The sequence below is a fragment of the Vanessa atalanta genome, chromosome Z (genome assembly GCF_905147765.1).
Source record: "Vanessa atalanta chromosome Z, ilVanAtal1.2, whole genome shotgun sequence".
NCBI classification, from domain to species: domain Eukaryota; kingdom Metazoa; phylum Arthropoda; class Insecta; order Lepidoptera; family Nymphalidae; genus Vanessa; species Vanessa atalanta.
This window is the reverse complement of record NC_061902.1, coordinates 267787-382657: the sequence shown is the minus strand read 5'-3', so window position 1 is coordinate 382657 and position 114871 is coordinate 267787. Positions and strand designations below refer to the sequence as shown.

The following is a 114871-nucleotide window of genomic DNA, read 5'->3' as shown; positions in this document are numbered from 1 at the left end:
CCTGTTTGTCGAAGTGGCCATGATGAAGTTTATTTGTTCGACGTTCATTGGTCGACCTAAATACATTACACTAGTACTCTATATCGGGTGTCTCGATCAATACCTGGACATATTTATAGCATCAAGAGTATCTCTGAAATTTGATTGTTAACAGCAGCACAACTGAATGTTTGTTTCCAGGGGTGTTGAAAAATATTTCTTACTAATTTATTAAAAAAATATCCTATGAAACAAGTAATTATACTTACTTATGTATGAATGATATTTTTACTGGGACAGAGGAATCCAAAAAAATAGAGCTCTTCTTAGGACACATAGACATACATAACAGTTAATGCTTCTTTGCATATTTGTCTTTCAATATAAGCCCAGGCTAGGTAATAAAATAAAAAAACACTGGATAATTTGGACAAGCATAATTATATGCACAATTATTCTTTAAACTTTTGGAAAGAACTGAATGGAGATTCGTTCTACCTTGGAAGTCCCTTGTGCCTGTAGTTGCACTGGATCACTCACCAATACTGTGTACTACTGTTTAGCGATAGAATATCTGATGAGTGGATGGTACCTACCCAGACGAGCTAGCACAAAGCCCAACCAGCAAGATATTTCAGCTTTTCCAACAACCCAAAAAATCCGATTACTCGCTGTATTGTTGCTACTAAATCTACGACAATATTTATTTTACATCACAACATTTTTTATTTGTAGAACATTTAAATCAGAATTCGAAAAAGTCCGATTTTTTTATATATATATCCGATAAATATCTGATATATATCCAGGCTAAGAAAACGAAGCGAATTTCATTCTGTAAACACTTAAAAATGTGAAAGGAATTTCTAAAATAATACAAGTGTCGAAATACCACATTTCTTATTAAAAAAAGGTAACAAAGGAATTAGTGTCTATCTATTTAAGAAAGAAATTTTTAATGAACACTTATAAAACAAGTACCTTTTTTATTATAATAATCTTCATTTGTTTGTGAGATAAATCAACTAATTTTATTTTAATATTAATTTGTAATCGACTAATCATAAAAAGTAATCATTCAGAGTCAGACCTTAAGGATAGATCTATGAGTGTTGTTTAGAAGATAGGAAAAAATCAATTGATTTATATCGTGATATATACCCGCGAACCCTGATTTAAATATAATATTTGTTAAGAATAATCTCAATAATGTGTAGGACAAGGGACCCGTCATAGGAACACTCAAATAGAACCTGCACACCAAAAATTAATGAAAGATCTGACTTTTCTATACATTTCTGTAGTTTTAAAATGAATTAGTACGTGACTGGTAATTGTTATTTTACTTATAAAGCATATGCTGTTTTGCAACATGTCAAACATGTCACTGATATGCAGAAAAAACAGCATCGAGTCGTGATTTTCAGAGCCTACATCATCGACGACAAAAACTACATAATCCAGTTGCATAATTTCCCGGGAAGCCCATAGGAAGGGAACCTTAAAGATGCCCGATCAAAATCATCTAATGTCTCCTCCATTAGTCTTAACCGCTTCCACAGATCTACGCAAGAAGTAGATATATAATTAAACGAGCGGTTGCTTTTTATAGGATACACCAAAGCAGCCTTCCAAGCAGTGGCGTAGCTATCGTAGGGCCAGGTGGTGCAGTGCACCAGGGCCCCGGAGCTAAGGGGGCCCTCTAACCTAAGCTCTGAAAAGAGCGGGTCTGTAAACTCGCCAGCTCCTTAGGCAAGAAAACCTCGACCCTGCTCAGAAGTTTTTTTTTTATTTTTCTATCTATAATTTTGAAGGGCGATAACTTAACTTATGTTAAAGATGGGGTGGAAAGAGAGGGTGAGGGCCCGATTCATTTCCTATGCACCGGGGCCCTTGCCCACCTAGCTACGCCACTGCTTCCAAGTGTTTCGGTAGACGTCTAATACGTAGAGTTGACTGTAGCTCGCCAAATGTGCTGTTTTTTACGATCACGAGACGCTGATGCCACGGCCCAAGCTTGGTAGCAAACACTCTTTCGACGAAGGCTGGAACATGCCACCGAAGGATACTGCAAAGTACGGAATAGAGTTCCATTCCCTGTATGCATGCCTCAACATGACGCTTAAGATTGTATTCAGGGATTAGTTGGTATGCTACATCTGTTTGTCATGTAGGGCGAGTCTTCACAAGCAGGCTATGAATCTAGTCTCGAGATTGTTAGATTTGATTGTTATCCTAGAATGTTTGCACTATAAGTGTGAAGAACCGCCGTAGAAACTAGCTGTTTTTTGGTTGTTTTTAATGGCTGTATAAACACATACTTCGGTTTCCTCGATAATGATTTGATCATATGTGACATAATTAATATACTAAATTTACCTGTTCGAAGTCAGTCAACCATATATTGAGCACGGCCTGCGTCGGTTGTCTGGTTGCTTATAAAATATTAGATCTCGATGCTCAATTTCCTAGGCGGGACAGTAAATACAATAGGCAGCTATCCTGAAAGAACAGCGACACACTCGCTTAACTCGAAAAGCTCGTTAAGCCTTCGGCATTGCGTGTAATCTACTAATTAAACAAATATTATGACAGTGATACTTCACTCTCATAATATTTCCTGCGCAGTTGAATAGTTCTTGAGTCAGGCCAATTTATTTAACCAATACCAATTTACTTTAAGCTACATTTAAAGAGTATCCAGATTAGTGTTGTAAATCAGGGTAAATAAAAAGCATCGTGTACGTTTCAAATGTTGCGATAGTGTGGTTGTTTTAAATTTTAATTAACACTCAAATCTCCTGAATTTGTTTTTTGTTTGTTAATGTTTGTCTAATATTTTTTTATTGATTATTCGTAATTTTCTTAACATACAAATTACACGTGAAAAATTATTTAATAAAATAAATAATTAATTTCATTTGCATAGTACAGTATTGTGTGGCAACAAAAAAAGGTTTCCATATTTCCCAAAATAAGTAAAGTAAACAGAGACGGCATAGCAGTAAAACACGCTTATTTAATACTTTATTTATTAGAATAAAATATACACTTAAAATTATTATAAAATAATATTTTTAAAATTTCAAATAAACATCAGAGCGATCGTCTCTAACTGGATCGGCAATCGGACACGGATAGTATTGTTATCGGTACTATTACATTTCAAAATAAACATTAATGACATCCATCTAGTATAATATATTGTAGAATGAGAATGTTTACACTTATATTGCATTAAATAGTTAAAACATTGATGATTATTATATACGTAAAGATAACACCGAGTATTTCACTTGAATTGAACATCGAATGCACATTTCGTATATCTCGTTTAACCTTCAGTTAAACACTCAATAGTGTGAACCCTCGTACTCGACGAGCGACTCGAATCGACTAACATTAAAACATTGAGATATTATGTTGCTACATGATACATCCTAACATACAATTCCTGGACTACCTCCTGTAGCGACTTGAAAAACGCCATTTTGCCATTAGTAGCGAGTAGTGAGCGTCGCCGCGACATTCGCGACACACGCGACTGGTTTGGGTCATTTTGGAATGTTTCATGTTTGCGGTGTTTCTTCAGGCGGCTACTCAGTAGGATACATCGATAAACTATACTCGAACACTTAAAGCTTTAAACGGGCGACATAAACATAAACCATGCGGCATCAAGTCGGAGACGACTCAATTGAAGATCGCGGCGAAGTTCGCGTTTATAAATGAGATCGCGTTACAACACAGTTACATTTTAATTTCGTATTCCTAGCCGGACGGTGCCGGGCGCCGGATGCTTACAGTCTATAGCTAGTACGAACAGTCCTCGCCCTCGTCGTCCTCGCACTTCACAGAGTCTGTTTGTTAGTTAGTTTGCTCACCCTCCGAGCACAACCAGATACGACCGACCTTTCACTTCCGCCCCCGGATTGTTACACGTAGCTCTTAATAGTATGGTTAATAATTATTTGAGTACGATTATGTAATAGACATTGAGACATTGGATACGCCGGAGCGTTAATTGAGACAGCGATACGACATTTACGATATATTTAATAAGGAGAGCTCGTCTATGGGCGGCAGGAAGGGGCTTTCGTCGTAGTCGGGTGGTGCCCAGTTTACCCCGTTAAGCACATGCATAGACAACAGCATTGCACTCTGTACGGGGCTGGGTAAAAAAGCTAGGCCGGCAACAAGCCGGTGGCCGTGGGCTAGGGAGCTGCTCCAGCCGCTTGCATCACCTCCTCGAAAGCGGCTTCGAGGCAGTGCTTCAGCTCCGAATAGGAGACTACTAGAACGCTCTGCTCGTCGCGGGACATGAGCTCGACCTGCCGACATTCATTACGTTAGCTGTATTTACCAAATAAGATGAGTTATTGCACCGTGTGCGTAGGGATCGTGGACTGTACCTTGGCGAGCGAGCCCCCATCGAGGCTGTTGAGGGCGCTGGCGAGATGGGCCTGGTCGAGCCAAGGGCGACCATCCGCCGTCACTGAATGGAACAAGTAGTCCCGGAAAAGTTTCAGCATGTACCGGTCCCCTGTCTCCGACCAGCTCGCGTCCAAGTTCAGCCTGCTAACAGTTATATCTAGATATGGACCCTAAAGTTTTAAAGTAAAAAACTCTACAAACGGGAAGCACGTGGTGGACCGTGTTCCGTATTTCTTAGCAAGTGTTGTTATTTTATTTTTACTACCCATGTTTACATTACTGGCCTATAACGTGACGTATACTTGTTCAGATGTTTACTTCACGATTAAGCGCCAATTTTGAGAGAAACATTATCTGGTGTGGCAAGGTTCAGGATGGATACTTACTCGGGCCGCTCGTTGACCACGCCCATCTTGATAAGGATGCGCAAAAGGCGACCATTGTCGATCTCGCGGGCCAATTGCTCCTCGAAAGCGTCTGCGCGCCTCTCGAGGGCCTCCACCTTAATAACGCTTCATGTTATTTAACCTGTTCTTAATTCTCATAACGATTTCTAATACTTAAATACATGCGTACTTAGTATAGATATATCACTTGATACTATATATAGATATAGTACACTTGTTACTTATATACATATAGTAACGTGACGTGATATAGCTATACTTTGAGGTAGCGATGAGATTACATACTATTTAACGGCGCATAATGTTTATTCCATGTTATTTCTTTTGGGTAAGGAGACGGAGTCCTACGCCTCGGCTGCTCCAGGGGTGGAGGGTCTGGTTGCCCCACAACGTGCGATATTGGAAAATAACAAGTGGTAAAGTTATCAACGTCATCGTCTAACAACTAATTTCCATTTCATTCGATACGATCTCATGAAAAGTTTTATAGTCCCGACCGCGGTTTCGAACCCGGCCATCTCAACGCTGTTATGTCGGCACCCAGTTACCATTGTCGTAATTAGTATTGTGTATTCACTGGCGCTACGTTTGTTCATCAATCATGTATTTGAATTATCGTTGAGAATAAAAATTAAGCGACATTAAATAATTAACGAAATGCCACGCTACCTCCCGCCCTACACGACATAACACACGACACGCTACAGACATCACACCGACAAAACAAAACAATAACAAAGCCGTGTACCGTTGTCGCCCACGCGACGCGACGGAGCCCTCGCGAAAGTATCGCCAATGGAACTCGGCTTTGTGCTTGTTCGTTAACGTAGGATAACATGCAAAGCGATTTTACCCCATATTTATTAATAAAATGGTTCCGAAGTTGATGGTGAGGCCAATTCTCAATTAGTCGAGACTATCATACCATTTGGGGTATTCTCAGAATACATATATTTAGACACAAATTTCGCTTGTAGCGACACATCAAGTCACGATGCTCACAGACATCTTATGCTTAGTTTTGTGTGGATGTTACCTTAATAGATGATGAACCTCGGGCATGGCGAATGGCAGGCAAAGCCGTCTTTTAGTTTTTTTTATTATTATATAAAAGCAAATGTCCCGCGATAAATATATGACCGGAAAATTAAATAATTCTTTCATTTTCGAATAGATATATCGTTAGAATAAAAAATAAAAAGAATTTCTTTATTATGAAAACTTGAATTTAACAAGTCATTATTTGTTCCGTCATCGATATCCGGAATCCATGTTGAGTTTAGTCTCTGTTTTTTTTAAGTGTTCCGGCGTTGTTTACCCCCCTGCTTCCGGCCACCAACGCCCTCTAGATTAGTTTCGCTCTTTGTCCGCAGAGAGTTTTGGTGGTCACATTTATAGTTTTATTTCTTCATTATAGCGTCGTTTTTCAAAGTGTTCAGACGTGTTTCCTAATACTACCTACTTTTTGAATATAAAGTAGATTAATACTTTCGAATACAGTTTTGTGTTAAATTTGTAAAAGTTAAAGTAGAATAGGAATCCCCTTGCTTTTACAATGAATAATAACGAGGAAGAAGTAGTGGTTCGACGAGCTGAGAAGAGACAAAGGAATGACAGTGAGGCTTCGGATACATCATCAAGTTCGAGTAGCGTGGAACGAGAAAGGTCTGATGAATCAGAAGGTAGGCAATCTGAACCAAGACCAAGGAAGCGGGCGCGATCGGTGAGTCAGTTGCAATTTGAAATTTTGTCACAACAAGTAGCGTTCTTAACGAGTTTGATAACGCAGTCTCATAAAGAAGTGAATGCTAGTAATATTAATGAGTCATCCTCGAAAGCCGTACCTTTTTCAAACGATAATATGGTCGAGGGAATCAATTTACAACTACCCGCCAATGTTTGTGTAGAAAAGGCTCAGTTAAATATTTCGGATTACGCGACGGTAGTTAAAGATCCAATTTTTCCAAAATCAAAAGAAAGTTATTTGAAAAGGTTAGAAGAGTTACAAAGATTTCAGTCGGAAGAATGGAGTTCAATTAGGTTTGCAGAAGTACAGAAAAAGTACCTTACTTCTCCGGGCTTTGTAGAACTCAGTGTTAATGACGAACTAAAACGTTATTTACCGTCTACTAGTGAACACATTCGTTTAGACTTAATGGAACGTTCTTTTGCGGCAATCACTCACGCGCTTTTAGTTCAGAAAGATGAATTACGCAATACTTTACAATGCCTTATTAATTGGTCAACTGAAAAGGAAACAGTATTGACGGCCACAACCCTTTTTGAGAAGGTAGAAGATTTATTTTGTAAAGATTCGAATTTTATGAAAACAAGTGACGACATATTACAAATAGTATGCGGTAGAAGAGCGGATTTAATTCAGTTACGTAGAGATTCGATTCTTAAACAAATTTCTGATGAATACATTAGTGCTATTTTAGAAAGGGTACCCCCTAATTCAATTAACTTATTTGACAGTAACTCGCTTAATAGTTACATGCAAAAAGTAGGGGGGGCTGAGAAACTTTATCAAAATATGGGCCCAGCAAATTCAATGCAAAATCAAAACTACGATGCGGGTCGTCCCAGTACTAGCAGTGGATACAGAGGTAATTTGTCTAATTATAAGCACAAGGAAAGTTCCTTTCGAGGTTCCCGAGGACCTCAGGGAAAAGCTAAATCTAGCAACCGAAAAGGAACTAAAGGTAAGAAATCCAGTGCGAGACCTGCAGGATATCCAAAAGGCAAGACATCTCGTTCCCGCTCTCCCGTTAAAAACAAAACTCGACGTGCATGACTACAAACGCTTTCAAGGTGGGTGTCTTATGCGATATCGACATATTTGGAAAGATCTAGGAGCTCCACGCCACATCTGCAAACTTCTAGGCGGTATTCACATTCCTTTCATAATGAAACCGCCTCTGGTATATCCAAGCCAAATAACAATGTCCAGTTTTGCAACAAAGATATCTCCAGTAATGTCACAACAAATCAAAAGCATGATAGACAACCAGATTCTCGAAAAAGTAGAAGTCTCTCCCAGCTACCTGTCCAACTTTTTTCTAATACCAAAACAAGATGGATCGGTACGTCCAATCTTCAACCTGAAAAGATTGAACAATTTCGTGAAAGTCGGAAATTTTCGGCTATTCAGTCATTTCCGGATACCGTCTTTCCTACAAAGCAAGGACTGGATGGTGAAATTAGATTTGAGCCAGGCTTATTTTCATCTGCCAATCGCGCCTCAACATCGCAGATTTCTCAGAATGAGCTACGAAGGGTCGCTTTATCAAATGACGTGTCTACCTTTTGGTTTATCATCAGCGCCCAAGACATTCGCGATGGTCACAAATTGGATAGCGGAGTATCTAAGAAGCAACAAAATACGATGTGTTGTTTACCTAGACGACTTCCTGCTGGCCAGCCAATCCTACGAGCAGCTTCAGCATCAGGTAACATTTACAATATGCCTGCTGCAGCATCTAGGATGGACGATCAACTTCGACAAATCTGTTCTGGTTCCGACACAACACCTAGAATTTCTAGGTGTTACTTGGGATACACGGAACAATTCCAAATCCCTGTCGGAACCAAAGTGCCGGACGCTACGCATGGCATTACAAAAACAGATGTCGAAAGGCAGTTGGTCCCTCAGACAGGCCCAGTCCCTAATGGGGAGACTCAACTTTGCCTCCTTCGTTGTTCCCAGAGGGCGAATTCATTGTCGAACCATACAATACCACAGTCGACATTTTCCGAAAAGTCACCCTCACTATCAGGTGATGATTCCGAAACCAGTTCTTATCGAAATGGAATGGTGGATGAAGATGGCAACCAGCACATTACCGATACATTCGAAACCCATCACACATCTACTCACGACGGATGCATCCGATATAGGTTGGGGAGCCCAACTAGGACACATGAAGTTAGCAGGTCAGTGGACAACAGCTCAGCTATCCTGGCATGTGAACTGCAAGGAGTTATATGCGGTCCACGCAGCGGTATATCACGAACGACGATTGCTGAAAAATGCTCACATATTACTTCAGTCGGACAATCGTACTGTTGTAGCATACATAAACAAGGAAGGTGGAACGCGATCAAAAAACCTTCTGAAGTTAACCAGACAACTCCTAGTTCTATTGGACCAATTAAATGTACATCTGACTGCACAATATCTCCCAGGCCGATACAATACCGAAGTAGACGCATTGTCACGCAGAAGAACAGCCCCAGAATGGCATCTCCTAGAACCAGCGACGAAAGTCATATTCAAAATGTGGGGGACGCCGGTGGTGGATCTGTTTGCATCAGAGACAGCTCATGTCGTAGCCAGGTATGTAGCATTAGATCCAGACGAAAAAGCCCTAACTCGCAATGCTTTTCTGCATCGCTGGAACTACAGCCTAGGCTGGCTATTTCCACCGCCAAATCTGATACCGCAGGTGCTGTCTCATCTGAACTCTGCCCAAGGTCAGTACATATTAATAGTTCCGAAATGGAACAAACCTTTTTGGACTGCAGACCTACAACAGCGAGCTCTTCAACAACCGTTCCTGATACCAGATCTGTCGCAAGTCTTAATAGACACAAAAACTGGCCGTCATCCGCCAGAGATGAGGAACATACTCTTGGAAGCATGGTTGATTCGAGGTGGGTAGATTTAATTCAAGATTGGTCTGAGGAAGAAAAATCATTATTACTAACGAGCTGGAGGAAATCAACCATACGTACTTACATACCGGCTTGGAACAAATGGAAAAAGTGGTGTATAGATCAATCAGTTGATTTTAAAGATCCACACCCGTCATCTGTAGCTCGCTATCTAGCATATCTCCATAATAATCAAAGGTTAGCATATCGAACAATTCTCGTTCATAAATCGGCCATATCTACCTTTACAAAGACTAGTGAACAAAATATATCATCTAATTTCCTAGTAAAGCAAATTTTAAAAGCAATTTCTACAAAAAATTTAAAATCACCAAAACCTCCAATTTGGAATCCCAGAGTACTTTTAAAGTTTTTAAAGAATCAGAGTCCCGATGAAGAAAATTTCTTTCATGTTTCGAAACGCACAGCCATCTTGCTTCTTCTTGCTTCGGGTCGAAGAGTGCATGATCTAACATTATTAAGATGTGATTCAGAGCATCTAATAGATGAAGGTAATTTTATTATTATGTGGCCAGCTTTTGGTTCCAAGACAGATTCCGCTATTCATAGACAATCTGGCTGGAAAGTGATACAGCATCCCGAGAAGAACTTAAATATAGTATATTGGATTCGTCGATTATTGGAAATATCACAGGAAAGGCGTAATGAAGGTAAATTCTTAGAATTATTTATTACACCTCGAAGGCAATGTAAACCAGCGTCGAGGACAATTATTGGAGGATGGATCAAAAGTGTACTTCGGGAAACTGGGATTGAAGCGACTCCTGGCTCGGTACGTTCAGCTGTCTCATCATTAAATTGGTTAGAAAACTATTCAATTGATCAAATTCTAGCTACTGGTAATTGGAAACAGGAACATACTTTTAGAAATTATTACCAAAGACAGATAAGAAGTTCTGATAATATTGATTTAAATAAAGAATTATCATTGTCACAATATTTTGAGGCAGTATAGAATTTTTACGTTGATTTAATCAATAATTTAATCAAATATGATATGTAGTTAAGTATAAAAGGATTTTACTTGAATTAATTCAGAAGTAATGATTGTTTTGTATCACAACAAATTACAACACATTATAGCATCAATAGTATAATTATATACGGTACCAGGAGAAAACAAACACATCACTCAACATGGATTCCGGATATCGATGACGGAACAAATAATAGAGAGTTTTACCTACCAATAAAACTTACCTATTATTTTTCCTGAGATATCCGGAATCCAAATAATTCCTACCTGGTACATACGCTTATAATGAAGAAATAAAACTATAAATGTGACCACCAAAACTCTCTGCGGACAAAGAGCGAAACTAATCTAGAGGGCGTTGGTGGCCGGAAGCAGGGGGGTAAACAACGCCGGAACACTTAAAAAAAACAGAGACTAAACTCAACATGGATTCCGGATATCTCAGGAAAAATAATAGGTAAGTTTTATTGGTAGGTAAAACTCTCTATTATTGATAAACAAACTCCCAGATAAAATGTTACGCTTTACAAAGGTTGAAATTAAAAATAATTATGGCATGAGATAATTTATAGATTATTATTTTTAATAAAAAAAGAAAAAAACTAAACAAAATTATGTAATATGTTTAAAAAGAAACTGTTTTACTTCCTCGAAAAAACTGCAAAAAACGGAAATAGTACACTTTATTTAACATGATCTCATTACACCAAATACAATTCTATTAACAAATATGAAATAACGGGCAGGTGCAGTCAATGTTATCGTACAGCGGACTCTATCTATCCTTTACTATTAACGAATCAAACTTTACATTTTCTATTGAGAAACCAGATGACAGCGTGTCTAAAGCAGTGCAACCAGAGTAAATAAAGGGGGGCCGGGCGCTGGCGAAAAAACATTCTGTACGTTCTACCTCTTATGCTGAAATTCTGATTCCTTCTGAATATGACAGAAATCAGCAGACATCCATGCTCGGACAGTTATAGTAATCAATCGACTTTTTGAGTATTTCAATTATTATTTAGAAATATTTGTAAGTGCAAACTTGGCGAATCTGAATTGTTCGCTTTATGACATTCTGAATACCACTGACGATGGTCTGTCAGCGTATCTGCACTGCGCATCGAAGATGTTAAAAAGGAGTGCTCTATTACTTATGCACGTCTGTCTTTTAGAGGAATGATTAGATTTTTTTGTAAAAATCGTCGCAACCTTTTAACTAAATTTGTACGTTTTAAAAATATTAAAATAAGATAAGCAATCGATAGGAACGATTTACGTCAAATTCTGGTCTTTTTTTCTAAGTTTATGTTTATAAAGCTCAAAGCAGTAAGCAAAAAAATTGCATTTTTTTCGAATTCATACATCCAAAGATAATTAAATTGCCAATGGACTAGAATAATGAGCAAATGACTTCAAACGGCTTTTTATCGTCCCCACTACGTCCTGCGATAATGCTGGCCCTGAATTGATTTCCTTCGTTTCCGGGATGATTTTGTTCGTAAGTCGCAGAGGCAGACATGTGCAAATATTTTATTCTTACAAATTTCAAGCGCCTTAACTCAAAACAGCGTTCATTAACTAACTTAAATCGACTAACGTTGATCTGTTCTTTAATGAGCATACCCCGAATGTACTGAAGTTTCGCCAGCTCCCGAGCCATGAGTCGTCTAGTTCCAATTCCCAGTAAAACGAGTTTTCTTAAAGTTGTAACCGATGATCTACATGTTTAGAACAAATCTTGATTTTCATTATGTTTTTGTCTAACTCCGCCATAAATGAAATAGTGCAAATTACCTTAAAAAAACTGTTAAGTCGAAACCTTTTTTATTTCAGACTACGCTATAACAGCAAAATATAATTGATGTCACTTGACATAGAAATTAGTGTGGCAAATTCAAATTCTTCTATTTATTTATGGTTATAGCAAGAAGAATTACAGTTTAAGTTAATATAAAAAATATAATATACTCCAAGACAATTTGAAGAATATTTATCGTCAACACTGAAATGGTGACGTATTAAAGCCCCGAAATTAATTTCTTAAATTATGAGCGATGTCGAAATCCTTGATTTTTAATACTTATTAAACAGCTAGGACGAACCTACAATGACCTAATTGTAGGTGCGTCCTAGCCGTTTTAAATGAATACGAAGTACATTTTATTGCTTTCATATAAATAAAATGTAATCCCACTACTTCATTCGAATTAGTCAGAAATACTCCGGTATCTCTCCGAGTTGGTGGCGCGGAGTGTCTTAACAATTTCTTAACTTCTATAAAATTTAATCGAATCGTTTTAGAGGGATATCAAACTAGACAACTGCTATTTAAAAAATATATCCAAATCTATGCGCCTACCTGCGTATAAAATCGCGCACCTATCATCGGCATCAGATCCGTGACAGAGCGTCGCGTCGTGGCCGACAGCAGGTATCTGGTAATACGCACCAATTATAATTAAACCATTGGCGGCCTTGCTTTTCAATTAGGCAATTGGCATCTGACATTCGGAGTCATGGCGTCTGGGCAGAATAAAAAATTCAGAATTGATTGTTCAGTACTGAATACAATTTACCACGGAGTCAAATACACCGGCGACGCCGAGAAGATATTTTTTTTAAATCGACATTAATCGTTTGTTAAGGTTTTAGTCCAAACGGTGATTTTTTTTAATTCTAAAAATATTTTTTTTTGTTAGGCCACGCCCATACGGCAGATACCAATATATTCCAAATTCAATGTTCTTTGAGTCGTTGCTTTATCGACAAGTGTTCGTGGCCGAACAATTCGAAATAAAATGAGAGAATGTGTGTTCGTGTGTAATTACAATATCAGGTTCTTCAGATCCGCAGAGTAGGAGCGCGCCACCAGATCCATGCAGGCGTTCAGATTGTCGCAGTGCACGGTGCGGCACGCCATCCCCAGGGCGAGCCGGCCGAGGGCAGTCATGTCTTCTTGCTGAGCCTTCGTTACATATATTTTACCATTTAATAAAATATATTGGACCTTTGCTCGTAATATCGGTCGAAGTCCTGTCGTACCTGAGTGATGTCAACGTTGCTATTGTGGATCACGTCGGCTATCCCGCCCCAGGCGATGCGGATGCGACAACCGTTCATCACCACCTTAGTGGCGTCGAGGCTCCTAATTGTAGAATACGTATATTCATAAGTTTTAAAAGTCGTGACTGAGTTTATCGTAATTTTTTAAGCACGTCTGTGCATATGTTAAAGGTGATCCGACCCGAGTCAACCGTCAACCTGTTTAGTTTTTGTGTATCTCGTGGAGCAACCCAGGCCACTTACCTGCAAGCCAGGCCGGCCGTGTGTATCGCCCGCAGGCCGGCGGTGAGCTGCACCAGCAGGCTCCACAGCACCGCCTCGGGCAGCAGAGCGCCGCACGCCACGGCGCGAAGCATCGCATTCTTCTGTACCACGAGTTACTCACTTCAAGTTTCCGCGTGTAGTTTTCCATTTTTAAATATGAATCATCACATTAGAAATCCAAAACTATGTCAGGCTTTATTTAACTGAATGTTGATGAATTTGATATGCGAATTAAATTCATTTTTATTTTTCATATCTAAAGTTGTTTACAAAATATATCCCTCATAATATTAATTAAAAATGTCCTCAGTAATCTCAAAAGAGCCTGAAAATACATTCTTGATCAGATTTGAATAAGTACTACACGACAACACCGGTATATCCGTATATCCGGTTATTTATTTATTGCAATAGTTACACCACCAACAATAAGCGAGACTACTAAATTCATTCATCAGTTTAAAGTGTAGATTCTACCGAGAAGAACGGCCAAGAAACCTAGTTACATTTTTTCATCAATCGTTTGTAGGTAATAATCATATAATTCAATTAACACATAGAGGCATGAAGGCATATTTAATCATATCTAAAGAATAGTTGTCACTGTTTCCCCAACCAACCAACTTACCATCTGGGAACAAGTGCAACAAAAGCTAGGTATATATTATTTTCGATCATGAATCTTAATAACGTCACTATCTGAGACTCGGTCGCAGGAAAAATCGAAATGGAAACACCGGCCAAGGTCTCGGTGAAAGTCGTCTTAACCCACGACGGACGTTGGTCGTTGTCGGAGCGAAGGGAGAGTTATGAAAAGCGCGTGTGCCCATAAGCCGGCGGAGCTAGGTCATGTGATTACAGTACAAATCTCAAATCTTCAAACTTAAAGACCACAGACTAATTTAGATCTCGACCAATAAAGTCGTGCCAATTCCAGGTCAAAGTTGTTTATTTATCTAAGCCCCTCCTGTCATTGGAATAGGATGTCCGAAGTTACGTTATACAGCCTCAGTGCTCCGCTAAATTTACTATCAAAATTATTAAATTCTCACTAAAATATTTTGCCTTTGGGGACTGCACATTTAAATTTGGTCTAGTCGCCAGTAGGCAGACCAGTCTGGGTTCTTACTGGTTGAGCAGACCATACGATTAATCTACTCTCTTCTGTCTACTATATCTACCCACAACAAAACAATTATCGCTAAAATAGTGAGTTGCACATAGTTTCTTCAAGTGTAAGAGTGTCATGCGGCCTTAATTGAAACGAGCACGTGTCTTAAACTCTTGCGGTCAGATTGAATAATTGAGAAATTTCTAGGACATTATTCAATTGAAAATATTTTACATGTGATGACTTAAAACGTTCTTGAATCGTTAGATTTTATTCAATAAAATTGGACGCTGAGGTTCTAATACCGGATACGATGTGATATATACCAGACGTACGATGCAAATTTTACGATATCGGATAAATAAATATATTCGTACAAATACAATAAGGTCTAGAGTAAACAAATAAAAAAAAAATTGATATCAGAGGACGGACGTTCTTATCGATAAATGTCAATGATATAGAGGACTCGGAGAGTTAAATCCCTTTTAATATTACAAATACAAGTGTGTTTGTTGGTTTGTCACCTTCTGTGTGCAGTGAGAGCGATTTATTTATTATTTTCGATCCCAGAAAAAAAAAACGGGAGTAAAAGCCGCGAGTTAAAACTAGTTCAATAATATTTTTTACACATAATTACACTAAATATTCACCTAGCTGACCCGACAGACGTCTTGTCCTGTCTTGATTATGAATATATAATTCGAATTAAAGTAATTAATAAAGGAAATCCGATAACACATCGTTCACTAACATACTCTCAGCTTTATGATACACAGCATTCTTACTTTTGTTTTCTGGCGCGTACGGCGGACCATGTGAAAGGACTTGGATTTTCAAGATTGCGATTTATTTATAGAGATTGCAAATGCGATTGTTGCAAACGATAAGTGCACTGCGAAATGATAAATTATTATTTTATCAAAATCCGACTGATGAATCCATTTTAACCGATAAGTGCGGCGCGCATTCTTTCAGTCGCGCTAACTGTCAGACAACTGACTGACAGTAATGTCAAACGCTTTTAGGGGTACATTAGAAAAATTAAAGAATATGGTTTTATTTTTTTCTCGTTTTTAAATGTTTGTCGAGTTTCTTAATTATTTCTTGAAAGAGAACCTTCTCCTGACAATAACAAACACAACGGTCGGTCAGCAGCTCACGCGTGTTGCTGTGAGGGAACTGGAGATTCATTTTGAGATGAACTTAGATGCTTTATTAATTAAACTGGACAACTTGAATGCGGCTAATTTTCTTCAACCCACGGTCAAAACGATTTATTTTATATTTTCCTTGCTCAATTTGACAATTTCATGATCAATACTATGATTTATAGTTGGAGGATGTGGTAGGTAGAGATTGTTCTTACCTGGTGCGTGTACGGCCTTGGTGCGTCCGGGTCTGAAGAGAACGGGTCGTGGAAGGCTCCGTTGCCATCAGTCACTCCACCGGGCGCTCCGGTCGCCAAGTACTTGGTCATCAGAGTCATGCACGCGGGGTGATAGTCGTACACGAGCACCACGGCTGAACAAACGATGCTCTTAGTTTTTTCACCTTTGATCGTTTAATGTGTCTTAGGTGGTCAGTGTGCCATGTACTCACAGTGGTCCCCGAAGTCCTTGGTCGTGAAGCAGTGGTGCAGCCTGACCACGTTGGGATGGTCGACATTCCTCCACGCCTCGATGCGGTTGAGCAGCGCGGGCGGCGCGACGCACGCGTGCAGGCGCCGCAGCGCGTAGTGCTCGCCGCTCACGCGGTGCGTGGCGCGGTAGGACGTGGCCAGCGAGTGCGCGTTGCTCCCCTCCAGCGGGGTCAGCTCCGCGTACATCTCTACCGTCTCGGGCAGCTCTGCGTTTTATCGGAATAATGAACACGGCGAAAAATTTAAAAAACAATTCCTAGCATTGAATAAAATAAACATAGGGTACTGACGTATGTCCGGCTGCAGGAACACGTCTTCATTCCTTTGATAGATTTCCGACCGGATGGTCTCGGGCGTGTAGAATGTAGCGGCAAGACCTGCCAGGACGAAAAGAAAACATTGTAACGTAACTTCTGATGCAATCGTAAATAAAAACCCGGGATATGATTCTACTCTTACATTGAACCAAAGAGAATCACCCAGATGAAATATTTAAAGTACAGTTACACGCGCCGATTAACTTTCACCGAGCATCTGCACAGGGCAGTTCAATTTTTGCAACACACCGGTTTTTTCCCGGTTTGATGTTTAACTTTCCAAGCCGACAGCAACTTATAACTAACACATAATTCGCGACGCCGACTTAGACGACAGAAACGATTAAATAATTCCATATATAATTTATGAAACTATTACATTACTTTTCTAGTAGCAAATTATCAAGCATTTCGGTGTATCCGAGGGAAATGTATAAATTCAATAGTTTGCACTACAAGCTCGTTGCAAATTTGACGAATTCAATTACAGTTACTGTCGCTCGTGGCACAAAGTCAGCGCCAAGCTAACGTTATTCCGCCGTCAAAACTTCGCACTTTAATTACGATTACAAATCCGACTCGTGCGTACAGCTGAGCTCATATTAGTTTTTATAATTGCGCAATTATTGCAGCACTATTCGCTAGACAGTTGCGTAATTACAGTTTTTACATACATTCGCAACGCCATAAAGAAGCATTAACACAGAAGACATCTAACTATTAACTGCAAGTCTACTGTATATAGTTGTGTATTACTTTAGCGATTGCGCACATTTTCATATATTTACAGGTAAGTAAGTTCTTCGCCTTTGCATGGAAACAATCAAAGATTATAACATGGCGTTAACTCCGCCACTCTTGACAGCCTATTTCAGCAAAACGGTACCTTCGAAAAACATTCTCCAGCAACACATTTTGTTATTTTCACCCTTTGCAAAGATTGGCCACGGACAGACTGACAAACATCTAAATAATGCTTTTATTTGACTTGACTAACTTTTCAATATTTTCCATATAAACTTAAAAAAAATAACAGTTCTTTTGATATAACAGGAACACTTCGATTTAACTTATTTCTACGTATTAATCGTAACGCAGTTTGAATTCGAATAACAGAGTGAGTATTTTCTTTTGACGCTACTAGTAACAGGACGGTCTTCATTTCCTTAATCGAGTACTACTAAAGTGAAATTATTCGTCTCGTGAATTTGTTGATTTCAAGTTTGCTAGAAAACATCGCGAGTAAGTCTGGAACTTTTCTGAGATGCGTTGAGTTTGCGTCGGCTTCTATCAACGTATGCCCGCATCGGGCCAGCGTGATGGATTATGATCTGGCTCTTATTATACTGAGAAGAAGTCCGTACCCAGTAGTAGGATAACTTACAATCACTGCTGACTTATTTAGGTATTGTAGTTATCGCACCATTCCACTAATGTTTTATCTTGCAATAATAATGCTTCTTCCCTAAAACTTATAAAATAATTGTTATATTCGGGTGTTGCTTCAGCGACCGATCAATCCTCGATCGGTGGTGAGACGCGACGTGCGGTCGCGATTCAGTATTCTACCAGTATTCTATATCTATCGACGTATATTGGGGTCGATAAGTTGCTTTAAGATGGCCATCGTTTTATTCCCATTGTTAAACATAAACTTGGCTCTATCAACCTATATGGACCTGGCCGATCATCTTCAAATGCACCTCACCAACGGCTGGCTATATTCCGATTTAAACTATACTCAGTAATATTACATACAAAATTGTACGTGCATACTGAAGTAGGGAACTTTATTGCGGATTTGACTTGATTAGTCGCCCAGCGATAGCCGGTTGACCTTTGCAACCCATCTGGATAACCCAGTGGGTCCATATTAGATTAGCTTTCCTGTCAAGAGTTTACGATGATTGATAGTTAACTGTTGGAAAAGAATATAAACTGTCTCGAATCTCCTGTCGTGACTCAGTGGACGCAGCGACGGACATACAAGCGGCACTCGCTATTCGCATTGCAAAAATATTAAAACTATTATATATTTTAAGCATACACAAAAAAGTCGGAAATTCCGCGCGACCTAGTTGTTTAATTAGCTTTATCGAATTATTGTATAACAGGAGACATATTTTCTGCAATGGCATTAAGGTACAGACGGTTATTTTCTTATACAGACGAACACACATCGCAAATGCGGCCAGCGTCGAAGGATCGAGACTTTTGCTAAAGATATACGGACGATATGCACTAAAAGCTATACATAAAGTCGCACTGATCATTCGAATCCAAATAGTTCATTGTGAAGATTAATCTTAAAATATGAAGAATCTTCAAGGCGTAAGTCCGTGATGTGGTGAGAGGATGCAACCCTGGTTGGATGGTCCAACTGTGTATCGGTTCAATCGAACCAAACGACATTAATTTCCCACCCTCGAAATGTTTAAATATTTTCAAAGCATTGCTCAATAAAGTCGCGCACAGCATATTATATCCACAGCTCAGCATCATTGTTAATGAAATTCGCGAAAACATTTTCATAATATTCCGGTTCAATTCGTTTTAACATGTTACATTGTTTACCTAGAATTCATATCACATACATTAATCAGCTTGCAGGTTTGTGTAACGAGCCTTAAATACTCGACCGCGTGTGAGCCGAGCCTTACGGCCGGGCGAGGACGCAAAATGTCGAAAGGTCATACCTGGCTTGTTTTGCGCGGGCATCGGAGGCATGTGCGCAGGAACGCCTGCGTACATCTGGGACGCGTAGGCCGACGGCACCCCGATGCACCCCTCCGGCACTGTAGGGCAAGGGAGTCGCTGTATTGATTTATAAACTACGATGCAGTTATTGCCTTATATGGAAATAGCTCGCTCGCTCGCCGAGTGGGCGGGGGTGGGCGTATGACGCCGGAGGCTTCCGAGGATTTATTTACGAATGAACAAGGTTTTAATATCTCCATGCATTTACGAATCGCCTGTTGCACACAACAATTATTTTTCAAGCTATATTAACTGAAATGAGAGGGCGTTAAAATATACTGAACCAATCAAGCATAGTTAATAGAGACAGATTCTCTAGTCAACATAAAGTAAACCACTGTAAATCTCTCCCGTTGGCTCGAGTTACTGTTGCAAGGACTCTACTAATGTTGAGCTTAAGTTACCGATTACGAATTAGGTATTAGATGGCGGAGCAGAGCAGTACACTGACAACTTTAGCGATGTCTCATAATTACTACAAAATATAAAATGTTGTTAAACGTTATATCGAGAAAATGAAAAAATTACATCAACCCGTAACTGTTACGTGACTAGCTAGAGGATAGTTGCATTTTGAATTTGTGTCTGTTTCAAAAAACTAAAATATGAAAAAGAGAGAAAAATATATATATCCCGCTGAGTTTCTTTCGCAGGTACTTCTCAGGTCCGAAGTGTTAAATTCCGAACCGGTGGTAGATTTTTGACTATCAATAAGCAAGTGTAAACACTTCTATATTGAATAAATATTTTTGACTTTGACTTTGTCCGTGTAGGAAGGTATATTAATAATAAAACATAGTTTTACTTACCCATGCCACCGGGTGGATTGAGAGGGGGCGCGTTGAGTCCCGAAGCGTTCATGCTGTCGGGGTTCGTGGAATAGAAGTAAGTGGTTCCACCGACATTCTCCTGCGAACAAACATACGTTGAGTCGGACAAGGAAAACAAATAAGCAATAAACCACAAGTGTATGAAGGGTTTGAATGTTTCATGTACCTGGTGCACTTGCGTGTTGACGGGCGGCATGACCATCGGGTTCGGCGGGGAGCTCTGCGGAGACTCCGGAGGCAAGGGCATCGGTGGTGGGTTGAAGTAATTGATCGGCACGAACTCGCCGATCAGCATCTGTTTACACCCAGGTCTAGTAAGCAAACTACATTAATAGCCGCCCCAGGACGGCGTCGTGTGGGGGCTCACGCTTGTCTAATTTGGACATTAGTCATTTCTTATTCAAAAGCAAACAGCTAAGTAAGTAAGAGCACCCGCCTCCTTTGCGGGTATATTACCAAAAATGTAAATACTTTTACGATTATTGCTCCTATTACGATTCTGAAAGGCATTAAGTATTCATATAACAATTCATATTCATTCGATGAAATCTAAGTTCGTTTTTATCGAGTGTTCGAAGTGATGGTAATTGTCAGCATTTAGTAACGATGGGGTGTCTCATAAAGGGACCGGGGAAGTTTACCAATATATCGACGACATACCTGCATTGCGTTCTAATTATACTTGGAATAAACCTGAAAGTAACTTTTGAACATTAGCTTAGCTTCCGGCTCATCTTCGCGAGCGACTAATCGTACGGATAGCTATGATTTCAATCCCATCATAATACGTGTACTATATCATAATATTCAATATTCATAATATAGTGTAGAATATATTAGTGATAATAAGCGAGTAATATTGTCCATCATATAGTTTGCTTTGAAGTGCATACGTCATTTCAATTAATTTCATAACGACCAATCACAACAAGGCGTTATAAAACGCCGGGATGGAATCGATATCGTCCCGCGTGTTATAATTAGACGGACGCATTGCAGGTGTATCGACTGGGGTGTACCTGCGGGGGTGGTGCATGCGCGAGAATCGCCTGCAGCGGCGTCCCGGGAGAGAACAACATTGGCTATTAGAAACAAAGTTTTCGATACGCACGCGTACATATTGTGGAAAATTAAATATATTTTATGAAATATCATTGTTTTTTTTTTTATTTTGACATTTTACTTTTAAGCACGCTGAAGTCGCAGAGAAGCTACAGTACCATCAAAAGCTAAAAATTAAATAAAAAGACATTACAACATTCATGAGATGTTACAAGAGTGGTAGCTTTATTTTAATTTAATCCTGTAATCCAAATATTCTCACAGGAGCCTATATGAATAGAGTAGAAGTATATTTTTTGATTTTGTATAACTGCTTATAATATGAGTAGCAAATTACCTGGGGATGAGGCAAATGCGTCATCATTGGCTGGAGAGGCAGAGGAACAAAGAAAATAAAAACTTTTTAGTACAAAGGCTTTGAGACAGTTATATTTTATCAAACCACTTCTTAGACCTACTAGTTAACAAACAATCTCATCATAAAATAATAGTTTAAAGTTTTATTACCGGTGGCTGTGGCATCGGCTGGGGCATCGGTGGTGGGTGTGTGATTATCGTCTAGAAAAAAGTTATTCCATCAAACGTTTAAATAGCATAATAGCATGTACTTTGCACGGGTATTTATTTTGTACATTAATGTTTATTTTTACTCAGTAGCGAGTTCAGCAATAAGTCTTTTGACAATATATTTAATGATTTTCATCTAATTATTGTCTATTGCATTACCCATATGCCTACCACGAGTATACATACACCCAAAAGATACCCTTGGTAAGCTTTTGCTTTTCTTCTCTTAACTTTTCTATAGTTTTAAAAAAAAACATTTCAAAACAGTTGTAATGCATGCCTAGTAAACAGAAGCTGTACAAATAGTCATAATAATATTTCAATTATTATTTTTAAAAGCATATGTAGGCCTCGTCTTGCGAATGAGCCGCCTTGATTGTAAGTAGTCACTAGTGCCCGTAGATATTAGCACCATAAGAAATTTTAATCCATCACATTGGTGATGTAGGGAAGGGTTAGGAGACTTGACAATATAGTTATACAGACTTAGCATTCAAACCTAAACACGACAATACTAAGTATTGCTGTGTGGCAGTAGAATGAGTGGGTGGTTCTCACCCAGTCAGGCTCACACAAGGCTCTTAAAAATGTGATCAAATTGTGGTATTTAATGTAAAGATCTATTAACTTACTTTTTTAATAGCAGTCGGTGATGACTCCATACTGAGATTACTCATAGCCTGGTTCAGTGACCTGGTTGGTGTTGATGTGGAACGGCTCTGCAAGATTTGTATTATTATAACAGGAACTGTTTTTGAAACATAAATATATTACCAAATCACTCACCATATAGGTAGCCAACTTCGATTCCTGGGGTAGCCCCGTGGGCGGTGAATATTGCAAAAACATTGATGGATCCATTGTGTTGGCGATAACAAGTGGCCAGCTGATATGAGACAAAAAAGAGCCATGAATAATAAAACCATGACGGCCATACACAAACAACGGTATCGACTATCGACATTGTGATGCGGCCCATCTACTCCTTACCTGATATATTTAATTGCCTGTCTCGTTCAACATCATCATATTGTAATTTGATATAATTACACCATTGCTCACTGTAGCATTACACAGTTGTACACACATTTCGCCAATTTTAAAGTACTCCGTGGACAACAATTATGCCTTCCATAAATGAACGGTTTTTCGAAGCACTATGTATGTTCACTGTAACAAAACAAAATCTCACATTGTTTATACGGTCTATTTACAAAACAAAATTCAGATCGCGATTGGAAAATTCTAACAGATTTTTAAAATAAAAACCTGGAACAGCCACGACGACGCAGACGTCTACATAATATAAGAGGTCGAGGTAAAACTGAAAACTGTATACGTGTTTGTGTAACTCAACTAGCTGTATGCCATAGACAATTATTATGATACTAAATTACAGAAACTATAAAAGAATATTGAATCTTTTGTGTCAGATATACATTTTAATTTACCAATACTTCCCACATCCTGTAACAAATTAAATACTTAAATCTTTTCAAAGGCAAATTAGTACATTTACAAATGTTAAAAAGACGTTAGATTTTTTTTTTTAATTATTATATTATTTCAAGTTAGTATTATTTATTAATTTCATTTTATATTTTTGTAATGTCTTTTACATGACCGATCAATAATTTGAAAGTTGCGCAGTACAAGCTTTGTTTTTATCTATGTTTAGCATTAATATTATTATGTATTATCATTAATTAAACATTTTCTAATAATAATTTGCAATTAACTCACGGTACACAAAGTGAGATATTTAATAAAATACCTTTTATAGTAATGTAATAGATATATAAGTATATTGATAAATCGAATCCAATATTAACATTACACTACTACTGGAAAAATATAACTTTGACAATCGCTTTATTCACTTGTTGTTCAATAAATTTTGAATTGTATTACATAACTGAATAAATTGGACACTCATACAATCATAACATAATATCCTACTATGTAGTTTACAAATTTAAAAAAATGGGTTGTAACGTTTTTTTTATAATAAAACTAGGTATATATTTTTTTGCACTAGTTTAAATAAGCCATCTTTTTACTCAACGCGGCAATGTAATAAAAAGTTGCTTACATTTAATGTAAAACATTGCGTGTACTGCCGTGCAATACTTATTAGTTGTTTTGTTCGAATATAATATATCTATACTTTTTAAGCCATTGACCTACGATAAGTTTTTTTTTGTTGTATTCTTCCCATGTTTAGTCTGTATGGTCTTTGTCAGTTTTACTTCACGTCACTAGCACTAATCAAGAAAAAGTAATCACTTTTAGTTGTCAAATGTCATAGTTAATATTATATATTTTTGTTGAAAATTTAGAAGACACTGCCTATCGTTAAGAGTATTATATTTCTAAATTGATTTAAAACATTTTATTGAATAGTAATCACAAAAAATAACGTATCCCAATATTATTGTATATGATAAACAAGTTTTGACACGGTAAATAGCGGACGTCATAAGTAATAATTTTAAGTCAGTAATTAGATTACAGGTGAGTATAACAAATATAAAACGTAAAATATGTATTACATTATACCTGAGTGTATTTTTTATTATATTCAAGTAGGTTTCATCTGATTTTATTGTTTTATATTTTGTTAGATTCAAAATGGAATCGTCATACCAGGGAGGTGTAGCGTTCGAAGATAACGATAATTTTCAGCGGCTTTCGCAAACAATAGCCAGCAATATTAAAAAGATATCCCAAAATGGTAAGGTTTCATACTCTAGTTATTTACATATATTTTTTTAAATTGACAATTAAAACACGAAATTTGTATGTAAATCATACTCAAATGTAATGGCGCAATACTTGCTTTGTTCAATTCTTATTCATTTCTTTGTTAGTTCAATATTTCGTGTTAGCCAATATTATTGAGTTGTAATATGTTAAATGCTCTGTTCTGTTCTTTGATAGTTTCATCAATGTCCAAGATGGTCAACCAGCTGCAGACTCCGCAGGACTCCCAGGAGCTTAGAAACCAATTGTAAGTTTGTATAGATATTTAAAATGTTATGTTTTTGTTGTGGGTAATTGATAATCACTTCTTAATCCTTGATGATTTAAAACTTATGATAATTTTAATAGATATGCAATAAAATAGCAATCAACATATTTTATATGCTCTTATGACATGTTGAAGGTACAATAACATGCATATACAATAACCATACACTTTTAAAGTGTAAACATTATGAAATATTATTGAATGAAATTCTTATCATGCAGGCGCCAAATACAAAATTACACTCAGAAGTTGGCAAAAGATACTTCTTCCATGATAATGGAGCTTATGAAGCTGAGAACTGATATACCGGCGAACATGCTCACTCGGGATCGCCTCAGTGATGAGTACATGACCACACTGAATGCATTCCAGGTAAGTTTTATAAATACATTGTCACGATGATTCAAACGTGATATTAGATTTAATTAAATGCAGAACTACTAATTACACATAGAAATACCTGTATCTCAGCTTTAACTCATTTGTACTAATTAAAATAACAGACTTTAAGATTTTATTTAAATGTTAAAATTTATGAAATAGAGGTGGTAACTTGGTTGATTTTACATAATACTCGTAATTTAGTTTTGCCGTAACTTCAAGTTTAATGCCAGCATTATTGCTTATTAATATTTTAAAATTGTAATACATACACTATTTAATTTTCATAAAAAAAATTTAAGCATGCTTTTCTGTGCTTCGAGCTTTTTATTGCCAGTACCTAAAGGTTAGCTCTTGAGGCTGTCTAGTGCCAGAGTATTTTCATCTAAATAATAAATATTTGTAAATTTTCAATTATTATGATAATTTAAAGTTGGTTATAAGTAAACTTTCTAGATTTGATCTTTTACATACTAACTGTTATTTGCATACAAGTTTAGTGCCATAAATTACAAAGAAACAGGTTGTATTCATAAAGTATTTACTAGACTATTTGACTAAACACTTGCAACCGAGTTACATTAGTGATGGAGATTGCCGGTCGGAATTGTGAAACTATATATTGAGTTGGAACATCATTTGAAATTCGTGGCTAAAGTAAAAAGGAAATTTTATTTGCCAATAATTTGGTAAAATTTAACAAATTCCTATGTTTATTGCGCTAAAGTCAAAAGTCATTTAAAAAATACTACATTGCAAGGTTTGACATTCTACCTGATGATATTGTATTGAAGCTCATGAAATGTGTTTTTGATTCCGATCTATATATTAGCAATTTATATTTCTATCGACTTAAAATAAATTTATTTTAATTGAACCAACTCTACATTTATCTGTTGAAATCTACTTACTAGTCGTTAATATTAATTAAGGTTAGTTATCGTTTAAACAATTATAACATAACATAACATATAAATTAATCAACAATAACATAAAATCATGATTTCACTTTTAACTTTGCTGATATAAATTATTGATAAACATTTGGCGCCAAAGTCACCATTAAATCAAACTAGTTTATTAACTAATTAGTTGAAACGAATGGTCTGAAGTCACGCTGAATGCGCCCGCTCGAATATAACGAGATTTAGCTCGCGAATTCCCGCTAGTGTATGTAGTCATTAACGATTTGTTCATTCGTCATTAATCAAACACTTTTGACGTATTTATAAAAATGTGCATCGCTTCGCTTCAATGTAATCTTCCGCGAGTTGCGTATGCATTTAGTTTTACAATCTGAGTTTAATCGCGATTACGATCACTACGGGCCTCATGTAAAGTTAATAATTCATTCGTTGGTACAGTAGCTGGCTTAGCGGGTTCAGCTGAACCTGAACATAGCTATGTTGTCCCATTGGACTAAAGGCGATAGGGTTCAGAAAGTTCCCTTCGCATAACTCCTGCCGTGTAGTATATCTGCTGCGCAATCCTTATCACGTAAATACCTCTTGAGAAATGACTTTAATTGTGGAAAGTAGTATGTAAACATTGACCGTCATACGATTATTCATTAATTATTTAAACATTATCTTCTTTTACATGAATATAAAGGGTAATGAAATAAAACACTATCTGATCATTGGAATGTCATTTATTGAACAAAATTATAGTCTAGTTCGTGCTAAGGGCGGCACTTTGCCGCGGCTGCTCTGCTCGAGCAGTGATCGAAAACGCCAACCCATCTGGCAACTTTTTTGTATTAAATTAAGAGATGTTTTTCCTTATATAGGAAGGGGGACGTGTAATCCGTAATAAGGAAAGTATATGGGGATTTAAGATCTGGTGAAATTAAGATTACAATCAGATTAAAAATCATTAAGATTACAAAAGAAATTATAGTAAAGTAATAAATAGCCTTTAAATGTCTCACTACTGGTCTAATGTGTCCTCCTGGAGGAGCAGTTTTGGAGTTTATTCCACCGCGCTGTATAGACATGTGTAGGATTTCACTAATATTAGATACATTCAGGTTTCTTTAAAATGTTCTTCACAGCCAATAGTAAAGGACATCGTAAAGAAACACCACAACGCACGAAATAAATTAAATATTATAAAAAAAAATTAAATACAAGAAAATTGGGTGAAACCCGTTCTAATAACTGGGCTATTTCGAGTCATGGAGGAGGATGTTAATCCTTCATAAATCCCATTGCAGACGACTCAGCGGGCGGCGGCTCAGAAGACGAAAGACGATGTGCGGAAAGTGAAGGCGCAGACCATCAACATCGGCGACCCCTTCGCTATGGGCGGTCAGTCTTCAATATTCATTTGCCGCTTACTGGTCGCGGACGGTCGACATGACGTTTTGTTTCATTCTCTCCGCAAAACTCTACGAACACCCTACTAGGAACGCTATAAGAACAGTTTTTCAGTGTCATTGAATTTCAGAGTTTCACTACCTTTATATATGCCGTTTATTTAGCAAGTAGATTAACTTTTCCACACGTTCCTAAAATTTTTGATGCCTACCTGTGTAACGCTGAGAGTCACGGTATAAAAAAAGTACATGTTTGTCTGCACTTGGGTTTTGTAATCACACGTTGATAGCAACAGCTTAAAATTACATTAAAGGCGTTGTCAAGGGGCAACATATGTATAAGAAAAACGTAATTTAAAAATAATTTTTTTAAAAGTAATTGTGAGCGGCACGACAGACGCAGTAACACGAGCTTGAATAGATTGAGTGTGTGCTGTAGGAGGAGTCAAGGATGGCGATCAGGGCGAGACCATTCGCAAGCAGGAGCAGATGTCGATGCAGTCGCAGCGCGAGCTGCAGCAGCTGGAGGAGCGCGAGCGGGACATACGACAGCTGGAGGTGAACTGCCGTTAACAGCGCGCGTCTTTTATAGTATACGGAGTTCATTTACTTTGTATAACGACGTAGACTGCAACGTAGGCGGCGGCCATTGCACCTCGAAGCAGAGGTCGCCATCGCCACATGTGAGGTTTGGATAGTCTGTAGCGGACGTCAACCAAAAGCATTGGTGTATCTTTCACTCATTTGGTAGTTTCTTTCGAAAAGTAACTCTAACTCTAATTGAGATCACTAGTTAATGCAGAACCCAATGACACTTCATAATAAGGCTCTGGAGGAGAGCAAGCATGCTGACATAAAATTGTATTCGTCTACGAACATATATAACATCTTATAAGGTACACTTAGGAAGTGTCAATCAACATATATTTTTTTAATTTTAATATATTTTTTTCATATATTGGCTAGGTTTATAAATTGTACGAATAGCCCGCTGTCGCAACACAAACAGCGTACCCAGCGCGGCGGCGGTCGGCAGCACCGCTGGGTGCAGCCTGTCTACATAAGTATAATGCGTCGCGTATCGCGTTCCAGAACGACATAATGGACGTGAACCAGATCTTCAAGGAGCTCGGCACGATGATCCACGAGCAAGGGGCGGTGGTGGAGTCCATCGAGTCCAATGTCGAGTGCGCGTCGCACAACGTCGAGGCGGCCGCGCACGAGTTGTCTCATGCCGCTAACTACAAGGTACAGACTTCCGATCTTATTCCTAGTACTCGTGCGTCGCCTTGTAATAATTACGTTACTCTTCTCTAATAGTGTAAGGTTTGCCCGCTTGAGCGATTATTATCTGAGATGTATTTTACGACGCTCGACTATGGTCTTAGTTAGAGACCAATGAAGGAAGTTTTAATACAGTTTGCTGAGTTTTTGTACATTTATCTTTTACTAAATTTAAATGTTATGTCACAAACATAGCCGATAACCCACACGCAGAAACACACAAGAAAAAAATAAAGGTGATGATGACAGGCACTCATCACATGTTTCACCGAAAAATAATAATTAATGTTTTTCTGTCCCGTTGGAAATGACTGCACCAGTGTGACAGGCACGTGGCGTCTTAGTTCGCTTAGTGTTGGCACATTGGCAATCTCAATTGGCAATCTCAATAATGATTAATATTTCTTACAGCACTATTGTCTGTGGGCAACGGTGGTGTGGGTAACTTGATGATTCAACATTGCAAACGAAATGATTTGACGTTATTTACATTTCAGAACAAGCTGAGGAAGAAGAAAGTGTACCTGACGCTCATCCTCATCATCATCATATCGATAATATTAATCATCATCTTCCACAACTGAACCGACCAACGCCTCTCGGGACCTCGCGCTTGATACTAACCCCGACGCCACTCCACGTCACGTGCCGCCGTGCTGTCCGTGCGCTGCACGAGTGTTACCTGTGGCGTGTCGCCGTCATCGAGTGGTCGCCCATGTTACGCATTGATTACTAAATTAACGTGATTAGTTAAATTGTTATTACTCACTCGAGTGAATGTTTAATCATTAAAGTGTAAGATTTATCTATATAAACGAGTTACTGAGTTTGTGTCTGTATATAAATCTATCATAATATATATGATATACATATATATAATAGCGTTTTTTAAATTTTATATACAAACTTGATTATGTTGCATCTGTAATCACCTAATTAATGATATAATAAGACAAATTTGTTTGAATATGAACATCGTTTTATTAATAAACACGAGTCGCTTGCAACGTTTCGAAATGCGTCCGAGCACGTGACTCGCCTCCCGAGGGGCGCCGCACGCCGCACGCCGGCCTCGCGGAGTGTGCGACCTCCATTTGTGTACATTTATCTAGTTAAGTGGAATTCTGTGCATTGGCGACTTGGCGTTGCGTGAAATACTAACAGCATTCGAGTTATTATGTAATAAATGATTTATTAAATTGTAATTAAATGGCAAGTCCAATATATTTTGTAAGTGCGTATTCTAAGCTAAATGTATGTTATATGTGTATAGAAAAGTCTGTCGCTCTCGTCGTATAAAGAGTACAGCAGAACAGACACCAATATGAGATATAAATAATGTTGTAAACTGCGGGCCCGGCGTGCGGTGGAGGGGACTCGCTCGGCTGGCGTTGCGAAGCGAAATCTCATAATTCCATTATTTTAATTTTATATTTAAGATAATTGCTTATGTTTTATTTGAATACTGATAAAATTTATAATTTGATGTTAACGCGTAGTTCAGTTTCGGAGAACTGAACTGCGCGTAATTGTAACCGACGGGAGCGAAGCAAGCGAAATTATGCGCGTTTAACTGATTCCGTTCAAATCATATTAACAACATTGCCTTTCACAGAATTTATCTTCCCCGTTACAGTAACGAGAAATCGTAACACGGAACCCGCCCGTGGCCCGTGTTATTCGTTTCAGTACCTGCACCTTACATCGATTTGAAGTCATCGCCAGAGAATCGTATGCGATGTGACATTATGAAATTAACTATTGTTCGTAGGACTTGAATTAAATTTAAATGAAACTAAGCACGCACTGTGTGTGTGTGTGAGTAGTGGATATCATATAAAATATTTGAGTCTAACATGTCACTCATATGTATGTACATATATTATATCTCACTTCGTGACGAGTAGATTTGTAATCAAATATATTATCACGATTGTGTGATAAGTCTTGTAGATAAATATCGCTTAATATGTAACGTTACTACATAGCAATACTATGATTAATGTTTTGAATTCAAGTTTAATAGTGTATTTGAAAATCTACTAGTGATGTCGTTGTTATAAAGTGTTTAGGTGCGCAGTGAGCACTCGGCACGCTCGCTCGGCACTGCGCTCGATACGTACTTAAGCGAACCCGCTTGCTTCCGCTCTTGTTTGTTCCTCAATATAGAACTAGACATTAGTACTGTAGTCTCGCATGTAATACCACATAAGAAATATGTTGATTGTAACAATATACATTTTTGTAAAGTATATTTTATAAGATATCAGTACAAATATATCGAAGCAATTTTAGATTTACGACGAGTAGTTCACAAGGTGCCGAAATAACGTATTCATGTCGTCGACCGACAGCCCGCCCGCGCTGGCGGAGCTCGTACGTGCGTTTCGTATTTTATTTGTCGCTCCCCGAACACGCCGACATCTCTACGACGTGTCGAGTCCGCTTCAATCGGCTCTGTCAATGAGATTCATCAGAGTTCACGTCGAGTCGGAGACCGCCGGGAGGGCGCCGGATGCCCGTGGAGGCCGGTCTCCTTCACGTTTGTATGAAAGCGTCGCCGGGGTCGTTAGCTTAAACGTTGATCGTGAACGTCGTTATGATCGATGTATACCATAACCAAGACGCAGTGCTCACTCGCTAGTACTCGCCTAGACGTCGCTAGCTCGTTTCAGATATACATATTTTTATAACTAGCAATAATATGTTGATGTATCGTGTACACCGAGTGTCGATAGTTGTGTAGATAAAGACGAGACGCGCCGGAGTCGTCATAGTTGTTGCCGTTATACCGGATGGAGGCTGTCGTTCCGAGAAACAGCCTTCGTAGTATTTGTGACAAGCCTCGCTACCGAGTCGATACCGAGTCGCTACTCACTAAATACTAACTTTCGGTTCGAGTAGAATCGTCTAGTTGTACATCATTGTAGTGTGAACCGTTTTGTCGTATGAACTCAGAACAGCATTAGCGGGCTGCTAGAGCTGCTTCTCCTTCTCGTATTTATATTTAGTGTTCAGTCTGCACGCGCGCTACATCTAAGATTGCGATTATCTTATCATTTAACTGATAACGATTGGAACGCTCACGAACTCTTTCGAGCGTGAATTAGTGAGCGGTAGACAAACCGCTCAACCCGTAATCCGCATTACGGGATACATATTTCATAGTTTAGATTATTGTATAGGTAATGCCTGTAATGCCCGCAGAGGCGAGGTCGGTTTGCTCAGCATCGGCCACACTGTGCGAGCAGACGGCGCAGCAGGCGATGAGCCTACTACGAGTTATCTCATACTCATCGCTGTCCACCAGTGCGCGTGCGAGGAGATGCTTCCGATCTGTATTTACTGATAAATAAACTTCAGATGTTGTCGTTCGCGACTCGGCCTTATTAGTTAATCCTATATTACTGAGAACTCCCGTGGTGGCTCCTCGGATGGCGTAGCGTGTTCGTGCACTTGCATGGATCGTCCGATCACGGCAATGTGTACGGGACGCGTTTGACGATATTTGCTGAGACACGTAATTCTGTCCACGTGTCAGAGCTCCTCGCTCGTATTCTGGCATGAGCCAAGCCACGATGGAAGTCTCAAACAGCATTAAGCTGACGCTAGGTCCCGTATGTTATACTTAATAAATATACAGTATAGAAGTCGTACACACGTTTCATACATTATTTATAATTTTTGGTAATTGATATTTGTTTATTAAGCAAAAAGAGAATTTTGTATATTGATTATATAATATTTGTTGTAATTCATTCATGCTCGTGATCGTTTCTCGACGACATAATTGTCATATTATTGAATTTCTTCCATACTTGTAATAAATGTTACGATATTTGTAGAAACGTTTCTGAGACTTCGAAGCCCGAAGGTTCTAATTGAATTTAGTTTGATGTTGTTTCTTCTTGGAGCGGTTAAATGTTTGTGGTTGAAATTTAACACGAGTCGATGATAACAAATATGGAACCGCTTTTGTAAAACGAGCAACGAACGCTCACTCGCGCTGCACAGAAACGGAGTTATCGTAACTGCTACCGACACGTAACCTCAACCTCAAACAATTAACTTGTAATGGTAAAAAAAGGCGTTATATATTTAAGATTATAATATGTTGTAAAATTATAAACTGGCAACACACCGCCGGCTGGCTAATTGTCGACGCGGACGCTCGCTTTGATAATGAAGACAAACTTTATTCTTAATGACCGTCCCAGACCGGTCGCGCTCTGCCGAGTGGCGACCGGACGATTAGCTCGCCGGGCGTGTCTTTGTATTCGACGCATGTAGAAGCGATAGTGTAATATTCGACTGTTACGTTTAATGCGCTCCGTTGCGTTTGTGCGACGCGAGCGCCGTGAGAAGATATATAGCAATAATACCTGATCGATGTAATATGTAACTGTGAGATGTATTTACAGTGGTTCCGTACATTAGATTATATTTACTTGCTCGTTCCCTTTATGCTCACATGCACGCGCGCCTCGCGTCTCGTGTCAGCATCACGTGATCGAACGTTACGTAATCTATGGTGAATTGATATTCAATAAATGAACGTATTTATAACACATATTTTGTATATTAGCATACGATTTATAAATATATCCGTCTGTCATAGTACTGCTGGTGTATCATTTATCACATAGTGTAAGTAATCGCTCAAAACAGGCCTTTTCAAGCACATTTGACTGTCTACTGTCAGTTCACAGAATTATTTTAAACATAAAGCTACCACCGTTCGGAACGCGTGTTCCGCGTCGAGCGGTCGGTGTCGAAATGAAACGCCATTAATTATTATAAAATCACATTTTATTGTATTCATAATAAAGTCACACAATTTAACATAATATATAAAAACAAAACAGCTTAGGAAATTGAGATTCTAAAAATTAATTTATAATATTTATATAAGTGTACTTCTACGAAGCTTCAAGAATTGCCGGGAAAGTAGTTCGCGAACGCGCGTCACTTCGCGTCACTCGGCGATAACACTACTCTGACTAGCTACGGTATAGCTACGGTATAGCTACGGAATAGCTACGGAATAGCTACGAGAGGAACCAACGGCTCCCACTAAGTCGCACTCTCGGTTGCTTCAAGCGAGTGCGCACAACTATACGTGTCCGCTTCGGGAAACACGCTCGACTAATAACGAATACTGATCCAACGGATGCTGTGACTCGGTATAAAACATCGGACCACGAAACGCGCTCCTGACACCTGATAAATTATTATTTGTAAAAAAATCAGCGAACTATAACAATACTTCGAACAATGAATCGTCAAAAATGTCTTGGTCTTACACAGCACAGCACAGACACAGACGCGCCCGACGCGCCACGCGCAAGAGTCGTCGTGTCCGCCTGTGCGCTCCGTATGTCGTATACGAGTAGTCGACGTTAAATGTATAGATTAATCATGATTGTAGTAAAATGGTCTCAAAAGTTACCGTAGTGATATAGAACGGCGCGTCGACCCGTGCCGCTCGCCTACTGCCGGCCGGCCCTCCGACTTCACTCTCATACTTCCTAACCTAAGCTGTTGTCCCTCCGACATATGTACACTTACAATTATACGTTCCAGCAGCGGACCTTACCGTTCACCTCTACCGACCTCCATAATACTTCGACGGGGAATGCGATATTCCTACTTAACTAAATTAAATTAAAATAAATAATTAAAGCTCCTATACGTAACGCTACTCGAGCCGCAAGCGAGTCGCCTAAATCTAATCCGAACGAGTAAACTTAACCTTAATCCAAAATATAAATCGATCAAAAATTATTAATTGACGAAAATCAGATATGCTTGTCGAGATTTGGAAATTAAACGCTTTCTAGCCTGAACGAACGAAACGATGTGCAAGTAACGTGTTGTGAGCGCGCGCGAGCCGAGTGGTGCACGGTGCGGGTGTGGCGGGTGTGGCGGGTGCGGGGCGGGGGCGGGGGCGGAGGTCGGGCGGCAGCTTAGCAGACGACCGCCTCGGAGATGGGATTCTCGGTGATGCGGATGACGGGCGAGTGGCGACAGGCGCGGCGCCGGCCCGCGTCGGACAGTCGCCGGAACGCGACGATCTTCGTCGGCGACAGTGGCGCCACTGCGGACCGCAAACCAACCACGATTAGTACCGCTGAGGAGAAATTCAACTGCAATATTAGTACAACAACGACACGGCGATGATCGGGTATTTACAAGGGCACAGGTCACTCGCATCCCAATCGCTAGTAATTCGCTTAAATAAGCAAGCCAGCTCGGGAGCGTACAAGCGTATGTAGTTATTTTAAAGTTATAAGACAATTTAATGTTGACTGTTCTATGATATGCTCAGGGAGGTAGTTCCTCGCAGTATACAGAGTCACGTTAGAAATTATAAGGACCCAATGTTAATGAAAAAACATGTATGAATATTTTGATATTAGTAAAAATACCCATTTTTGGAATGAAATACCTTAAACATGCACTGCGTGCGCACTATGGTTTGATAACATTATAAGTCGTGCAAAGTGTAAACAAAACGTCAACTTTAAAGTGTTAGCGCGCTGTTGTATTTAGTCTGTGTCAACAGTAACGTAATCGCGGTCACAGATCAACATGCGACTTTGTTGTGTTTACATTTTGTGAAAATGAAACTGGCGCGCACGACACGGCGTGTCACGTGAAGTCTACTCATTTTATAAGCAGCCACGTGACACGCTGTGTCAAAGCGACTGCAAGTGAGGCCGACCGTCCGCCAACAGTACCGAGTCGTGACGATAGCGTTCGGACACCGGTAGGTCGCCTCGGGCTCGAGTGCGGGTGGACGGTGGGACCTACTTCAGTAAACGTTCCATATCTGCGTCACACATCCGTCGTAGTCCAATGGCGGGTATTCGAAGAGTAATTTGTGTTTAAATTACAGAGATTTACAAAACACGAATACGTGACGCCGATTTAATATAAACCTTTGGATGTGTTTTCGCATAAGTACATACGAGTAGCGCTACTGATACATCGCTAGCACGTATCACCGTTAAAGATAAAACGCGTCCAAAGGAAAAGGGTGAAAATAAAGTATCCAAACAACTTACTTCGTCTACAAGGCTCACAACAAAATACCGGCTATTCCGTGGCTGAGATAGAGGCGATAGAGGCGACCGAGGCGGGCCTACTCACGGTCGATGCTAGTTTGTGCAGAGCCAACACGGCTACGAGCGGGAACAGAGAGGAGAACATCAAACATGCGCGCGCCGACGCGGCGAGCGACGCGTGCGCACTGAGCGGTCACTCGCCGCGGGCACGTGGTGTACAAAACTTGTATAAAAGCGTGTCTAAAATATAAACATTTGAGCAAAACAGGTATTCGTAACTACTTACCGTCTTATTGATAAACTTGACATTACATTTAAGTGCACAGCCCAGCCGTGTTAGTTCGAAAAAACAGTTAACACGTTACTATTAGGTATTTTACGATCGATATTTCTGAATAAATGTAAATTATGCGGTAAACTATACTATAATACATTTTATATTGTATACAGATATCAACCCGGCCGGACTCGTGCGAGTGCGAGGGAAAACGTTACTCGACTGTTTCGTTTGATATGCTCGCGTCAGACAAGAAGAGGCCAACGCGAGACGTATAACTCGTTACAAATAAAAATATTTCAACAAACACAACCACAACCGGCAGCCGAGTACGTTTAGGATCGTTTATTAATAAGACGGTTACAAATATAAAGAGCTGATTATCGTAAAATCTAAGAGACAAACGAGTAAGGTGTTCTGGATCTCGTTCGAATTGTCCGCGCGTATGAACGCGTTAAAAAACAGCGCGGTTGCTGTCATACGTACTATACACTATGAATAGTTAATTTGCTTTACTAAAGAAACAGAATTCAATATAAATCAATTAGGTCATTTGTTCTTTTCCCAATCAGTTTCCAATCCATTTTATTGAATAAAATAACCTCAAACAATTTCTTTGACATATCGTAATCGCTCGGGTTGTTTGAAGACGTTAAATTTTTAAGTAGATAAGCGATGTTCCAGTTTTCTAATAATTAATTATTAATAAGTGTACTGCAGGGCAACATTTGAATATTAGATGTAGACGCGGAACTAGAGCGCATCGCGCACGACCGACGGCCTCGCCAGTCGGTAGGCGGCGGTGCGGGGGCGGCGCGGGCGAAATGTGGTGGCAATACAAAGTGGAATGCGAGCTTGTCTGTGGTGCACCAAACCTACACCATACTACACTATACTATACTATACTATACGATACTATACATTGTGCTTAGCGATATAAACTGAAATAAAACATTTCGAGACTTATTCATTCGTAACATTGTAACGCAAGCGTTTAAAGGTGGCGGCGGTTCCGATGTATATTTATAATATACAAAAGTTAACAAACGAGGACAACACCCCAAGCCGATACTTAAAAAACGTTTTATTTCAATGTTACAAGTAAATCTACGGACGACTGTGTATAATATGAAAATATTCAATAAACCATCACACAAACTATTGAAGATGTCGAGGAATAATAGCAAGCGGTCCGCTAGTACGTACCATGTCAAGGGCCGCTAACTCAAGGCAAATCCAGGCTCAAACATAACGGTGGAAAAGAAAGAAGCCATTCAGACCGATTGCATTATAAACACCAATTGCATTGCATCGCAGACTTCTCGAATTGGTCGGGTTGTAAGCGTCATCGCGTGCACTAACTAGTATATCGTACAGTGAGATAACTATTTCCGTATTATGAGATCAGTGTAGTGTAACAAGGGCTCTCGGGATCCGAGCTCGGCTTCCAGCCGTACAGTACAATGACTGTTGGAACATCTCTCGTTATTCATTTCGTGGAGTAAAACGAGCAACGAACATCAACATCTACTGCTCAGTAACAGAAACATAAATACAATTTCATTCATATTAAAATAAGTGTATGCTATACGCGACATCAACTAGTTGTATTTATCTCCTACCTACATTATTATAATAATAGAAAATGCATAAGAATGCAAGAATCAATTTCATACAATATAATTTATATATAAAAGTATGGCAACATTTAATTTAATACTCAATTGGCAATACCTCAAAATGATCGGTTATAACACGTAGATGCGCCCGTGCCGCATCAGCTCACTTACCGTAGCCCTCACCCTGCAGAAACAGACGGAAGGCTTCCGAGATCTTGCCGGGTTGCTCCTCCAGCACCATGGCGGAGTCGGATATCTGGAAAGTTCAACAACAGCTCATAGCAGAAAATCTAAATGTTATAAAAACGTGACGTCCCTCACGTCTGTAACTATACTGCCTCATGTACACAGCGGTGATGTGAAGCAGTACTTCAGCTTAAGAGCGGGGACCGTTCCCACAGAGCGGCGTACACAGCGGGGCTTATTGTGAACGTCAGTGTGACGATGTTATTTTGTTGTCTTTTCCGTGTGGATGGTACGGTTTTTAGTATCAATGAACAGTATCGCCATAATTTCGAGCGTGATATCGGCGATACCGAATCAAAACAAGTGTTAAACTGTGAGGCCGCTCGTCTCAACCGACAATAAAATCAGCACGAAAGTAAAGCTAGTATGAGAGTAGCTTTCCATTGAGACACGCAAGTCGTACACAGGTGCACGACGCGGTGTAGACTGCGAGTACCTTCATCCAGGTGGAGTTGGCGGGGTGCAGGCGCGCGTTGAACGAGACGGTCTGGTCGACGTGCGGCGAAAGCGCGGCGGTGAGGTTGAGCACGGGCGCGCGGATGGAGGCGGAGTCGCGTGCGATGCCGAGGTCGCTGCGCCGCGCGTAGCTCTCCACCAGCATGGCCAGGTTGCCGGGGTTCACGTGCCGCCGGAAGTACGTGCGGTACATCTGAGCCAGGTCCGGGTTGCGCTCCTCGGGACACTGCACACCACCGCGCACCGATTAACTCTATATATCAATTTGACAAACTCACTCGCTTCGAACTCGTTTAAAACAATTATTATTAAACAACGGTAACGAGGAATGACTTGTTGTTTTCCTCTGTCGTCGTGTATGCAGAGCTGAATTTCGCATTTTGAAATGTAATATTCCAGCTATGGGAGGCTGCCAGGAATCAATACAAAAAATTTCAGTAAAAAAAAAACTTTATAAAATATTAACAAAGACAAAGACTATACTGAAACATAAAAATTACCACCCAGTCAAACATCCATCCATGCACAAAGGAACAGCTAGCTCATGAGGAACATCAGAATAATATATTCACATATGTTCTCGGTGACACGACATACAATTATTGGTGTACAAATATTTCGCATTGGCCTAATTCGCATAAACATATTATATGAACAATACACCCGCAATGCGAGACAGCGCAGAACATACTAGCAAGGTACCGAGGTAACGCCAGCCTGTCCGCACACTCACCCTGCCGAAGTGGTACCACATGAGGTAGTCGATTACGGCGGGCGTCATGCCGCGGGAACGCAGCGCGCGTGAGTTCATCTTGTGCGAGGCCCACTCGATCCAGCCCGCTTGGGTGGACGAGCAGTTGATCAAGGCTAGAGCGTCAACCTAAAACATTAAAAAAATAATCGTTCGAATATATTTTTTAACATCTTACTGTGTTGTACAGAGAATTCGATAAGAAGAGGAGAGAGATAAAATTGTGTGTCTGTGAAGATTATAGAAAATCGTTATTTTTATATTTAGACCTTCGTCGCCACCTAACAGTTAAATAAGAATCAGCCATCAACCAACCCGTCATTACAAATTACATTTAGGAAAAGTCGGTTGGTCGAAATCCCATCGGGACCTAAAAATTTATAATTACCGCTGCCAGAACGTAACAAACTTTAGTTTCCTCAGCCGTCGGATAGATGGCGTTACATGTCCAACTATATACTTATGCAGCTATTTACAACGGCTATGAAACTTTTGAAAGGACTACTGCTCTTGCTATCGATGAGAATATCGAGGTGTTCGTACCACAACAACGACTTCATAAAGCATCTCAAGATCCGTTTAGTGTGCAATAGCAATTTCCGAATTTGGCCTGATTCCGAGCTGTCACGGTTGCCAAGCGTCTTGCGCTTACTAATGGCTACATTTTATGTGAACGAGTTCGTATCTGTCCACGACCAGACTTAACATAACTGTGCTTATAGTAAGTTGAGAATATATTTTAAGCGAGTATCCTAGTCGTCATTAATGAATCTAGAACGAAATGTTTATTTCCATCTACAGTAATAATTTGGAAAATCCCGACTTTACCATTTCTGTTTACTTTGCCAACTAATCGCGACTGCTGCCGTCGGTTTCTATTTTCTAAACTTATGATTATTTTCAATTAACTTTTGCCACAATTATTCTACTACTATCCTTTCCAATTTGGTTCAAGCGGCATTGAAATGAATGAATAGGCTCGCCTGTCATCAGGCAGGCTTTGTTAACACAAGCCATGGCAAAATCTTATCAATACTCGTCACTGTCTGGCTGTGTGAGTGACAAACTCTACAATAGGAGTATACAACAACTGCTAAGTTGTTCCACTGTCGGAACAAACAACGTATCTCAGTATTGATAATTTTAGACGTAAAGTTAAGCTTATGTACTAAAATACTTACTTTCTCAGGATTGATGAGGGCGAATCTTGCGAGGATGTTCGCTCCTACGCCTACACCGAAGCCGATGAAACTTTTGATGGCGAAGTGGACCATCACGTAATTGAGCTGGTTCGACAGCTCCTCCATGGTGGGGTATACGTAACTGTAACAAATGTCATTGCATCAATTTTTCAATTTGTAAAACAACGACCTCAACACGTTGTTCACTTTTTTTGCAATTCCTTCTCAAAATAACCGTCTCACACTCTTGGAACATCGAGCCCGGGCCTTTTTAAAATATTTCATTCATCTAAATCAGCATCCAAAAATGATCTAGGATATGTAAATACGCCAATCCTAACTTACCTGTACTGGGAATTATATCTATTTATTGCTAATTATTGAGCTAATCAAACGAGCAGTCCTAAGATCGATTGGAATTTGGTTTATTTGTGTCTCCGTATTACAAATATCGCAGCGTTTAACGGATAATTTGAGTTAAATTCAATCTGCCGATACAATGGTCTCGAATGTACATAGCCTTACAATGTAGCCACTGTAAGTGCCGTACAGAGCTGGCTACGTTACGTAACACTGCGCCACCCGCCACCCTACATACATAGTGGTACTTGCGCCAACTGTACGAACCTTATTTTCATTTATTTTAACCTTACAACTGATCGACTGCTTTCTTTCATTAGTTTACTGTATCTCACATGTCCGCTTCTAAATTACGAAGATGTGATTGAATTCAAAAGGAATTTTGATATTTATTAAATTTCTAACGTCATTGTCTTCTCGAAGTCGTGAATGTAGTTATCTGGGACGCGGCGATATGGCAGTTGTTTTGTAAATTGATTTTCAAAGTACTAGAGCACTAAAGAGATCTTAAGCTGCAAAGTGGTGAAAGAGAATACTTGCTTCAAGAGATTAGAGGGCTCAGCCGAAGATCGGTTGAAGTGCTTTGAATCTGTATAGAGCGAGTTTCTAAATAAGTTTTATAAACGTCATTCAGAGAGCGCCTGCTGTCGATTGTAAATTCGTACCGCGCGCAGTAAACTCAGGCAGAGCAGATCGTGGACGCGAACGGCTTGCCACTACTTCGCATTGTGTTTTCGGGACCTCATTAAAATTAGTGAGGGGAATGAAACAATTTTCCGGTAAGCGATTCTCTTTAGTTCCGCGCAGTCTTGGCCAGACGCCGTAAGTCAGTAGCCGTCGTGCCGTCCCGAAGCAGACTCTATCGAGCGGCGGTTACATAACACTGCGGTACCAAACACGGACCCACTTCTTAGAAAAGGACTTTCATTACAACTATTTATAAGTAACCTCTTCCTTAATACAGGCAGTGGTAGTCGCCGGGAATGTATGCCGCTAACCGGTTTGCCTAAGAAAAATTATCCCCTATCGCAAGTTATGTCACAAGACCGCCACGCTTAATACAGAATAACAAAGCATTTTGCGTTAGTTGGATGGATACGTTTTCTGTCTACTATGCTAGCGACGTAGCAATTTAAATGATTACGAAATAATCTTTCCTCGTCATTTTTGTAAGACTTTCGTCGGGCGCCAAATTTGAATGAAAATATCGTATGTATATCACGCGGATTTGTTGAACAGTTTAATATGATACAATGACAATTATTTTAATCGTAAGGTAGGCCCTAACTCTATACGTGGACTGACACACATTCGACCAGCGCCGTGTGCGACAGGCGGGCGCCAGACGGTCGCGTCGGTGGCCTATTATTGCAGTTTATTCACCTACCCTCCTCCATGAAAACAGTTTACGATGACATTCTATTTTGTTAGCTTTCTTTTGACATTTTATATTGATTTCATTGACCTGTCTCTATGGCTGGCAGTTTTAAGCGGCAGCCGACTGAACACAGTTAATTATTAAAAATTATATTTCATCTTTTAGCGTCGTATCAGTCGATATTTACTTTTTGTTAAATTATAATTCAATGGTTTTAATATTACAAAAATACTTTAACCTGAAGGAAAGAAACACATAATTTTCGGCGCTGGCGTGTAGGGCGCGCGCTCGTGGCGTAATAAAATTGAGGCGAGGTAAGCCAAATGAAATGGGAATTCATGTATGTTTGTCGGTCGCTCACCCAGTTACGGGGTGTACGTACTGTACGTACGTACTGGTCGCGTCTTTGGTGGATAAAACAGGAGCCATGCTAATAATCTCATTTTATTTTCTCTATTTTAATTTTCCGTATGAACTCTCAAAACAATTTTTTTCTTAGTTTAAAATCGTTAGAATATATCATGTAAGTTTTTCCAGTTAATACGTCTCGTTTGGTTGGCCTTTAGACTGTTACGTAATGGGAAAAAGGCACAGGGCATTAATAATTCTGTAAAGGAACCGGGCGTCTGAAGTCAGCAAAGTTTAGTTGTTCGAGAACGACGGCGGAGTCGGCAGACATGTACATATTATATCGACTGTATTTTCATAGACATTGAACACCTGCCTTTTCAAACTCGTGCAGGAATATCATTGTCAATATGAAAGATGAATTATTTTTTGTATTTATTTGGTAATATTTGTTAACTTGTTTGCATCAAACTCGGGTTCGATTTCCAGTTAATCACTTTTGATTGTTTCTGTTCGATCCTTTGGGTTGGAATCAATTCTCTCGCAATATTTGATACACGATACGTCAGCCCCTCAGCTATTCCCGACCCGACTGCGACCGGGAGCCGATACATTGTTTGTAACCTAGAAGGGTTTTAGTGGTATCGAGAACTTTCAGTTGGAACACAATCATGTCAATAAACATTTGTTTTGTGAACCTGTGAGATGTCACTTCGCCTGGTGACCGTTTCCATATCTCAAGTACAAAATAAAGAAAAGTTGATTACTCTACAATCTCAGAAGGTTTTTGTGTTCTCAATATGCTATGAATGTGATAAAACAATATTCGTCAATTTTTTGAATTAGTTTGATTTAATTTCAAATGTTTCATATTTATTGTAAGGTTTCCACTCGAAACAGTAAAAATAAATGTCGCAGACGTTTGGCTCTGAGAGAGGGCGAGCCTGCGTCTGGGTGTTATCGATAGTAAATAAACGAAGGACTTTAGAAGGATTTTAATGATGTAACAATATTATTTAATTTACGCAAAGTGCGGATACACACGCACGCGCACTCCTTCGAGCAAACATGCAATCATCCTGGAACTTATATTTTACAAACTCCATAGAGTTCATTTCAAAGTTAAGACAGGAGACTTGTTTGACACTGATGTCACAAATTATATATAAACGCCCTTCGAGAGCAATAATAATTAATATTATTAAAATATTAATATATTAATGAGATGTCTTTTAATACATGTAAAACAACAAAATGATCAAACAACATGAATATTATATTTTCCCACTGTTTGATAAAATATATAAGTAATATAATATGAATGGGCATGTAACGTCTTAGTACACATGTAAAGATGAGATGCCTAATAAAATTGTAATTGGGACGGCGACTGTGTCAGAGCGACTCCACAGTCAGGAACTCCTCATTATGACCCGAAAGCAATGTCACGCCGCTTACGTCACACGTCCTGTTACGGAGGAGACTTACCAGCGACACGAGTCGTGAGAGAAATGGCACAAATAATGTTTATAGATCTATTCACTCCAGCGCCCACGGTAAAATGATAATTTTTTTATAAAATAAACTTAACAAATAAACGTCGTATCACGCACACTAAGATATCGTGCAAGCATCTCCCACTCATACAAATCGAAGCGTCGATAATAATTAAGCGCGTCTTCCTTTAAAGTAACTTTAGCTGGGGATGAAGAAACCTGCAAGTCTGTTCGCCGCATTTAAGCAGTATGTAGAATTCGTTGCAAACCTACTCCTTGAAAGTAAAGAGGCGCACACACACCCACAAACAGGCGCCATGATTGTAAATCAGGCGGCAGCTTTTAAATAGTTAGTAACTACTATAGACAAGTCTTATAAATACTTGCGGCAAACTTAACAATTTAAATAGTACTTCCGCCAGCTTGTCTTCTCCGATCTTCTCGGAGATACTTACGAAATAAGTTGCGAAATTCCGAAGCTGACACAATGACACTTTACGTTACGCTAAGACACATGCAGGGCGCAGTATAAATGCAGTAGCATTGTTCATCAATCGAGTTATTTTCAAATATAGTAATTTTTGAAGTTTTAGTCAAATTTATTCAATATAGAGTTGAATTCAGATATATGATTTCAAAAAACGGTCGCTCCGCCTGTTCTCCGTGTTGACACATTTTAGTCGGCGGCCACTTTCCTTTCTTATGCACGAGTACAACTCGCAATCTCCGAAAGTCTTGATCGAAATAGCAAACTATTAGGTTGTTCGGACAGACATTCCGTTTTTAACTAAATAAGTTTTTTCTGTTAGTGAATATTTTACTTCATGTTATGTCGTCCTGTCCTGTCCGGTTGATGTAAGATCATGGCAGAAGGTAATAACATGATCCTATGCTCATTGCTGACAAAAAGCTGATAGGCTGGTCGAATTCGATAAATTTATATAAGGATAAAACTCTTAGATACTCATTAGATACATATTATAGGAAAAAAACAACAAATCAAAATCGGACCGTCCTTGTAGGAGCTGCGGTACCACAACTTGACAACCACATAGCACGTGAAATAATATGAATAATATTATTAGAAATTATTAAATAAAAGTATTAGAAATGTAATGAAGTGAAGACGTATGAGGTTTTGAGGAGTAAGGAGCTCTCGAGTCGGTTGGGAGCGCTACGAAATTGGAAAAGTTTGACATCCCCGGATGTTCCTAATCGCAGCCCCAGCGTCGCCGACGTAAGTCCAGGGGAACGAAATTAAATTATTATTATTTAATTATTCATTCAATTGCAAAGGATACGTTCGAATTTTGAACGAGATAGATATTGCCTTATTGAAAAAATGCTCAAAATAGATTCACATAAATATATCGATAATTTTCCTTGCATTAGTTCGAGGATATATAGTCAAATACTATTTTTCTAGTTGTGTCATTAATTTTGAATACAACTAAAATTCAGGGAATTTAATGAAGTCGTTTATTTAAGTTTATCGCCGTTTTATGTCCTATATTTATACTATTGGCAGAAACTCTATTTTATTCGACCGATCGATAGAAAAATAAAATAGTATGGTCAGTCAGAAATATTGCTCAAGTGTGTGATCAAACAAGTTAAGATGGATTTTGTCAAAGCCTTTGTCTTTTGCAATTGCATGCCTGCTTTACTAAGTATGCTGTACGTGCGAGTCTCTTAAATATTGATTTTGTATGTTATATTTAATGACTTCAGTTTCAGAGTCAACAGCCTAACTTTCTCAATTTTACAGAAAGTTTACAATCAAAACTGAGCGCAAAAAAAATAATGAAAATGTCAACAAGAGACATCAATTGATCGCGTTAAAGTGGTTTATAATACATTATATAAAAGCGTACATAATCACAGCCTGTCATCGAGTAAAAGCAAAGGGCTCGTTCAAATGCTGAAAATTAATAATAACGACAAATGAACTTTTTATGTTGTACCGACCTCGTTAATCGGGAGATATTCAATTAATCTGTTTTCGAAAATATAATAAACACGCGCACGATTTCATAAATAATAGTTCCATTCATTAAAATTATAATATTAAATCTCAGCAATTTTGGGGTCGTCTTTTAAGAAAATACACACTTGGGACAAGTCGTCCTGAGTAGGCGGTTTAATAAATAAATAATTGTTCGGTGTCGTCAAGTACGTTTGCCGTGTGCTGTTGAATAAATTAATGATATTAAATATGATATCTGCCAATAAGGTGTTAATTAAATTTACTCGGAATTTCGTTCGAGGCGATGCGCGCTGCGCACCGTTATAGTATACCTATACATTTACAAGCACTACACGAATTTTAGAGTCGGATATTTCAGTACTAATTACTCTGGATACACTTTGCAAATTCCTGGATCAATAAAAAGGGATGACCTTTTTTAATGACATAAAACAATTTTAATATGTTTAAGAGCCATATTAAAAAAAAAACAATCTTTAAGCACTCTCTCATGCTTCGTATCATGAGATGTACAAAATAATAATAATTGAGTTTTCATTAAATACACTGAACCTCAATATTACTGTTATTTTACCGAAAGAGTTAAAACCATGCACGGCGGCCGAGCTGTGACGTCACATTAGTAATCCTTATAAATGAGCTTCCAATCGGTTATCGAGGCCGCGCATAATTCCGTCACCGTTAATTTCATACGGTAAACTTCAAAACGTGATAAAAAATCTGAGCGTGAATATATTTTCAAGGGAGGTTGAATGCGATATTAAAGTATGTTCACCTAAATGAATGGTCGAAAGAGTTGCGTGAGGTGTAATATATCTGTTGTCAGATTCCGTGTCGTTGGCGATATAACTCTTTGTAATACCATCGTTATACTCAACTAGCACAACCTTACTAAAGAAAGTAAGCAGGTTTTATTTTATGGTGGGTTCAACGACAAGGCCTGGAGGCGTTCGTACATATTCTGTGCAATCGGTTAATATAAGGTACAAATTTAATCCGCCCCTATTACCGAGTAAGCACGAAAAATCTGAAATAATCTTTCACGGTTTAACGCACTCAATAACATAATCAATACTTACTATATACTAATATTATGTATACTATATATTGATATTACTACTTAAAGTAACTTTGTCTGTATGTTTGTTGCTCTTTCACGGCTAAGCCATTTAACTGAATTTAATCAAAATTTTAAATTTGAAAAAAGCACGCAACCGAATTTGTTGACGATAACTAGTCAAATATATATTTAAATTTACATTATCATTATTTTTATACAGCTCAGGTTATAAATTGTACAAATCGCTTCTGTAGAAAAACGTAGAAACGTAGGATCGTAGCTTCATTAGCAGCGCTCCCTCCTGCCGGGAAACACTACGAAGAATACAATTATTATATAACTACTAATACTATATACTAGATAAGATGCATTTACTTTTATTATTGAATTGAAGGTTTAACAAAGATCCCCACAGATCGACTGTTTTTGTTGAGAACTTCAACTGGTCACAGTGGTCCGGATTTAGCATACTTAAATAGATCTTAGGTTTATTGTGATGGTAGGTACGCCACATAATCGGCAGTATAAAATTTTTCGCCATGAAAAATGGTCAATCGATCATACGATAACCCTCAAATCAGAACGTTTGGCAATCTGTTTTTTAAGATTTATTCTGAAAAGAAATATACCAATATGTATATAAGGTCGTGGGTTTTTCAAGCATTAAACAATTTGATTCATCTAAAAAATAGAGTTTAATTTTGTTAATAACAAATAAATTTTACAATACAAATGATTAAACTAATACAAACCTAAAAAATAGAGAATCGACAATTGCAATGTTCATGCTTTATTTATTTCCTTAAAGAGAACTGGAATTGTCCTTTCCACTCTTAACTGAACTAAAATACTAATTAATAAAAAAAAACGTTTATCACTACGTTTTAAATAAATATTTAAATTAATTGACACTTCTTATGTCATTAAAAAAATATTATATAGTTTTTTACTGAGACGGCCTCCTTCGACTCAACTGCCAACACTCAAATGTAATCACAAAGCTTACATCTCCCCCCTTCGAAATATAAATGAGAAAATTTATATTTCCTCTTAAGTAATATTTAGCTGTGAAAACTAAAAATCAGTATGCATAGGGATAAGCTTTGTGACATGATATAGTCCAGTTGATCTTGTTCCACGACCAGTATTTATTTTAAAAACTGAATCCGATATTTTTTCTTCTATTTCAAATGGGCCAATTCTAATTTCATCCATCTTTTTTTTGTTTAATTTGTTCCCATAGTCAACATATACCATATCTCCTTTTTTAAAATCATATTGTAATCTATTCTTGGCAAATAAAGTTTTATTATAGTCATGCGATTTTATTGACCTTTGGAATGCTATTTTCCTGTCTTCTTCCAAACTTTTTGTTAATAACTGTTTTTCTTTTAATTCATGTGGTAACAAGTCTGTAGATTCCCCAGATAACAAATATTTAGGAGAAAATCCTGTTACAGAATGGTCTGTTTCATTATATCTGTTTCTACATTCTTCAGCTATTTTTGACCAATTTCTTTTTCCTTTTGATTCATTCATTTTGCATCTTATTTTGTTTACAATAGTCTGATTTAGCCTTTCGTTTAAACCATTTGAGAACGGTGCGTCTACCGCAGTAAATATTAATTGAATGTTTCGGTTCTTAAGATAATTTTTGAATTCAATCGAATTAAAAGCTGGATATTGATCAGAGAGTAAGATGTCTATTGTTTCTTCTTTAGGAATTTTTTCTATGAGTTTAATGAAGTCTCGAGCGTGTTGATTCTTAGAACATAGAGTATATGCATATCTAGTAAAGTGGTCAACTAGTAGATGTAAATACTTTTTTGTTGATCTTTGCCCACCAAATCCTCCTATTGTGTCCAGTGACATTATTTGAAAGGGTTTATTAGCTGGGCCCAATTGCGATATAAAGCCATACTTTTTATTTAACCTTGTTTTATTTTTTATACAAGTCTCACAGTTTTTGCATATATATTTGATATTTTCTGATAGATTCGGTGCAGTATAAAAGCGTTTTATTTTAGATTCTGTTTGATTTATTCCAGTATGACAATATTTTTCATGGGTTTTTTTTATTATAATTTTACTGTAATTTTCACTTAAAAGTATTTTTTTATTACTTTTACCACTTTTTTTATAGTAAATTCCATCTTCTAACACAATGTTCTTTTCATGTTCTTTTATTTGCAAATTTTGTGCTTGATCACATTTTATGTCATGAATATCAATAATATTAACCGTCCTTAAATTATCTTCATTATTAGCATCTATGTCCAACACTGGGTTTCTGCTGAGACAATCTGCTTCTGTATTATTTTTTCCTGGGAAATATTTTATTTCACAATTATATTGTGACAGATAATATGACATATCGCCTAATTCATCATCAGGTCTGTTTCTTATATTTAACTTCTCTAAGGGTTTGTGATCTGTATAGACAGTAAAATAGTTTCCAATCAACCAATGTTGCCAAAATTTTATACTCTCTTTTATGGCTAAGCATTCCAAAAATATAGCTTTTTTATTTCTTTGTGATTCATTTATTTTTTTAGAAAAATATGCTACCGGTTTTTCTTCACCATTATGTTGAATTTGTTTTAAAACTGCTCCTATTCCTACAGCACTGGCATCTGTATAGATAAGTATTGGTGCTTGTGGATTATAAATGGCTAGTATTGGTTTGGAACACAAATAATCTTTAATTTTCTGAAATGCATCCTCACATTGTTGTGTCCAATTAAATATCTGATCTTTCCTCAGTAATTTATGTAAAGGGTCAAGAACGATTGAAACATTTGGAATGTATTTTCCATAAAAATTAATTTTCCCTAAAAATTGTCGTATTTGTTTTCTATTTTGAGGAGCAGGAAAATCTTTAATTGATTTTAAATTGTCTTTTAGAGGTGTAATCGTATTTTTTTGTAATATATGGCCTAAATACTTAACAGAATCACTTGCAAATTTGCATTTTGTAAATTTCAACCTGAAACCCTCTTCTTGAATAGCATCCAACAATTTTTTTAAGTGTGTGATATGTTCATCAAATGATTTAGAAAAAACCAGTATGTCATCAATAAAATTCACTGCAAATCCCGACAGGTCATTTTTTCTTATAATATTTCCCAAAATTCGTTGAAATATGGCCGGTGATGTTTTAAGGCCAAAGGGTAAACAAGTCCACTGGTAATGACCTTCCTGTGTTACAAAACCAGTTTTGTATTTGTCTGTAAATTTTAATGGAATAGACCAAAAAGCTGAATTTATATCTAGAGTTGTAAAATAATTACAATTTATTGTTTTTGTTATTAAGTCTTCTATGAGGGGAAATGGTTGTGATTGAGGTATGATTAGTTTATTTAAATCTCTGAAGTCTATGCATAATCTACTTTTTTTTCCTTCATCCCTTTTAAAAGCTAAGGTCACAGGTGCCGCAAACGGACTGTATGATTCTTCAATCAATCCATGTTTTAACAGTTGTGAGATTTGATTTTCTATCTCTAGCTTGTCTTGAACTGAACATCTATAAGGTCTTTTATAACAATATTTTTCAACTTGTAAATCTATACACGCTTCATAGTTCTTCACTTTTCCAGTGTCAAATTTATTTTTTGCAAAGATATCAGTGTAACTATCCAATAATATGTTTATCTGTTTCCTTTGATCAGTATTTAAGTGTTCTGTATCTATATTAAATTTGTTTGTATCTATACCTTCATTAAAGTTTACAGCATATTCTTTTTCTTCTATATATATTCCCATATTTTTAGTTTGTTCGTCTTCAAAATTATTCTTATTTCTTATTTTGAAATTGTCTGTTTTTTGTATTTGGATATTTAAATTCTCATCATGAGTCAACCCAAATTTATGTATTGAATCTAATCCTAGTATTAAATCATACTCAAAATGTTCATTTTCATAGATAAATGCATTTATTTTAATCTTCTTATGCAATAACTCCGCATCTAACGTAATCAATCCTTTTGTTTTGCCTCCTCCACTTATTGTTTTTATTGTGTTATAAAAATAATTTGGTTTCATATTCGTCACATGAACTAGTTTTGAATTTATTAATGTTATTCGTGAACCAGGATCATATAGTCCCTTGGCTTCTAATGTATTATTTAACTTCACTGTAATCTCAATAAGTGGAGGAAATTTTAGTTTTTTGGATCTTCATTACTCAGTTCAACTTTTAATATTGAATTAGAACTAAGGTTTTTATCATCTGTTGTTTTTTTTCCATAATTATACCAGCAAACACTCTCTGGATGAGATCTATTCATTTTTCCTTTATTCTCACAAATCCTGCATGATTTTTTTTCAGTTTGTTTTATTTCTTGTTTATTGTATTTATTCACAGTGTTTAAGTTTTTCTTTATGTCGTTTTTTCTTGTTAAACTTTCTAATCCTCTTATGCTGTTAAATAAGTCATTTACTTCTTTAAGGTTTTCTCTGTCTATTCTATCCGTTACAAAGTTTGGTAGACCGGTGGCAATCAAATATATTAAAGTTGGTATATCTATTGATTTGTTTATTTCTAGTAACAGTCTCTCCTTTTTTAGAGCGTATTCTAACATTGATCCTTGTATATATTTAAAGTTCATAGCGTACCTTATTGGTGACCAACCTTTATCAGCAAATGTTTCACTCAAACTTTTCTTCCATACAGACCAATCTGAATCTATAGTATGTTTAATAATCATTGAGCTGTACCAATCTACACAACTATCTTCCAATAGCAATCTTAGAATTTCTACTTTTTGTATATCTGTATCTATTTGTAATCGTGCACATTCATTTTCAAAAGTATCTAACCATTGTTTAACATTTGTTGTATTTTTTGAAAACTTCTCTATTGAAAATTCTGATATTAATCTCATCTTATTTTCTGGTTTTTTCAACAATATTGGTTCTGTTGTTAAAGACTCATTTCTTTGTTCTATTTTTTCAAGTAAAAACCCATCAAACTGTAAGTTGTCATCATCTAAATATGTTGATTTCATTTCCTTAGTTAATGTTATCCATACCTGTCTCTTATCGTGCCTTTTCTGAAGAGATTTTTTTATTTTGTCAAATATTTCATGCTTTATTATTTCTTTGTGTAGATGCACTGGTTGGTACTCTCTAGGCACAATATAAGTTTGGTTTTGTATATCCGTAATGGAGGTTATGGCATAAATACTTGTCTTATTATCATCTGGTTTTGCTTTTATAATAAATTCAAATCTTAATTTCTCCATTACGTAGGTACAAAAGAAAATATTTCCTTTTTTTACATGTAACTAAATTGTCGATTTATAAGGTCGTGGGTTTTTCAAGCATTAAACAATTTGATTCATCTAAAAAATAGAGTTTAATTTTGTTAATAACAAATAAATTTTACAATACAAATGATTAAACTAATACAAACCTAAAAAATAGAGAATCGACAATTGCAATGTTCATGCTTTATTTATTTCCTTAAAGAGAACTGGAATTGTCCTTTCCACTCTTAACTGAACTAAAATACTAATTAATAAAAAAAAACGTTTATCACTACGTTTTAAATAAATATTTAAATTAATTGACACTTCTTATGTCATTAAAAAAATATTATATAGTTTTTTACTGAGACGGCCTCCTTCGACTCAACTGCCAACACTCAAATGTAATCACAAAGCTTACATGTATCTGTACGTTGATCTCGATTATAGACTATAAAGGATGACAAGTATTCACCTCGTTGTGATCGAGTGATTATTAAACATCTAAAAATCATTGTTAAAAGAAAAAGGATCGAATTAAAATGTAATAAGTCATTATGACATGGAATGGATAGTCAGAACCTTCGCAGAAAGGCATGTAGTGTGCGGGTCGTGAGTGTTGTACGAGGTCGTTGGACGTAATAAGTTACCCGATGTACTGAGCTGCAGCCAACGTCCGTTGACGACCGACGTACATGCAATCCTTGCACGTTAAAAATCGGTGCAAGTCCAAAACTCTCTCGATAATACGCGTATTACGATACGATTATTATATGATAGCTCTTATTTTATTCAAATAGTATAAGTTTTAAATTTTTTCAATCGATTATTCAATACGTACAAAATTCGCACTAAATAGGCAAAAATACCTCAATACATTAAGCTCATCTCAGACGTTTTGTGGCATGTATGAACAATTGATAGTCTTAGTTATAATACTCATTAATATTATATTTACTATCTGGATGCATGAAACGGGTTCAAAGTAAATTTACTGTTATTATTACTTACATTTAGATGAAAGCGATATTATAAATCAATACCTAGGCTGTGTAGCCATGTTATATGAACGGCGGTGTATTCTGAGCATTATTACAGAGATCGGTGCAGTGTTGACCAAGCGAGTGCCTACCTGGGCTTAATCTACCGCCACACAATACAATCCTTCCAAAGGTTGGTGGCGCATTGGCGGTGAAGGGGATGGTTAATTTTTCTTACATTACTAGTTCCAAAATCAAAACAATTCGGAAACTGATAGAGATAAGTACTGCTAGGGTAGTTTATTTTAGTAATTGTCACAGTCTTATGTCATATGGAATGTTGTTATCGGGTAATGCAGAAGATATTGAAATAGTATTTATTCTGCAAAATTATGTCTCGAACTATTTACAATATGAGTTCTTGGATAGCATTGCACGATAAATTCAAAGAAATAGGAGTATTAACTGCTGCTTCACAATATATTTATGAAAATATAATATTTGTGATAAGAATACACAAAGATATTCCATAAAATCTGGTATACATATTATTAATACCAGAATTAAATATAAATTTGTAACTCCTGCTTTCCGCTTACATACGGTACTGAGAAGGTTTGTCCTATATATTTATCTTATAACACATCTATCTCGTTCTGCCCTGAAGTAATCATATCACTGTCTCGCTCAAACCTCAGCAATTACAATTAAAACTATTCTGCAGTATACTTTTATTGCGTTGTCACTTAGCAACAAACACGTAAACAACACATTGATTTATTACTCAAGCTTTTCTAATTTAGCCTATTTTTAACTTACTTGAACTGAATGTATGTAACACGAACGTTTCAAAAACACATGTCATTAAGCTTTTAGTTTAACTTTTAGGAGTGTCATGAAATGGTTATCTGTCTATTTAAATCGCAATCTTTACTGAGCGCAGGCACCGCGAGGCAGATTCTTATCGTGAACCTCTACGGTTCGTCACTACATTTTCATTTCTTCAACAATGCTGCCATCACACCTGAACCATCCACATGGACCATTGGTGGAAACCGTATATAAATTCGTTCGGTAGTTTTTGAGTTTATCGCGTTCAGATAGTCCGACAGATGCGGCGGGAGGATTTTGTTTTATGATATGTATGTATCTATATCGCAGACATTTTCGTAGAAGTTCGTAAAGTATTTTTGGTTTTATTTTGTAATAATATTGCAAGTAAAGGAAACGTCGACGAGGATTACGAGTACTCGATTTCGTATATGAAAATCCTAATCTTAGGCAATATACGGTCATATTTCCATCGTAACAATTCAGTAAAGAGACTTAAAGCGCGTAATGCCCATTTAATAGGTTCCGAAGCATTATCGAGGGGTTTGCTGAATCGGTTTGTTAATATCGTACTAAGCTTTCTTCAAGATTTTAATCTGATGTGAATTTCTTCGAGAGTTAGTCGGACATACTATAAGTGTATTAGTATTTAATGTATTATTTTTATAATAGTTAGAGATATCCCAATGTGAACGTCGAAGCAACGAGGTCGATGGTCGAGGACCTGGAGACCAATGAAATATTATATATGATATATTTAACATCATTTAAGTTTTAATATTAAATACAAATACCACTCACGCAGTTAAAGCTTAAATAATAAATTAAAATATCTGCAATTAAGTGTAAGTATACTTAACTGCATGTAAGTGCAATTAAGTGTGGGCGAGCGGGTTTTGAGTTTCATTGGGGCAAATAAACGCCCGCCCGTGAAACCTGTCCTTAAGACGGTGGGCAGGTCTTTAACAGGGAACCGGGACCTTAACGGGATGTCACTGACTATACAAGGATCAAACGTACCAACTATAATTCACGGCTGAGTTACTACTTACAAATGAAGCGTAAGCATACATAGATCATATGATACCAAATGATATTAGTCGTCGATCCGTGCATATGTTTTTAGCTAAGGGACATTTCGGAGCATTATTTGCGGCGTCTCTCGCGGGAAATTAGAGACCTTTGAAACTCGATTCAGATTTCTACGGTAAATATACCAGATTCGATATTAGTACCAAAAGTAAACCGAGAACCGCAGATCGGTCCTCGGCATGTCGCCGAATGATCGATTCTCACTTGTGATATTTACTCGTGATCAGGTAGTTGCTGTCTGATCTCATTTCGAAAATAAAATTGGTATCCATGACTAATAATAACGGTCATAAAAAATAGTTTAATGACAAAAATTGTTATGATAGCGGAGTGTGTAGGATTAGATTCGGCCAAATATTTATCCATGAAAACTTACTCGAGTAGTGTCGTAGAATGAGTTTCAACTCTTCGCTTTAAGAGACCTTTATTCGTGTGGAACATTAATGGGCCGATACATTCCTCTTTTTGGGAAAGACACTGAACACGCTCGAAATTTTTTTTTAGCATGGTTGAAAATTCAGCAAAGAGATTTTTCGAAGGCACCGGCGAGATTCTAATATTTAAATACCGAGTGAATTTAATCATGAACAATAACGATGACGTTGAAGAGATATGATTAGTCGACTAGGGTTGGGTTAATACTCTCCGAGGTAGGAGGACGGAATTGGATAACGAGAGAGATTAGCGACTTTATTGCATTCCGAGACCTTGCTTGTCGGGGGAAGCGCGCCTGACTCGTATTATTCACTAATATACTTATTTATCTAAACACAATATTGTTCCTACGCTTGATTTAAGCATTCGTAACAGCAGCAAATGTAAAAACATAAAAAGGTTCGTTAATTGTATAGCAAATGAAATCCATCGATGACGACTTGTGCAACATAAGAAATCATACCATATGTTTTGGAAACCTAAAATCAGATGGAGGTATCGAATCGTCTCAATGAAACATTTAGTAATCATTTAGTCGCTGTTAGATAAAATATAAAACAAAGTATAAGGTTGAAAAACAATGATAATGGTCTGGAACTGGGGCAAGGTACGGGCTAGGGGACGATTGAAACTAAATTGAATGAATATAATATGAATCTGAAAAAAATACTGGCGTAATACTTTTTACATAAGTTTCGGACCGCTGTTAGCGTCTCTCCGGTCAAGTGGCTGGTTTACAAGACTGCAGATCATAAGATCTCCTTAGAATCGAAAACCTTATGATATGATATCATAATAAGGTTCCCAATTCTAAACCAAGGAATTTCCTAAAATTTTTCAATTACAATTACAATTCATTATTAATATATTATTTACGAAACAAGATTTGTTATGCTTAATTATTTAAGTTTTAAAATACAGATTACCTTGAATTAACCGTTCAAGGCTAGACTGAAAGCGATTAACCCGAGGGGACGGCTCCAGTCGGAGGCATTGGTGTCCTCAGTTCGCGTACGCGAAAGTGCTTAAATGGTCATTAAAATTTTAAATGGTGTTCTATTAATCTCTCTGAATAATCCGCCGGTGGCATATTATAAGAATTAAAATTAAAGAGAAACATAAGCAAAGATGTTTTTGATTATACATTCGAGTCTGAAAAGCTCGTTTGATTCGCTTCGATTATGATGACCATGGGTTTACTATTATCAACTTTCCTCTGCCGTCGAACATTTCGTACAAATTTAAACAGATATAGTGATTATGAAGTGGGCGAGCTAATCTATAGCAATAACATAAATGCGAAAGTGATTCTGTGTATCAGTTACGCCTTCACGGTTAAACTGTTAAACCGAATACGATGGAAAACCCAGGGAAAGAGATAGACTCCACGCGGGCGAAGCCTCTTACTTCAGTACCCTAAGAATATTAAATACCGTGACTAAAAGCGCTGCGTTCTGGATTGAAAGTGTTCAGATTTACAATTCTTGATTAACTATTTTTTAGACGTTTGGTGATGTATATCTATTAGTTTAATTTTAAAAAAATTAGAAACACAATTAAAAATTATAAGACAAACATTTAGCCCCGACTCTCCGAGGGCTGGCGATTTTGTCCCCATAGATCAGTTAACATAGTAGCGTTATTTTTACAAATTTGAAACGCTGTAACGGAAAAGCACAGATGACTTTGTTCGCCAACTCTTTTATTATAATTATTAATGGGTATGGGCATTCACCAATCCGTACTTATAAACAGTCGGTCAGCAGTTTGACCCACCCTATCGACGAGCGGGCAGCGAGCAACAATATTATTAATTACGGGATCGCATTTCAATTACAATTACAATCAACGTCGTAATATTGATACAGCTGCAGCGGTACATCGTTAACAGTGTCCGATGCAATCGAGCGCAATGCCTTAATAAAACAACTAGTTGTTATTAATTTAAGACGTGCGATCGAACATTACGTGCGGTTCATTGCGTATCACACTTGATTTGTCTTATTCAGCTGCACCTGCGAGAACAAAGTTAGAATTATAAGTGTACTTAGACTATTGAGTCTAACAGGTTCTTTATATTATTTAACACAACTGATTGTGTATAGTTTAAAAAGCGAATGCTTTGTTACATCTGGACGATACATAATATTTCACACAAGATTATACAGAAGTTAAGCGTAATACCTATACATATTTGTTGATTTTCATTGATTATTATTAATAAATGACCTAATAGTAAAACAATTGCAACGTAATTACATTCGAATATAATTTTGGTAAGTTGAACTAATGAAAATAATGTGGCTTTGTGCGTAACTCATCAGAACCTCGGCGTATATATAAATTACCAATAATAATTGTTTCTATGGACCCCAACTTTTCGGCCTAACTTGATCGGTTTATTATTTAAATATTTTATAGCTATGATGTGAATCGGAGTATTGACATTGTTGTGAAGGTTAAGTCAGAAGCTTTTTTTTCGTTTTATCAAAGAAACCGAGGTGTCTAATAGGTGATAGTTTCGAATTAATAAACAATATAATTAAAAGATTTAGAAAATATCCCGTCTATGTTTGGATATTACTTTATTAACCTAAACGATGTCCCATACAAATTTGGTTCACGTCGTATGTAAGTTTCTCGCTTAACGAATGCTGTTTCAAATCGTTGTTGAATTTGATGTCTTAAAGTTTTATATTTATACTGACATTAATTTATGAGAAATAGTCCTCAAATACAGATACATTAGTATCATATTTATCGAGGGGAGAAGCTAACAATGGCCTCATCAGTGGCTCAATGTAAACTCAACTTCATTAGTTTTACGTCCGCGGCGCCTTAACGTACACATGTTCCGAGTTGTTTACCGGATACCTCGCACTGAGCGATGGGCTCAACCTTTGTTCGAATAATTTTGCACATAAGTTGTCGTTAATTTAATTTAATAAGTCAAAATGTATAAAAACTATTATTTGCATTAACTTTAGGAGTTGACGAATCGTCGTAAAATTTAATAATTATGAATAATAAAAACATAAAGATAAAATACAATTCAGACTAGCTAGTAAAACATAATATTCAAGTAAGATAGCGCGGCATCGAAGCACGCCGCCGCCGCCGTGCAGCGCTGATTTTACGAACCCTGAAGAATTTATTGCTACAGAAAATTTTATGAATCTAAATATTTCTGATGAAGATGATTTTTCAGTGGAGTTGGAATAATATTGAGATAATTGAGCCTCGTTGCTAGATGTTGTTATCGTGTCCAGTGAGGTTTACAATATCTCAATACAAGAGTAATCTTTTATTTATTAGACACGCTGTAGAACACTAGTGGAACTAAAATAGAAACGTCTCGGTCCGCCCGGCTCGCCCGGTGCAGCCCGGAGAGTGTAACTTCAAGTGACACATGCATGCCGTTAAATAAAAACATCGCCACTATTTAATTCTATTCTTACACTACGTATTATTGTTTTTGTATAACAAATTAAAATAAACGTTAATGACTAGTTTGCAAACTAAGATAATTAAAATAATAAATGCACATAATAAACTCAGTCACAGAGGTTATAAAAATCAGGTTGATATTTATAGAAATATAAGTTATAAAAATGAAATATTCCTTCCCTTATTAACACTTTTGTAAATATATACCCGAGCGCTTTGGTCAAACTGTCTGAATCCTTTGTGTGGCGACGGTGACACCTTCGAGTGTCACTACACGTCACTCGAGAGCCATCTTATTTAATATAGAAGTTTGATACAAGTCGCTGAACATTTAGACGACTTTAATATTAAACGTTCAGTCGATTTCAAAACACTACCATTTTAATATTCTCGTTTTCATATAGTTCTTCTTCGTCGTGTTCGCCTTCCTCAGTAGAGAATATTATTATAATTCACGTAACCGTAGTTAGAGGAAAAGGTTTTTTTTAGTGAAACTACTTATCTTATGTGCTGGCTATGTTCCACATTCTGAGTCCCGTCTTAACGTCGATGTATATTAATGTAATATTTAAATGCATTCAAACGAAGATTTCAGTTTCGCTATGAAAATCAATTTTATTTTTGCAGACTAATAAAAAGAGCCGTGTTCGAGTTAATATTGAGATCGTTTTAGCATTAAGCCTGATTCACTGAGTCGAAATATTCGCAATGTGCGCTTCGCACAGTGGATTGTGTGCAAATTTACAAATAAAGTTAACTTCGATCGCCGAGTGGATCCGGGACCCGAACGTATCGTAACACGCTATCGACTCCCACCGATAAATCATGGCCTGTTGTATTTCACTTCAATCGATTATTTCAGTTTGTTAAACCTTTATAATTTTTTATTCTGTTTATAACGTTGTGCTGGTGAATGTATTTGGAAAATAAAGTCGCCGATGAATATGGAATCAAATAAAAAGTAACAAAATCATTTAAAACAGAATTACATACGTTTAAAGCTATGAAGTAAATTAGGGTAAACGATAGCCTTAATTGTACATAACATTATTTGCGTGGTGCGTTGGTCGACAGCGCGTGCCTTTAAAGAAATCAATACTAGTATCACGCCCCGACTCGTTCGCGATCTCAAGGACATGCGGCCTAAATTACCGAAAACATTTCGCGCTCCGAACGATCACTTAATTAAAACACACGAAAAGTATTTGTACCAATAATGAATAATACTTCCGATACAATCCGTTATTTAATGAATTACCTAGAGTCAGCGGGAAAGATACCTATCTAACATCTATGCCATCGGACGCGGCGCGCATGCCAAGCTGCCAGTGGATAGGTGGTCTCCAAAATTGTACATTTATATACTTTGATAAAATACTAATAAAAAGAGTCTTACCATAAATCAATTAAGTATGAAATGTTATTTGAGTAATTGGCACGAAACAGCCTCGGAATATGCGCGCTTCTAGCTCTAATGTTTGTTGAAAGCAAACACTGGACTTGGACCACATTAACCTTTTAAATATATTGCGATGGTTAAGGCTTGTCGCGCACACGACTCGTAAGCGCCCGCTTCTGCGGGATATAGTTTGGGAGTGGACACACTCTGTCACTGCATGTGGCATAGTTTCAGAATCTGTACTTGATATCCGTGGGAGTGGGATGGAATCGTCGCAGCGCCGCCAGCCAGAAGATTATGAACATTTGCGCGTTACAGATATTGGTCGTTGATTGGTGAAAACTGGTGGTACATATAAGTTGTATTGCAACCCCCTATTGGATAATGGAAAAATACATATCATAAGACTGTGATACTTTTATTCTAAAATAAAATTATTAAAATCATAAGACTGTGATACTTTTATTCTAAAATAAAATTATTAATATCTACGAAGTTACAAATACATAAATACATTAGCCAAGAAAATTAATTAAAATAATCGTAAAATAATCAAGCATACTCGACATTACAAAATGTTCATTCCGCCGGCGCGCAATAAGAACGTTAAAAGTAAAATATTGGCAAACATTAAAGTATCAGAACGGAGCAGATTACGACTGAAATTTAAAATTCAACGACTACGTCCAGTTGCTGTTTCGTAAATTTAACTGAATTAGGGGATATCTGTGTATCTCTAGTGCGCCCAATCGCGGTTGATGACATGCTTTTGTATTAAAATCATGTTACATTTGTCATATAGTTCATGAGGCTGCAGCTCTAGAGTTCTGGGGATGTATATAAATTTACAATAAAACCTAAAGTAAGTAATTTAGTAGTGTCACGCTTCGTCTGCTCCGAAAGCACATTCAAGCCCGACGCGACGGTCGCTTCGGGTTTTGTGTATGAACAGAACAGAACCAACCTTTGTTTGTTCACTAAATATCTTCTGCGCTTGAATGGCTAGTCTGCGAGATTGTACGCTGTGGTCAGCAGGACGAACACGGTTGTGTTACAATCGTGGTAAGCCACTCGAGTGAATTTTCTACATGGTTTCCGAGATTATATATGCTGATATCTTGTGATGTATCGAATACGAGCACGTCACAAATTCGTTTTCGATACCTCGTACTTTTATGACATTCGTGAATTGAACGCGCACGTAATAAAAAATAAGTTATGTATGTACTCGAACACACTTGTCGAGATTTGAGTTAAATAATTTGGGGATTAACTCAACTCAAATCAACCTAATAACAATTTGATCGGTTGGTATTGTGATTTAACTAAATTTTTGTGCTAATGTAAGGTGTACTGTTTACGTTGTTATGTCAGATAGAATACTTTTTAGATTGTAACATACTTTGATCTCCTCTAGATCCAAAGACAAATACATATAATTTTGTGAAATGTATAAGATATTTTATCCTGATTTAACGCGGGTAGATTGTTTACGCCAATTAAGTTAATGTAATGCTTATGTATTTCATAAATATTTTAAATTTGAATTTGAATTTCATAATAGCAGAATGAAGCGAGCGGTTGTGGATAGTGCGCGACAGCCCGACGCTCAAACTGGTAATGTAATGTAACGTGTTCAGTGCGTCGCCACGTCGCGCGTCGTGTAGCGCGTGTAATATTCAATAGTCGGTCAACTGTAAAATGTTCACCCAGTTTTATTCAAGTTTCAAATTCATAGAATGGGTATTAGCGAGCAATTTCATTTATAATCAGCTCCGAGCCTTCAGCTTCCTTTAGACTGATTGTAGTATCATGCAGCCTGCCGGCGGTACATCCGCCAGCTAAACTAAGACACCAAAAGTTGGTTGACGGTAGAATATAAATCAATCGATTACCATCAGAGACTTAAAACGGTTTAAATAAATAATATATAATCTATAAGCAATATAAAACAATGTCGATTTCTGCCTTCGTCTGCATTTTCCGCTAAATTCTTCTGACCCAATCAACAGATTTTGATGCGGATTTCACTAGTAGATAGAGCACCAAACGAGGCCATTTTGTATAATATATACATATATTATACAAAATGGCTACGACAGAGTTTTATCCAAAACATACGCTTATATGGCTAAAGGCTGGATTAACCTAAAGAGATGCCTCAATGTACTAGATAATTGTAGGTCTTAAAATGTCCCGCAGAATAGTCCGCGATGGCATCTTACGAACACTCAATAACTTTTATCTCGACAGAGCCGGCGGTTTAGGCGGGCGTTGTATGTCCGTCAGTAATTTTAAGATTTTATGAAGTAGTAAACGTTTTATTATATAGTAATACCTACTTAGCATTTTCTTGCCAAGTACATTTTTCATTATCTTTATAAATATATCGCACTCGTGCGAATCCGGATCGCTAAAACTATAAAAGTCGATTAACAGTGGCGTCAATGGTCCACCATTGACTATTAGGGGATTACATTTAAAGAATCAACGAAGCAGTAGGCTATAGTAGTATACTTGTATGTATTTTTTATATTATAAGGTTTTGTAAGCACTCGCTTTCATCAATTATTTAAATTTCAGAGTAGGAATAAAATTTCCAGGTTAATCCTCGGGCTTTAAAGATTATTCTATGTGATTTATCCGGACTAGCGCAATAGCTTTTAAAATTAGTGCTAAAAATAGACACGATAAAAAGGTTTATGTTCTGCTACTGTACTGGGGCAGAGCAGCTTCAACGGCATTGTATTAACTATGAATTTATTTATGTGTTATTAATGGAGAAATCGTCTAATGAATACATTAAGAAATCACAAACCCTTAGGACAAAACTACCGCGGAAGTATTCATCGTCTCATACCTCTAATCTAAGATCCTATGAATCACAAACCCCAGGGCCCTTATAAGCACACACCGGAGCGCGTAGACTCTGTTAAAATTAAATGGAGAAGCATATCAAACTATCACATGTAAGAAAAGAATTCAGGCCAACGTGAGAAACAGTTAAAGAGTCAGTTCTCTTTAATTGTTAACATACTGCCGTTGTAATGATGCTTGAGAATCAGAAGTCATATTAGTGTAAATGAACTGCACAGATGTATAGTATCAGGAATAAAGGCCATTTGACAGGCGTATACACACCAAAATCTAAAATAATAAATAAATTGTAAATATTTAGCTGGGGTCTTTTGTAATTCTGCCTAATTTGGTTTAAATCATCACGCCACGTCACACGTGGTGTGGGAACTACTCCACATAGAATGTTAAGTTATTTACTGTTCGTATTGTAACATTTTGTCAATTTATAAAATGTCCCTTCGAATAAAGTGTTCTATTTGAAAGTCAATTCTAAACAATTCCTTAAAGTAGTTTTGTTTTCTACCAAGGAGGATTCTAAATTTAAACGTGCAGGCTCACAGGCTGGTTAGCGACATTATTCAACATTTCTTTGACTACGCGGCGGTATTCTCCAGATGTCTTTCGTCATCGCCGAGCACAAGATGGAAAAATGATTGTTCGGATTTGAAAAAGCATCTGTCGCTTAGATTCACGTATTCACGTGCAAACATATATTTGTATATGCCGTATATCAATATATAAGTACCAGCTTCGACTTCCACGCGCAATAACTTATTAAGTCTTAGCTCTAAACAGCTGCGACTTGGAACTAATTATATAATTTTGAGTCGTGATGTAAGTTTGTCCTTATTCACTAACTTAAAACTTTGCAAGTCGTAATAGTATCTGTTTATACTTGCTATATGTAAGTTGAGGTACTTGAGACAAGTGAGGAATCCACTAGTTCTATATTAGTATACAACTCGTATGATGTGTTTTTTAAATGGTTTTAATTTTCATATAAAACTTAACTTGCTGGTAGGGCTTTGTCCCGTCTGGGTAAGTACCACCCACTCGTCAGACGTCCTACCGCCAAACAGTACTTAGTATTGTTGTGTTCCGGTTTGAAGGTTGAGTGAGTAACTATATGCACAAGGTTGGTGGCGCATTAGCGATGTAAGGAATGATTAATATTATTATATGTAGTGCCATTGTCTATGGGTCGTGATGACCACTGACCACTAGGTGGCCCATGCTCTTCCTATATAATAAAAATAATATATAACCGACTGAATAAAAGGAATGATCAGAATTGATTCACGAAGGGCGAACCGATGAACAAACGGTCAAAATATTAAAGTTTGGCCGAGTATAATGACAATAAAATAACAAAAACTATCAATCAGCCAATCTTTAATGGTCGTCTCTTATTTGTGTTTGAAAAGGTTTTCGTAAGCCAAAACAGTTTTTAATAGGCAGCTTTACAGCGAGATATATGTCGAGGTTGAATCATCTCAATTGCAGTCGACGACAAATTATTCTCAAATTCTAGTAACTGGACGTTCATTCCACTTTAGAAGTTTGATTGCTTCGAGATAAGACGTAGGATCCTATAACACTAAGCTGTAAACCTTCACTGGCATACGAACTACATGTGATAAAATAATCAAGCTGTCACGTACATATTATAAAGTAATACTTATTTCTCATGTCGACTGGCGTGTGGAGCTGCATTTTTGGATTAATATAAATTACTTGTCGCAACGCAAGTCTACTTCCCATACGAGTCGCTTCACCGCAACTCGAGTATAAGCGTATCTCGTATATTAACGGATTGATATTTCAAAAAGATGTCGATTCATTAAACGAAGTTCAGTTCATTAAACAATAAATATTTATAATTATTAATAACACAGTACTTTTATTTTCATTAAAATAAAATGTACAAGAAAATCGAATACTACTATTCTAAAACGAACGTTTTAGTGAACTCGTTTTATCCGCACGGTACGTATCAAGAGATATCTGTCGTATTTCTAATTTTAAGTTTATAGTTTAAAAGAGCGTTGCAGGTGACGTATTCGCATCCCACCGACACCAAAGTTTCGTGAACTTTGTCAAACGAAGTAGACAAACCGACAGACAGAGTCGAGAACTTCACACGTGGCGTGCGAGTATTCTGCATAATGAGTATTCTCGTAAACATGCTCTCTTGAAAAGTTCACTAAATTAGTTTGTCAAGCTTCACAACGCCGCCTCGGTAGTCGGTTACTCATCGTTAGTATTTGAGTTGTTATCACGCCTTTCAAACACCTCGGTTGCGGCCAGCGACTCGATCTACAGTGAAATCTTCCTCGAACTGTCAGAACTATAAATGCATATGAAGGTTTTAACAACTTTACGCTCGCGTCAGAGTTCTGCCATTGAATGGCCTTCCTCTTCGCCATTAGTGGAGTCGCTGAATGGAACTGGCTCGGTGTGCGTTCTTCAGCGAGCGATCAGGATGAATAATTGCTCGCATACGCTCATTGTGCTCGTAATTGTCTCAACGAGGCGGGAAAGTTCTGACAAACAGCGAGAACATATGCCTATAGCGGACGCTATCTTTGAGGATTTTTGTGATTTAAGCAGCTCCAATTTCATTACTTCTCGAGTGAAGCAACTTCAACAATTAAATATTTGGTGTGATGAGATTAAATTTTAACAAAAGGCGAATTTCCGAACTCGAGCTAAACTAATTTAGTTGACACTTGATGTAAACGAAATATTTGTTACGTGAATACTGAATATAGTAATGTATAACGATGTTTAAGGTTTACACTATATAATTTTTGTTACAGGATAATAACAAAAGTTATCATTTGCTTCCGACGAGTCTTCTCTCCCTCTCACTACGTCGATCACCTCACTGGAAAACGCTAAGTGATTTAATTTTAGCTTTACGTGAGATTCAATATTCCGCATTAAAGTTGAGCTCAGGCAGATAACAGGATTGCCTTTGACTGTCAGGACAGGGTCCTGCGATAAAACCGGATGAGCTTTATATTTCAGAATATTTTTAATTAACCGTTTCCCTTTTAAAACAGCGAATGATGGACTGGACAGCATGAAAGTTGAATACTGTGAACATAGCTTTCGATTTTATTTCAAATAGATTCTACATCGTCGAGTCAAGTTTTGAGCTTGATACCAAATCAACGTTTTTAATTCGTCAATTTCTTCTATTATATTTAATTTGATTATATTTTTTTACTTGTGAGATCGTAAGTCACGATAATAATATACTCAGACTTTATCGACTTGAGCAATATACGTATTAAAGTGAGTGTGCAAATGCTGCTGCACTCTTTTCATCCTGACTGTTTCTCGATGTCAGAGAGGACGGCGATCGGACATTATCAACACGTAGCGGACTGTCGTCTGTTAAAGGTGACTAAATCATAAAGAGTCCATATATAACAGCAGCTTTAGAACGAGAACTACACCATACACATACAAATAGTAATTGATCTCTGATAGACTAAATATTGGCGAGGAACGTCGTGTTTTGACGTTATACTTCTACAGGTGCGTTATGATACATAGGCTTTACAAAGTAAGGCCTTGAATTTTGAATAGAGGAGTTTTTTTAAGCAAAAGGAATAGATAGCAAGGTGCGCGGCTAGTAGGCTGTATAGTACATGCTATATTTTAAGCAAGTATACATTAGGGAATAATTAGACGATAATAAATTCACGTGACTGGAATGGCTCTGATGAGCTAAGAGTCAACTTGAAAGTCCTATCTCCAGTGTATACGCTCACTATTCTTATCGCCTCTGAGCAATCAACTACAGGACGAGTCCGGGACTATCACGTTGCTGAGAGAGATGCAAGAACTAAACCATCATCAGAAACCTTGCCTCGGCGAGATGCATCGACGTACAGCGCTAGTGCAAGCGTGCGAGTGCGCTAAACGACACGAAATCAAACCAGTGCTTTGTATACAATAACGACTTTTCCTAACATCGTTTTCTTCGTCCTAGAAGATACACTATAAAAACAGATTTAGAATAAATTCTTAATATCAACCGGTTAACTTTTTTTGCATTTATTTTATTCTTTTATTCGAATAAATTCACTCTTAATTCGTTCGAGCAGTTTATTTTCTTAGTTAATCATATCTCCAGTCGTGTTGTCCTCGGATATTTTTGATGTTTTAATTTTCAGGCAAAGTCACAAACTTAATTTAGGACCCGCTGAGAGAGAGAGATTATTTATAAAATTAGATAAATTTATTAATAAAATCGCTGAAAATACAATGATATTTTGGTTTAGTTTTTGCGGGCGAGGTCGTGACGGGTGGCGCTGGCGGGGTATATTATGACTTATTATAAATTGCTAACAAACTGTTCAAACGTTACGACTACAGGTTAAACAGGCCGAGGTGTTGCAGTATCAATGTGAATACAAGGCATTGCATATTTTCGTCGTAGTTTACACAACGAATAAGTACAGATTTAACCCAGTTCACGAGAAGTGGGTCGGGAATCAAGAATAACACTAACGATATAGACTGAGCTCGGGCTAAGTATTAAATTCTACAGCGCTGTTCGATAACACTTCAAGGGGGACTAATTGAACGGAACGATGAAAAGTTTTTGATATAATTCGATATAAATTGACGACACGGAGAAGTTGTGGTTATTGTGAAACTATCTCGCTCCTCGTATTGGAGGGAGTCCTCACCAGCTCATACTGGCCGCGGATAATCGGCTCGGTAAAGTAGTCTAACACATTTAGTTTTAAAACGTTTGGAATAGAATTCAAAAGTCTGAATATTCATATTTTATAAAAGAGTAAGTTTCGTACAAATCCGATCCTTTAGAAACGTCGTCTAATGACAGTCAAAGGTATTACGATACGTCATTAGGAGCTGGCGACTGCGGACGAGGGACACCTCAGTTAATTAGATGTCACGGGAAACTTTCGTCGTTACTGTAACTATGGAGTCGCAATAGAAAGAACGAAAACAGTGTTACTGCTCCAATAAAGAAACAATTCTGAAATACCTACCTCATTAAATATACTTTAACTTTAAAACTTTGTAATTGCATGTTTTTGCCGCAAAGTGAAAAGGATCAAGACGCTGACGTCACAAATCTAGTTATATAATAAAAGTTACGATTTATATTCCACTTTACTATATTATTAAAGACAAAAAATATTTTGTACTGAAGGCAATTTAAATATTACACGTCACGTAGCTCGCACGAGAGAAGGCGACGAGAGAGGCGAGCGTCCCGTGAGCGAAGACGACATTGAAGTTTTTGTTTGTGAATATATGCGAATATTGTTTGTCTGCAACGAGATAAAATGCCTCATGCCAGTCTCTTTACCAGACGTCCAGTCACAGTTTGCAGTCCGAGGGAATTTATTACACGATTTCCTGGTTTCTATAATATTAATATCGCGTGGAAAGTACTAGTGACGTATTCACAGTACCGTTCTTGATCAATTGAATTCAGTGATAATTCAGACACATAAATCAAATCTGGAAAACGTCACGTCACGTGTTTCTGTAATGATCCTAATTGGAATACGCACCGTTAAGGACGAGGACTGCATAGCTGAGATTAAACAATAAGTCTTGAAGAGACTATGTGCGAGAACATAACACGCAGGGGCGGCTTCAGACTCGGAAATTTCCTGAATAGGAAGAATACGTGAGGGAAATTCGCACGCACGGCCACGTGAACGATAATTCGAATAATAGCGTTGTTCGATTTGTTCGGTAGCTTTTACAAATATTCTGTCTTCCGCTGCCTGTCCATGCAGTTCCCGCGTATTATATAAGAATAAAATATATGTCTTATGTGTTATTATATAATGCCCACACTCAAAAATAATGTCGTTGTTGTCCATAAGCATAACTTTTAAAATCGCAAAGCGCGAAGCTGATACATAACATGTAGATGTAATAAAATGAGCAGGTAGTACTCACTCTTCGGGCAGAGTCGGGGCCCCTTCTTCCTGGCCCGGAGCGTTCACGTGGTACACGCAGAAGTTCTCGAGAAGGGCGCGCATGTCCACGTAGTTGAAGAACGGCTGGAAGCTCGTATCTGTCGACATGCAAACAGTTCTCAACTCTCCCCCACAGGATATAAAGCTTAAAACTCCTCCACTTCCGAGGCTCGTTACGAGCCAACTCATTAGGCGTTTTTCTCCTTCTAATTTATTCACTTTGGCATGTTTGTTGTAACCTACGTTTATATAGTTTAAGTTAATGAGTTCCGAACAGCTTTAATTATGAGTTCGCAATGCGGGGTTAGTATGTCAGGCATATTACACAAATCTAAGAAGTCGCGTGGCAAATATTTCGCGACGCGAAAGGCAGGTGGCGGAGCGCATTCATTCCGAACAGTTATTTAGTACAAAGCGCTTGATAGGTCATAATGGCGCCGGACGTAACGCTTCACAATAAGAGTCGAGAGATTTTTTAATTGGACGATTTGTCTGTAATTTTTCATTTAATAAAATTAATTGGAAGTGCAGAAAGATTTGAAAACGACTCGACTTATGAGATAATTTAGAATGTTGTGTATATTACTGAACATCTTAAGGCAAGTGATGCTTTAGTGAGCAAATATTTTATTATCGACGGATGTGTACATAAATTTCCGATCCATAGAAAAACGATTCTAGATAGACGTAAGTCCAACATTTCGCTAGTTCACTCAAAAATTAGAAGCTCTTTTGGACGAATAAAACTCTCGATATTAGAGACTGCAACATGTATTGATAAAGAGGATAAAATGTATAAAATTACATGAGATATATTCTCAAATAATACTTGAACTTATAGAAAACGCGTCTGCACATGAATATGTTTTGCTTTATTTATGAGCACCGGATATAACTGGCGTCTCCCTCCACGCGAACTCACTTATGTATGTAAGACACCTTTGCGCTGAAGCGAAGGAAGCGACCACAACGTGAAATCATTTGTTAGGCCACTTCCACACTTGCGCTTGCAAGTGTGATAATGGCCGATAATGAAACAAGGAATACGACAACGTATGCTTAAAAAACCTATGAGTTAGTAATGATATCCAGCTACATGGCATACAATTATTGTTAATACGTACCACAGAATTGATATTTAAATGTAATCAAATTGAAATATACATTTTCAAGGTAATATCAAGAATCCATTGGCGTAAAAGAAATTCAGGGCTTAATTGATATTGATATCCTTCGGACCGATTTTGGCCGCGGCGGCGGACGACCGAAAAGATTAATTAGCAAAAATAGCAAAATACTCAACGAAGTGACGAGAGCTCATGTAAATGCGACAAGTTTGTGTGGGAGTTGGATGCGAAGGTAACGCTTTCGGTAAATTTACTCTTGGGACCCTCTCATAGTCGAGACGTGTACCGAGATGGAAACAAACAATAAATAATTTACAATTCTTTGTTTAGAACTGAGTTATAAATATATACATATCAGGCATATTACACAAATAGTAGTAATAGTTTTTGGTATCAACGACGTTGCGATTAAAAGTAACATATAAAAATGTTGCGCTAAAGTTTGAATATATATATTTTTTATAATGCCTCAAGAAGTTATTCCCAATAAATGGAAAATATATAAAAGGTGTTTCCGTCGCCTGCACAGGCAGACAGATAACTTGAGAGCGGAACCCAATCGAGAACGTAACACCACGTGACACCACATTTGACAGATATATGGAAAATCCCGATACATTTTTCGGCTCAAGCGTTAAACAAATCAGCTCAGAGTAAATGAGACATGACATCTCGCAAATTGTAAAAATGAAACAAAAATACTTATGGAATAAATTTTATCTCTATATTAGTCATCGTAAGAAATTATTTTAATATTTTATTATGTACTAAATCAGCTTGCTATGTGATTACTTTTGTAAATAATACTTAAACTAAATCGTTTTTTTTATCTTAATCAGTGATCGCGACTAGAAAAATCATTGGGATCAAGTGTTCCGGATTCGTTGTAAATGCGCATAAACTCGCCCCGCGGTCCTTTTCATTCGTCTCCGAAAATCTATAAGAACGGAATAAATGAAAAACCTCATTCAGAACCGTTCAGGCGAGTGTCCTACAGAATGGCCCTTTTCAATGCCGTCTAATAATAGCATTCAGTTCACTTTCGAAGTATTACCGTCACGTACAAATACCGAATGGTTTGCTACTTTGATATTTTGACGAATGCTACTATGCGCCCGTGTGTACACGCGGTGTACAATATTTCGTCAATTTTAAACAATAGTCATATATGTATATAGTTTTAGTTAGAATAGACGGAAGTTATCAAAGCACGTTTGTATATGTCATGCGGATACTTACCATACTTCGTAGGACGAAAGTCGTGAATTGATTTCGATGATTCTTTTAAAGTTGCAAATTTTCATTTGCGCAATTATCTACTACTCTTCAGGAACGCCCGAATGAGAATACTAAGCAGATAATTAATTGAATGGACGGATAAAAGAAATATAAAAACATTTACAACTTATAACAATACTTTTAAATGAACAATACAATTCACGATAATCCTCTTTAGACTCGGACCAGTATCACTCGGTGAAAAAATATATTAGTGCTTTTTCAACGCCCGTTAGCCTAATCCCCGAAACGAATATGCTCTCATTTATTGCAGTGCCGTGCGAACGATTGAACGAGATCGAACTTGTGCGAGGGGCTGTACCCTATTAAAGATGTAATTTCTTAAATAATTTAAGAAAGTTCTTCTTCTTGCACCTTTACGTTAAGAAACGGAAATCACCTCGACATTTCAAGTCTTGGCTATAAGTCGATATGATGTTATGTTGATGATAGGGTTTCATATCATTACATAGTATAAAACAAAGTCGCTTACCTCTGTCGGTCCCTATGGATGCTTAGATCTTTAAAATTACGCAACGGATTTTGATGCGGTTTTTCTAAATAGATAATTTGATTCAAGAGGAACCTTTATATGTATAATACACGCACAATATTGTAGAGAAACACTGATTATTTTGAAGTATATCTTAAACGTGGTCGTAAATAAACACTTTTTTTGCGCTCACATTGCAAACTCTGCCTGAACCCTACGAGGTAGATCAAAATAGTGTACTGCAGTATTGTACACCTTAAAAAGGTCTTCAAAACAGTTTGCGATAGTACATGTCTATCTCTTAGGGATATTCCACAAAACCATTTTTATCCTTTACTTTTAACGAGAAATAATGGCTTATTCTCGAAGGGATTTCAAGCAATACAGCATTAATCCTTATCCAATTAAGTACCTTAAATATATTGTGCATTTAATATAGAAAAATATGGCCTTTTACAGCGTGTAATTTAAATGAATATATATACTCTGCGAGTTTCGCTATCTCGCTAGAGGCTACTTTTTATTGATATACGAACAAACTGGCCACCTGATGGCAAGTGGTCACCATCACCAATAGACAATGGCACTGTAAGAGATATTAAGCATTTCTTTCATTGCAAAACAAAAAGCCCTCTCACCTAGTAAAATGTATTCCGCAACGATGGTAGAGTTTAAATATTGACTTGCTTTATAGTAAAGTTTACTTGAATAAGATACGTTTGGTTTGATTTGATTCGTTTCGTAAGGAGGGTGAGACATTTTATAGTCACTTCTCTTCGCGTCTCGAGCAATAAAACTAATAATGTAAATAAATCAATATTCAAATGGTACAAGACGACAGCGCTCGTTGTTTGCATTATTAAAAGTATGAGACGGGTGCGGCAGAGCACCCTTTTAAAGAGCAAGAGCCCTAGGGCGGTACTTGTGCAGATAATTAATATACATGGTCTCAGTGAAAACTTTCCAAGATATTTATAAAAAGTAGCAACTGGGACGACTCGTACCAGACATCGCGGCTGTCTGCGGGCACTTTTTATTGACATAGTTTAGTTCATATCTTTGCTTGACGAGCTAAGTTTAGGCCGAAGGCAGGCAATTACAGTATTTACATTTTACAGTATAATCAATCTGTATATATAAATATATAGTATATACGGTGAAAATATTGTTTTTAAGTTTTTAATTGAAGTGTACATTGCGGAGCATATTTGCCAATGGGGTACTTTTTTGTAATAGATTTTTTAAATTACATAGTTACATCGTTATATTAATCTGGCATACATGACACATAGTATGTTAATATATGATAATTAAAGATAATATGAGCTTTTCGGCAATTGAGCAAATGGCCTTTTTCAAAAGGCGTCATTAGAGAATGCTTTCGAATCAATATTTCTCATCAAAGGCGGGTTCAGACAGCTGCAGTCAATTTGCATCATACACTCCACTTTGATTGTGGTCTGCTCTGCGCCATGTTCAGCTTCAGTAATTGCGACGCACAGATACGGTCTTTTTCGTTTTTACTTTCGACTTTTTAGATTCAATTACTTAATAAATAATCGTCCGATACGCGGGCTCCGTGCACCCACCACAACGTTTGAGTTAACATTAAAATAAAAGCAGATCAATTCGGCTAATTTGATTTCGTGCGTAAGACGTTGATATCATCGTTGATTATGAACCCTTTTAAATTTCATTTTTATTGTATCAGTTTCACCTTAGAGTAATCGCAGTTAGATTTGGAGACTTAATTACTGTGAAATGATGGAAATAACTTTTTCTGATTTTTTCAATGGATTTAAATGACCACTCTTGGATTTATGTAACATTGTGAAATAATTTCATTGTATTACTAATGATTTTCAATTACTTTGCTTAAACTATTTTGCTTATCTTCTTCGTGTCACATAAAAAATAAACAAGAACTTCATATTCAAGAGTAATACCGAGTAATTTAAGTACTAGAGATTTCGCATAGCCATCTAAAACGGAGACTTTAGATCACATTTGTAATTATAAACGAACTCACGTCTGCACGACCACCGTCTGCTCGCGGCGCGAGGCCCGACTGTTTGTAATTAACAGAGATTACGTCTGCGATAAATCACTTAAATAGTCTTTGTTCCGTGTAGTGGAGGACTACTGAAGTTCTGTGTGGTGTATCAGAGGCTCACGAGTAATACAAACAGAAATGGCAAAACTCTGTAACTATAAGTAATTCCGAATAAAAGAATTCGTTGAAACGTAAAAATAACAAGCGGCTGAACATAAAACACAAGGACACATTACCATGATGTAAAGTTACATACGATCTCTAGTGCTGGATGTGAAGTTGTGCGTGTAATTCTCCAAGACCGCTCTCCTACCGCGTTTAGGTTTCGACTAATAAAAAGCGCTTTGGATGAGGTACATGGGGCGATGTTCGAGATAGATAAATGTGTTCACCGGGGAGAGCGGCTCCCGAAACTTACGTAACATACGTCGTTGGGATTCATAACGAAAATGAAACTTGGGTGGAATGTTGATTTTCTAAATTCATAGTTCAGTTCACGAACCAAAACTTCCAAGGAAACCGCTTTTAATATTTCAGTTTTAAGCGATACGATTTTCAAGAATGTGCGACTGATGTTTAGAATAATGATTTAATTAATATATCAGTTACTCACGTATAGCTGAGTCCGACGCTTGTGTTTTGTTGATATAACTTCCATATCGCACTATACGAGATTTATTTGATGAGTGTGCACGCCCTCTATTTTTCATCTCCTGAATTTTGGCGGCTAGTCATGGCGGCAGGAGACATCATAGATAACAGTACACCAGTGCAGTCTCTTTTATACTCAACCCGATATGATAAAAATTAAAGTTAACCGAAACGCAATTCGGAAGACCGTGGTCTTTCTTTACGTTTTTACGTTAGCAGAAAGTGTAAAACTATTTATTTTCATTTTGATAAAAAAAATCTTACGACTAAATCGTAATAACTTTTTATGACCCAATCCGGAAATCGCAACCGAGACATATTGATCTGTTTAAACACATAAAAACCCATCAGCGGTTTTTTAAATTTTCAGACTGAAAAACCAAATTAAGACAGAGGTTAACCAGAGTTTTACAACACTCGTCAAAATTTCAAAAATATACATACTTATATAGCAGTCCTCTAACTCTTTGTGATGACTAATAGCGACAAAAAATCTACTGCTATAGTGGTAAATGATTTAACTATTACAAGGCAATCATTATCGATGTGTGTGTCCCGTGTCAACAGAATAAATGGCGTGGTGTCGCTACGTGTCACACGGCAGACATCCACGGGAGTCGCAGCGATATTAAGCGGTTTTTTATGTATGAGAAATCTTGTTACTTTCCGGTAGGATTCGTCAACCTCCGTTATATCTAACTGTGTGACAAATTATGAAACGCACTGGCTGCCTAACTTAATACCTAAAATTAACAAAAAGTATTTCTTTCGACTGATAAACAATCCCATAGCAGATGTACAGCTATAACAAACTCAGAGAATAATTTCAATCAAATCGCTCTTATTCATACAGCATGACTTTAATACGGTTGTCGTTAAGTCGACATTACCAAACGGAGATCAGTTAAAGTGTGCGCTTTATATATAATAACACAAATATAAAATGAGGCACTAAAGCGCCACGCTACGGTAAGTGATTTAACGAAATAGTGTCGGCGCCACACACAATATATTATACAATAAAACCTAATTTTATTATCATATAAATTAAACATCAATATTTAAATTCGTTTCGTTTGCATTTCAATAGTACGTAGCAAGTTAAAAACTCATCAGCGTATTGGGCTCCCTGTCGTCCAGCTTAAAAACATTTCCTCGTATTTCCAGCTGTTTGGAGCGACCTAGTCAAAACGGAAGTTATCCTAAGAAGTTCCGCGAAAGTTATCAAACATGAAAAGTTGCCATCAAATGATGTATGGACGCAAAACTACCTTTAGCAACTGATTATTTGTACGAAAATCTACAGTCGTTTCTAATAAATATAATAATCAACGAAATTTCAAATGACTTGTGAAAAACTGAAAGTTTTCGTACTCCAGCTACATATTAGCTTACATTTAGATTTGACACAGTAAACTGGTCGCAGCGACGCCGACACCGAGCACGCCGGTATGCGGGCCTGATTTAAAGTAAAAATAATAAAAACTTCGTTCAGATCAACGAACCTCAATGTTCGCGTAGACAGAACGTTCCGTTAAAAGGATACACGTAAGTAAATGTTTATTTTACATTTCCTTTTTGCACGAATTTGATCAATATGTTACGGCATTGCACGGCATTGCATACGGTTAAATAAACTATAGTAAGCTTTATTCATAGTAGAATTGATAAAAATACTCCCAGGGCAATGGTGCGTTGCCGTTGTTCGTATTTCTTAAAGTGTTTGTGCGGTGGTGACCACTTATATTGCCTAAGTCATATAATAAAAAAAATAATAAATTTGTAGAAAATATAATATAAGAAATATTTTTAAATATCAGTCTATAAATAGTACAGAGCCAAAAATCATTCTTAAAATCAGAACAATTTTTTTACAAAAACAACAAAACCGACGGCGCCAGAATTTTTAATTATTTGTAAATTTTTAACGTAATTAGAGGACAACACTACAAGCGCGATGTTCACTCGGAGGCAAAATGGACGATTCTCTCATAAATTAATAATTTTAAAGTTATTTTAAAATCACAAAGTAAAAATTATTATCTTTTTCACTAAAATATTAATGTTACAATTTAGCAAGAAGGTCTCAAGTATTAATTAACAAAATATAAGGGGTTTTTTAAATGTCACAGAAGCAATCGCAACACAATCGTAACGCCAACATAATATAACTGCGGTTATGTTAATTTGGTGATCAAACAATAGTAGCTCCCTCGCTTATATCAACACTAGCGACCCGCCCCGACTTCGCACGAGTACAGTGCAGATACTAAATATACTACAGAATGTCTTACAACGTTCACAGTTTATCAGTCATTAGACAATACAAACCGCTATGTCCATGCGTTTTAAATCTGCAATATCTTCGGAAATTTTCATGTAAATTATATGCCATATTGACCTATATTAAATACACAATATATTTAAGGTACTTTATTGGATAAGGAATGCTGTATTGCTTAAAATCGCTTCAAAAATAAGCCATTATTTCTAGTAAAAAGTAAAGGATAAAAAATGGTTATTGTGGGTAATCCCTAATAGATAGGCATACACCTTTCTTTAGAAACCTCTAAAATAATCAGTGTTTCTCTACAGTATTGTGCATGTATTATACATATAAAGATTCATCTTGAATCAATTTATCTATTTAAAAAAAACGCATCAAAATCCGTTGTGTAATTTTAAAGATCTAAGCATACACAGGGACCGAGAGCGGTAAGCGACTTTGTTTTATACTATACAGTGACGACGATGTATGACATGATTTTTATAACATTACAAATACACACAATAATAACTTAACGAAATATATATAGAACAAATAAACTAAAGAATTACTTTCGTACAAACTATGACCGCGTGGAATGGCGGCAAGAATGCTAGCGAATTTTCCTTGTAGAATCGCAATTCGGATTCTTTGGGCGAAAAATGAACCAGCCCTACTGTCACCAGTGGAGGCAATAAGACGGAGCGTTAAATCTTTTAGAAAATTGTTTATATAGCAAAATGTATTAGCATCGAATAATCGAGTGTCGATCGGGAGAAGAGTGTGTAGGATCACTACTACACATCGCCCTAGTAGTTACGGCAGCGCCGACCCGGGCGGGACGTGATGTTCGTCGTAATGCGTCACTAAAATTAAATTATGTGATTGATTCAATCAACTAATTGAACAGAATAGTTGAATTTTTCTTAACTCATTTTCTAGGAGTAATTATAACGTTCCCGAATTATAGAATAAATAATTTAAAATTTATGCTAGCGGTTCTATCCTTAATTTTGAATGTTACTCAACTTATTAAGTTAGACGTTAGACGAGATACTGGAAAAGCATTGGTTAATTTGCCATTTGTAAAAGTTTTAACAACAAACAGTAGACCAAAAAGAAATATAATATCCTGAAGTGTTTCCACGTTTCCGACATAGAAAATTTGTGTTTAATTTATGTATAAAATCAGCCATTCAAAATACGAACTCAAGATGTTATGTTCTGTGATTTAATAAATCCTACCCGAAGCCGGTGTAGTATCGGATAATGTTGAGACGGCGTTACACATACAGTTATTATTATACATTGATAGAGACCCTTGATAGAGTAATTTAACATAAGCCTATTCGGTGAACAATAGCCGATGCTTTCTGTGCTCGCGATCATGATGGAGTGACGTATTTTACGCATGTTGCTGTCATCACCATATAGATTGAGTTTATAAATAAATACATATTGGACAACATCACATTACTTTGATTACTTACATTACTCTGATCCCAATGTAAGTAGCTAAAGCACCTGTGTTAAGGAAAATCAGAAGTAACGACGGTAACACAAACATCCAGACCCAAGATGACATAGAAAACTGATGAACTTTTTCTACATCGACTCGGCCGGAAATCGAACCCGGGACTTCGGAGTGGGGTACCCATGAAAACCCGTGTACACACCACTCGTCACGAAGATCGTCAAGTTGCAAAAAATATTAAAATGTGACTCGAAATGGCTTTCGACGTCAATAAACGTCATTCGCACCAAAAATGATGTAACGTTTTTTGATAAATATTCAAACAATATTCTAAAAGTTTCCGTATAAGGGGGCACGTGACTTGCTATCTGAAGTCATCGTTATTACTTTTTAATATAAACATATTGTATTTCACTGGTCTGGTTTCTGCGACTATAAGTATGTAGGTATATGAGCGTGACCAGGCGTCAATCTTACAAAAATACTGGCTTTATCAGCGAAATCGTACAAGGAAATCAGGTCGTCGGAATATTAGGATTCGAATGCATCGTATCTGAAAGTGTCGCCGGCACTGAGGACATATAAGTGTGAGCTACTTCTTACAATGTCAATATACCTCAGCCTCTTTTCATTCAGTGGTCAAAGGCGGTGCTTATGTTTGAAGAGTGACTCAGACAATCAGGATCAGCACAAAATATTGATCATAGAATGAGCGGTGAGTCAATACTCCCACCTGGACAGCTCTGCACAGAGCACCATCACCGGTGGAATGCTATCTCACGTAACCGAACAGTACAAATCTGACGAACGACTATGATTTTCAACTAGTTTCAACCTCGCGACCTCGCGTTGTATGCGAAATTAAATATGTCTATAATTTACAAAATAAACGGTATTATAATTAATCTTTGAAAATATAAAGTTTTAATAGGAATTCTGTATTAATTTGATTGCATCTTTCTGCATAAACCGAGGGGAAATAAACCAAGTGTTAGTTTCAATGTTGTAAGTATAATTTTAATAAAGCATTGCAGTGCAAGTCCCGCTCTCGCAAATTAACGAAAATAGAAGCTCAGTAACATCAGTGCATAGAAGGTCGTATCGTAGGTATCTAATTACTTATAATACGCTCGCTCGATGCGGACGCGGAACATAAAAGGCTGATTGTGAAATAAAACTTTTACTACACTTTAATGATTTTAAAGTGCAAACGACAATTTTAATTAATTGCGTTTGTTATTTCGAGCCAATAGCATCGTTGTGTTGTTTTAAGCAAGGTTTCATTAAAGTCGATCATTATTAATTCCGGATATAATCATTACACCAATATTTAAATATTGACGAGCTGTGGTCTCATTTTATTTGTTTAGTCCATGTGTAATTTATACAATTCAATTATTACTCTTGGAACCCTTTAAGTAACGCGATATGAGGTTTCATACACGTTAGCCTTAGATATAGTATTATATAATACACAAATCATTTTTTGTTAAAATATAATGAAGATTTTTATCAGTTTCACGGTAATTCGGTCACGGACTCGAAGAAGATGCAATATAATATCCATATCACAAAAGCTCAATATTAATACGATATTACCTTTTATAAGCCGAAAACGAGACCTCGCTTCTTCGGACACATTATTACGCACTCTACAAGGCAGATGGCAGACATGCTCGCGGTATAACCTATTAGACGGCCTGACACAATGGTGAAAGTACATACAGATCGTGATCTCGATGTATCGGGATCTAAGTCAAAATCAAAAAGCTTTATTCAATACAGTAGTTTGCCTCGGCCTGGAGACGATCGTTCTATTACCAAGGTGTGTTAGCGTCTAAGAAGCCATTAGTATTATATTGACCTTTAACTCACACGTGTTCCTGACGATTTTAATGAATTTAGCATGTGAATAATTTTGGACGTTTTCGGGATCCTGCTTTAAAAGCGTATATATTGCCCAACAAAAGAATTATTAACCCTGTATAGTCGGGTAAGATTCCTTACTAGCTTATACTTGTTCCTAGTACTGATATAGTATGTGCGTCACAATTTCTACGATAGTCTTTTATATTTTTTCAAACATACATAAACATTGTCAAGATTGGGAAGCGAACTGTCGCTGCAACATAAATATCGGAATGCCACATAACATTATGCTGTGGAAATAACTAAAAACGAAGTCGAAACGAGTCGTATCCTCATAAAGCAAAAATATAATCTGCTTAACTACGAATACTGCATATCTCAGTCTACTTGCCAACCCATGACCGTGAGGGCCCACTGCAGCTTAGAATCTATAATAATTTCGAAATTATTTTTTCCATTTAGTAGTGCATCAGTTGACAATTGGGGTAATAAAGTTACAAATTATTCAAGTTTCGTGCGCGAAATCGCTTGTTACAACCCTGAGGATCATTGTAACATAAATGTTTGTCCCTCATAATTTCCATTGAACGAAGATACAAAGAGGAATGTAATTAAATAAAAGGCATTTGAAAGCTAAGATATATTCTCACTGCGTTGCATCGTGTCTGCGTGCGACATGAAAATAAGACAGCTCAAATAAATCTACGTAGAGGCTTAGGAGACCGAGCCCGCCCAATAAAACAACCGTTACCGTGCCTAACGAAGTGCAAAGAATTGCAAGGCGCTTTATGTCGCTTTAAATCTGCTAGAAATACAAGTTAACATGAAACCAGACGGTGGGGGAGGCTCTTACGACAATTCATGTTATTTTTAACTTATGTTTATTACGGAAAACGTCGATTATTAATGATATTTAAAGTTCAAATATTTTAATTCGTAACAAACCACGTGAGTTATGGCCAGTCGTAATCAAAAAACAATATATTTGAAAAAAAAAATATAATTGGAGAATATTTATCAATATTCAAAGAAAAATAACCTTCGAATGCTGTAGACTAAAATTACACAAAGAAAACACTAGCTAGGAATTGGTCTTCTAGCCCGCAGGAGTATTGGTTTTAATAAAAAACTAAGTAAACCTAAACCACTAGAAAATTGGCAGAAAAATATAAAATTCGAAATTGAAGAAAAGCAATGACCCGATAGAGAGATCAATGTCCTATCCTTCTATAAAATTGTAGTTATAGACTTTTAACTTCGAAACTTGTTTTATTTATGGGGGGATGTTCTACCCCGGATTCGCTAGTAATAATGCTTACCCTTTGCCACTTGTAAAACTTCATTTAATGCTAATTATAGATCTATTCCCTCACGACGGCGCATCCCTCCATGTTAAATTATCGTCGTTGTAGTAAAATAGCTTTTGTGAGTGAACTATACAACAATAAGTCAGTTCCAGTTCGTATTCAATAGTTGGTTGCTTTAATTAAATAATTAATTACTACAATAAGGTTAGTACTTAGTAGTTGATTACCTCAGCATACCCCATAGAAAAATGTAAATTGAATAATATAACAATTAAATATCAACCGTTTGAGTAGTATTTGCATGAATGAGGAAAAAACAATTGAACAATTGTAACTTTATTCTGTTATGTTAGAATGATAATAACTGTCTACCTTTCGATTATTCTTGAGCACTCGTAAAATTGTTAGCAGTATTCAATTAACTGACTAATTGGTCTAGCGGCTAACTTGTAAGGCACTACTGTTTTTGGCAACAAATTAGTGGCACAGTTACAGCATAGGGGGTTGGAAAGTGCACAGTTTACCCTAATGCTTGAAAGTGATCCCCGTTATTTTAATTGACCAGGATTATCATTATCAGCTCGAAGCACCAAAAGATTTATATTGTGTTGACCAAATAAAATAAAGCGACGAGAACAAATGTAAACAAATAGTTTAATAGGAACTAGACAAAAGACCTTAATTAAAGACAATCATTTGATTTTTTGCCTGCGACTTGAACACCTGAGACAGTTCAGCTTGTCGACGTGAAATAGGTTAAGGGTCCGGGTTTTCATTAAAAAATTAATTATCTTCATTAACTGCTTCCTTGCATATCGTTAGATTCTAATGTGTTTTATACAGTACGGCAGCGAGGGAAGTGTATTATAAAATGTCCCGCCGAGCACTGCTTCAACCACTAGTTCTAGGTTTATACATTTCGTTCTCCTACTACTAGCCGTAGCGTTTATTTTTGTTTAAGTTTCAAATTTGATATTTGCATGAATAATTTCAACTTGTTCATAATTATAAAACGTGCTGGTCCACAAATATGGTTGTGTATTCGTCCCGTTGGGAATAAATTGTGCGATAATAATTATAAAATCATTCCGTTAGCCTACTGCGTTGTGATTATTTTATTATTTATTTTTAACAGCAAGGCTCGCAACTGAGCTGATGGTAAGTGGTCACGACTGTGGCGTTGTTGACATTGGAACTAATAGAAAATTTAACACTCCATGCATCGCCAAGGCCTGCCAACGTCTGGAATTAAGAAGTTGTTTCTTGTGCCTGTAATTACACCGACCGTCCAAAAGTAAAAGCAATACCAAGTAGTGATGTTTATCAGTAGAATGATTGATAGGTAGTATTGCCATGCCATTGCCATTATCATGATGGGTTTGCATAAAGCTCTCAAAATAAAATTCTTAATATCATCTAGATTGTCGAATATTTATCGATAGAATAGTCGTAACAGTATCATCTATACCGCAGACCATACTTGTTTGGAAAAGAGCATTTCTTTCAAGACAAAGCCGAGATTCTGGACCTAAAACCAATGCATGCAAAACGTCGCCGCAACCGTCGCCTCAGAACCAGATCCAAGTTTTCGAGGCGAGAAACAGCATTAAACCCGGTACACAATCAGATCTAGGTGCAAGCTTTTTCCGAGTGTTCGAGGCATCGACACGCTTTAGAAATCCCAACATTGGAGACGACAGATTCGTTGTTCGTTTCACTCTCTAGTTGTTCAATAACCTATCATAGAGGCCAGAAAGGGTGGAGATCTTGAAGCGGGAGCAGCTGGCATCCGAGGCTGTCGATTCCTTCCCCCAAACTACGCGCGACATGATTGCCAAACGTACGGTTTATCCCAGATCCCTTCAGTTGTTGTAGTGTTTTTATGTTGTATGAGTAGGAGGCTCACCTGATGGAAAGTGACTACCACCGCCCATGGACATCTGCAACACCTTGGGGGGCTTGCCGGTGCTAGTTTAACGGTGGTAAATTGAGCCCCTCTCCGGGGATTCTCATATCTACCAACCACGCAATCTAGTCCTTGCCAAACAAAGTAGTTCTTACCTACATACGTTACCATTTTACCTTCTACTGGTTTATAAAAATTGAAGTACTATCATTAGACTCTGTCTCGTACACGGAAATACAAACGATTACAGTTAGGTTGCTTCAATACTAAAATAAATATACTCCACATAATTAAAGTTGCCTTAGCTCATTCCCTGTTTTTATTCGTGTTTACTCATATTTATTTCTATGAGCTAGCAGAACGGTTAGAATGTGTTTCAAAGATACCGCGGCTTATAATAATCTGTGGAAACGGTTTTGTGTTTACATTTTAGCAGACTGCTATACCAACTTTTTAAATTTTTTTAATTACTTTTTGAATTATTACTGACCAAAGTTTTGATATTATCATTTTTCTTAAATATTTGAAAATAGTCTTTGAAAGTATATTCAAAACAAACGTCGTTAAAATCATGGTATGTATCGAATGACATACATAAAAATTCTGCGGAATTGATGAGCTCATTTAATGTCGGCTATTTTATATTTAAATGTTTAATTTTACAGTTACATTTACAGTCGTCTACATTCCGCGACTAGTAAATTATGGGTATGTACTCTGTGTCTAAGCATTTCTACGTCAGTTATGTAACAGCTAAAGTATCAATATTATATTTATAATGCTTTTCTTTCAGCTCTAATGTATGCGTGTTTGTGTTCAACTCTCGTAGTAGTCAGGCTTATTCAGATTTTGTTCAGCATTTGTTCGAGTGTACAGTTATTTAAAGTAGTTAGTAGTATAGATAAAAGGGTTGCCGCGAACTATTAGACTCCGTAATAGGGATGCCAAGTCGGAATCGTTTCTGGGACGACCGCAATAAAATGGAGCGTTGATATATCAAACGATTCCTTTACTTTCTGCTTTTAGTGGATAAAACACGAAGAGAATGAAGCTGGCTCTTTCACCGGTGGGCGAGATTAAAGCTAATGGCAATTAACAAACTCACTTTTATTTATAATATTACCTATTCACATACAACTTCCTATTAATCGAATGAGTTAAGTTAAAATTATATTCTAATACCTTTTTTAAATATACACAATGATAATAAAAGATCAGCTTAAGCAGACAGGACACAGGCGCAGCAGACACAACAGCTACTACTCGAGTGTTTCTTCTAAAACTTACAACATAAAAATGTGTAGCCAATCCCAGTTCAGAGTCAGTCAACAAAAAATATTAATTTCTGTAAGATTCGTAAAATAGACATTAAAATCTTTTTTTCTGAAATATTCGTAAGATAGTCAGTACAGCAAAGGGTCCTGGCAAGACGTCGCTGTTCGTGTAACAGAGATGGCCCGGTGACGTCACGTGATTGGACCGACGCGACGGCTGCCGGCCTGGAGATGCGTACTATCATTTTCTAATTCTCTCTCGTTATAAACCTATTATTTCGTTATAGTTACGTACGTACTGCAGTACGGCAAGAACTACATAAACTAAATAACCCATTTCAGGAAACCATAAAGTTGAAGTTCCTTATCTTTTTGGAACGTTTTTTTCATGTCATTTTGATTATCCTTTATTTGGAATGATTTGATTTAATTTGGTTCAAGTCTGCGCATATACGAATAATAAAACAATAAGTAGGACGAGTCTGACATTGTTTATAACAAAATTTAATATTCAGGGAACGAGAGCTTATGTACCGCGGTTTAACCGTTACAGTTTTACCGGGGTTTAAGTTAAGATGCCAGAGTTTACATAAAATTTTACATTCTCAGGAAAAACAGAGAACGTCAGAGGTTGCGGCTCGTAACGTGTAAGCGGATAATTGTTGGATAAGGGCACACTTGTTTGAAACACGCGATGAGGTTACTCGTAGCAAACCGGGCAAGTTATTGAGAGGAAATGTTTGATATTTAAAACTATCTTCGAGTTGGGCAAAATGTAGACTGATATAATAAAATTAAAATCGGCATCTCGCAAGCTAGTTCGTCCGTCGACTTCATTAAAACTCACAAAGCGCTGAGATTATCAATCTTTGAATAGTTTAAACAATCGGCAGCCAGGAAATTGCTCTCCACTGGAAAACGGATTTGAGCTTTTGTTTACTTCCATATTTTGATTGCGATCTATGCTTTAGTCCGAGTTAATGTCCTGTGTGCCGTTCCTTTGACTGCGCGCGACAGGATACATGTATACAAGATACGTGGCGGTCCGGCTTTTATATTATTTTATCTTAAATTTACGTCACCATAGGCGTTGATGAGAAACGAAATAGTGTGGCATTTAGTTTCTATAGGAGTTTGTGCGTCGATCACTTGTAAGCTACTTAACGGATCGGTATGAGACTGACAATTGCCGTTGAACCTTCCTCCTTTTTTATTAAACGCCCACTAATATTGCGGTATAAACATTTTCATAGATCTCGATGCATGTCCTTTCGGTGATACTTACTGGGGTCTTGTTGACCTTCTTGTGTTATAATTAGGACGATATATTAATTAGATGTTGGTTTTTCAATTTTATTATAGAAGAGTACATAGGTACCGGATGTATCTATACAAAGGACTGATAGATTGTAATACAATATTTTTATCTTGTCATAAATTTCTGAAGTTTATATGCATGCCATGTGATGTTTCCTATCAAGTACGATGATAGGGTTTCATGTTGTTAGTGCAACAAAATAGCGGCACAGGTTACTACAATACACAGTTATATTTATTGAATATAATGTTTAACGTGACACGTACAAAGGCATCGTAAATAGCATGTTATCGCCGCGTCGATAACGTCCACAACAAATACCCTTTTAATATTTGACGCACATACGTAGACGACGTGTGTCCGGCGCTGCGAGGCTGGAGCCGGCCTTTGTGTAGGGGCTGACAGCTGATATTCTGAAGCAATGGCGCGTTCTCGATTGCGGGTCGAATGTCGTGATACGTTTCCTAGCGACCGAAGATCTTTTCATAAGATATCGTTTGAGTTGTGGTATGAAATAAGGGTACTGAGCACTCCGAATTTAATAAAGGACAAGTACCCACATTTTACAATTTTAAACTCACACGCTGCCAAACTGTGTTCAATTCTTTGAAAATGTATATTATTATATTATGCTCGCCCGTGTAAAATTGTTGATCGTAAGCTCGAAACATTTTTGTTCTAAAGATGTATTGTTTCAATACTTGTAATAATTACGAGGCACATACAAAAAGTTGTCAAACTCGCCTGTGTGCTGAGACGTGCTATAACGTAAATGACTAAACCACACTAATCGAGAAGTATCAACGCCAGTTAATTGTATAACTTCCACAACCGCCTGTGCTGCGGAGGCTGCGGGGTCGTCTTCGCAGATTAGTTCCGGACTGAAGTTGAATCTAATGTTATTTCTAACACGTAACGGCACTGTCGATATGTTAATACCGTCATTATTTCACAATATAACACATTATTTTATATTTACACCGAGCAAGGAAAACTCTACTCGCTTATTGTCCTTGACATTGAATGCTAATTTATTACTGGCTTTAAACAATAGATAACGCGTTATTTACATGTGCTGTACAACGTCATCATTATCTTACTTCCTGTCGACTCCGACTTAGCGAATGATCAACAACGAACGAAATATATTCCATCACATACAATTAATGTTCCCTTATCTGTCTCGTGCGTATCCTGGATGAATGGTGCTCCCATTCATCCGATTTAGTTGTAACTTTGTAGAATTATTGTGGACACGAGTCAGTGTTGTACAAAAAACGAAAGAGACATTGCAGCGGGGCCGGCAATTTGAGTCCATTTGACGTTACCTTTGTCGAAGTGTAACCTGACTAGTGTTCCGTACATATTTGATAAACACGACATTAAATTATACTTCGATGTATTTTTATAAAAAAATTGACAATTAATAAAACCCGTTTTTTTATCTGGCCATTGGGATCGACGTTTGTTTGCATCGGTCGAGAACATATCGAAATCAATGTCTCCCAATTTTCGAATGAAATGTATTTACGCATTACTGATTACTCGCCGCTTAGCTGGGCTCGTAATCCGTCCTGCTCATAGACCAGTGTTTTAAATTAAAAAGATATTTTAACTATCGATGTGCAAATTATCAGCAATTCGGGGCAATCATTATCCTGTCTGTCTATGTATAGATATCAATTGTTATGGCGACCGGTTGAATAGTTTATAAGTTAAAACGCTTAGTGAATGTTTAAAAAAATCTACATGAAAATTTCATATGTACCAACCTCCAAGATAACGAAACCAAACGTCTTCGGTCTGTTAATCTCAGATATACCATAACACCCATTCTATACAGAGAGATCAATCAAGACGTCGTTTTAATTTCGATCCCGTCATGTCTAATGAAATCAAAACAAAAGTGTCGCTCAATTCTCGTCGCCGTAACTAACATTTTCGTGTCGTGGTCATATACGTATGTAGCTACGTCTGACAGGCCTCGGCCGTTACTGCAGCGAAGTCAATTATCAGTTATTGACAAGCGATAACTGCCTACGAGTAACTCGATTTACCCGAGCCCATTATCTCATTGCATATACATACATACTTTTTAATCCCTCTATAGAATGTATTTTTGGAAAGGAGGTAATGAAGCTTACTAAATAACAGAACTGAAATTACAGCCTGTAGTTTTTAATGGGGAATATCTTTCCTCTCGTTAACCAGAAATCTGTGGGGGTGATTCCGCGAAAAGGGAAGGATGTGTGTAACAGGAAGTCGGGGAAAAGCGCGCTATTTGATCTGAATAATAACAACGCGGTGCTCGAGTTGGCCGTTGGTGCGAGAGATGATACCGCCCCGATATAATTTTGTTTATATTACACATCATATGCAAATTCTGTAAGGTTCGTTATTTATAAAAATATAATTTGTAAAAGCTTTGAATTAACTATTAACATATATCAAAATATAATCTCTCAATAATCATTGAATGGTTATCTTACAGGATTATGATACGTTCCTTTGGGTGGGTGGGTACTCTTCAGACCTTCTTATTCTATTTGACCGTATTCAACGCAGAGAGGCTCGAATTATCGACGGAGACTTTGGTTTTGCGCGGAGATGTTGGATCACAATCACATCTTCTACAGCAATTATAACATGGGGAATCGTCCGAGGAGCTGTTTGGAATAATCCCGGCTGCTAAATTGTGTCAAAATTCGATTAGATTCGTTTGATCCGCACATCTTAGATGTCCAGAAACCATAATAGCGCGATTTTCAAGGCATTTTCTACCTCGCACAAAAAATGTTAGAAACCAGCTTTCGCGGGCTATTTTGCCAACCAGTACGTTTTGCGACCTTCAAGAAAAGAAGAGTTTACACATATTTTAAAGGCCGGCATCGCACCCGCAAGCCCCCAGAGATGTCCATGTTGGAGATGTCCATGTGCGGTGGTAGTAACCTATACGTAAAAAAACACTTACGTAGTTAGGTATAGCAAAATCCAATTGTAATGTCTTGATATTAATTAACAGTTCCGAAACGATTCGTTGCTTCACGTATTGTTTCACGTGCGCCATCTGCCTTTTTGTTTATGAGTCTTATATATAATCTGGCACTAGTATCAAATTCAGTTACATTTATTTTTTCGCTTATTTCTTTTTCTTATAGCTATTTCTAGGCTCTTTTTCTATGAGTGTCTCATTCATGAACCAAACCGTACGATGTCTATTTATAAGATGTCCCACGCGTCTTTGTGTCGAATGCACTCGGCGCAATCTTTCTTCCTACTCACAATTTTATCATACGCGCAGAGAAAAGAGTTGAAGTAAAGCGCTTATTACGTGCGTCTAGACTACCAAAGAGGTTTTATCTGTTCCAGTAAATTCTTACCGACAGGGAAACCCTCCGGTCTGTTTTCAGATAAGAATCTTTTCTTAGTTCAATAAAGATCTCGCAGATCTCAAATTTCGCTCAGAAATGTATATAAAATCGTGAATAAACTCAACGTCGACAGTCATTTAGTTTATTAAATTGAAGTTCCACTTTTTATATAAAACGTTCAATTAAGAACATATGCAACGACTGAGCAAATGGCGGCTAAACTGTAGCTAATTGACACTGACTAATGATCGTTCGAGCCCTGGTCCTTCGTCGGGTTAAACTAATAGTTCAGTGCACATCTTCGAACTAAATCTATCACGCTACGAGAGTGGGTAGCCAAGATTACTGCGAGTCGCGACCAATTCCATTATCAAGTTGACTTTTAAAATAAACCTTTTTACAAGATAAAAAGGAATGCGAGAGAAATTATTCTATTTCCACAATATACATACACATTAGTTGCAGCCAACACTAATATTAGGTTTGTGAATCATTATTTTAAGCCGATATGCGGCAAAACGATGTATTGATTGCAGAACATTATATAACGAAACCGTTGACAGTTATTATTCTTTCATTTGTGGTCAAACAAATCCGGTTTCCATTTTGATTCATTAACAATTTCGAAACTAATAACATTTAATAATAATTAATGAACAAATTAATAATAATTAATACATTATTCTATACGAGGTCGAGTAGTTTCAGAGATAATAGTTGTAATACATGGAATACACTATTCAATCACAACTTATGCTTCATATTAACATATGACGAAGGAGCGTCTGTCGTGTGCCACCAAAGTAATACACAGCTGTGTAGTTTTAGTCGTTTATATACAATTTAAGACATAAGTATCGCGGTTATATCGGCAGGGGTATATAAGTGTACTCAGTGCCACCGCTCAACCCGTCTGTTAAACAGAAAATCAGCACCCAATGTACAGGCTACCTGACAAAACGTACCCGAGATAAGCGCGGTGAACGTAGAAATATTAATTGTACTTATTCCCAAATCCAAAATTGTTCCAACTCCCATTTAAAAGTGCCAGAAATGGCTCCGATTCTGCGAAGAACAATTTTTTTAAATACTTATGATAAACAATTCGAAATAAAGAACCGTATTATAACGTTACCGTCACGTGCCCCGCGCCCTTGAGTATCTACTTAATATTGACTCCGAACTAATATCACACGACGCGTAATGTGCTAATGAACAACTCGTCAACTTTTAATTATAAGCGGCTTATGTTTATGAGTTTACTTTAAAAACATTTCAAACATCAATTTTGATTATTATTGAACTAATTTGAAAATTAAAGGAAAATCTTAAATAAATACCGACTTTTACATACATTACATTACATTAACAGCCTGTAAATTTCCCACTGCTGGGCTAAGGCCTCCTCTCCCTTTGAGGGGAAGTTTTGAGCATATTCTACCGCGCTGCTCCAATGCGGGTTGGTGGAATACACATGTGGCAGAATTTCGTTGAAATTAGACACATGCAGGTTTCCTCACGACGTTTTCCTTCACCGCCGAGCTCGAGATGAATTCATCTCGTGCTTGAAACACTGAATTTACATGTGTTTATAATTATAAACACGTGAAAATTCAGTGGTGCTTCCCTGGGTTTGAACCCGAAATCATCGGTTAAGATGCACGCGTTCTAACCACTGGGCCATCTCGGGATATACCGTCTAATTACAAGAATAAGAAAATAATGTTGTATGTCATTAAAGAAAGGGATTTTTGTCAGGTGGGACCCGATTCTTGACCTTTCTCGATTGGGCGTCACCGATAACGTGCCCCGCGCAGAAATCATCAGTTTCTAATGAGTCGCACGGATTTATTAGGCGACGAAGGGGTTGTCAATTACGTAAAAAAAAAAACAATATAATTATGAAAAATATATTGCAAAAATAAACCAAAGGTTACCCCATTTTTTGTATTATTTAATAATATTATGTCATGTCAAAAAAAAGAACTACATATTTAAAGGCTCCAATGCATCTCGATTCATGGCACTCTAAGGATATTTACGCCTTGAGAAACAAAGTGTAAAGTTGCCGTCACGGTATACGAGTTCGTCTAACCCCTGAGGAGCGTCCGTATATGTTTCACATTAATAATAATAAAAATGCCTTAATATCTGAACTTTGTACTTATCGAATGATAGTACTCCGTGTAGTTCATTGTAGTCGATACTACCTTCACTTGGTGGTTAACTTGGTTTAGTAGCTAACGTATAGTGGCAGTGATTACGTTTCGTCTTCGGTTCTGGAGTATTTTCAGTCGTGTTTGATTGATGTCCCATCGGAATACGATAGTGAGGGAATAGAGTCATCTTTGTTTGCGAACATACACAGGTACTGCTACATAATATGACCTTAGTAGACCAGTCTTCATTGAGAATAATCGACTGCGCCTTTCTTAAGTTTATCTTACCTATGAAATTACTGATCTTAATACTGGCTTGCATGAAGATCGGTAGGTAGGGACCTAACACTATAGGACAACGGGACCGATGTCAATGTAAAACATTCTGCTCGTCTTTGAAACTGACAGGGAAATGTTAAAGTGTATTTCATTCGATATTACGAAGTGCCACGTCCTCGGCGTGCACAAAAAATGCGCTTATTCGAAATATAAAAAGTTTCCTAAGCCGCAATCGAACACGACAACGAAGACGGGGGCGGCCCATAAATTAAAGCCCGAAGTTACAATGTTATATAAGGCGATATTTCGTCGGTGATTTTTATTATTTATATGATAATTGAACGAGAAAAGGTCAACAGTGTAGAAAAATAGATACGGAGCGCTCATCGTGAAAGGCGTAATTATGTAGCCGAGACATAATGACTCGTCAAATTACACATAATGGGATGTATGCACCGCTGCAATAATAGTGCCTTCTGCACTTCATATTGTATTTATTCAGTCCGCCGTGAACTGACGCTTGTTTGCGGTTTCGTCCATTCAACGGTTGAGGAATAATATGTCAAGCTGTGATCTAAATGTACACTACACTGACCTGCTACAGGGTAAACGTCAGGTCGGTTTATGAATAGGAACTGAACGATTGATTGCGTTCATGCGGCGCTTTTTATATAAAATATATTGTTGTTTTAATATTTAACTAGCGCCCGCTTCAGTTTAGCGAACCGGAAATCTCTCGGCCTCCCGTAGCGTTATATTGACGTCGAAGTACAATTTAAAATTAATCTAAATATAAAAATGGATCGAATGACCTTCTTTCTACGTTTTGAGATAAATATGCCGATATACTGCTCTATATCAGACGCGCCGCGAGCGATTGACCGACTTTGCATACTCAGACTGTAGTGCGTAAAGAGCATGGTCTATATTCCCTCTTTTAAAAGAGCGCAGTTGAAATGGTCTATAAGATTTTTTAAGAAAATCGAGCACTCGAGCAGCCCGATATAAAAAGTCGTACAAATATCAATCAGTGTAATATTGAAAGGGTATGGTTACGATATAAAGTCCGCTGTTTAATTTCATTTAACCCTTTCTCGTAATGACGCGTGTTAACGTTCGACATCTAAAACTGTACGTGTATATCAAAAGTAGTTCGGTGACTTCAAAACAGGAATTATTTTCATCTCAAATGTGCTCTATATGGAATAGCTTTCGAATTTTTTCCGAGTTCAGTATTAGAAAAATCTGACAAAGGCGGTGTATTAAAAACCCGGATTATTGTTTGGAATCCCCGGTGGGTGAATGTTACGAATGAGTCGGGCGTAGGATTAGTCTAGGATATAATAGTGAATTTGTTTTTACTAACAGCTTGTATTGCCAAAGCGTTATAGACTAGGCTGAGTTTCGGCGGAGTTTAAATCAGACCTTAAGCTTAATTGTACTAAAGCATTGGTTGCAATTAAGGTTCAATAGAAGCTATGCATTATAATAAACTACGCGGACGAACACAATATTTCTAAGCATTTTAGGTATATTACACACACGGACACGTATATATGTCTCAGTATGTAAGTTTACTCCTGAGTTGAGTGTGTTTTCTATTTAATCGTGTATTTTTTTCACACACCGTACGTTCGAGTACATTTGTATTTTCTTCTGCTCTGCTCAAGGTTACGCGTTGTCGTGGAAAATGCTTTCAGCATCAAGCGCGCCTCTTGTACTTTATGCAGCGCGTTACATATTCTATACATAAAGAGACAATATCTGAACCCATATTCGAAAATAATATATCTTTATCTAGTATCTACTGTGCTAATGCATCTTAGCACACGCCCCACGTCTTTACAGTGGTTTGTTTAAAATATATCTCTAAGAGCGCCGATCAAATCGTAAATGGTAACTTTTATTACTGGTTTATTTTAAAGTTAATGGTGTTTATTAAATTTGCTAATGTATAATACAGATATAAGCGTTTGTTTATTATACTTGTATACCGTATATGTTGATGTACCGCATGATTTATTCAGCGTCAGCGTCGTTTCTGCCCTAATTTAATTTTACTATTGTTTTCATGCCACGACTGTTCAAACATACTTTAAAATCTCCCGGAATAAATTATTTAAATGTAGTGAATACTGCATCAACGCCTGAAAGTATAAGAGAAAGAAGCGAACTCACGAATAGACGCAAACGAGTTTTGGGTTGATAATTATTGAAATCAAAATATTAATAAAGACATGTACTCCTATCTCGTTCCATTTTTCCTTCAAGTTTTAACAAGATTTGTTTCATGATTGAACTGACTGTTGCGAATCTTGTGTTATCGAATAAATTTGTAAAATATTTTGGACGAGCAATAGGGTAACCAGAACCTTCGCCTTTAGACACACAAAGGCACTGCAAGAAATACAAAGCGCAGCTGACGCTGTCGGAGCGCTCAGATGTTACATTGTACGTGTACACGGGCTCACTCATCCTTTAAACCCGTTTTTTTATCTGGCCATTGGATCGACGTTTGTTTGCATCGGTCGAGAACATATCGAAATCAATGTCTCCCAATTTTCGAATGAAATGTATTTACGCATTACTGGTTACTCGCCGCTTAGCTGGGCTCGTAATCCGTCCTGCTCATAGAAGACCAGTGTTTTAAATTAACAAGATATTTTAACTATCGATGTGCAAATTATCAGCAATTCGGGGCAATCATTATCCTGTCTGTCTATGTATAGATATCAATTGTTATGGCGACCGGTTGAATAGTTTATAAGTTAAAACGCTTAGTGAATGTTTAAAAAAATCTACATGAAAATTTCATATGTACCAACCTCCAAGATAACGAAACCAAACGTCTTCGGTCTGTTAATCTCAGATATACCATAACACCCATTCTATACAGAGAGATCAATCAAGACGTCGTTTTGAGTAAGACATGTACTCCTATCTCGTTCCATTTTTCCTTCAAGTTTTAACAAGACTTGTTTCATAATTGAACTGACTGTTGCGAATCTTGTGTTATCGAATAAATTTGTAAAATATTTTGGACGAGCAATAGGGTAACCAGAACCTTCGCCTTTAGACACACAAAGGCACTGCAAGAAATACAAAGCGCAGCTGACGCTGTCGGAGCGCTCAGATGTTACATTGTACGTGTACACGGGCTCACTCATCCTTTAAACCCGTTTTTTTATCTGGCCATTGGATCGACGTTTGTTTGCATCGGTCGAGAACATATCGAAATCAATGTCTCCCAATTTTCGAATGAAATGTATTTACGCATTACTGGTTACTCGCCGCTTAGCTGGGCTCGTAATCCGTCCTGCTCATAGAAGACCAGTGTTTTAAATTAACAAGATATTTTAACTATCGATGTGCAAATTATCAGCAATTCGGGGCAATCATTATCCTGTCTGTCTATGTATAGATATCAATTGTTATGGCGACCGGTTGAATAGTTTATAAGTTAAAACGCTTAGTGAATGTTTAAAAAAATCTACATGAAAATTTCATATGTACCAACCTCCAAGATAACGAAACCAAACGTCTTCGGTCTGTTAATCTCAGATATACCATAACACCCATTCTATACAGAGAGATCAATCAAGACGTCGTTTTGAGTAAGACATGTACTCCTATCTCGTTCCATTTTTCCTTCAAGTTTTAACAAGACTTGTTTCATAATTGAACTGACTGTTGCGAATCTTGTGTTATCGAATAAATTTGTAAAATATTTTGGACGAGCAATAGGGTAACCAGAACCTTCGCCTTTAGACACACAAAGGCACTGCAAGAAATACAAAGCGCAGCTGACGCTGTCGGAGCGCTCAGATGTTACATTGTACGTGTACACGGGCTCACTCATCCTTTAAATCAAAACAGTCAGTAACTCTGAACCGCTGCTTTACAAAAACGTTATCGATCTTCCTTAGAATATTAATAGAAACGACGCAATGCTAACAATTTACCCGACGAAAAAAATTTATCAACTCCATGTTGAACAAATTAAATTTGACACGATTCATGATAAAAAAACATGCCGTTAAATATATACTTTCTCGTGTACAATATTATGTAAAGCGACGTAAAACGAGCATCGATTTCAAATGATAACGCAAGAAGGCTATCAGTCGCTGTAGGCTGTATATCGAGGTCAACCTTGATTCGTAAATGAATTGCTGGTTAACTGATTTACTGACATTCTTGTATCGGCAATCAAAAGTATTTCTTTCAAATTGACTCCTGCGTCTCAGAAATATGATGAGCTTTAATACAATTGCATGTCAATGACAAAATAAACAGAGAAAGACAACATAATCAGATCCATTAAGTTAAATTTCCTATTAATGAGCTAGGTAAAGTCCGACGACTGGCTTGTTACGTCGATAAGCGTAACGTAGCAACCCGTGGCCATTGATAGAATATTGACGAGGTATCGCACTCCTCATATAACAGCCTTTCGAATTACTAAGTGCATGTATGCTACAGACAGAACTCTTTTCCGATCAAAACTCTAAAGATAGGAAGGTTGGTAAATCAATTTTAAAAAAACATATATTATGTATGTATGTATGTAGTATTAATAACATTACGCCCGACGTATGAAAAGAAAAACAAATCGACTTCTAAATGGGCAAGCATTGGACGTCATAGAAACAAAAGAACTCCTTGATATGACCTTAGATGCTAAGCTCCTTCGGGACACCCATATTAATGGATTGGCGAGTAGACTGAGCTCTGCCGTATTCGAAGTAAAAAATTAATATTTTAACTAACGTAGATGTAGATAGCCTTGTGTATTTTAAGTTCTTTCGAATCCCATGATATTCTACTCTAGGGTAAAATTACTACAACGAATGACGGTTTTCAAAATATATTTGATAACAGCACATATGTACATTTGGAAAAACTGTTTTTTTTTGTAATATTGAGTCAGCTCTTTTTTGTTTTTATATAATAGCCAATAGTATATCGCAATAGCTAAGTTAGTAGGCGGGCAAAAAGGCCACGTGATGGGGCGGTCACCACCATCCATAGCCATTTAAAAATAAGTTGCATTTTTTTCCGCGGTCTATTTAGCTTTGATGTCGCTGTTTCTGAGCCCAGAGGAAAATCGAAACAGCGCGTTATTTTTGGATACGAGTACCGTCACCGGCATCAACGCACCACAGACGGCACGCAATTTTAACGACGTGTATTGATCAGGTACTACGGACGTAAACGTAAGCGGTTGTGCGTTTTTAGGTTGTTGGAATAATGTAAGAATGAATACCAAGAACGTTTTTCTCTTATCGAAATGACCAAGATCGAAGCGTCACGCGGCTGATTGAAAGATAAATAGGTTCGATTGATTAAAAGCAATAATGGAAGCTGATTCACCATAAATCGCGCTGAAATTAGCAGGAGCCTCCGACGTGAGTGATAAAACGATATAATATAACTCGATATAACTCGCCTTAACTTTTTGAATCAGCATCGGGAATTCTTAATTGGTTCTTGTGATGTAAAGCGGATTCAGTATGACAATCGGAAAAGTCTCTCGCACAGGATGGTCAGGGGAGGCAGCCACGCAAACCTGCGTCAAACGATAATTAAGTCCTTCGTCGCTGCTCGCAAATATACGGTACACCTTTTTTGTTTTTTTTTTATGTCATAAGGTGGCAAACGAGCAGGAGGCTCACCTGATGGAAAGTGACTACCACCGCCCATGGACATCTGCAACACCGGGGGGCTTGCAGGTGCGTTGCCGGCCTTTCAGGAAAGAGTACGCTCTTTTCTTGAAGGTTCCCAAGTCGTATCGGTTCGGAAAAACCGCCGGCGAAAGCTGGTTCCACAGAGTGGTTGTGCGAGGCAGAAAATGTCTTAAAAATCGCGCTGTTGTGGATTTTCGGACATCGAGGTGGTGCGGAACACGTGACACCTGTGCCGGCATTGAGCATAACAGATTTTTGAGATCCACCGCAACAATTACTGTACAGGTGCGATGTGAGAAAATTACTGTAAACGATGATGGACGAGCTCGAACGACCGAGACTTGCCAATTGATTTAGTTTATGACACGATAATGTTCGTTAACGTTGAAACGTTCCAAAACTACAGAGTTACTAGAAATCCTACGTCCACACTCACATTTTTTTTTTTATTTATTGAAAAAGTTAAATCATCAACTTATCACAAAGCACTTAAAATCAACAAGTGATGTAGGTAACATTTAAAGTGATACGTCTTTAAAGGTGTAAACGACATTAAACATTACTTGAACTGATTTCCATTACTTTCGACTTCTTATATCTATATATTTTAACAGGAGATATATTTCAAATCTGAGGAGACGATGAAAAACACTCTGGAGATAATCGATTCCCATCTGCAGGATTTCTATAGCAGAGGGATCAATGAAATTCCATTCAAATGACAAAAGTGCATGGATATAACCGATACTTTGATTAACTAATTATAGTGATTATTAAAAACACGTGGATCGAACACGATGAAATATTCCACGGGAATTCTTTAAAGAACTTAGATAAGAGGATTTTTCAAAATGATGATGAAGTTTGTATTGGATGCCGTCATTTCTGATATTGGAAATATGAAAATACGTAGGCTTATGTTAATGAGTTACATTTAATTCGTCGTTTAAGTCGTAAATTTTGTATGGAAGTTCGTCATTTTAAGTTAGAAACGTAGAAATCGGTGTTTAAACATAAAAGACCAATGTTTCCCGATAGGATATCCGATTGGGTACACGGTTATTGAGTGAATAAAAATTTGGACTTAACATAAACAGTCTCTTCCATCTGACAAACATCACGATTACAGAACTATTCTTTAATATACGATCTTTGTGTAAAATCAAGGGCGTAAATAATTTCAAAGAAAGTCAAATATTCACGACCGTCAATATTTGACTTTCTTTAAGATGCTTCTCAATATAATTATGATAATTTAATCTATATTGGTAAACATAATTAGCAATTATAACGCACGTACTATTCATACCAGTAATAAGTATAAGATTAGAAGAATTAGAAGCTTCATCTTTTACCCGATCACTGGGGTTCATATTCCTGCTGTAGGACAATATATACATACATATGCTTCCACGACGAGATGCGTTACCTTGCGATAGATATCGTTCAAAAATGTTCAAGGCTTCGAATTACGCAGTAACTAATTTATTTATATAAATAAAAAGTACTATAAACAAAAGTACTTATTGTTTTGTTCTGTATGTATGATTTTTTTATTGCGTTACCACAATTTACTTGAACACAATATTAACTCTACAAATCTTGCCTTAAGAGAATTAAATAAAAATATTATTGTATAGTCATAAATTAGCGCGAAACAGTTATTATTGTAACAAACAATTAAAGCAGTTAAGGACATTCGCTTTGACAAAAACGTAGTATAAATGACTTACAGTTCAAGCCGATGTCGTGGTAGGTTAGGATGGCGGGCTTGGATCGGTCGCCCTGCACGGCCACCATGATGTCCCCGCGGTCGGTATGGACGCGCAGCTCCTGGCAGGAGCTGTCGCTGAAGCGACGTGCGCTCGGAAACTGGAGTTGGATGTTCTTCAGCTCGATATCATCCATACTGTCGATTGGCAGCAGGCTGGTGGTAAAAGTAAGCTTATTGTAATGTATAAACTGACCATAAAATGAAACACGAGGAATATCATAACGTAAGTAAAGAACTTTTGCTTAGAATTGAAAATTCTTCTCCGACAAGGATTATAGTTAGATACTCAGTAGTCAATATTACCGTAGTTACGTTATTGTAGCTTCTGCCGTTCGGTCAAAGTTAAGACCCCGGGGAAGGATTGTTTAGTCGCTGTTCTGTGACGTTATCGCGAAATTTCAGACGACACGAAGTGGTATAACGTGAAGGACTTAACGTGTTTACCGTCGCTGGACGTTCTATTTAATTTAGTATAAAATACTTTCTCATTTTAGTCTGTCAATCTCACATCCTATTTGTAAAATATATTTATTATATTAATGAATTCTTTCAAAAGCGAATATGATAGTTAATTGAAAAATACACTCTTATTGAAGTTGTGCATTGCAATCATTTAATAAATGAAATATAAGTTGAGATCATGTAGGCGGTATCGTTCGTTATGCGCTTATTTTTAATATGAATCGTCGAGGGCTCATGGTCTGATGATTAGTTTTTTTATTTAACATAGGTATAGGTAGGTAGGTAGGTAGACTGGATATTAGCTTCCTGATGGCACCTCAGCGGTTTAACTCGGTGGTAGGGTTTTAAACAAGCCCGCCTGGGTAGGCATCACCCAGTTAACCGAAGTAACTACAGGCACAATGGACATCTTAGTTTCCAACAAGCTCGGTGCCACATTGGCGATGTAAGGAATGTAAAGGCATATTTCTTAATGCGCCAATGTCTTTGGGCGGTTATCACTTACCATCTGGTGTCCTTCCGCCCACCTAATACGTAAAGAAAATCGTCATCACCGTCCATAGATATCTACACTGTAAGATTTATTACATCACTAATCTGCCACTCACTTTAGTAATAAAGATATTGTCTCTATTGTGTTTGCATTTACATCGGCTCTCTTCTCAATTGCACCCGTCAAACCGGAATACAAGAATACTAAGCATTTCTGTGTGACTGGGTGGGTACCACCGAGTGAGTGGAGTTAGCCGTTCGAACAAATTTGCGCAATAAACGTTAGTGTATAAATAGCAAGTTTGGAGAACTAATTGATGTCGAGTACAAATTAATCCCTTTATAATTAAGAATGTATTATTAGTAAAGAAACGCTTATAAATTTTGAAAGACGTAGGAGGTTGGGGGATTATTTTATTAAAAAAATATTTAATGAAGGTACATATATACCTACCTATCCAAAAATAACAAAAGATCTGTGATAAAGTGATCCGAGTGGGAGATCCCATTGTCTTTAATTTTCGTTTATGACTCATATCGTCAATCTGGGCTGAGAAGGAAATATTTTGCAGAAATCGAATGAAAATCTGCCATTTACTGATGTGTGTGATGATGATATCAACTACCTCTCGAGCGGCTCAAATATTCTCCAAACATTCCGCTGTTCAGCCGGGGAACTTTTCCGACTGTTAATTTCCTGCACTTATCCTATTGTTATATGACTTTTATAAAAATCGATTTGCAATAATATTGCTAACGATATCCTACCGCGTCATACATTCTAATGAGAGTAAGCGTGGTAATATTCTATTATACTTCGGGTGATGACGAAGAGCACCTGGTGCCTGCCATGAAAGGCACACGAACTGTGTCAAACATAAGCTCATGATCACGAAAGAATGCTCAGGTGTAGCATTGACTTCCGGCTGACAAATTTTATTTCAACTTATGATTAGTTTACAAATCGCATAGAAGATTAGACTCGAGTTAAGCTGAATTTAAAACAATGGATCAATAACAATAAAAATATCGAGGTCTGAAAATTTTAATTGGTCGATCCGAATGAAATTACAATTCCGTCGCTCTATTCAATCCGCAAGCAGTAACATATTTTAGAATCGTAGGCGTATTTCATTAAAGATATAGTTATTAGCAATATTGGAGTAGGCACGGAATAATGAAAGAAAAATCTCTTTGTATTCAATAATCATCCGTGACAAGGAGCTGCATGAACGCTTCGATAAAGTTGAATTAACCTTAATACGATTAAAATAAAGGCTATAATTGTACAAATCGTGCAGCTCCGCCGTAGCTTTTAACTTGATAAGAAGAAAGGAAGCAGATAGACTTTAGACGTCACACGCTTGCTGAGAAATAACTCGGCCGAGGTCGCCGCCTCACTGAACACTACGTTTTAATGAAATGCAAAGTTTACGGCTGTTTATATAAATAGCTATAAGTAAATATACTTACAAAACTATATTCACTCATTCATTTTCATAAAATGTTTCTCTCGCTTCATAGCTCAACGGTATACGGGCCGCCTAATGACGCCGCAAGCGGACGTCGCGAGTTCGATTCCTAACCGGAGTTTTGATAATAAATACAAGCTCCACGCTTGGTTAAAACCTAAAATATGTACATCAGTGATTCTTTCAATTTATTCAGCTTTGAAATGCAAAATAAAGGCGCAGACATTGACTATCGAACTCGTTTTTCGTGAGTAAATTAATTAACTTTGTTTTTATGGCTTTACGGTCGCGTGTGCAACTACTTTTCTGTAAGTTAAATAATAATGAATAATGCATGCATTAAAATCAATTAAATTTCATGTATGAGATAATTACGACCAATAGAAAGAGTAAAAACAACATTTTTCAAAAGAATTAAAAAATCACGACCAAATATAGAAACACTATTATTCTGGAGGGGAACTTCCAATGACCATGAACGAGTCTCTGCATTATAGCGTTATAGTACAAGGGTGAGTGAGCCCAGGTTGTGACGCAGACGAGGCAGAACCACTACCGACCTAACACCGACGCGTTGGCAAGGGTGCCTAATTAATTTGCCAGAGTAAAATAACTTTGCTACTGCAAATGTATCTATTATTATAATATTATTACTATATCAATCTCATAGTTGGGGTGTAAACGGACAGTCCCTCCATCCGGTCTAACTAAAAATGCTTATTTTAGGGATTGCATAGATCGGATCGATGCCGACCATTGACAAACATCACTCGTAGGCTTATGCGCCAATGATTACTCAGACGTCATAAAGTACGAGTTACTTCTGTGTCTTTTATACAGACCGAAGATTAAACTTATTTCGTTTTACTGACACTATTACCATCGAGTGCAAATTAAACAATGCAATCTTGGATAATATCAACTAACGTTCACCGTTGACTCAAAGGTTAATAAAAACGTTTTTAATTAAAGTGGGAAATTAATGAATGTTTAAATAAAGGTAATTATCATTTTTATTGGAGGATTCGAAATGTACAAATTGAGTTAAGCGTTTTAATGTTTGCATAATATTTCAGCAACAATATGTTTCGAATAATATTTTATTATTGAAGTTCTGGCTAAAAGGTTCGGTCATGTCTAACAAAATCAACGAAGTTTTATAGAACGCTTATATTATATACATTGTGATTCGTAATGTAAACAGTTTAAACAAATAATTTGTAGATTAAATTTATTTTCGAGGATGTATTTGTTAGTTGTTTGGGTTTGAATAAATTAAACGGGATAAATCATTTTTGAAGTATTAAGGCCAAGTCTTCCGTCCCTGTTCTTAACAAAAAAGATATCTTCCTCAGCGGTGGTATGTCTCCTGGCCGTTGCTTAGTTTTTACTTTAGAGTATAAATTAGTTATACTATATATTATAAGTATAAACAGCTGCCTCACTGGTTCGAAACGACTTCATGTCCGGTTGGTCATAACAAATTTAAAATAGTCCTGTACATAGTACAAACTACAGATAACCGCGATTCCAAGTAAGTATTACATAACTCACAATTTCATCATTTATAAATGTTACGTAATTTGCGCCACGGCTGTGCAAAGGCCTCTTCTCCTCTTTAGGCTAAGGCTTAAGGGTTACTCCGCATTCCTCCGCTGCAGATTGGTGACTTGGGAACTCATCGATCCTTGCACGTGTTTGAAGTCGCCCTTAAATTGGTTAAGATTCACGCGCTGGGCTATCTCGGCTCGTACCTCACATAATATATGATATGTTAGTCATTGCATGAGTTTATCGTTTGTGTAGGACACAAGCAATGAGCATGCTTCTGAGCCGCGGACACTACTGGTTATTTTGTACTGACTTTGAAATGTTTTTACACTACACTGAATCTAAGTAAAGATATTTTTTAACTAATTTTATTTTTGGCACGGCGGGCTCGACCTTTTTATCTAAGAAGTGATATCCCTTGTGCCCGTAATTATACTGACCCACTCATCTTACAGGCAAAACAGAATATTGATGTTTATCGATTGAATAATTCCCCAGACGAGCCCACGCGGAGCCCAACCGCCGCGTATAAAAAGTGTGTATAGTGAGATATCAAATGAAAGAATATTCTTTTTTTAATTTAAATGTCTTTACAAGATACTCAATAGTGCGATTTAATCGTTAGTATCGGATGCGGTGATGTAGTGGTCAGAGGCTGTATCTGGTAGCAAGCAAGTTAGCCACAGTTACACGCCTGCTTCGGTTGCGCAACGAGATCTCATCGCTATTCCAATTAACTTAGTAATTAGAAGTTAGTCATCGTGCCTAGAAAAAGAACAACTATTCTGAAAAGGAAATCACTGTTTTGTCTCGTTCAGTGCTTAGACTTTTGTAAGTGTTTTGTTTGTGCTTATTATCTATTAAATAGATAATAATAATAATTGTACGGGTCATTTAGTCAAATCTTAATCGGGCATTAGTTTTTGAATCAGCTTCAAGCACTAACACAACGACCTTGTTGAACATGAAATCTGGATACTGTTATCCGAGTAAAACTCGGTCAATATCGATTGAGCATTAGCATGCAATGACTGAAGTACAAATAGTGCTATGGTTTCGTTGGAACCACGGAGCAGTGATAAGCAGAACATTGTAACACTGTCGGTGGGTGGTGATACCGCGAGGTCATCTGGTGGCGAAACGAGTATTATCTGCGTAATTTACTATTTTAAGTTTGTTGCTTTGACATGGTATTTATAGATTATGCTTTAACACGTCACTTCAGTATTCACTGCACTTTGATGTGCGTTTAAGTAAAATACAAACAAACATATCATCAAGACGTGCCCTTCCCGTGCAGTGGGCATCGATCATTCAACCTGTGTACGTACTTTGAAATCCGAGTCGGTTCGTTCTGGAATAGATTAACCCTTTAACAGGCTTAAACTTAAGTACAATAAACCAGAAAGACATTGCTCTGTTCATTTATAAGTAGATTGTGTTCGGTCTGTATCGCTTGCGAGTATACCCAGGAACAGGAAAATAATTAGTCTTTTTATTTAAATAAGCACAAAGACCAAGTTTGCGCTTCGTGCCACCGTATATCTGATAGAACAGAGCCTTCACCGTCAGCCGGGTTCGCAAACCGTGGCCCGCTTTCACGGGGTGGAATCGACCGCGCGCTTTGGCACTCCGCCAGGACGAGGCCGGGGACAGCACTTTCAATTTGTGAACTAGTAGCACGACCCATGCTCTTCGATTTTAAACATTTTTTTAATAATTGCATGAAGCCGTTCATGTAATTCATACTGACCTACGAAAAATCATGGTTACTCGGTGATCATAATTTCTTAATCCAGTTGGAAATTAAATGTGATCAATATGTAACGACGAATAATCATCCGGTAAGTTGATATCAGCGGGAGCGCGACCATCTGTTCAACCATTATCGGTAATCGCTCACATATTAGAAAACTGATTCAAATATCTTGAAATACATCCGCAGTTCATTATTTTCACGAGAATTTCATGTGATTTCAATACAGGTTTAAAAAAAATACGGCGCAAATACATATGAGTGTTTGAAAGAAATCTTTGTTTCGCAACGACCTCATTTCGTATGGATCACGTTTTAACGTGGCCTACATCTAACATTAAATATGCTATATTATACTTTAAATTAATATTTCGCTGGAGCAAACGATACGTGATATCGAAACATTTTGGATTTGTTCATATTTTAGTATTTAGTGTTTTAGTACGCAAGTGAATGTGTCTTCCGATGAGAGCATATAAGTCTTTAAAAAAAAAAAAAGTTGACTGTTTCATTTTTAAAGCTTCCAGATTTGAAATGTCAGTGTGTTAATCCACAGATAAACCTTTAAGGCAGCGACAGTCTTAGAAATGAGAAATAGCTGGTGGAACGTCATAAGTCGAAGCAATTAAGCCCGCTTATAGAGGTATTTCCCGCAAACCATTCTAAACCTTCCGCTTTACAGCGTTCAATGCTTCGGCACTATTTCATTTAAACTCGAAGATTACATATAGACAGTTTAGAAAAATTATATATATTTCCCATATTATTATCGGTAAATCCACTAATAATAGTAATCAAAATATACTCAATTCAAGTCGATTTTGGTAGCATTAACGATATATTATTATTATACTAAGAAGGAGAATGACAGCAAGAGTCAACAGTTATGTTTTCCAAAAAAACATACATGCACAAATCAAATACAATAGAATCATTTTTTATTCTACGTAGAAATAACAAATGCTATATCGCTCCACGCTTTCGTGGAGTGGTTCGTCCACTGGTCGAAATTTGACCATAATCATAAAAACTTAAGGAGAATATTCATTTGCATGTCTCGGACATTTTTAATTTTCTACTCTTATTTCAGTGGCACGCCGACCGCGGCCCAGAAGCTCTCGAATTAGTGAAAATTGAAAACTAAAAATCAAAATATACTTTATTCAAGCACGCCCATAAAAGCTACGTTACAGTGTTTAATTAAATATAAAGCTACCACCTGTTTGGAAAGTAAATTCTACCGAGAAGAACCGGCAAGAAACTCAGTAGTTACTGTTTTCCAGCATTTTAATTACAGCGTGTTTCAATGACGTAACATTAAATTTATAAAGATACTTAAAATCAACAACTACGAAGTCCACGCTTTTGTATCAAGATATTGAGAAACGTACTAGTCGCTCCTGCTGTATGATACGAATGTTCTACTCGCCCAAAACCAAACGGCGTAGATATATTGCCTTTAAACCCTCAAGAGAACAACATATTGCATATATAATTAAAGATATTAGTTTTGAACAGACGTGCTATTTGATATATTTTTATAATGGCAAGGACAGGTTGCTAGTTTAGTATCATATATTCATAAGCTGCTCGGTCTGCAGTGGACACGTAGGTGCATAATTACGCCTTGTAATAAAGTGGGGCGTGCACTGCGCCTCAGGAGATCGGATTTACGTTTTCATTATAAAGTATTATTACCTTTTATTTTCTAAGATTCTGAAATATCAAATGGAAAGTTCACGGGACATGCCTCATTGTCGTTCTCTAGTTTTAAAAGTCTGCGGTATTACCTTTCCGAATCGGTGGTCATTCGTTTACATTCATCTAGCATGTTTAATCGTTCTTTATATGGAAAACTATTTTGTCTATTCGTAATTATGTCAAGGCGATAACAAGTCTTTTATAAAATATTATCTGTATTGGAGTGTTAAATAGGAACATTATTTGCGCTCAACCTAATAAAAAACTATTTCAAAAGCTTTAATTGATTATAATTTATTATTCTATGAGACGCTATTATCGGAATAAAACTCTAGGTATATTTATTCGCACCCCATTCTATTATAGAAACTGATCAAGTCCGTTGTCCGAGACCAAGAACGATGTTTAAAATAAAGCTTTAATTATTTGTAAAACGCGACCAAAACAGAATAGAAATCGCAAAGCGAAATAGAAGTATTGATTTTTCCGATAATTAAATTAATTGTAAAAATTTCTGAAATAGTTTTACTATAACTAAAACTCAGATATTGTTGTAGATTGTAAATAACATGTAAGTTAACACAATTTAGAGCTCTGTCATTCAAGTGGGTACGCGACCATATCAAAATTATTATTTCTCGTTTAAAATTTTAAGGCATGGTATTTTCGCATCGGTTTCCGTTAATCGGCGGGGAGGACGGCAAACTTCAATACGACAGATGGACGGACAGATAGACGCGACTCATGCGTGTGAATCATGAGGGTCGAATTTTCATCGGCTGTTTGATACCCAAAAAATAATCGTATCAATTTTTCAGGGTAATGCAGTATATGATTGAATTTATATAATTCTGTTGCATCCGAATGTACGACTGCGAGTCAATGTATGAATTATATTACACGAAAATGGTTCCAAACTATCCAACACAATCGGGATCTTCAAATCGATGTTATCAGCTCTACCGAGGGAACTCATTCGCAGTACGTTCTATTCATGCCAGTAGAGGCGGCTTGCTTCTGAAAGGGTATTTAAGCTTGCTCGTGCTCGGTCACATGTATACTATTAGGTAAATCTAAATACCCTACAATTTACCCTAACTGTATATTTTTTCAACTAATATACAGGTTCGTTTCCTAATCACTTTTAATTTTAGTCCAAAGCCAGGATTATAGCATTTTGATGCCCTTGATCAATTTAATAATTTTCGAGTCAGTAGTAAACAAATTTGTTTATCCTTAGCTAAAAAAATCGAAACTCATATTAGCAAGCCCGTTTCTAATGGTGGGCCCGAGTCTAACACCCGAGTTGCTATCCCGCAAATCTGGCTCTGCCCGCAACTTATGTTGAGGTGTAAAAATCTATATCTGACTTTTTTCAAATTAAACGCCACATACTTATCTTCATTTAATGCTTAACCAAAGTTGTAATTTTACCAAATGTCGAATATTAATTATTTATCTATAAAATTGTTGAAAATAATGTTTAGCGGGTAAACCATTCTTAACCACAAGCAAGCCGAAGTGGCCGGCATCTTAAAGAAGTCAATTGTTCTACGCAAATAAGACAGTCACAGTGTTTCTTTGTAATCATATCTAAATATAAATGAAAAAATAAAGAAATATCTCGTCCCACAGTCGGTTGGCTAACACAATTAGTTAGCAGCGCGGTGTGTACCGCAGCGGCTTACTCGCCTCAATTACTCTGTTTTTTTTTTCTTTAATCTTGTATTTTTATAGACTTTAATCTTTTATTATGTAAATGAAATACAAAAGGACATCTCGTCCTAGAAATGTTTTTTTCGTTTGCAGTAATATCCTCACTGATAGTGTTCGCTTGCAACTGTCACAAGTGAACATTTTAAATGTATTCTCGGAGGTGTGGTTTGCACTCACATTAACACAACCAGTAAATAGGACAGAAGTTTTTAAACATCATCATTAGTTTCACACTGTCTGCAGTACTTCAACTACTAAGTCTGCTTTTTATGATTTTTTATGATTATAGTACTTAATTAAAAATAATAAATTGTGGTAGGTTATTGAAATTTTTTTAACTATTGGGTTTTCCAGGAGTTAGTTCCAGTTTTCTAATATTATTTGAAATAATTACATATTTAATTTTGTTTTAAGAGTTTGGCAAGAGACAATTTCCACATATTGTTTTTTGAGAAAAAGATATTCCGTATAAAAATCAGAATGATTTTTTTAGTATATTTTATTTAAATAAGCATTTTATTTTTAAAAGATAGTTATTAATAATTATTCGATAACATATTTAATGACAACACCTTTTTAATTCAGTAAAACTACATGGGAATACACAACTATACAAGGTCTAAGTACACTATTTGGCAAATTATAAAAAAAAATATACACAAAGAAATAATATACAAAATTTACAATCTTAAAATGAAATAATATCTAAGAAAGCATCTCACCTCAACAGAGCGGTTTCTTCAGAGTTGACGGTAGGCATTATTGCTGGGAATTGCTTAAACGCCTCGTCAAAAGTCCTCTCTCTGAAATAGTGCAGTGTATGATATACAAAATGCACACTTTGAGGTTGGCACATTGTGTTTCAAGCTACTGCCAATTTTGCTCAGCAATTGAATAAGTCACAATAAAATTCCTTCTTATTGCCACATGTAGTTATGGACAGGTGTAAGTTAGTGGTGTTAGTCAGTATCGACATGCAGAAAATGTGCATTTGAATGTAACTGTTTAATAGTGCAATGTTTTACTCACTCTGCAAAAGCCTTGTGTGTGTTCTTTACATACTGATTAAGAAAAGGTTCTAATCTCCTCCGAGCTTTTCCCCTGAACCGGATTACTCTTTTTGCATTCTTTTTTTTCAATATTGTCATATTTTTGAATCCCTGTTCGAGGGATGTATAAGAACCATCTTTCAGCCAATCCCGTTCCATGCCAACTTAACATTCCATAAGAAATAAAAATAAATTATTTAAACAAAAATAAAGCATGCTGTTACTAGTTAAAACATAAAAACGAAGCACTACTCGGAGAAAAGTTTGAATTATCCCTCCACAAATACTAAGTTACGTGAACTCGTCGCTCGCGAAGCGGGTTAAATACAGCCAAATATCTTACGCAAAAAGTTTATATTTGTACTTTTCAAGACTTACCGGAACTTTCAAACTGTTTTGAGTAGTTTCTAGACTAAAATATGATGTCCGGCGACTGCACACGATCGTATAAAGTGCACTATTTAACTAAACACTGATCACTAGAGAGTGCCGACGGCGAGTGCCAAAGAAACACCTTCGTCAGACTTCGAACAGTCGTAGCTCACTTCTGGTCGTAATAAAGACGCATGCGCGTACGGACACGTCAATTATTCAATCTAAGCCCGGGAGATATAACAAACCTACGACAATTACATTGCAAAATAGTAAATCGGCTACCTAATTCGAGTCAACACTACCGCTGGTTTAACTAAAGTTATAATGATGAACTCGATGACTTTACATTTAATTGCATGATATAAATGCAAAATTATGATATGAAGTATTAACAGGTCATATAAATGACTCGAACAAAATGTTAACTTTATAACAATATTTTTCTAAAAATTTAAAATTGCAACTTTCAAAACAAGTAATCTTATGTTATGATAAAATGTTCATATTGCCAGTAATACAATATTTATATTTTTCACTGTTTGTGTGTTACCATTATTCATTTTATTTTAAGTTAATTATGACGATTCAAGATGAAAGTTTTTGACATATACAATAAAGAATATAAGTTCAATATTATGAATATAATCTTTGTATTTTCTTATGATAAAAGAGTAAATAAAATTTAATATAGAATTTTGCAATAATAAAAATCTTTTACGAACAAACAAGTTTGTCCTTTGCGGCCAGACGTTTATTTTATAATAATGAATTTAATTTATTTTTAAATATCGTTAATAGATTTATTTTTTAATTTAGCCATAAACACGCTTGTAATAATACAAACGCTTAAAAAAACCTATTCCAGACAAGTTATGGCTTGTAGCGCCATCTAGTTAAAAATGATAGCTTTTCCGTGTTACCGTGTTAGTTTTTCCGCTTATATAGAACTAAAATACTTTCTCAATAAAAAGACAGATGGCGTAGTTTGTGAAACTTATAGGTAATTTAACATTAAGGAAAATAAGTGAAATTTTGTAAATTTTTACTTTTGCGTATAATTTTAAGTCGATTATATAATTTACTTGAACTAATTGACTTTTATTGATGCCATATTATATATAATAAATGTCACTAAAATAATAAATACCTACTAACTTACCTAGGCAATATTATAGTTGACTATTACCTATCGCTATTTCATACGTGTACAATAAAAGTATGTATACAACTTTTAAATTGAACAACAGAATAAACACAAACTCAAATATCCTTTTTTTCAGCTTGTTGTGAAATTCTCGGTTTTTCTCTACGAAAATACGCATGTATTTTTTCTTGAATCCCTCTGCTTTTTGATAAAAACCGCATTAAAATACGTTATGTATTTTAAAAGATCTAAGCGGACAGAATATAGATGGTGGAAAGCGACTTTGTTTTATAAAATGTAGAGATATACATAGGCACTGCTCAAACGGTGTAGATACAAGTTAAGTTTTATGGTCATATCACATTACAAACTATATAGATGGTGTTGTTATAAAAAAACAACACGTAATGGTAAGAGCAATATTTTAAAAGAAATGTAACGCCCTCGTTTCTAAAATTGAATAATATGATATACTGACTACGTCGATCAATATTTATAAACACTGAGCAGTTGGTAGGTATCTGTGTCGTACTAAGTAATCAATAAATTCCGTTTAAATGAAAATGATTGACCAGCAATCTACGCTAATAATAAAAACAGAGATCAATAATACTTGCAGAATATTTGTCGTTGACTCGTAGTAAAAATATGAGTACGGTTTTTGAATTTAACTTTATGTATAAAGGGAGAGATTAGTTTAAATTTAGATTTTGAGTTTTTTTTAGAAAAATATAATCAGGCTCATACGCCCAAATGCTATTAAATTAGCTATAAATTTGTGTAATAATTAATTCATTAGAACAAATCATTATAAAACACTTACGAAAACTTTTCATAATCAAGCAATTGCACGTCATACAGACTTGGCGAACAATTACTTAAATGTTAAATTGTAAAAACTAGGTAGTAATACTTAGTGAGCACATTATTATTAAATGAAACCAGAACATTCAATATGAATATGTAACCTCAATAATTTAAAATTATTTTGTTACTCTAAGAAAGAAGTGTCTCATGTTTACTCAAGTACCCGTTGTATTAATGTCCCAGAGGACACAAAAACGATTCGCTTACGTCAGGTGATATCAGTCCCGGATTATCTCAAGTAATATAGGCGACTCAAGCAACCTGCATATAGCCCGGGCGCGGCCAAGGGACCTCGCACCTCAAAGGACCTCTTAAATCAGAGTACTAAAAAAACTAAAAATAAATAAACTAGAGCATCAAATTATTGATGCTTTCGGTTTTACAAAACAAGTTTACAAATTACTGAGTCTTAATTACTTATTTATTGCCGAGATATTATGCTATACATTCTTAAAACTCTTATGCTTAAAATGTATACTTAAATTGTCTTAAAATATATTTATATATTGAAATAGTCATACTATCAAATTATCACTCACCACTTAAATTTAACAACTGATATAGGTAACATTCAAAGTGATACGATAGAGTCTTTATGATAAGACAAAAACATAATTGTCATCATCTCATCGTGGACGTAAAATATTGAATTAATCGTAAAACATTTTACTAGTATATGTTTATATGCGACGTTGTTCTAGTGGTCCTGGGTTCCAGCTATTGGTTCGGTTGGACAATGTGAATCATTGAGTTTTCAGCCATTAAATTATATGTAGAAGTCTTATATCAAGGCACACTATAAATGATATCTCTGGACAAAAGCAGCAGGGTGGGGAGCTATTCTCATAGACGTCGTAAATGCTTATGTACGTGTAGACGTATAAAATATGAGTTATGCACACGTACACGAGTCTTATATGATAAAGAAAACATTTTATGCAAGTGTAATAAATATAAGTATTGTTTATAAATCCATGAAATACTTACGTTCTTAAGCAGATGACTGTTTTGGAGCTGGGCGCGTGCACGGCGGATCGGCTCGGAAAGTTCGCAAACCTCGTCCTATAAGCAGCCACATCCCGCACCTCCAACTTCCCGTTTGGGATCGGTAGTTCATCGTACACGAAACCATAGTTATCCATTTTAAATTAAAAATAAATTTCAAATAGATAGATAGAGACCGTACGTGTTATCAATGGGCATGTATTGAGTACAAAGCACTTGGAGCGACTGATGTCTATTGATGGACGTCGGAATGATCGTTGATTCAGCATTCGCGCTCGAGTGGAAAAACTACCACATCTAATGCTATTAACCAAGTCACTGATTATATAGTTAATTAACTTGAACGATTTATGGATATCTCGGCTTATACATATTTACCTGCTCGCATGACGCAAGCTCAGTAAGGAGGACTTGAATTTAAGTTTTAGAAAATTATCATATATTATTTATGAACCGGTAGGTACTTTTAATGTTTTTGTTTACATTGTTATGGACATTTTTTTATAAACGACTTCATGCGAGTTTTTAAATTTTTTCCATAGATAAACTACTTATCAACTTAAATAACATAATTAAAACCACTTCATATTTTTCGCAGGTTCAGCGATAATCACGAGAATATTCGAAGAAATTACTATCGTTATATTTTGTAGAGAATTTTGTCAAAAGAAAGGTACCTCGGTATAGTTACCTATGTAGTATGTGCCTAGATGTGGGCACCACACGCCACAACGTCTGTAGAAAGAGTACGGCAATGAAAATAGAACTTTGACGTTGCTTCTTTTGTAAATGATATTTAAGTTTATAATTGGCACAAATTAGCAATTGTCTAAATAATCCAAAATTTCATTACACAGTTGTGAATACATCTCAAATAAATATTCAACAGAGTTCTACGTTACTTTTTTTAAAAAAATATTATATCATATGTTTAATTTTTATCGCATTTTAAAGTAAATCGCTCGTCCATACATATATACCATGTAATCCTACGCACAACGGTCGCATACGGCTTTGTAGTTCTCGAGGCTTTGTAGTTCTATGAATAACCCAAATAATACTAATGGATAGTCGCTGTTGTGAATTATAAATATTAACCAATTTAAAAAACGAAGCAGGTCATCCGACAGTCATTTTAGAACATATTTAGAAAAAAAGTTAGTATGGGGCGGTATACTTTCCATTGGGCCTCACCTAAATTTGAAGAAAAATAATTCAAGTGAGAATTTTTGTTGTTTTAATGTTTTAAAGAACATCAAAATATTAGTATCAAGCTATTTTGACACGAGTTTGACATAATATATTTATTTGATTTCAGTGTTTTTTACATAAAATGCCATACATATATTACATAAAGATGGAGTACAATTAACATAATTAAGCAAATATTGCGGAAA

The 114871-nt window shown here is 36.9% G+C and overlaps 3 protein-coding genes across 13 annotated transcripts; 1 reads left to right on the top strand and 2 right to left on the bottom strand.

Moving 5' to 3' along the window:
- Positions 1-4044: 4044 nt before the first annotated feature.
- On the bottom strand, positions 4045-23472 carry LOC125076143 (PAN2-PAN3 deadenylation complex subunit PAN3). 8 transcript variants are annotated; one of them, XM_047688119.1, is made up of 20 exons: positions 23359-23472; positions 23080-23259; positions 22876-22975; positions 22722-22808; positions 22030-22080; positions 21860-21889; positions 21480-21533; positions 20627-20755; positions 20440-20539; positions 19570-19668; positions 16847-16933; positions 16517-16762; positions 16284-16438; positions 13783-13904; positions 13519-13621; positions 13305-13441; positions 12836-12911; positions 4800-4915; positions 4392-4557; positions 4045-4310 (listed from the first exon to the last, which is right to left on the bottom strand). In XM_047688119.1, exons 3-20 carry the CDS (start codon positions 22948-22950, stop codon positions 4194-4196), a joined length of 1950 nt encoding a protein of 649 aa, XP_047544075.1. In that variant the 5' UTR covers positions 22951-22975; positions 23080-23259; positions 23359-23472; the 3' UTR covers positions 4045-4193. The 8 variants fall into 8 exon arrangements, with proteins under 8 accessions (XP_047544075.1, XP_047544074.1, XP_047544076.1 ...); XM_047688118.1 differs by having other exon boundaries at positions 23340-23408; XM_047688120.1 differs by having other exon boundaries at positions 4392-4554; positions 23340-23408.
- A 907-nt stretch (positions 23473-24379) lies between these two features.
- Positions 24380-31849, top strand: LOC125076148 (syntaxin-7). Its single transcript, XM_047688133.1, has 8 exons — positions 24380-24603; positions 24714-24823; positions 25030-25099; positions 25342-25492; positions 27717-27810; positions 28258-28376; positions 28911-29066; positions 29600-31849. Exons 2-8 carry the CDS (start codon positions 24721-24723, stop codon positions 29684-29686), a joined length of 780 nt encoding a protein of 259 aa, XP_047544089.1. The 5' UTR covers positions 24380-24603; positions 24714-24720; the 3' UTR covers positions 29687-31849.
- Positions 31850-33902: 2053 nt separating this feature from the next.
- On the bottom strand, positions 33903-113755 carry LOC125076147 (protein NDRG3). Of its 4 annotated transcripts, XM_047688130.1 has the most exons (11): positions 110462-110893; positions 110064-110247; positions 109757-109837; positions 99844-100037; positions 69579-69696; positions 40700-40841; positions 39501-39647; positions 38748-38993; positions 38237-38321; positions 36170-36286; positions 35060-35199 (listed from the first exon to the last, which is right to left on the bottom strand). In XM_047688130.1, the coding sequence occupies exons 2-10, from the start codon at positions 110240-110242 to the stop codon at positions 36201-36203; spliced, it is 1278 nt and encodes a 425-aa protein (XP_047544086.1). In that variant the 5' UTR covers positions 110243-110247; positions 110462-110893; the 3' UTR covers positions 35060-35199; positions 36170-36200. The 4 variants fall into 4 exon arrangements, with proteins under 4 accessions (XP_047544085.1, XP_047544087.1, XP_047544088.1 ...); XM_047688129.1 differs by lacking the exon at positions 36170-36286 and having other exon boundaries at positions 33903-35199; positions 110462-110896; XM_047688132.1 differs by lacking the exons at positions 36170-36286; positions 110064-110247 and having other exon boundaries at positions 33906-35199; positions 110462-110890.
- Positions 113756-114871: the final 1116 nt, after the last annotated feature.

Coding starts and splice junctions, on each gene's coding strand:
- LOC125076143 (XM_047688119.1), bottom strand. CDS start 22,950: ATGGATCCATCAATGTTTTTGCAATATTCACCGCCCACGGGGCTACCC. Junction 16,439..16,516: donor CAAGGACTTCGGGGACCACT/GTGAGTACATGG, acceptor TCGTTTGTTCAG/CCGTGGTGCTCGTGTACGAC. Junction 4,558..4,799: donor GTGGTCAACGAGCGGCCCGA/GTAAGTATCCAT, acceptor TATAACTGTTAG/CAGGCTGAACTTGGACGCGA.
- LOC125076148 (XM_047688133.1), top strand. CDS start 24,721: ATGGAATCGTCATACCAGGGAGGTGTAGCGTTCGAAGATAACGATAAT. Junction 25,100..25,341: donor CAGGAGCTTAGAAACCAATT/GTAAGTTTGTAT, acceptor CTTATCATGCAG/GCGCCAAATACAAAATTACA. Junction 27,811..28,257: donor CGACCCCTTCGCTATGGGCG/GTCAGTCTTCAA, acceptor TGTGTGCTGTAG/GAGGAGTCAAGGATGGCGAT.
- LOC125076147 (XM_047688129.1), bottom strand. CDS start 110,242: ATGGAACGGGATTGGCTGAAAGATGGTTCTTATACATCCCTCGAACAG. Junction 38,994..39,500: donor TGTGGTACCACTTCGGCAGG/GTGAGTGTGCGG, acceptor GGTGGTGTGCAG/TGTCCCGAGGAGCGCAACCC. Junction 38,322..38,747: donor CCAACTCCACCTGGATGAAG/GTACTCGCAGTC, acceptor TGAACTTTCCAG/ATATCCGACTCCGCCATGGT.